This window comes from Lissotriton helveticus, chromosome 3_1, assembly GCF_964261635.1.
Source record: "Lissotriton helveticus chromosome 3_1, aLisHel1.1, whole genome shotgun sequence".
Taxonomy (NCBI): Eukaryota; Metazoa; Chordata; class Amphibia; order Caudata; family Salamandridae; genus Lissotriton; species Lissotriton helveticus.
Window position 1 is genome coordinate 835,481,468 of NC_136061.1, and position 144,179 is coordinate 835,625,646.

The 144,179-nt window shown below is 43.6% G+C and overlaps 1 protein-coding gene across 1 annotated transcript; it reads left to right on the plus strand.

Moving 5' to 3' along the window:
- Positions 1-20,073: 20,073 nt before the first annotated feature.
- On the plus strand, positions 20,074-107,132 carry LOC144823003 (gap junction beta-5 protein-like). Its single transcript, XM_078681108.1, has 2 exons — positions 20,074-20,211; positions 106,162-107,132. The coding sequence occupies exon 2, from the start codon at positions 106,195-106,197 to the stop codon at positions 106,987-106,989; it is 795 nt and encodes a 264-aa protein (XP_078537234.1). The 5' UTR covers positions 20,074-20,211; positions 106,162-106,194; the 3' UTR covers positions 106,990-107,132.
- Positions 107,133-144,179: the final 37,047 nt, after the last annotated feature.

Below are 144,179 nucleotides of genomic sequence, written 5' to 3' on the forward strand. Positions count from 1 at the left end.
ATTGATGACACTTTTTCCTCTAACTGCCTTGGTATATTCCAATATATGCCAAAGACAGAAATGGAATTGGTCCAATCAACATTGTGCACAAATTGAGAAAGCAAGGAGACATGTTAATAAATCTGTTTCTGCTTTCCTCAGAGATTATAGCATGGGTTCTATTTACCACAACAACTTGCGTTACCACATGCAAGACATCTATAGGACAGATGGTGTTCATTTCACGGATGAGGGAAACAGAATCTTCCTCTGCAACATCAGACTCTGCATCGGTACTTACTTATAAATGCAGAAAAAACTCAATTAACACAAGGGCTCTTTTCAGAGCCACCTTATATCAAAGCACTCAAACTTCTGATTTATCTCCATTTTCACACTCTTGTAAATAGGTGTGCGCGCCCGAGTGCGCGCACCCCGCAATTTTTTATTTTTTTTTAAAATATATATTTTCGCGTTTAAGGGTCTTACTGCACACCCTGAGAGAACCTACGCAGCAAAACAATCTCTACCTTCTCCCCTTTCCATGTTCCAACGCTTTGAAATGACAATATATTTACTCACAGTGACAAAATGGCGGTCAACACTTCCTGATTTCCTTCGAATCGAACGTTAACAGACGTCACGCAGCAACAAAAAAAATTCTGCTCATGCGCAGCCGCTTGAGTGCGTGCACCCGTGCGCGCTTATAGATATATAATTGACTTTAAGTTTAATTTTCTCAGCAACTACTGAACAGATTTAGACCATTCCAAAAAAAGCGTAATCTGCGAGCCGGACTCTACAGTTTTGCCAAATTTCTTATAAATCCATTCAGCCGTTCGACCTGTAGCCGTGTCTAAACGTCCTATGGAAAATAACATGGAGAAAACACGTTTTGGGACCCCCCTTTTATCTCAGCCCCCACTTCACCAATCCCCCCCAAACTTTCAGGGAAGGAGCGCAGCGGACCGAGCCATCTTCTTTGAGAAATTCGCAAAGATTCATCCACCAGGGCCAAAGTTAATCCAAATAGAATGTTGAGGATTTCCTATGGAAACTAGGTCCTAACTATAACTACCTACTGGCGACCGCCAGTAGGTAATATATATATATATATATATATATATATATATAGTTCCTCCAACGCTGCACATTGCTGTTCCCTGCCTTTGGCGTCGGTGCCAGATAACGGCAACGGCAACTGCTTGAAAATACCAATGGAATCCTGTGAGTTTCGCCAAAACCAGTAAACAAAGCAAGAAAACGGCACTCCAGAGGACTGCACAATAACTTTATTGTGCACTAGTTGACAAAATAACACGTTTCGGCGTAAGCCTTTCTCAGAAACGCGTCGTCTTGTCAACTAGTGCACAATAAAGTTATTGTGCAGTCCTCTGGAGTGCCGTTTTCTTGGCTTGTTTGCTGATTGTGGCGAAACTCACAGGATTCCATTGGTACATATATATATAGGTATATGTATGTATATATATATACAAAGAAAAACCAAAGGTGATGATGGACGGAGCTTTGACAATAAAAACACTCACCCCCAGTCAACTGATCTGGGTTTAATCCATCACCGTTCTTTAGCTCACTCCGCCACCCCAGTTCAGACCTGGCCATATGCAAATCAGTCTGACCCTGTGCCTCATGGGAACAGTCTAGCCCGAACTGCCAAGCCATGTCTTCCCTGGACCGGAATCAAGCTTCCCAGGACCGGTTTCTGGTATTACAGCCATCTTCAGCTAGGCTTGCTTGACTCCAGTGGCAAAGTGAGCAAGGGACTCTCGTCTGAGCATACCCTGCCAACTTAGGGCGAACAAAGAAAAACCAAAGGTGATGATGGACGAAGTGTTGACAATACAAACACTCACCCCCAGTCAAGCAAGCCAGGCTGAAGATGGCTGAAATGCCACAAACCGGTCCTCGGTAGCTTGTTTGCGGTCCAGGGAAGGCATGGCTTGGCAGTTCGGGCTGGACTGTTCCCATGAGGCACAGGGTCAGACTGATTTGCATATGGCCATGTCTGAACTGGGGTGGCAGAGTGGGCTAAAGAACGGTGATGGATTAAACCCAGATCAGTTGACTAGGGGTGAGTGCTTGTATTGTCAACCCTCCGTCCATCATTTCCTTTGGTTTTTCTTTGTATATACATACATACATACACCTATACCATAAAATCTAATAAAAATAAATATGTTATAAATTAAAAAATGAAAATATTTAATAGTCTTTCAACTTAAATTTTGCACTCCATTGAGTGCAACAGTAGGAAAAGTGTTGGAAAGCTGAGAGGTAAAAATAACTATTCCCACTCCAGTGAGTACAACAGTAGGGAAAATGTTGTATAGCGAAGGGGTAAAAAATACTATTTGCACTCCACTGAGTGCAACAGTAGGGAAAGTGTTGGATAGTGGAGGGGTAAAAATTACTATTTCCATTCCAGTGAGTGTAACAGTAGGGAAAGTGTTGAATAGCGGAGGGGTGAAATGTACTATTCCCACTCTATTGAGTGAATCAGTAGGGAAAGTGTTGGATAGCAGAGGGGTAAAAACTTAATATTACCATTGGAGTCAGTTCAAAAGTAAAAACAAACAAAATATTAACTACAACACAAAAGATTTTAAAAAACAAAAAAAGAAACATATATAAAAATATCAAAAATTTGCAACAGATAAAAACATATTATAAAATTAAAAAGATCTAACAAATACCTAGAAAGATTTTTTTTAAACGTAGAAATAATTTACAAACAAATAACTATTTTTAATAGAAATTATTTATATTCAAAAATATTAATTATTAAATGAATGTAATTTTGTTTATTTCCTACCCTATAACACCACATTGTTCACAACAAGCATCTAAATTTTAAAAAATTACCCCCGTAGCTAACATAATTATCAATTAAGGAAATATAGTTAATTAAAAAACAAATCAAAACATATAAAAATTAATTTACTCCACATACATTACCCCTATAAAACCAAAACCCACACACAAAATACAAATACACAATTACCATAAATATTTAAGAATTGATTAATTAATATTAATAATTAACTAATTATTAATTAATTAAACATATATAACTTTCCACCCTCTACCCCAATAACACCACACCCACACCTAAAAATCATTACACAATTTCCATAACTAACTTAACATTAATAAATTAATATCAATTAACAACACTTATTAATTAATTTAAAAGACATTACATACCGCCCTTTACCACTATAACCCCCACAACTCACATCTAAAATTAATTACACAATTGCCATATTTAAATTGGAATTAATTCATTAGAATTATAAACAAATGATTATCAATTAATTATAAATAAATTACTTCCCACCTTATTCCCCTATAAACCCCACCACCCGCTCCTAAAAAGATAACACAATTAACATAACTAATTACCAATAAATGAATTAATAATAATTAACAAGCAATAAATAAATATTTAATAATAGATCAATTCCCACAGTTAACACTGTAAAATGCAAATTTAATAAACAGTAATAAATAGAAAATATTAATAAATGTATTATAATTCAATTACTTCCCACCCTATTCCCTTAGAAACCCACAACCTGCTCCTACAAAAATGACACAATTAAAAAAATTGCCAATTAATTATTTAATAAACAATTAACAAGAAATTAATACATAATTAATAATAAATGTATTCCCACAATTAACAGTATAAATTTTAAAATAAATATCAATAAATAAAAAATAGAATTTCTTCTCACCCTATTCCACTATAAACCCACAACCCGCTTCTAAAAAAATTACCCAATTAACATAATTACCAATTAATTAATTAAAATTACCAACCAATTAATAATTAATTAATAATACATTAATTCCCACAACTGACACTATAAAATCTAAACTTAATAAAGACTAATAAATAATAATTAATTTATTATAAGAACATTTTTCCCACCCTATTCCCCTATAAACCAACAACCCGCTACAGAAACAAAAAATGCAAAATGTTATTAAAATAAAATTAATAACTGCAAACAATTTAATACATTTATCAAGAAACAAAAGAAATACTTATACAAAAAAATAGTTCACATACTTTAAAAATACATACTAAAATACATAACACTAAGTAAAACATTGATATTTTAAACAACTATATTTTTGCAAAGGATATTAATTATTTCAATATTTTCATAAACAATATGTTTTTACCTCCAATTCGATATTCTTCAGCACGATATTCTTGCAGTCGATATTTCTGACTCACGATATTTCCAACTCGATATTTGTGTATGTCGACTTTTAAAACTCGAAATTCTGTCTGTGCTCCTGTATTTTTCTGCCCAACATGTCAAAGTATTAGAAAGATGAGAATTGTAACTGCTTGCCGCATATTGGCTTTCAGGGATTACGGGACTCTGTATACAATTTCAAGAAGTAATACTAGTCAATGTATTGTATTTGCTGTCTCTCAGTTCCTGATATACATGTGGAGGGTTAGGCAGAAAAGGTTGCTTGGCTGACAGATTGGTTTTATTGTTCTTACTATTTGAAATTCTAATCAGTGATTTTATCTTGTTGTTTTAATTGTACAGTCTGGGTTTTTACGTGATGCATTAGTCCAGAATTGTTGGTTTATATGAATTGAAATTCCCCTTGAAGTTGTTTAAAACGATCTTATTGTTCTATTTTTATTTCAATGTATTGTGTTCTTATATGATAAGTTTTTGATGATGATAATATATATATATATACACACATATATCCTTCAGAAATAGTGCCTGTGGGCTCCTGCCTTTGGTGCCAGAATGCAGTGCTATGCCAAGCTCTGTAATTATGCCTAGAACAGCTCTCTCCTGGTACAAGAAAGTCTTGAGACTTTCTCGTACCAGGAGAGATCTGTTCTAAGCCAGGTATATAAATGATGGGCCCTATTTACGAGAAACTAACGCAGCGCTGTGCTGCGTGAGATTTGAAGCATAGGGATGCAACATATTTACATCAATGGGGCTGATTCCGATCTGGGTCAGAAAGCACTCTGACCGAGCTGTATCCGGGGTGTTTTCTGACCGATCTGGACTCCTGCAATCCGACCGAGCGAGCACGATGCTGCCGTATGCTGTCGGACTCCCATAGAAGTAAATGGGAGCCGGTCATATGACACGTACATGGGCTCCCACTGACAGAATGGGTACGTCTCGTGCAAGGGCGACCCGTACAGTGGGTACGAGTCAGTGCCATCCGCACCATACATGCCTGTGTTGGGGAGACCCATGGGTCTCCCCCTGTGTCCGAGTCATAAGGCTGCGGGTGACGGGGGGTCCGACGCAGACCCCTGAAGTCCAACTCCGGGAGCTGTTGCGAGCCAGCAACTCTGACTCAATCTGGCTATCCGAATCGAGCATCGTACTAGCTCGGTCGTGAAACGTCTCCATTGCGTGCCACGGTTTGCTTGTGATCGAGTCGTATGGAGATCTTGCGCTTGTTCGCATCGTACTTCGACGTCCGGACCCATGGACGACTCAGACGGAAATTCTGCCTCCGTATCGGATCCGATAATGCCAAACACGATTCGATGCCCTTCCGACCAAGATCGGATTTGACCCCAATATGTTGAATCTCTGTGCTTTTCCCTGCGCTGGCGCACAAACTGCTGCCAAACGCCAGCGCAGGCACCCTTGAACCATGGTGCAAGGATGCCTGTGTCATGGGGAGATAGTTTTTGTGAAGGAAGGGGCACCTTCCTGCACAACAACAAACAATTGAGGTGATTTCCTCTTCCGATGCATGCTGTAGAATGCAGCATGCATTGAAAGAGGAAAAAACAAGGAGAAATTAAAACATTTCTCCTCATTGTGCCTCATTACGCCACTCCTAGGGTGGCATAGCATGCTCACGCATTTCCAGGTTTAAGATTGCTCGTAAATCTGAAAATGCATCAGTGGAAATGGGTTTTGTATGGCAACACCCACAGCAGCACCCATGTCCCGCCCCTAACATGCAAAGTGTTGCATGATAAGGGGCAATATTTACAAGCACACATAAAGCCACGCAGGGTGGCTTTACCTGTGCTTGTAAATATCACGCAGCAGGTTGCGTTCCAGAGCGTCTCCCAACGTGACGCACAGGCGGTGCAAGGGGCTTGTTAATAAGCCCCTATATATTTACCTGTGAAGTTGCAATGTAAATGTACTCTTGTACTTCTGGCGTACTGACTCCAGATGTAATTTTAATGATGAAATTACTTCCCAAAAATGTGCTCATGATGATTTTGCACCTAATTTACATATTGGAGCAACAATTGCGCATAACCTACAACAATGGTAATTTGTGCATGTTTTCACTATTTTTTGCTGCTAGCACCATAGAGGTTTATCACCAGGTAACTCCTGGTTGTAACTATGAATGTAAACAGAGGAGGTGTAATTTGTATTCTACTCCTATTGCATTTGTGCCCATTCACCGCTACTTACGATTACGAGTGTGAGGTATATTTGAAATGTAATGTGAGATTTTAAAAGAGAAAGTGAAAGAATTTCTAGCAGCTCTGAGCTCTTTTGGCGTTTTAGGGTTGGGCAGTTGGGTAGTTTCACTAACTGTCAATTATAATACATGACAATGCAGTTCAAGTAAAGTCACCTGTTTTCTCTGTTCATTTTAAAATCCCGTAGCGATAACAAGAAAATGTGCCATTTCTGTGCCTGGAAAATTACGGAATTTATTAGTTTTCAAACTGGGATTTGAACCAAATGCTTTGGTTTTCACCAACGATGTGAAATTAGCTTTTGAATTCGGCATGTTTTATACTTATCTAAATCGTATGTTACACTTGCAACCCCTTTGCTGAAATTAGATGGCAACAATCTTTTTTTTTTTCAAGAATCCTGCTGGACCCTACACCATATCTGTGACAAGGCAAGATGTTTTATTACTTTCAGAATTCTCGAGAAATGTATGAAGTTCTCGCTTCCGAGATTTCTGCATTACAAGAATTTCAAGAAATTCCACACGATTTGTGAAACATTGTATGCTCTTCAGTCATAGATAAAAGATTGAAATATGCCCCACAACAGTAGTAAAGCCTTGACCAGAGATAAATATTCTCCTCGAACCAGTCTCCTGCAGACATGTCATGTGAACTTTGAACAAAAGCTCTTTATATTTGTTTTTAACTGCCTACTTTTTTTATCAATCTAGTCCTAGTCTATTTTCCCTGTTGCCCGACTTCACCGTATATCTAAATTGGAACTATTGCTACAGGCAGTTGCTCCTGGTAGACTGGTATTGTTGGGATAGAGTTTGTTAAATTTCGTGGGTAAGGCGTGGTTGTGGGCAGGGTTAGTCACATCTGCACTTGCATTCATATGTACTTAGGTGGTGTTCTTCAAGCTGCACACTAGTCACTCTACCATTCCCAACTTCACTCTATGCCACTGTGGCGTAGACTAGAGTGGTGTGTAGTGAAATGGGTTACAGTAAAGGCGCTAGGCGCTAGGCAAGTACATACCATGAGTAGCAATGAAAGGATGAAAACCAGAAGGATACTGTAGGCAAACATCGGTGGGCTTTTGTGATGAAAATAGGCCATTTTCACCTCACATACACAGGCAGATTGGGTAGGTTCAGTGGTAAGTAGATAAGAACTAGCCAACCCAGGATACAGGAGAGTAAATAGAGCTAGAACAGTGCCACCTTTTTTGAAAATCACCTTTTTGGGACTTTGTGGTGAACCATTGGGGTCTCTGCATGCCGTATGAGGCCCAAATATTTAAGGATCTGTGGGTTTTGGTTGGATGGGAGACTTGTTCGCAAACTGGATGTCTGAAGGAATGATGCTGTCGGTGGGAGGTGGAATCCGATGGTTTCGCAGAGACTGCCACTGTACTCTGCCACTCACAGTCTTTCAGGGCCTGCAGAACCCAAGAAAGGCATCTGATGGCGAGATAAGGGTGTCTAGTAGTGGATCAATTGCTGGATGAGGTACATAGTAATCACTAGGGGAAGTCTTAGGTCAACTGTGCTCTAAGATCTCTGAGGTTATGCATAGGATCTCTGATGGATGATCTTGGATGTCAATAAAGTTTAGGAGTGGGCAGCGCCAGGGTCTTTGGGGCTTGGTCAAGGCTCTCTGAGGGCCAAAGGGAGGCATTTAAGGGCATTCCAGTGGTATCTGAGAGACATTAGGGTTTTGAATGATGAGTCGAGATGTCTGATAGCTAAAGAGGGTGAGATGATCATCATTGAAGGCAAGATGGAAGTGGTTCAAGCGAGGTGATTCTCTGAAGAAAGGCTCGGTGGTATTTACAAATCATGTCTATTGTATAAGGGGCAGCTGAGTGTCATTGAGAGCTATCTGACTGTATCTGAAGGCAAGACACAATCCTTTATAAGTTGGCATTCACATTTACTATGTTTTATTGAATCAACTGTGTTTATACGTCTATCATTTGTCATTACATTTGTCACCAGCTCCTCCTGATCATTCCCAAAAGGCATCAGGACCAGCCCCATGATTAAAGGTGCCTTGGCATTTTAAATAATCCCCTCATACCAGTAATATTGGTTACATCTCCATGAAACAATTGGGAATGCCTCCTGTGTGCCACTGTAGAAACAGCTCTCCTGTGCCCGGATAGTGCAGAAGATCTTGTCAGGAAATAGAGCTGGTGCTGCTGCATAGAAATCCCTAGTACCAGTTAAAAATTTGGAAATGGGTTTTTTGTTTAGGGCCTGAACTGAAGTTGCTGGGAGCCCTCCTGCAACTTGAATGTGTGGGTTAATGTATGAGGAGCCAGTGTGGAGGCTCTGCAGTCTTCGAGCCTCATGAAATTGACGAAAATAAACTCCTAAAACAGGATCCCTTGGGGTAGTAGATGTCAATTATACTTAAAACAGATGGGACCTTAGTGGCTTAATAGCAGTGGTTTTTCCCTCTGTGAGCTTTTTAGCATGAATGTCAAAGCTGCAACAAGAAGGCATGATTGACAGATCTGACTTCCTAGGACCATTAAGTCTTACCCTTCCCGTGAGTGGTGTACATCTTGCTACCATTTAGATTTGTTCAGTTTATTTATTATATAGTCATTTATTTGGATGTTTTGCATGGCACAATCTAAATCCAATAGGTCTCCACTTATGTTGGCATGCCAGCGTTCCTAAAGAAGGTCTCTTAATGGCCAATGTTACCTGAAAATAAGAGCTTAGAGCCATGCTTGTGGGTGTTTCTCAAGAACTTATTGACACCTTGTGTAATTTCTGTGCGAGATTTCTCAACTCCTGTGCATCTGCCCTGCATTGGATGGCATTTCTCAAGCCCACCAAGTGCACAGGTACCAATGATCCCAGATAGTTAGTGCAGACAAAGGGTAACAAAAAGATGTCAAATAAAAGAAATGGCGCAAACGTGGTTGATCAGTGCCTTGGTGAGCATACCAAGTAAATGTTTGTTTCTGTGCGTGTACAGGGCCGAAAAACTGCATTCCAGGCGCCACTGCTTACTGATGACATGAGAAGCGTGACACTTTCAAAGAAGGCTGGCATCTCCGCAGGCAGGAAGGGCGGATCTTCTCTTTTGAGCTGTGATTTGCATGCCTGACAAATCCTGACTCATAATGGAATGTAAAAATAATATTTAACCATTACGTGACATTTATATTTCGAGGTAAGAAAGGAGGTTATGTATTTTGGATCTGTTTGACTTGAAAGGCCAGTTTAACTTTGCCTCATGCAGGCTTTCTCATCTTTCTGATGCAGTAATAGTCAGTGAAGACCAAGTTTCAGAAATGATAACCATAATTAACAAAATCGTGGCATCGGAATGCATAATATTTGTTTTTATTTCCAGGAACAGAATATGTTGTTCTTTAGCACATCTCACAGACTTTGAAACGTTCCCTAGATTGCAGGAGATACACAGGGCCAGATTCGATATCAAAACCAGCCCGTGTAAAATTTCTCATCCCAGATTCTTATTTGTGTGGAGAGAGGATTTGGAGTGGGGTTATTTCTTCTCAAGAAACCTTTGAAAAAATTGTGAAAATAGTAAATTCTACAACATATTTTTCATCATATACAATGTTTTCCCATCTCTCCGTTTTTCTCACCACTCTTCATTTCTTCTTCCTTGCTTTTTTCCCAATCCCTCCCCTTCCTTCTCTAACCTGCATGACTGTCAGTGTTTACAGGAATGCAGGATTCTGCATAAAGCGTAATCACGCATCCTTTAGGTCAAGAGAAGTCAGGAGTGAAGCTTATGTATGGTAATTAAACGTTAGTGCACAAGAAAAAGATAAAAAAGAGAATCACTTCATAAGTCTTGAGGGGAACTTCTGGGGCAATGTTGGAAGTGGCAATATAAAATCTCCTGCACTAGTTTAGATGCCTGGCAATATTCCTTGTTGTTCTGGCTACGTTGGTTGCCTCGTAGTTGATCACAGACTGTGTCCCTGTGTGTTTGGTGTGTTTCCCCTTGTTGGTTCCCTCTCCCTTTCCTCTGACCCCACCTTGAATCTCTGTCATATGGGCTTATGCTAAACCTTTTAATTTCCCTAATTGTGACCACTTTGAACTCGGTTACCCTCTCTCGGTGTTCCATGGATTCTGCACAGGTTCCTGGTCAGATGGAGCTCAATAGCGCTCATCCGCACGAAGAAGGTGGTAAGCTCACTATTGAACATCACAAGATATTCGTATGGCATTTACTGGCTTACTTCGGCTGCGTTTCCATGAAGAGTTTCTTTCAATGGTTTTGTGAAGGGCTTGAGCTGACATCCGGTGCCTGTCCTTAACCAAGGTCTCTGATAGCCCCCCTTCCTACTTTGTTCCCTAGTTCATAATTTGGAGATGTTTTTCTCATACCATACTCCAGTTGTAACAGATGGATGAGTGAGATTTTTGGGCTACATTTTGGCAAGGTTGATATTTTCCTCATATCATGACAAGGACTTCCCCCTCAGCCCCTTTTCTCTGTTCCCCCTTCCTTCTCTTACTCTCACGCTCTCCTTCTCCCCTCATTTGAGTTGTCTTCTTCCTTCCTCCTATTTTGTCTGTTCTCATCTCCTCTCTCATCCTGCTCCTCCTTTTTCTTCAACTTTTTTTCTTTGCATAGTCCTTCTTTCTTTCATATTTCCCTTTCCTCCTGGCAATGACCCCTTATTAAATTGTCACCGCATCGTCTCGCTTTCCCTTTCTGTCCACGTCTCTTTTCTCACCATTTAGCTTTGTCTCCCCCATCTATACGTTGAAAGGCACAGGCAGATACAAGTCATGGAACAACAAGCAGACAAATGGGATGACTCTAAAGCCAACAAAGAATAAGCAATGGGCGGGCTGCAAGCCCCTCTATGTTCTTGCTAAGCTCGCAGTATGTCTTCTTAACCAGACATCTGTGCAGTCTGGTATGTTAGGCCTAAAAATGTCCAAATGACCGACACTCGATTTTAGAAAAATACTAGATTGTTTAGGGTATTTGCTTTATTTTTCTAAAGAAAGACCACCGATTTGGAGGACTCTCTTCTGCAAGGTAGCTGCTGACATGAAGATGGGAGCTACTTCTGCAAAATAAAAACCTGATGACATGGAGAGTAGCCCTAGATGCTGTGGATTAGCCAAGGCTGCATTGACAGATGTTTCGTGCATGTGGGCGCAGTGTGGCCATATACTAATTGAGGTCTTTAGTTGTTTATAACAGTTGCACTGTCAACCTAACGCAGAGACCCTGGGCTAATGCTAATTAGATAACAGGAGGAGTAATGCTTTTGTATGAGTCCTCATTAGCAACCTCGATTCCACTATGTATCATCCATGAGTATTAAAATGATGAAGGCGTTCAACTGGCTCTGCTGACACAAATTCCGAAAAGAGCAATCATGACTGAGTGGCACGTTTCTACTGCACAATGCATACTCATTCCTTAAGCGGGTGTGACGTAGAATTACTCACAAGGCAAACCCCAAGTTGTACAAATCTGATTCCACATTTTTGCTGCGTCCACATGACACAGGAGACCTGGAGAAGATCAAACATAAAACACCCTTTGTCTTTTTTTATATACTTCCCTACCTCATTATTTGTCCTTTCCATGTTGAAAAACAATATACAAAAGGTAGTGCTTAGAAAGTCCAATATTTTTACTAAAAGTTGACTTAATCACACTCCTGTGTTCTATTGGATCTATAATCAGAATTCATATGTTTGAATAATCTGGATTAATGACAGAATCAACGTGAGAAGGTAATACCAAAACATAGCAGTATTGGCTCTAAATGGCCTCACAGTCGTTCTGTACTGTTAATATATATGCAAAAGCACTAAACCTTCTAATGGTCCTACTGCACCAAAACCATAATCCAAAGTAAAAAACACAATAAACAAAAGATGTATGTAGTCCATTGTTTTACTGAAAGTTCACGTAATCATATATTTCTTGTCCTTGTTTTGACCAAAACTGATTCTTCCCTTAGGTGCAAATTTCCATCATTAATTGCTCTGGTCACATTGGTTGCTCACTTACGTGTCCTGGATGCCTTCACTAATTGTCCTGGTCACAATGTTTGTTCGCTTATGTGTCCTCGATTCCTCCATTTCATTAACTGTCCTTCTCACATGTTTCATCGCTTTCTTGACCTTGTTTTTTTCATTATTCATTCTAGTCACACTGATCTCGTCATCATTTCTCCCTCCTACTTTGTTATCTTTATTACTCTTTATTTAAACGAAGGAAAAGGAGAACAAAAAGCGAAAGAAAAATATATATATATGACAGGATGGAAACAGGAAAGTAAAACGTGTTACTCTTTTAGATTCTTTAATGGTCCTTTTGAGTGGTTCGATTGATTCTTCTTGAAACAATGTTGCATGTGTTACTTGTCCTTGTCACCTTGTTTACGTTGCTTGTTTTACGTTATGAACTGACTGTCTTCATTAAATGTTCTCAACTCTTCATCTCATCTTCTTGCAACGTTGTTACAATTGTTGTGGGCTATTTTCGCTTTGTTTCCTCATTTCCTTTTTCACCTCACATTTTTGCTTTCAGTGCATTGCTTCACAGGTGATAAAAGATTGTTGACATGTAGTGCCCTTGTCACATTGTTCCCACTCTTACTTCTCATCTTATTGTTGAGTTCAATATTTTTCTGCATCAAACAGTTGTTGTTTTTCCCTATCCTTATCTCACTCTTATCCTTTGTAGTTTTCTGTCTTTTGGGAAGACATAACACACATCTATGGATTTAAGTGGGGGTGGGAGGGTCGCCAAAAGTGCTATCACCTACGTGGTTATAGGTGTGGCTTAACCATGGAAACTAAATTTGTCATTTTCATAGTGTGCCAACTCAATGGTATTTCGGTGTCTTTTGGAGCTTTCTGTTATTCCATCCAGATATAATAACACAGCAACTGACATACACCTAAAACCACCCAGGACTATATGCTTTGTCAATGGTTGTCTATGTGCGCTCTGGGGAAAAGGCAAGGATTGGATGACCTGTATTCTGAACACCTTTTTAACCCACTGACATGCACTGTGAAAACTTGCACTGCCTTCAGCCTCAACTCAAGTCCTCTTAATGGTGGCCGTTGTAAACACCTGGAGATGGCTCATTTCAAAGCATGCACCTACAAGAGTAATACGCTCAGCGAGCAAAACAAAAAAAAAATACAAAAACACAATGTCTTGGCAATAGCTAACACTGTAATAGATTGCAAGATTCAGTCAAACTTGTGAAGTATAAACACGAACTAAATCACTGACATAGTTTACCTGAACATTTATTCCATTAGTTGTCCAGAAATCGTCAGTGTTTTCCCAGTAAAGTTAAGGACATGAATACAAAGCCCAATAGGGACCCGTTTCAATATCTGTTATAAAATACTACCGGGTCTAAGACCCGGAGGGCCCAGGTTCACTTAAAGCCCTGTGCACATCACAAAGTACCAAGGACTTGATTAATATAATACAGTGAAACAAGGATAAATCAGCCCAAAGAAAGGTTGAATGCAGTGATAGTCCAGTCTAGAATTCCAAACCACATATTTTGATAACTTTTACGGACTAATTGAAGACAAAACTCAGAGTTGGTAGAAACCATTAACTGCATTAGTCCCCGAGATCCCTTTTCGGGTTGCATTTGGATCAGTGAATTAAAATTAGGGCTGAGTGAAGTTGCCAAAGCCTAACGTCTCGCAATTCCAAGCAGTTTTCTTTAAAATAATTTGCCAAATTTGCGGTTTTCAATGTTGAAGACTATTTCTTTTTTAAGACAAAAAATGGGATTGGAACTTTCCCACTACCGAAATGGACTGACAGCCGCTACCGATTACCTTGTATTTGATATCACCCTTTTCATGTTCCATTCCCTTCTCTAAGAAGTCCCAGGGCCTGTGGTAGCGAGGACACAGCATGCAGCTGCTCTGCCGGGTCACCTCTTTTCCTGGATCAATATAGTCCCAATCTCCGAATTCTGGGATCAGGGTATGGAATATACGCTTGACACTGCTAAATTAAACCACTGCAGCCTGGTTTCCAAATCATGATGGCAAGACATCCAGCGATACAGAAAAGGGGGTGGTGATGAACAGAGTGTCTGAATTAAGCAGACCACTCTTACCCAGTCCAAAGATCAGGGCTTGATCCATCACCGTTATTTATCTCACTGCCCCATCCCAGCTCAGAACCTGGCTATATGCAAATTAGTCTGTCCCTGGCCCAGTGCATCATGGGAACAGGGCAGACCAAACTACCAAGCCAATTCTTCACCAGAAAGGAGACAAGCTACCGGGGACCGGTTTCTGGCATTTCAGCCTCTTCGGCCCGGCTTGCTTGAATCCTGATGGAGCAGTGAGAAAGGGACTCATGTCTGAGTATACCCTGCCACACCTATAGTGGCCAAAAACGATACAGAAAAGGGGGTGGTGATGAACAGAGTGTCTGAATTAAGCAGACCACTCTTACCCAGTCCAAAGATCAGGGCTTGATCCATCACCGTTATTTATCTCACTGCCCCATCCCAGCTCAGAACCTGGCTATATGCAAATTAGTCTGTCCCTGGCCCAGTGCATCATGGGAACAGGGCAGACCAAACTACCAAGCCAATTCTTCACCAGAAAGGAGACAAGCTACCGGGGACCGGTTTCTGGCATTTCAGCCTCTTCGGCCCGGCTTGCTTGAATCCTGATGGAGCAGTGAGAAAGGGACTCATGTCTGAGTATACCCTGCCACACCTATAGTGGCCAAAAACGATACAGAAAAGGGGGTGGTGATGAACAGAGTGTCTGAATTAAGCAGACCACTCTTACCCAGTCCAAAGATCAGGGCTTGATCCATCACCGTTATTTATCTCACTGCCCCATCCCAGCTCAGAACCTGGCTATATGCAAATTAGTCTGTCCCTAGCCCAGTGCATCATGGGAACAGGGCAGACCAAACTACCAAGCCAATTCTTCACCAGAAAGGAGACAAGCTACCGGGGACCGGTTTCTGGCATTTCAGCCTCTTCGGCCCGGCTTGCTTGAATCCTGATGGAGCAGTGAGAAAGGGACTCATGTCTGAGTATACCCTGCCACACCTATAGTGGCCAAAAACGATACAGAAAAGGGGGTGGTGATGAACAGAGTGTCCGAATTAAGCAGACCACTCTTACCCAGTCCAAAGATCAGGGCTTGATCCATCACCGTTATTTATCTCACTGCCCCATCCCAGCTCAGAACCTGGCTATATGCAAATTAGTCTGTCCCTGGCCCAGTGCATCATGGGAACAGGGCAGACCAAACTACCAAGCCAATTCTTCACCAGAAAGGAGACAAGCTACCGGGGACCGGTTTCTGGCATTTCAGCCTCTTCGGCCCGGCTTGCTTGAATCCTGATGGAGCAGTGAGAAAGGGACTCATGTCTGAGTATACCCTGCCACACCTATAGTGGCCAAAAACGATACAGAAAAGGGGGTGGTGATGAACAGAGTGTCTGAATTAAGCAGACCACTCTTACCCAGTCCAAAGATCAGGGCTTGATCCATCACCGTTATTTATCTCACTGCCCCATCCCAGCTCAGAACCTGGCTATATGCAAATTAGTCTGTCCCTGGCCCAGTGCATCATGGGAACAGGGCAGACCAAACTACCAAGCCAATTCTTCACCAGAAAGGAGACAAGCTACCGGGGACCGGTTTCTGGCATTTCAGCCTCTTCGGCCCGGCTTGCTTGAATCCTGATGGAGCAGTGAGAAAGGGACTCATGTCTGAGTATACCCTGCCACACCTATAGTGGCCAAAAACGATACAGAAAAGGGGGTGGTGATGAACAGAGTGTCTGAATTAAGCAGACCACTCTTACCCAGTCCAAAGATCAGGGCTTGATCCATCACCGTTATTTATCTCACTGCCCCATCCCAGCTCAGAACCTGGCTATATGCAGTTTGGTTTGCCCTGTTCCCATCATGCACTGGGACAGGAACAGACTAATTTGCATATAGCCAAGTTCTGAGCTGGGATGGTGCAGTGAGCTAAAAAACGGTGATGGATCAAGCCCTGATCTTTGGACTGGGTAAGAGTGGTCTGCTTAATTCAGGCACTCTGTTCATCACCACCCCCTTTTCTGAATCATTTTGTCCACCATAAGCGTGGAAGGGTATACTCAGATGTGAGTCCCTTGCTCATTGCACCATCAGGATTCAAGCAAGCCGGGCCGAAGACGCCTGAAATGGCAGAAACCGGTCCCCGGAAGCTTGTTTCCTTCCCAGTATAAGAATTGGCTTGGTAGTTTGGTTTGCCCTGTTCCCATCATGCACTGGGACAGGAACAGACTAATTTGCATATAGCCAAGTTCTGAGCTGGGATGGTGCAGTGAGCTAAAAAACGGTGATGGATCAAGCCCTGATCTTTGGACTGGGTAAGAGTGGTCTGCTTAATTCAGGCACTCTGTTCATCACCACCCCCTTTTCTGAATCATTTTGTCCACCATAAGCGTGGAAGGGTATACTCAGATGTGAGTCCCTTGCTCATTGCACCATCAGGATTCAAGCAAGCCGGGCCGAAGACGCCTGAAATGGCAGAAACCGGTCCCCGGAAGCTTGTTTCCTTCCCAGTATAAGAATTGGCTTGGTAGTTTGGTTTGCCCTGTTCCCATCATGCACTGGGACAGGAACAGACTAATTTGCATATAGCCAAGTTCTGAGCTGGGATGGTGCAGTGAGCTAAAAAACGGTGATGGATCAAGCCCTGATCTTTGGACTGGGTAAGAGTGGTCTGCTTAATTCAGGCACTCTGTTCATCACCACCCCCTTTTCTGAATCATTTTGTCCACCATAAGCGTGGAAGGGTATACTCAGATGTGAGTCCCTTGCTCATTGCACCATCAGGATTCAAGCAAGCCGGGCCGAAGACGCCTGAAATGGCAGAAACCGGTCCCCGGAAGCTTGTTTCCTTCCCAGTATAAGAATTGGCTTGGTAGTTTGGTTTGCCCTGTTCCCATCATGCACTGGGACAGGAACAGACTAATTTGCATATAGCCAAGTTCTGAGCTGGGATGGTGCAGTGAGCTAAAAAACGGTGATGGATCAAGCCCTGATCTTTGGACTGGGTAAGAGTGGTCTGCTTAATTCAGGCACTCTGTTCATCACCACCCCCTTTTCTGAATCGGCAAGACATCCAGCTGCAGGCACAGTGTATATTTTAATTGCACTGCCCCTTGCATATACTGAAGTATGAAATTTCATGAATCCCTAGACTACGTGGGCATAATTATAAATCTACCCGAGCTATTATCTTAAGTCTCAGGCATTCTGCAAGCTAATAAATTGCACCCTCAGTACATTTTATTTTGAATCAGTCCAATACAGTGACATAACAAAATTTGAGGGGGCCCTCCTGTCCCCCTGGACCCAGTCAGGAGCTCTCGAGCCATGGGCCTGACACCCATGCCCAGGTTCAGTCCCCTGGAGCTGGAGGGACCCCGCACCACAGAGCCGCGGGGGCTAATGGTACGCCACTGGTCCAACACAAATTATAAGAACCTAGAGTGTGGAGGGATAGGTGAGTAAGATACCAGTTCAATGAGTTCAAATTCAAAAACATGGTCCCAGGCTTGGACGTCACCAGGAAAGTGGCATGGGTGAATCTGTATATGTGACTTGGCATGACATCTTTGTCAAGGCAGCTTGAGCTGGTCTGCACTGTTGCCTTCCGGGTTGAAGACTTGGAATTAAAGCTAAATACATTATTAATTGGAAAGGCAAGTAATATATTCCTCATTTGAAATCGTCTGCTACTGACAGCCCAACTAGCAGCACTAAACAATGTACAATGAGAGGATGGGGAAGCCATAAATTAACTGGCCAAACATCTATTGGGGACGATCGAGTATGGTTTATTCCTTGATTTAGTAGAACACAGGGAGTTTCTTTTCCGTTACCTCAAAACTCTTTGAGACTAAGGGGCATATTATTAAGCAGGGCGCTAAAATTATTGCTGTTTTAGCGGCAGAAAACTGCCGCTAAAGCGGCGTTAATGGGCTTGATAATAATGCCTTGTGAATTCCAATAGAAACCCATGTTCTGGTGTGAACATGGGCTTCTATTGGAATTCCCAAAAGCATATTATCAAGCATATTATCGCCGCTTTAGCAGCATTTTTTTGCCTCTAAAACAGCGATAATTTTAACGCCCTGCTTGATAATATGCCCCCAAATTCAGTGTGAGGTGAAAGAATGAGGGGGTGTGAGTGCAGGGAGGATCCTGGTATGATATTTGTTAGTTGCTAACCCCACATCCCTGTGTGTGTCATATTTTCATATTTAGTTAGAAGAAAGCCTGGAACAATTTGGTTTTATGGCCCACTTAGAATTTGTGGGGAAAATGTACAAACATCATAATTTGCCATTTCTTGACCTATAGGATATTTCTTTAATGGTGGTGTCGTTTTAGTTTACTAAGAAGTGATTAAAATGTAGTTGTGCTCAGCCCAATCACGTGACCTGTGTAGCCATCGTTGATCATTAGACCTGTAATGGCATAAACCAGAATCCTTTGCCTCACTGCAAAATGGAAGTTGTACTTGGCACCATAGCCATGATTTCCAATAATTGCTTTGTATCTAAAATAGTGGAAGCACCGACCTTACTGCTTCCCATGATCTCCTTCCTGAACCTGCCCTTAGAGTAACAACAAATTAAGGGGCATATTATCAAGAAACAGCGTTAACATTATCACCGCTTTAGCGGCAGAAAACTGCCGCTAAAGTGGCCATAATGAGCTTGATAATATGCCGTTGTGAATTCCCATAGAAGCCCATGTACTCGTGTGAACATGGGCTTCTATGGGAATTCACAACGGCATATCATAAAGTCCATTATCGCCGCTTTAGCTGCAGTTTTCTGACGCTAAAGCGTGATAATTTTATCGATGTTCTTGTTAATATACCCTCAGATTCTGTAAACTTTTGAGAAATGTGTGTGCTACTTTCCCTTGGGAGCTCCTCTCACTAGAAACCGTCTGGGAAGACCCATATACATTTTTGTGAACTCATATTTTATTAAATACATTTTACAAACTCAGTCAAGAAATTTCGAGGTTTCTACTACACAAGTTACAAAAAAAGCTACACTCAGCTTCAGGGAGCTTTTCTAAACAAATTTTTAATTTATCTTAACCCCGATACTACTTAAATGAGTCCATAAACTATTGGTTTTGTTTATATTAAACTTCTAAAAAGGTAACTGTCGTGCATTTTGAAAAGTTGAAATTCATATATTTTCACTGTTTGTAACTTTTTCCTCTTCTGGAAAAAATTATTGCACATTCCATTCTGGTGGAAGACGAGGATGCAAAGTTCAGTGTAAATACCATAAAAAAGCGGCAAGGCAGTGGAGAACAAAAACTTGAGGCGAGCTTTTGCAGAGTTTGCAAGAATGCAGAATTTGCAGAAATATAAGTACCTTATGTGTATAGTCCTCACAGAAATGCCCGTTTCTGGTCAGTAAAGGGAGCAGACCAGATTCGGGACCGTCGACGAGCAGTTGGTGCTGTACAGCTTCCACCTTAAGTTTCAGCACACGCCCAGGAATGTGTTTTGCTGCCAGAGTTAGTCAGTGACGGAGCTGGAGCGGCAAAGAGCAGCAATGCGCGAGCTCGCCCAGTCCAGCTCAGATCGCGCGCACATGGACTCATGTGGCCGGAGCCGCGGCGGCATGTCCAGGTGACCTGTCCACACAAGGACGCGACAGGAGACGCAGACAACTGGACAGGTAAGACGCTTTTACGAGAGTAAATGGGCGACACCGCTCTTCTTCAGCCTCGACCTCTGCAGGTCGCATTTCAAGCAGAGCGCTGCACCCCATTGACCCACTTTTGTTCTATGCCTGGCGCCCATGAGAGCCGTGTCAGTAGCTTATAGATCACATACTATGCTGCGTTCCACTATGGAACCTTCTTTTTCATTGTTAAAACTCAGGCGGACCAGCAAAGTGCTTTGCTTTTGTTTGAGAGCTTCTGGGCACTTTATAAAACGAATACACTTTTTAAAGGAGGCGGATCTCATTGACTGGTATTAATAGACATCAGAGTACAAAGTGGGTCTGAAACCAGAAGAAGGGGGTCTGCTTGCCGTCCATCAGGCTGAGTACAGCACGTTACTTTACCGGACAGAGTTTACTTGTCAAGTGTGGGAATTACTTTCAGTTTGATGTGCTACTGTCTGAGATAGCTGAGCGGGTTAATCCACCTGCTCCTGAAGTCATTGAGTAACTCGTCAGAAGTTTAATTCTCAATCGAGTGGATTGGGTCTTTAATCATTGGATAATCAGATTAGACAATAATGGTATTGGCAGATACCCGGACAAGCCTCGCCGTACATGTGATTGACAATTCCCCAGCCCTACCAGCATTTCAGAGTTAGTGACCTGTCCAGTTGTACAACAGAAACTTTAGAATCTTCTGCAAAGTCAATAAAAAGAGAACAAGTCACTTGGCCAAAACCAGCACGTGTCATCATAACCAAGAGACTTCAGTTTGTAACTTATGTTCTGTGCATAGCAAAGATGGTTCTACGAGATACGCCGGGTGTAAAAGGAATGTCAACTAATTCTTGCTTTGGAGTGTGTCAATGCCTGCCAATGACATCTGTTGCTGTCTTGCATTTCTAGTTAAGCTGAGGAAACCGAAGTCCAGCACTGCTGATAACCTCCCACGAGGATTATTAGAGTAGTTATGCTCAGCTCCTGCCAGTGGCAGAAAGAATAGCCCCAGGTCCAACTGGAGTGTGAGGGTTTATCATTAGCACGGGTGTGGCTGGCTTTTGCCTCAATGGAGAGAAGAATTCTGTGGTCACTGCAGAGCACTGGACGTCCAGCAGTGTGGCACTGGGCAGCCAGAGAGGCAGCACTTGGCAGACAGCAGTGCGGTACAGAACTGCCAACCCCAGTGCCACAGCCATTCAGCAATGAGTAACTGGGCCGCCAGCAGCGTTGGCACACAGTAGCCAGCAGTGTAGCACCTGGAAGCCAGCATTATAGCACTGGAAATTCCGAGAGGATGCAATGGACAGATTGCAGTGCAACATTTAGCAGCCCAGAGTGTGGCACTGGGCAGCCAGCAGTATCTATGTGTAGTTTGTAGAGCATGAACCTCAGTAAAAGACAGCAGAGCACTGTGCAGGATCAAAGGCAAGAATACTGTCAGCAAGTAATAGGAGAGGTGACTGGTTTCTGGAAACAGAAGTGTACTGTTTTTGCATTGTGATGTAGTGTTCCTCCTCAACACTCCCCTAAACCGGAGCAGCACTGTGGCTGTCCTGGTGGCCACAGTGGTGGCACTGCAGATCCCCGCCTCATTGATTGATAAGGCCTACTTGTGTGGCACTAGCCAGCCAGCACCACCACCCTGGCCAGCCAGCAGCATGGCACCTTGTGGCCAAGAGACGTGCTATGAGCAGCCCTCTATGCTCTGGGGAGGCAGCGGTGAGCCACAAGGCGAGGACACCCTGCACGTTCGCAATGTCAGATATTTCTAACCTACTAATATTAATCAGTTATGTGGTACACATCATGCACTATATCTCCTTGTGGTGTTTATTGTATATAACAGGTGTTACGATACACAAACTGAATGGTAAAATGTGTATCACCTGCAAGTAGTATATTCAAAGGGTGGCTAATCATGGAGTGTTGGCAGCACATGGCAATTGTGCAACAGAGGAGGAGTTTGAGATTTCATGGTTTGTATCCAGAACCTTACAGGCATCACAACTTCACCAAGAAGATGAATCATAAACAACATTTCCTTGTTCACTGCCAATATTACAATATAGACAGAACATCACAATAGCGTCATGGTGGCACTTACAACATAAGTGCGGATGATAACACAACCCACAATGGATTTTAAAGTCAACAAAATGGGTTTAACAACATTGCAGCAGGGACTTACATACATTCAAAATTAACAACATTGTAGTGATTAGTTGCAGCCTCGCAGTGCACCTTCAGATCAACACAGAGGGCTCTAATAACCTTATAAGGGCTCCAAAGTGCAGTAATATTTCTTCCAGCACTTAGAACACCACCACAATGGGGACTGACAACATCAGAAAGGACAGGGACAATGTCATAAACAACCCTAACAAGATTACAATATGCACTATTGGACACTAGCACTTTGGATACCTCCAACATCACCAAAGCAGTAACAAAGCAAGAAGGCATTTACAAAGTCTCACACTGTGACTACACAATAATAAGCAAAAAAAGCATCACAGTTGGCACATACATCATTACAATGAACACCAACAGCATTATGAGGGACATTTGAAACTCCTCCACTTGCACTGGGCATTACCATTACTACAACAGACAATGACAAAACTACAGAGAGCACATACCTAAATCAATATAGTAGGCACCCACCAGCAGCATCACAGTGGGCCCTATCAACAATACATCCAGCACTATTAGCGCCATGTTGTCCAGGCTGAGGTGAATATACCATAACAATGGATGATTCCTGCATTAAAATAGGCAATAAAGACACCACAACAAGCAATGCTTTCCAAGCCGACACCAAACTTCACAGTACCTACAAAATAACATGTACTACTTACAACTTGACAATATGCACAGCCAACGCAACAGATTTTTCACAATTCATGGAAAGAGGTAAACCTGCATTTTCAAGGATTCCCGACTGGGCACAGCAAAGAGTACCCTACAATAATCCACAGACTGATATTAGAGCGATGCAGGTAATCTGTACAACAGCTATTCAGCTGTGCCACCAGCGGCCAATCCAAATGATGCTAGAACAGCGCCCTGCTACATATAAAACTGAAAAATAAGTAAACGTTGAGACAGAAGTCTCTCAGATGGTGACAGACTTGCACCCCACCTTAAGTGCCCCAGCTGAGTCGAAATCTGGATCCCTGGTACTGATTTTTTGTGATAGGCGAACACGGATCATGCGTGTGCACCATGATCTAGGACTAGCTCTGTAAAGTTCAGTTGCTATGTACTTAACTCACCCTTGGCCTGCATGGAATGCATTTAGAACCGAAGAGTGTTTGATACTTATGTGTGATTGCTGGGTTGCACATGTGTGACTGTGGATGATATTTAGTACGAAGGCCTGTGATTTCCATTTCGGAAGGACTTCGATAGTCGGAGAGGTGAATTGCTGACATTCCTGAGAGCTGTGGTTGGATACACTGAAGGGAGCAGAGCACCCTCTGTGCACATCAAAGGGCTCTTTGATTCCAGGAAGAGTTAATGGTCAATGGGGCCCGGGCTGATTGTCAATGAGATGGTGGGACTGATTAAGTTGGCACTACCAGGGAATCTGCTAGAAAGGAAGGCTTAGGCGATTGAATCTTTATATGAGATATTTCAACAGAGGCTGACAGCCAGGTGTGATCCCCGATTACTCCCTTGGCTCGTGTTGTGGATCAATCAGAATTGGAGTCACTCCTGCTGTGGCAGTTTGCCCCTTTGACAAAGGGCAGCACAGAGGTGAATGCACTTCAGAAGAGCTGACACTCTGAACACAAATTTCAAAGGCCAGACATTAAATCACATATGTGTCTGGATTTCGATTATAAAGTTTGGAGTCTATTACACATACTTTGTTGAACAGAGCTGTCTCATCAGGAGAGGGAAGATCACCAAGACTTCTTTGCTGCTGGAACCAGGACTGGGGACCGTGGTCTGCCAGTGTCTCATCTGGGTGAGGGGCCATCACCCAGGCGTGCTCTTCCAAAAGTCAGTAATCCCCGTTGGGGCTGCCATGAAGTTGTGGGCAGTCGCCAGTTTACACTGGTCTCTTTGGAGCCATCACCCATATTTGTGTCCTCAATTTGCCAGGAGGAGGCCACCAAAGGCTGCCACGGTCATCACCCATTGCAGCTGAGACTGTGTGGATCATCAACTGGTACAAAGAAACTGTCGGACATCACCTGTCTTTAAATGCCCTGCCACCTGTGCCAGAGAAGGCGGCAGCCAAATACTGGAGGTGCCGTCGCCTGAAGGATGCATCCACATACGATACTGCCACTGCCTGTGACCTAGGATGGGAGGAGGTGCCACTAGGACCATTGGGGCAATTGCTGTGTCGGAGGAGTCCCCGTAACCTGTGGAGGAACTCAGAAACAAGACCAGAAGCTGCTCTGGTAAAGACCTTGAAGAAGGAGCTGCTGTGCCCACAGGCTGCCGGCATCTGCGACTGCCAGGGCTGTCTCTAGGCCGGTGCGATCGGTGCCACCGCACCAGGGGCTGACTTGGGGTGGGGGTGCCATGTTCATCATTTTAAAAGCACTGATACCACATTCCTTGTCCAAGCTATTTTTAGGCATCAATAAAAATGACAACTCCAGTGCTTAATGTTCTTCCTGGAGAGAGACTGGAGGTGAAAGTTTTGACTCATCATAGGGCAGAGGGTTAATGTGCCTGCTGCAATGAACGTGTCCAATTCACAACACAAAGTGCATAGAATATAAATAGGTCAATATGGGTTACCGCTTTTGTCAGAGATCCTTTTGTTACTTGCAGTTTATAAGCTAAAATCCTAATATAGAGCAGTGAGCTATTAACTGCCACCAAAGAGCTGCATGCAAACTGGTTGAATGATTGAATAGAGATTTGTCAAGCGCAACTTTGCCCGAAGGCGTCAAGGCGCAAATGATGGAATAAAGCCAGGTACAGAAATAGAGATACAGGGTATAGAGGCCTAAGAGTAAGAGCAGAGTTTTGCAAGGAAAATATTAGTGCAATATAATTTTTGCCCTTTCTTTAGTTGTCCTAATATTGCAAAAAGGTTCATTTGGGTAGAAATCATTTCTTATTATTAAAGAAAACCCGTAACAGTGGTGTTACATTTTAAATTCAAAATGTGTGCTTTTCCAGTCCAAGGACTCTTAAACTATCCTGCCTGCCAGCATGAATGGCATGTGAATCCTACACCTTGTAAGCCTCTGTTTTATGTAACATTTCCTATACACTGATTTATACACTGATGATTGATTGTCTTTGTGCAATGTGTGTGTGATGTAAACTGTTCTGACATGTTAAACTGCTATGATTGGCGCTATAAACCTAAATGAATCTAAGAGTCAGTGGTTATGGAGACTTGAGTGCCATTGTCAAATGTTGGTAGGGAGGGAATCCATGGTGGAGGTGGTCATTGGGGGGGCGCCAACAAACATTGTCGTACAGGGAGCCACCAGTGCTAAAGCCAGCCCTGGCGACTGCCTCATAACCACTGGCCCCTCTGAATGGTGGAGAAATTGTTTCACACTGCGGAAGTGTGAATGGCGAAGAGCCCCAGTTCCCACAAACTTCAGAGGCTGCAGTCAGGTTAAACTGAAGCAGTGCTGCAGGCCCTTCATGAAGACTTACGTTAGGTTATCAGTGATTCGCCCGTGAGCTGACTTTTAAGACAAAAGCCAGAATTTGACACACAAGCTAGTGTGGGCCGCACCTAGGGTCACCTCTACATTTTACCCGGAGATGGAGAATCAGGGTGGAGAGAAAGAGAGGGGTGACAGTCCCACATGGAGGGAATACAGCTTGTTTCAGTGCTAGGGCACTGGCCTTAAATTGGGTGTATTTTTTGATGAGTCATGTTTTGCATATATAATAAATACTGCTTTTGTACTAAAATCAGTACTGGATTGGACAATCACCTTATTGGGGACACTCTAGGCATTTTGAATTGTGAGCCCTTGCAAACCTGCACGTACCTCCCACTGAAGAGTCTGGACTTACTGATTTGTGTTACCACTGAGAGTCACGTGCTGAAAGGATAGTACTTGGCTCAGTTACGCAGAGCATATAGTGGGTCAGACCTAGCTCTTTATAAGTATGAGGCTACAAACCTCACAGTTGGACCAGGAAGCTGCTGCTTGCCCAGTCACCCTGTGATAGGGATTCTGACAGTACATGAATACATATTTTTAGATTTGCTGAAAGGGTTGCCTATCAGCGACATACTGGTTCTGCAATTCTGCATGGCACCATTTTAACCATTAAGAATAGTGCCCTTTGTTGTTAGAACCAATCTGATACGTTGTTAGCATATCATCGCAATAGCTATGTGTAGCCTGTAGCTCAGTGGACTGCTCCCAATAATTGAGGGAGGTGTGAGCCCCTCACCCCCTGGGCCCCAATGCAACACCAACCTGCTTCCCTGATGATAGCTGCATCCCTGAGAAGCAGTCTGTCTTGTGTGCCCTTTTCATCCCTACCCCACCATACCTGGCCATCACTCCACTCTTGACACAGGCTCTCTATTCCTTTTCAGAAAAAATAGCTCCCACAAATTGTCCCTTCTGCAGCAAGAGTTCCCTCTGCTCTAATGCTAGAAATTAATATGAGCTCTAATGTTCCTTTTGTAAAGACACCCATGCACTATAGAACGCACGCTTGATGCAAAGTAATGCAAGGCAGCACATAGCAAAAACTTGTGTAACTTTGGGAAACTATCCAAAGTAAATCCTGACTTGCTTTGGATAGTAAATCCCAGCATAATACTTTGCATCGGGTTTGCATTACAAAAGTGACGCAAACTTATTTTAAAGCATAAGTAAATCTGGTCCCTACAGTGGTGCTGTGCAGCCTTGCATTACAAATCATGTTTGCACTGGATTGTTAATACCAACATACTTTGCACCAGTTTTGTGTTAAAAAAGTAACACAAACCTGATGCAAAGTCTTTGTAAATCTGGGCCTAAATCATTTTGCCTAAATCATTTTGCTGCAGCCTGTCTACATTTTAAAATAATGACACATTTACAGTGTTTTCAGCCAAAGACAGGGACCTTGTAGCTCTACAAAAACAAAAGCCACCATTCCCCACTGCACCAAGCAGGGTTCCGTTCTGTGACTCTCTGGTCATACACACAGACATCTGCAGCGATTGCATTAACCAACTCAGATTTCAACCTTCCTAAGTGCCTTTCCCACTGATCAATTTATGTGTGCATTATTTTGTATTTCATATGCTTCTTTGTGTGTCATTTACCCTGCCACCACACTGACTGACCTTTACCCAATGGCACTTAAAATCTCAGTTCCAGTGTTTTTTTAATGCCCTTTGGCTGCATATGATTGAAGATAGCCTGGAAACAGGACAAATAAGCAAGCTCGTACTTTCAGGCATCTTCATTTATAAGATTTACAAATCTCTACTAAGACACTTGCGCCCCCCTTAGAATGCAGCCACGGACCCCCATAGGTGCGTGCCCCACAGTTTGAAGACCTCTGCCCTAGACTAACCCACATCATACCCTTCCTCAAGGAACTCCACGGGCTCCCTGTACAGAAAATATGCCAGTTCAAGCTCCTGGTGCCCGGTGCAATGGTACCACACTGCCCATAAGCCAATCATCACAGTGCTCACACTGCAGCAAAACAAACTAACAGCATCACATTAAACACTTACACCATAAAAATGGGTATTTGCAAAAATTCACTGGAACACCGCAAGGGCACTGACAACATGGCAGTGAGAATAAGAACATCGCCCACTAATGCTTTATTATTGGTTTACCTGATGGCTCCAGTCTGCCTTGCAATAATACTTCAGCCACCAGGTATTTTTCAAGGTTATTAGTTTGTTGTTTCTCTTTTTATTAAAATATCTTTAGACTGGGGGTACTTATTCTCACCCCTAGAGGTGCTCCTCTCCAGTGCGGTCAGGGTGGTTGGGTGTAGGGAATGCAGTGTGGGCTGATGGCCTATTCTTGTCTCTCTGCTGATTTCTGTATGAGGCTTTGCAGTAACACTAGGCAAAAATGTCTGTTGGTAGATGAAACAATGTGTACCCCCCACACAATGAAGGGTGTTCTAAAGGGTCATCGTTGTAATTAGTGCAAGGGCACCGGGATCCTTGGGTATGGAAGCCCAAGCAGAGAATTCTTTTAATATCCCTGACACTCACGGATAAAACTCCTTACATGCCAGGGACTTTGTACATTGGTTTTTGGAAACAACCCCCCACTTTGGGGGTTTATTTCTGAATAGCACAAAAATTGCTGACCATGATGCAACGATATGGTGGCCGGCCAGATATTGCATTTTTAGGTCTTGGCTAGACTGCGCAAGCACCTTCTTGAAAAGGCGTATTATGTTCTGCCGGTGGGTTTACAGGCTGCCTTTCTCCTACCATTGACAAACTTTAGCTCTGTTCTCATTTGCTTTGATGCTGTTCATCGTGGCATGCAGACGTCATGCCCTCTTCTGGTGTTTGGTCTCCCATAGTGCATGGACCAAGTACATGTCTCCTTACACTGCTCCTGGTGTGTGGAGCTATTTTCTTCTTTGTTTTCAAGCACTCCATAGGATTACTTATGTCTTCAGGCAATCTCCCTTACACAAATACCACAAAGCATGTGCGTGTACATAAACAAATGCATTTCTTAAAAGGTTCTTAAGACACAAACCGCACTTGTTCCTTTTTTTTTGCACGATCCGGTGGTATTGGAATGCTCGCTCCATCGTCCATCTTAACATAGGGTGTACACAAGCCAATGGTATTTGAGCACTTTTGGTGCTCACCAGTTAAACTACACAATGACACATTCATTTTTGTTGACGATCGTGCTTCAATTAAGGTTTTTTTTCCTGTTGCTGCATGCCCATCTCCCCATTCCCTCCTCCTTCCCTGCTTGACCCATCCCCCCACTACCTCTTCATTGCTGCTTTTTTTTTGCACATCCAATGGTGTTGGAGTGATTGTTCCGTTCTTCATCTTCCCATAGTGCTAACACCAGCTGATGGTATTAGGGCGCTTTCGGTACTCAACATTTAACAATGACACATTTATTGTTACAGGCAGGGGGAAGCGTAAGTGATTCACCCAGAAACACAAATTGTTTAGCCGACCCCAAGATTCGATCCTGGTTACCCAGTTCCTCTGCCTGCAGCTCTGGCTGTTACACCACTTCCTCACTTCACTTCAAAGCTCCTCAACTGTTTCTCACTATCACATACACATTCAGCAAGACCCGGTCAGCATCAAAGAGACTCGAGGTCGGCTCAACATCCTTTGATTCTGGGCTTTCAGTAACTTTCAGCCATGCAGAGCAGCAGATTGGATGCTGGACAACATGGCTAAAAGACATTCACATTCACAAGGCCCAGAGCTCAGGTATTGCTGAGCCCTATTGGCTTTGCCAGTGCTTGTTCTTAGTGGTTTTATGATCCACATGACATCGGTACATTGCTGCTGCAGCATCTGTTACATGACTGGATGAATCACAGGGAGCAAAGGGAAACCCCTGGTAAACCGAGGAGTGAATGCTTTTAAGGGGTGGGAGGTTGGACGAGCCACTGGCTTTCAGGCCTGGCAAACAGCCTTCAGTGCATACGCACGATTTTTTTATGGAGATACCAGGGTCGTGGCGAGTCAGAAAATAAGCCCAGGCAGCAAAATAAAAGTGGCCCTATTAGCAAATCAGATAGCTAATGTAGCCAACATTCGCAAATCAGGTCAGTTTTGTACTTGCACTGACACACTATATAGTTGTTTTGCAATGTATGGGAGACTGCCAGTGCTTAATTTGAGCAGGTGCTTTCAGGTGCTCAGCACCGGCACTTCTTTCATAGGTTGCAAGAGGAGGGTTCACCCATTAGCGTCACTGGGACCTGGGTAAGTAATGTACTAAAGGAGAGGGGCCCCAGTAAACATACACACAATTTTTAGTAAACCACAATAGGTAATCAAAATATGTACAAGAGAGTCAATCTGCTAACATTGTTTTAATTACAATGAAGCTAAGCCAGAAATTTTTTGGTAACAATTCATATAGCAACAATAAAAAACTTTTAGATTTCCGTGCCCTGGGAGGGGGGAGGGGAAGTGCATTGAGTATAGGGAAGGGTAAGTGACATAAACAAAAAGGCCGAGAGGCCACACAATGATAGAAAGACAATTATTCCGACTCAGATATAAATGACCATAGGTTCAATTTTAACTTAGAAGACAACAGGCTTCATGGGTGTAATAAATAACACAAATGTTGGAATGAAGCTGGAAACACAAGAAACTAGTCGACGTTTCGACCCCTTTGGATAAGCAGGCTTGAATTGATCCCTTGCCGTGGGGTCTTCATCAGGGCAGACGACAGGGACACAGACCTATTTCATATATAAATAAACAGATTAGGGTCAACTCCCATTTATGTAATTAAATAGAACAACTGAGCACATATTGGAAAACAAGACATACCGGGGATGCTTATTTTCAGGAGGCGGAGAAAGAGCTAACCCTCTCGTAGGACATAGGGTCAGGACGACTGGACCAACCACTGGTCTCAGAACGATTACATTACGCACATAGGTCTATTGCATCGAGGAAGAGCGTCATTCTGGATATTGAAAGAAAGAAAAATTAATTAAAAAAGGGCCAATGCCTAACAGGTAATGTAATGAAGGGCAGATCAAGGAACTTACAATCTGCGTCATACTTTCATGACAGGTAGGGTCATGGACGGTAAGGGGACAATCACCTATTTTCGGAGAACTCACAGCACATCAAAGTGCGGATGGTTGCTCAATAAATCAGGTACCAGTCGGTCTCTGTAGGGGAACAATCAGACCATCACTATAGGGATACGCGTCGCCCACCCTTAGCTGATCAAACAATCCAGAGAGTAAAAATGAGAAGGGAGCGCCTACCGGATACCGAAGTGATCAGGAGCCGAGGTATTCTTTCCTGATGAAGACCCCACTGCAAGGGATCAATTCAAGCCTGCTTATCCAAAGGGGTCGAAACGTCGACTAGTTTCTTGTGTTTCCAGCTTCATTCCAACATTTGTGTTATTTATTACACCCATGAAGCCTGTTGTCTTCTAGGTTAAAATTGAACCTATGGTCATTTATATCTGAGTCGGAATAATTGTCTTTCTATCATTGTGTGGCCTCTCGGCCTTTTTGTTTATGTCACTTACCCTTCCCTATACTCACTGCACTTCCCCTCCCCCTCCCAGGGCACGGAAATCTAAAAGTTTTTTATTGTTGCTATATGAATTGTTAACAACATATTTCTGGCATAGCTTCATTGTAATTAAAACAATGTTAGCAGATTGACTCTCTTGTACATATTTTGATTACCTATTGTGGTTTACTAAAAATTGTGTGTATGTTTACTGGGGCCCCTCTCCTTTAGTACATTACTTACCCAGGTCCCAGTGACGCTAATGGGTGAACCCTCCTCTTGCAATCTACTTCGTGCAGGCGCTGGCCTGCGAGGTTCTCTTTCTTTTTTGTGATTTATTTTTATTTAGTACAGTTTAGCACATCATGGTGGAGAGTGAGCTTTTCTCCTACTCTGAGGAATATATCAATCAATTACTGGACAATCCTAGTAACAACTTTCTTTCATCTGATGTCCCTTCCATCGACTTCACTTTGAAAGATAAAATCTCTCGTCTAGAGCGTCTTGAAAAGAAATTGATCAGAACTCGGTGGCATGGCCACCTACTGACTAAATATCTCAAAGAAAACATTATTCCTATCGGTCTACAGATTAAGATCGAACCCGCAATCTTCATCGAAATCCCTAAATTTAGGGAAGGCTTCAGCCACATCTCTAATAAATGCTCACGCCATTGGATGGTGTTGGGTGTTGAGACGGCGGCCGAGAAGGTGCAAACAATTGCTTCTGAGATTGCACAACTCAAGGCAGAAATCTCTGCCCATGCCAGTTTTGCTTCTGCCAAAGAAACTCTTATCAATCTAGATACTTCTCTTAAGGACTTTGAATTAGTCACTCAGAATAAGAAACTTGAAAAGTTGGCGCGTGATTTGAGGCTGTACGATAAGAAAAAGACTTATCCGTATCTGCAGGACGATTATTATCGTCAGGATAATCAAGGCAGATTCACGAATAGAGGCCGCAGCTCCTTCCGCGGACGGCGGAATTATTCAACCTTTTCCGACTCGTCTTACAGTTCTGAGGGCGAGCAGGACCAAGCTGGTCCGAGCCATATGTACTCCGGTTCCAATAATACCTATCCATTCCAGGATTTCGGATATTATCCACATCAATTCAATCCTTTTTTAGTCCCAGGCCCTGGCACCTGGAGGCCACCCCGAGGCAGAGGCAACAACTGGCCCAGAGGCCAAACACGTGGTCAACCACAGAACGTACCAACATGGGATGTGGGCCGAGGTCAACCTACCAACCAGGTACAATTCCAAGCCAAACAGCACGGGGAACGGACGACACGTCGCAAGACCTACCGGTGGTGAAAGTTGTTCCCTCCTCCACTCCTGTGGTCAATATATCTTCGTACGTCCTGACTGATGATGAACAAAGAGTGCTCAATAAAGGGCTATCTTATGTTCCTCACTACATACCTGACAACTTCTCTGTCAAGACCGAACTGTGTAAATTTTTTCGTAAGATCCGACTGAAATATTTTTTTAGGAATACACCACCTATCCAAAAACAGTCCTACACTGGGCTTAAGTTACCATCCTCCTTTGTTCCACCAGCACATGCTATGTCCCATAAAATGTTGGCGTACGAGTCAGTAGTATGGAGAGATGTTTGTCAAACACTAGACAAGAGAACCTATGTAAAATTCAACATTAGTAGGTCAGAGAAAATAGCTTTACAATCACTTGCGTCTAACAACAAAGTGGTTATTAAGCCCGCCGACAAAGGCAGTGCTATTGTGGTTCAAGATGTGGTGAAGTATGAGAATGAGATTCTCCATCAGTTGGATGATGGAGTTAGTTATCATCGACTTCGGTCCGATCCATCTGCATCTCTGGCTCTCGAAATATTAGAGATAACCAATGAAGGGTTAGAACTTGGTTTCCTCTCTGAGCATGAATTTAAGTATCTTAATCAACGTAACCCGAGACTTCCCACCATATATACGCCCCCCAAAATTCACAAGAGCATGTCTGATCCCCCTGGTAGACCTATTGTATCGGGCTGTAGCTCCATGTTGGAACCTTTGGGTAGGTACGTTGACCACTTTCTTAAACCCATTGCTGAAAGCACGAATACTTACCTCAGGGATACAATGCACACCATCGGCATTGTAGAAGATCTTCCCTTTGATACAAACAACCAAATTTTGGCTACTTGTGATGTAGTCTCACTTTACACATGCATCCCACAGGATGAAGCACTAGCAGTGATGACTAGATCTTTGAACCAGCGCCCTGCCCCTATGGCAGTACCTACTGAATTTATTATAGCCTTACTCAGACTTGCAATGACAAAAAAAAAATTTGTCTTCAAAAATCAGTTTTTCCTCCAGACAAAGGGGGTCGCTATGGGGGCTCCCTTTGCACCGGATGTTGCCATTATTTATATGGCGACTTTTGAGGAGAATGTTGTCCTGAATCATCTCAATCCATTCAGAGACCATCTTGGTCTCTGGATGCGATATATCGACGACATTCTCTTCGTTTGGAATGGTACTTCTAGCCTTCTAACATCTTTTCATAATTGGTTGAATGAACAATCTCCTCATTTTCAATTCACTTTACATTCAGACCCCAATAAAATAGACTTTTTGGATATTACCATCTTTGAGGATTCGGGTTCTCTAAAAACTACTCTGTACCGTAAACCGGCTGAACGGAATTCACTGTTACAGTACACCAGTCATCATCCCCGGGCACTCTGTGATAATTTACCCTTTGGGCAATTTCTTCATATCCGAAGAAATTGCTCCTTCAAGGAACATTATATGGAACAATCTGAAGATTTATCCAATCGTCTGCTTGAACGTGGGTACCCGAAGAGACTTGTCCGTCGGACCAGGAAACGTGCTTGGTTTAATCCCAGGGAAGATTTGCTCATTCCTAAAACTAAGAGCGACAGTCTGAATGACCGCATTGTTTGTGTTACTACCTTTTCCACGAAGAGCAATGCTATCAAACGCACAATTAACCAACATTGGGCACTTGTTGCAGACGATATAGATCATAAAGAACTTCCTCTTCATGCATTTAGAAAGGCCAAAAGTGTACGTGACTCTGTGGTGCGTTCCTTTTTACCGAGTCCAGAAGACCCTTCACTTGCAACTATGTGGAATCTGCCACCTATTGTTGGCCATTATCGGTGTGGGACATGTAAGGCTTGTGACAGCACCTTACAGACTAAAGAATTCGAGTATCGCAATATCAAAACACCTATGAGGTCTCATACCATTTGTAATTCAATTAACATCATTTATGCCATCATATGTCCCTGTGGCTTGATATACATTGGACAGACCCAACAAAAAGCTAAGGTCCGAATTCTACAGCATATGAGCAAGATTCGCTGTGAAGCTCAGGGTGCCCCCCTGGTGCAACATTTTAAGGCTGCCTCGCATCCTCCTGAAAGCATCAAGTGGGTCATCTTAGAACAGGTATCATTGGGCCCTAGGGGAGGTAGTATTGCGGACATCCTGAATATAAGGGAGCTAAAATGGATGTTTCGCTTCAATTCCATCAATAATGGACTTAATGAGTATGACAGTTAATTTTCCCAGCTGGCTCTGCTCCAGTAGTGTGTCCCACCTCATTGGAAGTCTGTAGTGTACTATGTATCATCTCTCAACCATTCCCAATGATGATGTGATCTTTATGTATTGAGTGGGTGATATGTGGTCTGCTTATTTTCATGCGTTTACCCATTGTAAGTGATATCACATGGTTACAGTAAATGTGTTGGCTTTTACCGTCTTGTGACAGGTACGCCAATAATACAATGTCAATGTATGAAGGTTGATGTTATTATGGTGGAATCTTTATTCATAGACTACGAATTGGGTATTTTGGGTCAATTGGCCTATACCGTCTTGTGACTGGTACGCCATACACTATTTTTCAAATGTATTTTATTGTCATATTAACACTTTGACTACCCCTATGCGCTACCGTTTTTTGCAATAATTCGGCTATATCTCTATTCACTTTGCGCTTTAGAAATTATCTGTGAAGTTACACTGATGCCACCTGGTTCCCTTGAGGTTCAGTAACTCTGTGGTGATAGATGCTCGAGTGTTGACACAATTTTATCATTTCTAATATATTTTCAAGTACTTTCAACTTTGCCCTCACTTTACGATCCGGGTGTTCTTTAATTTAGATCTGACATATACCAACGTCAGAGACATAGGAGAACTCTTAGATTAATTTACCATTCTAAGATGTCTGCCACCATACATGGTATTTGGCTACCATTCACCCCTTTTCGATTTCCATGTTGATCAACACACGTGATCGCATTCAAATGTACGTGGCTCCGGCCGATTTTGCTACGATTTTTTCGGCTCCATTCTCCGACATCAAACTATGCATTAGGTAAGGTCCTCCATTGCGGTATGGGCAAATTTGTTTACAGAATAATCGGGCTTTCTAACAACTTGAGGTTTGAAGGGACCCTCACGATACTCCCCCCTTTTTATGTATTCTTTGTAGATGCTGTACCAAATAACAAGACTCGACTGTGTGTCCATTGAATACCTCGGCTCCTGATCACTTCGGAATCCGGTAGGCGCTCCCTTCTCATTTTTACTCTCTGGATTGTTTGATTAGCTATGGGTGGGCGACGCGTGTCCCTATAGTGATGGTCTGATTGTTCACTTACAGAGACCGACTGGTACCTGATTTATTGAGAAACCATCCGCACTTTGATGTGCTGTGAGTTCTCCGAAAATAGGCGATTGTCCCCTTACCGTCCATGACCCTACCTGTCATGAAAGTATGACGCAGATTGTAAGTCCCTTGATCTGCCCTTCATTACATTACCTGTTAGGCATTGGCCCTTTTTTAATTAATTTTTCTTTCTTTCAATATCCAGAATGACGCTCTTCCTCGATGCAATAGACCTATGTGCGTAATGTAATCGTTCTGAGACCAGTGGTTGGTCCAGTCGTCTTGACCCTATGTCCTACGAGAGGGTTAGCTCTTTCTCCGCCTCCTGAAAATAAGCATCCCCGGTATGTCTTGTTTTCCAATATGTGCTCAGTTGTTCTATTTAATTACATAAATGGGAGTTGACCCTAATCTGTTTATTTATATATGAAATAGGTCTGTGTCCCTGTCTTCTGTCCTGATGAAGACCCCACTGCAAGGGATCAATTCAAGCCTGCTTATCCAAAGGGGTCGAAACGTCGACTAGTTTCTTGTGTTTCCAGCTTCATTCCAACATTTGTGTTATTTATTACACCCATTAAGCCTGTTGTCTTCTAGGTTAAAATTGAACCTATGGTCATTTATATCTGAGTCGGAATAATTGTCTTTCTATCATTGTGTGGCCTCTCGGCCTTTTTGTTTATGTCACTTACCCTTCCCTATACTCACTGCACTTCCCCTCCCCCTCCCAGGGCACGGAAATCTAAACGTTTTTTATTGTTGCAATATGAATTGTTACCAAAAAATTTCTGGCTTAGCTTCATTGTAATTAAAACAATGTTAGCAGATTGACTCTCTTGTACATATTTTGATTACCTATTGTGGTTTACTAAAAATTGTGTGTATGTTTACTGGGGCCCATCTCCTTTAGTACATTACTTCTTTCATAGGGCCGGGGCTACAATTTCTGACCTTACAGGTGGAGGTCTCAATATTAATTGTTCAAATTCAAAATTAAAAGAATAACATACATTGCATGGTGACTGGCTGGTAAATGTTCATAGACAGGCCAGCAAACGCCTGTCCAGGCAAGCATGATTGTGTTTCACCACGTTAGTGATGATGTAATCACGCCGATCACAAATCCAAGAAGTCATCGACAAACTATGTCTTGCATTCTATTCCCCGAGTCTGCTGCACCCTGCCACTGCCTGAGCCTAAGTCTCCCATTGGATAATTGTAGCTGGGGGCTGGCTCCTGACAGAGTTGAGGCAAGGAAGCTCCGAGAGCGCATTTGGAACTTGGGAGTGAGGGCACTTGAGGAAGAATAAACGAAAGTAAGTGTGGGCTTTAAACTTGCTGTGTAGCCAGAGTAGCATATCCTGCAGCCCTGCATTGCTGCTATCCTCAACGTGCTCAATGCGACTGTGGCCCAACACAACTTTTGTGCACCATTGTGTCACCTGTATAATCTGTGTGCTGCACCGCAGCATGGTAATTGCTGAGCGTGCGTGAGTCCAGTAGGCACCAAAGCCATACTTACAGGTATTGGCAGCATTAAGGCTGGGGACAATGCCTGTGCTGTAGCATGCAGGGTCACAGCAAGCTGAGCAGTGGATGCTGCTGCCGTCGCCATCCCTGGACCTACTAATTACAGGCAGCACTAGTAGTGACATCACCTGCTGTGCTCGAGCAGCTACCTGTTCTGCAATAAACCAGTTATACTGCACTGATTAATATATGCAAAACAAGCATTTTCAATTGGTGTACATTTTGTATTTGCACTCGGTGTAGGGAATAAAGTAAAACACGTCATCTTCCTCTTCTTTAGGAAAGACAACAGGAAAACACAGAGTTCAAAATTGCAGGGGCATGTACAGGCTGACGACAGGGGTCACAGGCAGCAGCAGTGTTATAGATGAGAGCAGGAGTGAAGAGGAGAAACAAACAAGGAGAGGAGAGAGGAGAGAGATAAGATGGAGCTAAGTAGAAGAAATGGAGAGCAAATCAGATACAAAGAGAAAGCAGCCATGATGTGAAGAAGAGAGCATTAAGAAGAGAGAAGACAGAATGAAAGGATGCAGAGGACAGGACGGAGGAAAAAAAGCAGAAAAATGATAAAACGGAGACACAGCTAATCACTGCTAGAAGATTGATAGTAAAGAGCCAAGATCGAGGGGAGAGAGAGCAGAGCAGAGCATGAATAAAAGTGAAGAGGAAAAAGGGCAGGGGTAGAATGAATAGAGGGCAAATCAGAAATGCAGGGTTTAAGGTAACACACCAGGTGTGACAAAGATTATAGAGAGGATAGACTCTTAGAGCAAAGCCTTAGGGGACCGACAATAGATCAAGGTTGGAAGATAGAGACTGAGGTAGTGAGAGTGTTGAAAGTGGGTCTCATCGGAGGAAGAAGTGAGCTGTGGCCTCCTTGGCAAAATTCTCAGCACCTGCACTTCTTTTTTTTTTTTACAAATTAAGCACTGAATGCATAGTTTTGGCAATATCAGGAAAATCACCAGTAAAATCCCACCGAGCAGATCATTACACCTGCCCACAAATTGGCCCATGCACTGATCTGTCAGACTAACCTTTTTAGGACTGCTTGACTGACCAGTCCAACCCTGGGAGATACAGTTATGATTTGTTCGCTCAATTAGCCACCAAGGCATGGCTGCTCTCTTGCCTCTTTGAGGGCAATGATGTCCCAGGCTGCACACATGCTGATCAGTGTGTGTCAGTGGTAATTTATGGTATGGGAGGAGTAGCGTGGTCAAATTTAATATGTATGAAATTGTGAGAATAAATGATGCGCAGTGGTGTGCACAGATTTATTGTGGTTATTTTAGAAATGTCACTTTTAGAAGTTGGCATTTCTGTGTGCTATGTGTCTGCCTGCCTTATGTGAATTGCATGTCTGGCTTGTGAGTGACAGGAGCTGAGAGGTGTGTGTGTGGCTCCAGGAGAGGCAGGGTGAGTCAGCGCTGGACTGAATAGGTCATCTGGGCTGGAAATAGTGGTAGTGGTAATCCCCTGACTCTGAATAGGATGGTGCCTGCACTAGTGAATGCTGGCTCCGTCCCCTGTGGTGTGTCTGATCACCTAGCCCCCACCTGACAAAGGGGAAGAGGAGCTTGCAAAACAAAGTGCTCCAATTCCCCCCTAAACCAGTTGCATCTGGTTCCCCCCTGCCCTGCACTACTGACAAAGTATTTTGTGTGGTATAAGGCGAGGGGCTGTGACCCCATGCAGTTGTTCAGTTCAGTTCTTGTTCCTGAATCCTGCTGGGGAGTGCTGCTGCTGGAGTCCAGGAGGGGCTGCCATGAGGGCTTGCGTCCCTGGCCCTGAATTGCCCCATCATCTCTAAAGACTTTTTGGACCCTTCTGCTTTTCTTGCTAGAGTCCAGGACCTTGAAGACATTGTCTGCATCTGGAGCCCTGGGAGCGCTTTATTTTAACTACCCCAGAGAAAGGTAGAGTGGGCTGCGCAGCGCCAAGCTGCAACCCTTTGTTTTTTAAGGAATCCCTGTCGTAGGGAATTCCCCCGCATTGCTGTGAGTAGAGGGTGCCCACCCCATGTTTGTGCCTCCTACGAGTGGGAGGCTACCCCGCTTTATGGACTTTAATTAGCAGGAGCCTACCCCGCTTTATGGTGCTTTGGTTGGCGGGTGCCCACCCCGCTTATTTGTATGGTCTTTGCAGGTGTCCACCCTGCCTTTGCTTTTATTATTTAGAGGGAGCCCACCCCGCTTTAAAATTTTAATAACGAGGGAGCCTACCCCTCATTGCCTCTAAGAGAAGGAAAAGTTACCAAAAGAAACTGCCGGGCCGTTGCTGAATGCGACCCGGAATTCAGGCAACCATACCTGAGACGTGGGCGGGGCCAGCACGGGAAGCTGAGGCTGGAGAGAAAGTCCCAGACGGAGATCTGTCCGGAGCCTCGTAGGGTCCATGTAGAAGTCCCGGGTCCCAGGAGGGGGCCGGGTGAAGTGAGGAGAGGTGTGGCAGCTGATCGGTGGAGCTCCCATGAGTTTCGGAGAGCCCCACGGCCACCCGAAGAGGAGACGGGAGGAGTCCAGCAGACCCCGGTGAGTGGGGGTTAACTTTCCGATCCCGAGAGCTGGTGGGTGATGGCTCTTTGTTCTTGGTAAACTTAAACAATGTGAATGAACCCACTATGTGTGTGTAGTTAAATCACTGTATGTAGTATGAACTTGGACCCATAAGGTGTTCTTAATATACCCCTCACACGCCAACCTGGTTGGTGTCATGCTTCATCATTGGGGTCCCAACCAGGTGGCCAAGTGCTCCCCGGTTGTGCTACAATGCTTGCTTACAGCGGAGCTGGTGTTGGTGCATAAGTGCGATGTGAGGTGAATTTTTTCTGTTAAAAATATCTCTGAGAATCCTTGTCTCTAATTTTAATGTTGGCGGCTCAGGATATGTCTAAAAACAGACATGTGTAGTGCAACTATTCAGGGATTATTTCCATTAAGTTGACTATTGTGGTGATCTACTTATTTCAGCCCATTGGGAGAAGTTAATGGGGCTTTCTTCAGGACCAGTTGGCACAGTGTATATTCTGTGATTACTATTCTAATGTGTTTTATGATAATACAAAGGCTATTTTTGATATAACCTTGTGAGGAGTTCCTTTTGTTGTGTGCCTAGTATGTTGTTGCTGTGTATGTGTTGCACAAACGCTATACACATTGCCTCTGGGATAAGCCTGACTGCTCGTGCCAAGCTACCAAGGGGGTGAACAGGGGTTATCTTTGGTGTGTAACTCCCTTGCCATGACTAGAGTGGTGGTTTCTGCCTGGCTTTGGTGCAAGCCTTAGCTAACCAGAAATCCCATTTCCAACAGAGGGGAACATCAGGATCTGCATTGTCGCTTGAGCTCACCTGGAGATGTGGGCCTGTCTCCCCTAAAAGGGGGTGAAACCGTTACTCACGGTGTAGGAGGAAAGAGAACAGACTGGTCATTATCAATGCCTCACTACACCTGCTGCCATCTGTCTGCAGAGAGGAATTATGAATCGGCGGGCAGTATAGTATTGTAAGAGCAGCATGGTCGGCAGGATGCTGATGTCTGGGGTGCCCTGTTACACCAGGTCATACTTCTACCCCGAGAGGCACAGGAAAGCTGCCCCTGCCTGCCCCCGCCTTCCTCCCACTGCCATAGTATGAAAAGAACGGAGAAATGCCCTCTCACTGAAGGGGACTGCATGCACAGTGCTGCAACAGCGTAAGCATGTCGGAGCAACCACAATAACTTACCATCACCTGTTGCAGAGGATGCCTGCCGTCTTAGTCCCGGGGAACAAAAACAGAGGGAAGAGGAGTGTCGCAACCAGTACTGTGTGCCGTTAACACTAGAGATGCCTACACATTGCTACCTGTACCCCCGAGAAGCGGTCCTCCAATCACAAATGCAGCACTCTGCCAGCAGGGGAGAAGATTGAGGCAGCACCTTGGAGGTGCAAGGCCTCACACCTACAGCTGAGCAGAGACCTAGTGAGTGATGATCTGCCAGCTACTCTACATGCTGACTGATCGTGGCACCCTGCCAGCATGACAAGTCAAAGATCACACAGCGCCCCTCTCACCTAGCTGTTGCCCGAAGTATGGGGGTAGCCGCCCCCTCATATCCCGTGTTGAAACCTGGAAGCATGGAGGTCATGACTGGAGAAAGACAGAAAGGAAAAGCCTGACAAGCATCACTCGCCCCCTGGTGGCCACCTACCTGCTACCACCACGTGAAAGAGAAGAAATCTCCCACAGCAGCCTGGTTGGTCAAGAGCCATGACCCGCCTGTAGCTGTATGAGAAGCAGCTGTGATGCCACCTAGCAGGTACGTGGTGCAACACGACTCTCAATGATTTAGCCTCAACGCTGAAATAATAAAACCGTAATGCAAATGGTTAAGCTGTCCAGCCTTCATAAATAGCCTAAAGATCCCCGGTGAATTCACCCCACACCATAGAGAGAGGCACTGCCTGCCACGGCCTTAGCACAGCGATGGCTGCAGCACCACCTAGTAGTTGCTCGAGACCCCACAACTGGCAGAGCAAATGACTCAAAAATGTAGCAGCTCTGATAGGGATATCAGTTTTGCAGAAGACAAGGTGCTTTATATTGCATATGCATGCAATGCCTCACAACCCACACAGAGAGGTGAAAGTGCCAGCGTCCCTGCCACCCCTTCTGCACACATTTCAACAGTGTGGTCAGCAGCTGTAGGAAAACTGCCATGACCTCCCAATGTGGCAGGCCGCCCTGCTGCCTGACCTAAATGCAAAGCTAATACTCATCCAAGCACCTAAACCTCCAGTACAGTTGTGTCCGACAAAGAGTGGCTGCAGTGCCACCCAGCTGTGGCTCATTGCAGTGCACATCAGCCATGGCCCTGTGAACAAAGAGACTGGCCAACAGAGCACCAAAAAGAGCCCACAAGCTGCCCAGCCAAGAAAGCAGTCGAGAGTCCAGCTACACCCAAGGTTATGAAGCCACAAGGGACCAAGAAATGTCCAGCCGATGTAGTGAAGCCAAAGGCAACTTATCCAAAAACAGAAAATGCCGACACAGCAGTATGCCTGGCAGCAGCAGAATCGAGCACAGACCCGAATGAGCAGTCACTTTGCGCCCCATTAACTGTACTGCTCTCCGTGACCCTGAAGGGCAGAAGTGTGCATCCCGGGTGGTAAGGGGCCACCACTGCAAGTAAGAACAGCAAACACACAGGGAGCCAGCAGACAACACCATACAGAGATTTTTCCAGTCATTGAAAGAGCCTGGTTGCCTGTCTGGTGCCCATGAAGGTGACACTGCTGCTGACGCCATGAGGAGGAAGACTGACACTGCTCCCCACAAAAAGACATTTAAAGAGCTGCCTGCTATCCACCCCCCCGCCCCACACACACACACAGTGCCACCAGCACTCCCCAGAGACAAGAGGAGACGAAAGGCCGAGTGTGGCCTGAATGCAGGAAGGATAGCATCTATACCGTAACTGCAGTAGCACTGTTGTAAGTGGGCCAAATTCTGTTCAGGGAAAGTCCTCAGCCACACTACCTTAAGACTGAGTTGCTCACTGACCCATTACAGGCATGAGGAGAGTCGGGCGTCCCCTAGTGGCAAGCTGCCACCACCACAAAGCAAAGGAAACCCTCATCTCCAGTGGCGATCCCCAGCTGCACCCAGAATACCTTGTCCAGGAAAAGAGAGAAAAGGATGTGACTAGACCTATCACACTGAAGTACCAGACAAAATGCAGATGAGCAAGAGCAAAAGATCAAAGGGTGAAGAGTGAAGAGAACGAGGACTCGTACCAGTACCTGCAGACACAAGCCAGCCACCAAAGTGGAGCGACGTCCCTGATGACAGCTTAGCGGGAGAACCAAATGGAAGACACCAGCAAGCGCAAACCGCATCTCTGCCCCAAGCTTCCCAGTGCAACCGTCAGTTCCCAGATATCGGCGGCTTGATAGAGATGGCATCCCTGCTTGCAACCGCACATGCCAAGGGAGAAGAACAACATGAGCAATTACACCGAGGTACATGGCTGCGAAGTCCAGCCACGAGCAATTAAACCGAGGTACATGGCTGCGAAATCCAGCCACCCTCACCCCATGCAAATCATTTCCACCTGTCAACCAGGTTGACAAATGGTAATAATGTCACAATTACCACATTCATCACTGTAACCACTGAAGGAGCTTCTCTCCACCAGATGGAGCCTTACACCAGCGAAACCCCCAGAGGCCAATGAGGCACTACTGACATCATGAAGGACCATAGACTATCTGCTAGCCCACCCACACCTGGGTCCAGTTGGTAAGCACACCGACCATGTATCATCCACCATTGCGGTTTGCACAAATGACTCAGCTGAGATTCTGTCAGTAATCCTGTAGTGGCCCACAGATGGCCCACAGGCAGCCCTGCACAGTGTGTGTGGTCTTGTGGCAACCCAGCCAAAGGGCCTGGAGGACATTCTTGCATGAAGGTATCATGGTACAAGAGATGGTCTAGATGCTGCTCCACCAAGACGTGCCTTCAGAGTCAGGACACCAACGAGAGAAAGCTCCCCAGCGGAGTTCACATACGCCCCTGATGCACCAAGTTTGAACTTTTAACATCAACTGCATCACAGCAAGAGCACGACAGACTGACCAACATCATATAGGTGGACTGTCACCCAACTGATATGTTGTCAAAGTATCCAGACCATACCTACACAGTATTTGTGACTCAGTGGCAGCTGGTTTAACTATAGATCTGTGCTAAGATGTCAGGCTTCCCCCAACGTGCGCGCGCCGTCTGCAGTGACAGCGGTTCGTGAGAGTGGCCTCGCCCCACGTGTGCTGTTCGACTGGAACAAGCGTCTCTGTCAGCAAATCGTTTTGGATTGCTTCAGTAAGACTACTTTATCTAGCTTGGAAACTTACCAAGCCCTCAAACAAGTTATCCTTCCGGTGTCAGTGACCTGGAAGTTTTTTAACCTTTGCAATTCACCTGGTTAAACAAACTTATTGCTTGACCAGACCTAAGGGTCAATCATAACTCTTTATTCATCGTCCTGAAGATAGTCTAATGGACATTTTTGCCAATAAGACCGAAACGTCGACACGCTCATCTATTTCCTCAGTGAGTCATTTTCTAAGGAATTGTTTTCTGTTGTGTTCAGATTCATTTTCTGTCCTGCATGTATCTTGGAATGGATGTTTACATATATGACTCTGAGGTCTTAACTTCTGTACATCATCCACTAACCTCGGTCATCATGTTCTGTTATATTGCTTTGTACCCTTTCTGTTTGTTCGTATTAAGTAAGCTCACGTTTTGAAAAATGTACACCGGGGTTTAGAATTGTCACTGTAGATTGATTGTGATATAAATCAGCAAATGTAATTGTTGACTGTTCAATTGTTAGCTACCTGTGCGGTCTTAACAACAAAGTGATCTATCTAATCGGTTTTGACTTAGTTTTTTAAATCAAACCCTTGTAGGTATATTTACCTATCAATAGCTATATTTCCCATTGCGTTTCCCACTTTCTTTTTACCTTATGCTATAAAAGCAGTGCAGGGATTGGCCTGAGCTGGCTAAAAATATTCTCTTCTCTCAGGGCAGGGAGCCTGTGGGGGTTCTCCAGCCCGGTTGTTCAATGGAGCAGGTTTGAGAAATATTGATGTAAAAAATATAGTTAGTCAAAATATCGAATTTTTTAAAATGCTTTAAATTAATTAGAATTAATTAAATAATAAATATAATTAACTTAAACATACTTAAAATACTTAAATAACCTTAAAATTAATAAATAATTAATGCAAGTTAAAAAAACATACAAATTGATTTGTTAATACATATATATATATAAACGTAACATTAATAAAACATTTACATTATTTTTACCGTAGGATAGCGGAAAGGGTAACATTTACTATTACCACTCCAGTGAGTGCAACAGTAGGGAAAGCGTTGGATAGCATAGAGATAAAAATTACTATTCCCACTCCAGAGAGTGCAACAGTAGGGAAAGCGTTGGATAGCGTAGGGGTACAAATTACTATTCCCACTCCAGAGAGTGCAACAGTAGGGAAAGCGTTGGATAGCATAGGGGTAAAAATTACTATTCACACTCCAGAGAGTGCAACAGTAGGGAAAGCGTTGGATAGCGTAGGGGTAAAAATTACTATTCCCACTTCAAAGAGTGCTACAGTAGTGACAGCGTTGGATAGCGTAGCGGTAAAAATTACTATTCCCACTCCAGAGAGTGCAACAGTAGGGAAAGCGTTGGATAGCGTAGGGGTAAAAATTACTATTCCCACTCCAGAGAGTGCAACAGTAGGGAAAGCGTTGGATAGCGTAGGGGTAAAAATTACTATTCCCACTCCAGTGAGTGCAACGGTAGGGAAAGCTTTGGATAGAGTAGGGGTAAAATTATTATTCCCACTCCAGAGAGTGCAACAGTAGGGAAAGCTTTGGATAGCGCAGGGGTAAAAATTACTATTCCCACTCCAGAGAGTGCAACAGTAGGGAAAGCGTTGGATAGCGTAGGGGTAAAAATTACTATTCCAACTCCAGAGAGTGCAACAGTAGGGAAAACGTTGGATAGCGGCAGGGTAAAATTTACTATTCCCACTCCAAAGAGTGCAACAGTAGGGAAAGCGTTGGATAGCGTAGGGGTAAAAATTACTATTCCCACTCCAGAAAGTGCAACAGTAGGGACAGAGTTGGATAGCGTAAGGGTAAAAATTACTATTCCCACTCCAGAGAGTGCAACAGTAGGGAAAGCGTTAGATAGCGTAGGGGTAAAAATTACTATTCCAACTCCAGAGAGTGCAACAGTAGGGAAAACGTTGGATAGCGGCAGGGTAAAATTTACTATTCCCACTCCAAAGAGTGCAACAGTAGGGAAAGCATTAGATAGCGTAGGGGTAAAAAATATTATTCCCACTCCAGAGAGTGCAACAGTAGGGAAAGCATTGGATAGCGTAGCGGTAAAAATTACTATACCAACTCCAGAGAGTGCAACAGTAGGGAAGGCGTTGGATAGCGTAGGGGTAAAAATTACTATTCCAACTCCAGAGAGTGCAACAGTAGGGAAAACGTTGGATAGCGGCAGGGTAAAATTTACTATTCCCACTCCAAAGAGTGCAACAGTAGGGAAAGCGTTGGATAGCGTAGGGGTAAAAATGACTATTCCCACTCCAGAAAGTGCAACAGTAGGGACAGCGTTGGATAGCGTAAGGGTAAAAATTAGTATTCCCACTCCAGAGAGTGCAACAGAGGGGAAACCGTTAGATAGCGTAGCGGTAAAAATTACTATTCCAACTCCAGAGAGTGCAACAGTAGGGAAAGCGTTGGATAGCAGGAGGGTAAAAATTACTATTCCAACTCCAGAGAGTGCAACAGTAGGGAAAGCGTTGGATAGCGTAGGGGTAAAAAATACTATTCCAACTACAGAGAGTGCAACAGTAGGGAAAACCTTGGATAGCGGCAGGGTAAAATTTACTATTCCCACTCCAAAGAGTGCAACAGTAGGGAAAGCGTTGGATAGCGTAGGGGTAAAAATTACTATTCCCTCTCCAGAGAGTGCAACAGTAGGTAAAGCGTTGGATAGCTTAGCGGTAAAAATTAGTATTCTAACTCCAGAGAGTGCAACAGTAGGGAAAGCGTTGGATAGCGTAGGGGTAAAAATAACTATTCCAACTACAGAGAGTGCAATAGTAGGGAAAACGTTGGATAGTGGCAGGGTAAAATTTACTATTCCCACTCCAAAGAGTGCAACAGTAGGGAAAGCGTTGGATAGCAGGAGGGTAAAAATTACTATTCCAACTCCAGAGAGTGCAACAGTAGGGAAAGCGTTGGATAGCGTAGGGGTAAAAATTACTATTCCAACTACAGAGAGTGCAACAGTAGGGAAAACGTTGGATAGCGGCAGGGTAAAATTTACTATTCCCACTCCAAAGAGTGCAACAGTAGGGAAAGCGTTAGATAGCGCAGGGGTAAAAATTACTATTCCCTCTCCAGAGAGTGCAACAGTAGGGAAAGCGTTGGATAGCTTAGCGGTAAAAATTAGTATTCTAACTCCAGAGAGTGCAACAGTAGGGAAGGCGTTGGATAGCAGGAGGGTAAAAATTACTATTCCCACTTCAGAGAGTGCAACAGTGGGGAAAGCGTTGGATAGCGTAGGGGTAAAGATTACTATTCCAACTCCAGAGAGTGCAACAGTAGGGAAAGCGTTGGATAGCATAGGGGTAAAAATTACTATTCCCACTCCAGAGAGTGCAACAGTAGGGAAAGCGTTGGATAGCGTAGGGGTAAAAATTACTATTCCAACTCCAGAGAGTGCAACAGTAGGGAAAACGTTGGATAGTGGCAGGGTAAAATTTACTATTCCCACTCCAAAGAGTGCAACAGTAGGGAAAGCGTTGGATAGCGTAGGGGTAAAAATTACTATTCCCACTCCAGAAAGTGCAACAGTAGGGACAGAGTTGGATAGCGTAAGGGTAAAAATTACTATTCCCACTCCAGAGAGTGCAACAGTAGGGAAAGCGTTAGATAGCGTAGGGGTAAAAATTACTATTCCAACTCCAGAGAGTGCAACAGTAGGGAAAACGTTGGATAGCGGCAGGGTAAAATTTACTATTCCCACTCCAAAGAGTGCAACAGTAGGGAAAGCATTAGATAGCGTAGGGGTAAAAAATATTATTCCCACTCCAGAGAGTGCAACAGTAGGGAAAGCGTTGGATAGCGTAGCGGTAAAAATTACTATACCAACTCCAGAGAGTGCAACAGTAGGGAAGGCGTTGGATAGCGTAGGGGTAAAAATTACTATTCCAACTCCAGAGAGTGCAACAGTAGGGAAAACGTTGGATAGCGGCAGGGTAAAATTTACTATTCCCACTCCAAAGAGTGCAACAGTAGGGAAAGCGTTGGATAGCGTAGGGGTAAAAATTACTATTCCCACTCCAGAAAGTGCAACAGTAGGGACAGCGTTGGATAGCGTAAGGGTAAAAATTAGTATTCCCACTCCAGAGAGTGCAACAGAGGGGAAACCGTTAGATAGCGTAGCGGTAAAAATTACTATTCCAACTCCAGAGAGTGCAACAGTAGGGAAAGCGTTGGATAGCAGGAGGGTAAAAATTACTATTCCAACTCCAGAGAGTGCAACAGTAGGGAAAGCGTTGGATAGCGTAGGGGTAAAAATTACTATTCCAACTACAGAGAGTGCAACAGTAGGGAAAACCTTGGATAGCGGCAGGGTAAAATTTACTATTCCCACTCCAAAGAGTGCAACAGTAGGGAAAGCGTTGGATAGCGTAGGGGTAAAAATTACTATTCCCTCTCCAGAGAGTGCAACAGTAGGTAAAGCGTTGGATAGCTTAGCGGTAAAAATTAGTATTCTAACTCCAGAGAGTGCAACAGTAGGGAAAGCGTTGGATAGCGTAGGGGTAAAAATAACTATTCCAACTACAGAGAGTGCAATAGTAGGGAAAACGTTGGATAGTGGCAGGGTAAAATTTACTATTCCCACTCCAAAGAGTGCAACAGTAGGGAAAGCGTTGGATAGCAGGAGGGTAAAAATTACTATTCCAACTCCAGAGAGTGCAACAGTAGGGAAAGCGTTGGATAGCGTAGGGGTAAAAATTACTATTCCAACTACAGAGAGTGCAACAGTAGGGAAAACGTTGGATAGCGGCAGGGTAAAATTTACTATTCCCACTCCAAAGAGTGCAACAGTAGGGAAAGCGTTAGATAGCGCAGGGGTAAAAATTACTATTCCCTCTCCAGAGAGTGCAACAGTAGGGAAAGCGTTGGATAGCTTAGCGGTAAAAATTAGTATTCTAACTCCAGAGAGTGCAACAGTAGGGAAGGCGTTGGATAGCAGGAGGGTAAAAATTACTATTCCCACTTCAGAGAGTGCAACAGTGGGGAAAGCGTTGGATAGCGTAGGGGTAAAAATTACTATTCCAACTCCAGAGAGTGCAACAGTAGGGAAAGCGTTGGATAGCATAGGGGTAAAAATTACTATTCCAGCTCCAGAGAGTGCAACAGTAGGGAAAGCGTTGGATAGCATAGAGGTAAAAATTACTATTCCCACTCCAGAGAGTGCAACAGTAGGGAAAGTAAAAACTTCATATATAAATAAAAATAAATGAAATATTAATACCAATTACAAATTAATTAAAAGTAATTAACAATTTTATATAATATAATAATTAATCAATTAATAATACAAATAAAAATCAAATATTAAAAATGATTACCTATTAATACAAATTATTTACGCATTAACAATTAATTAATGAACAATTTTTTTTTTTTAAATTACAACAAAAAAACAATAAATAAATTAAAATATTTAATTAATCAAAATTAAATTACTTCCCACCCTATTCCCCTATAAACACACAACCCACAACAGAAAATAAATTAATAACATTAATACCAATTATATTTTAATTAATTACCAATTAAAAATGTAAATAACAATTAATTCAAAATAAATACCAATAAATAAAGTAAAAAATTTAATTATTTATAATTAAATTACTTCCCACCCTATTCCCCTATTAACCCACAACCCGCTACAGAAAATAAATTAATAAAATTAACATAATTATCAATTAATCAATTAATTAAAATTAATCACCAATTATTATTTTTATTAATTACTAATTAACAATTAATTAACAATTAATTCAAAATAAATACCAATAAATAAATTAAACAATTTAATTAATTATAATTAAATTACTTCCCACCCTATTCCCCCATAAACCCACAACCCGCTCCAGAAAATAAATTAATAAAATTAACATAATTTACAATTAATCAATCAATTAAAATTAATCACCAATTATATTTTAATTAATTACCAATTAACAATTAATTAACAATCAATTCAAATTAAATACGAATAAATAAATTTAAAAATGTAAATAATTATAATGTAATTACTTTCCACCCTATTCCCCTATAAACCCACAACCCGCTACAGAATTATACTATGCAAAAATTAAATACCATAAAATTAATTAATTAAAATAAATTATAAAATAAATATACACTTTTCACACATATACTAACATAAAAATCAGTTTAACAAATTGGATATTATAAAAAAAATTAAATTAACTTACCTCAAATTCGATATTTTTGTTGTCTATATTCTGTTCATTCTATATTTTTGTTGTCTATATTCGGTCCATTCTATATTTTTGTTTTCTATATTCTGTCCATTCGATATTTTTGTTGTCTATATTCTGTCCATTCAATATTTTATCCATTCTATATTTGAATTCGATAATAATGCTATTCTATTCGATATTTTTGTATTCTATATCGTGTCCATTCGATATTGTGTCCATTCTATATTTTGTATTCGATATTAATGCAAATCGATATTAAAAACTCGATATTTTAAGTGTATACCCATAGTCTTGTATGTATTTGCTTATTCCAACAGGTTGGACTCGTTTTTGTTTTCAATAAAGTTTGGGAGGAATGTAATGTCATGCTGGAGGCTTTCTAGCGTTCAGGCATGTACCAGATCACCAGCCAGTCCTTTGAGGGATGGCCTTTACACCCACCCAACTCAGGTATCACCGGTAAGGTGACCCTGCCAATAAAAGACCCCGAGTGCATGTGCTCGAGGCCAATTCTTTACAGTTACACACTGTGTCTGTGTCGTTACTTTATCCATCATGTGGGCCTAGGGCTCACAACATACCAGCACGTACCTACACACCCAAGAGTTTGGCCTAAAGTTGAGATGTATAAATCAAGATTTAATAAAAACTTGGCATTAATTGGGGCCACATCGACGTGTCCTTGCAACACATGCTGCGAAGGGGTACGCAAATGGACAGTGGCTCATCCTGGCACACCACAAAGAGCTCTTGTCCTCTCCCATGGCAATGTGCTTCTGGAAAATATGTTTTTTATTATCATCACTGCACACATATCATGTGCTTTTACAGATTCTGAAAATAGTGACCGGTGACTACAAAAGTATCGGAGCAAATGCCTGTTGTGCTCTCGTGCCCAATTGTTAATGCAGTACATTGTCCAACACCAGCACTAGTAAGTACTAAAAGCTGTAGAAAGTGCATGAAGAGGCCTCGATGGCTGAAGTCTGGTGCAGGTAAAGGGCATATTGCTGTGCAAACAGACCAGCAACATTCCAGCCCTCAGAGCAAACACAATCTTCTTGGCTTGGTTTGCTGCTCAAGCAAAACCTGTGCATCTTAGAATATGTCCACATTGATTGCACCGTCCAAAGGTTTTGAATCCGGGGTACAGCGCTTAAAATGTTGATTCCAGTTAACAACACTACAAAACTGTTATGTCATGTTATAGATTTTCTGCGATGGCATCGTGGTGCAAGTTTCCAACACGATTCCTTACTGAATTACCCGCACATCCCTTACTTCTTCTGGAAGCAGCCATGTTTCGACGTATCTCCTGTAAGTGATAGCTGTAAGTCGTAGCAGCATGTTACTATACACTGTATCAATATGGAGATGAAATGTCCTACAACCTAGTCAAACCTTCTGTGTTTGAGGGATAGTGAGACACCTTGCGGCAGTGCCTTTAAGAACACAAGGACATAGGAGCAGATTTACAAGTCCCTTGCGCCACTTTTGAGTCACTTTTAACATGGGAAAAGTACCGCAAAAGTGGAGCAAGGGGCTTGAAAATCTGCCCCATAGTGTTTTAAGTGTTTTAAGGAGAAGTGATATACAGTTTTAGCTTTGGTCTTTATTTCCTCTAGCCATCTGCTTGTCAACATAAAGGGGTGGGTAGAGTGTTCCACGAGCGGGTGGAATTCGGCACATCACGCTGCTCGTGCTGATGTTAGTACCCTATTACCATGTAGATGGTATACAAATTGGAAATGTATCTATGTTAATAACTTGTGTCATTATATAATTGCACACTCAAGAGTCTCTTAATATCAGCATTGCCTGTTATTGTGCTGTCATCAGGGTTAAGGTAATGTTAAATTACTTCCTGAGATGATTCTGTGTCAGAGCATATGATGCCACTTCCCGTGATGTCATTGAGACATAGGGAAGTTTTGTGATATCACTTCTGCTACCCCTGGTATTTTAGTGAACTGATGCCCGTGGAGAGCGCACAAGCACTTTACCACTGATTAGGAGGGAAAGAATGCACAGTCAAAAAGTCAACAAAAACTAGTTCAGTCAATGAAGGCAAAAATCTGGGGGTGACACTGCAGAGGGGGTCTGGTCCAATAAAAAGACTCGTAGCAGATGTTATGTCACTGTTTGATATAAGCAGAAGTACAAGGCTCCTTGGTTACAGGCTGTGCACTCAGCTGGTTCGCTGTAGATAATGGCAGTAAACATTTACTAATGGTTATTGATATTTAGGACTACACTACCAGAGTAACGGCAGAGCTTCTGTGCCCATGTACTGCTCACCAAAACTTGATCATTTCAGCATCATGAAGATGCCCTAAGTATCAGTCAGTCACCTGCCTCAGCCCACTAACTCTTGCCTGTAAAAGCAATGCAAAAGGTACAATTCGCCTAGCAGTCTTCTCCATGTGACCTTCCAGCATCACTGCAGCCACAGCTCTATTATTAAAACTGAAATCGAGTAACCATCTTCCTCCAGGTGGCTATGGACACATTTTCCCGTCCCTGACATTTGTGTGATGGACTAATGCGTTGTGGGTGTTACTGTCTTGCTTTATGCTCATTGAACTGATTACATAAATACCCCTGAAACCAATGACTTCTAGATGAAAGTTTCAGGACTAGAGACAGTGTCTGCAATCGTTGTAACTCAGGTGGTACCTCTATTCTGAAAGTTTTGCCCACTCCACTCAAAATCTTGTGGCATGAGTATAATGCCTCTAACACTGCTGGTCTCCCTGTTAATCCTACAAGCTTCCTTTGCAAAAATGTGGTTTTGTACTGCTCACCTGAAACTCATATGAACCTGGGCAAAGGAGTGAAATTGTGGCTGGGGGTGCAGAATGTGGGCAAGGACATGTATCCTGCGCCTGAGGGTGTGCAGGGCATCAACGAGATGCTCTTGCAGAATATCAGTGGCAAAGCAACAACTCTGTCACGCCTACAACAGTGAGATGGAGCAGCATAAATCACTGTGAGAACAAGTAACAAAAATAATTGCACCTGATTTTAGGTTCAGAACAGTGAGAATGGAGATGCATAGGAAAAGTCTTCCAAACTTGAGCTAATGGGGGTGTGAATTTGTGAAGTCATACAACTAGCAATTTAATATTCTTTTCATAGGAGCCTCTCCAGTGGCCCTTTGGCAGTGGGAAAGATTTTCGTTGTACGGAGGGGTAGCTCAGCGCAGGGACTGGACTGAGTGCATTTGGCTGGTGGCCCTTGTTCCACCGAGTAACAACGTCCTGAGTCACAGACCCTCGCCCTCCTCCCTCCCCTGTTAAGCCATTTGGGCATGGACCAAGAGTGGTCCTGACCTCATGAAGTTCTTCTCCCGGTGCTCTTGCTGCCATCTTGTACCATCCACTTCAGCACTTACTTGGTTACCAAAGAAATGCAGACCATGTGCATCTCCTACCTCAGGATATCCTACACTTGAGTCATCCTGGAGCAGGAAGCAATCAGCAGGGAAAACGAATGGGAGATTCCACCAGGCCTCGGAAGATCAGGCAGAGTTCCTAACTTTGTCCAACTTCCCAAAAGCAACAAAAACGTTACCCCCACTTCTGCTTTGGCCCAAATATAGTAAGTCAGCGGGGCCCGACTTATGCTACAGGCACACTTTTCATCTTTTTCTTTTGCAGACGAGATTCGTGGTCTATTTACACTGAAAAATATGCTGTCCTGAGGGCAGGAACGAACTCTGACTCTTTGGGCCTGCGCTGAGGAGAGCAGATTAGAGAGAGCAGCCGTTTCAAACCATGCCTCTGTCTTTCATTGCAGATGGACCTTTTTCTATTTGAAGAGGCAGAAGGCAGTACTCCTCTAAGAGCATTCAGTCAGTATGTCTCCTGACAGCTTCCTAGCCTCTGCACCCATGTGTGTAATAAGGCATGGGCACAACAGCAAAGTGTTCCTTGTCTGCATTGGTCCATGCCCCAGTGCACATGAGTGAGCTAGCATCCACTGTGGTAGCACGGGGGCAAGTGTGCATCAACATGATATTTATTGTGCAAGGGGCTGTTCAAGCAGATGCACACAATCAACAATCCCAAAGCCGTGGCGTAGCTAGGCCTTTTGCCACCAGTGGTGGTCGCAGCCTTTGCCACCCCCGGTAGCCGTGAAGGGGTGGTGGTGGGTGCTGGCGATCAATTCCTGCTTGTGCTGCCCGTGCAGCTGTAGGTACGAGTGGGGGGGATGGGGGGAAGGGGGGCCACTGCCCTGAAAACTCGTGCTGCCCTGGGCGGAACGCCCCCCTATGCCACTGTACCAAAGTGCCCTGGGCAAGCAAGAAGCAGGCTTAAACACCCTTTATGCCAACGGGGATCTTTCTGTAACAAGGTACATGTTGTCAAAACTTCACAGCCAACTGCATACCATAGTCAAAAAGGTCTATATTGAAAAAACGGGGACTTGTAATAGGTTGTCATTTTATAATTTTATGTTGAATGTAGGAATATATTTGGAGAGTCGAAAGCTTAAAAAGGACTGCACAAGCAGAGCTGTGTGAAAACCAAGGCTACGACCCAATTTAGCACAGTGGAACCCGGGCTCATATCTTGGTGTTACCAGTTCTAGAAAGATCTTTCACATAAGTCATAAAGCAGGATTCTTAACTGAAGGCATCTTCTCCCATTTACCAACCCGAGAGGTGCTCCATCACCCTCACCGCTCAGTTTGCTTGATCAGTTCACTTTACACAATTGTGTATCAGTTTTCTGGCTTGTATCTCAAGGTCCATCCAGAACAGAGTTGCTTCGTGTCCTGAATGCCCTACTTTTGTGCTTCTGTGGCTAGTGTATGCAGCATAAGTCCAAGTGGGATGCATCCAAATCACATTTTTTGTACATTCATGTAATTTACATATTTATACAGTTAGTCTAAAAGGAACTCATTTACGTAGTGTGTGGGTATCTTGAAAATCTGGTGCAAATCTGACACTCCTGAATCGAACATTGGACACCCCTGATCTAAGTGGCTATGGTGAGGTCACAGTGTGGTGGTGGACGAGGCACCTCATGAATTTTTAGGATCATAGAAATTCTTTGGAGGACCGATAGTACTTTTTATGGGTGTTCACAGGGACAGAGGACTCTGTTTGAAGTGTTTTGAACATCATCAGATAAATGCCAAAGGACATGTAGCATGCATGCATCCTCAAAGCAAGAAGTATCCTAAAAGGCATATTTGTATACAGCGCCCACCTTGAATTTCCTTTGCTCTCTATGATGAAAATCACAGAAACTATCCTCTTATTCAATGGCACTTCTTGAAGACCTTGGGTGCTTGACCTTCCAGGATTCAGTCCTATGGCTTGCTGTTCACGCTCAAATCTCTTTGCAAGTGAGTTAACCCAGTAAATGCTACCTGAACTGCTTACCATCACAACGAGCATGAGCATGTTGTAAGCCATGGCCTCCGCTTGGCCTCCATGAAGTTGGAGCCAGCGATCTCTTTATTGCTTGACTCCACTTCAGATCAGCTCCTCTTGTACCCCTTTGATCACCTTAGCTGCCCTCCCCTCTCCACATGCAAAACTGCCTTTGAAACTAGTCGTGCCAACTTAACTTTATACTTTTTTTTAAGTTCAAGTGAAGGTTTATTAAAGAATTAACATTGTTGTGAAAACAATACTTCATACAAACAGTTATTTATCAATGCATAAAGGCAAGAGAGAATACTGTTAATATACAAAAAACCAACAAGGCAATAAAAGTGTAAGATAGAAGATGAGATGAAAACATTCATAGGTTCATGAATATTGCAAATAGCAGTACATGTCCACAATACATCATTAAAGGAGTGCAATAGGGATTATTCAGAAATAATCAGAATTATATACAAGTGAACATTAGGAAGTCAGGGAGGCTTGGTAACTACTTGCATTGAGGGCTCGGGGGAGGAAGTGTGTTTTGCTGCTGTATTTAAAAAGTGTGTGAGGGGGGGACCAGAGGTGTAGTCTTTTCATAGCTAGAGAGATAGGGTGGACTAGAGCTGTATCTAAGCGGTGATTATGGCATACCGCATACCAACAACTTTATACTTTAACATGCCTCCCAAAGCCAAGTGTTAGAAAAAAAAATCATATTTTTCGTGACAGCAATTGAATGCACAGAAGTCTTTTGAATTATGTATATGTAGATGAAGTGGGCTGCATGTCTAGTTGTTAACTGGTAAACAGCTTAGTCATCACAGAAAATGACGGGGGCCCTCATTTGCCACCCCCGGATCCCTCTGGTCGTTATGTGACTGTAACATGAACTCCTAGCCCACCTCTCTCTGCCTTCAAGAGCTTGCATCTCAAGGAAGCCTCCCCTAGAAGGGGACTTCCAAGCTCCTCTGAACTGCAATGACTGCTCTTAATTAAGCCTCCTGGACTTTTTCTAATTTTACCACAGCTGGGGAGTCTTACACGTTTTCGTTTGATTTTATGACGCTAATTCTGTGAGGTGGATTTGATGTCTGGACGCCTTTTTCTGTTTCTATTCTTGGGGGAGAAGACGGAAAGTTCACTCGCTGGGTGAATCCAGAACTTGAGCAGGGATCTTTTATGTCGAGCTTAGGAGTTTTGGCAAATAAAACCGTTGTAAGTTCAACTTTTGTGTTTTTTTTCCGATTAAGTAAGCAAATTGTACGCTCAGCTATGTTGAAGGTTGAGATTGTAGAGCACACCTCAGCATTCGGCTACTTGGGGTAGCAAATGGTATGTTATTATGGGTGTTGTGGCTTGCGGAGTAATGCATCCACTGCAGGGGTCTGTGTTTGATCTCATGCTGACAGTTTTGAAACCTTGTGGGTTCACTCTGCCTTTCATCCTTCCGATGTCGGTTAAATAACAATGAGTTTATTTATTTGTTTAGAAAATGTATTAAGCGCACAACTACCCGTGGGTGTCTCGGCGCTATGGTAGTCTTCTAAATGTGCATAATTACTGGTTAAAAAGCCACGTTTTTATATGCTTGCGAAAAGAGAGTAAAGAAGTGCAAGTCTTAATTTGGGAGGGGAGGCTGTTCCACAGTCTGATGGTAGTTACTGTGAAAGACCTGTCACCCCATGAGACTTTCTTTGTTCTTGGGACCTGTAGTAGGCATTCAGAGGATGAGCGGAGAGATCTTGGGGGAATGTAAGGACAGAAGGAATCTTTTAAGAAAGCAGGTCCTGAAGCATGAATTGCCTTGTAAGCAATACAAAGTGCCTTAAATTTCGTTCTATTTCTTACTGATAGCCAGTGAAGCTGTTTGATGGTACTGGAAATAGGTTTGAATTTAGGGGTCCCCGTGATCAGTCTAGCCGCAGCATTCTGCACCAACTGTAATTTATTCATGACTCTTTCTTGGGCGTTAACAAAAAGCCCATTACAATAATTGATGCGAGACATCACCAGTGTACTAACTAGCGTCTTGGCCGCATCCATGGGAAGATAAGGGAGAAGTTTCTTAATCATTCTCATAGTGTGGAATGAAGACGAGACCACAGCATTTGCATGATGCATGAGAGACAGTTTACTGTCCAGCACGACCCCCAGGTTTCTTACCTTGGCCACTGGGGAAGGTGGAGATCCCAGAGCCACAGGCCACCATGTGGGTGACAAGACTGGAGAAAGATTGCCAAAAATCATCACCTCCGTTTTATCGGAGTTCAACTTAAGGCAATTTTTGACATCCAGTCACTTATTGCAAGCATTCCTAGTTGAAAGTTGCAAGCCACTTTATCTCCGTTGTTATTAATGGCCAAAACAATCTGAGTGTCGTCTGCATAAGATGTCACCACCAGGTGATAGAGTCTAATGACACCTCGCCAAGTCCGACACATAGATGTTAAATAGTGTCGCACTTAGCGAGGATTCCTGGGGGACACCACAAGGCAGAGTGAAAGGTGGCGAGTTGAATTTGCCAAAAGAAACAGATTGTACGCGATCAGAGAGAAAGGAGGAGAGGAGGTCCTTAACGCCGTGTGTAATCCCTACCGCCGAGACACGGACGATCAGGGTGACATGATCGACCGTGTCAAACGCGGCGGACAGGTCCAACAATATAGGCACTGCCGACCCCCCCATCAAGTATCATCCTAACCTCGTCAGTTGCTTCAATAAGTGCGGTTTCAGTCCCGTGCCCTTTCCAAAATCCAAATTGCGAATCATCCAGACAGTTGTTATAATCAATGTACTCTGATATCTGGATATTCATGATCTTTTCTACAATTTTAGCGGGGAAAGGAAGACAGGCTATAGGTCTGTAGCTGGCAACTTTAGAAGGGTCCAGAGAACTCTTTTTAATGAGGGGTTTGATAGTAGCTTTCTTCCAAATGGAAGGAAAAATGCTTGAAGAGAACATGGTGTTGAAAATCTCAGTGAGTTTAGGACCTATAATCTCGGGGAACACCTTGAGGGTGGAAGGGGGACAGGGATCTTCCGGAGAGCCAGAGTTCGTTGTGGTAAGTAGTTGCAATACCAATTCAGGAGGGACCTGGGTGAAATTCTGAAAATAAGGAGCTGATGTAGGATCGAGCAGGGAAGTGTCCAAGCTGCCCACATTTTTATGATGATTAGATGAGGCAGATGAAGGTACATTGCTAATTAAGTGTGTCTTAAATTGGGTGTGAATGTCAGTGACTTTCCTTTGGAAGTGCCCCGCCAAAGAGTCGCAGAGATCTTGGGTGGCGACTATAGGGGCTGATGTAGCTTGACCAGACAAGCACGTGACAACCTGGAAGAGCTGTTTCACTGAGTCATGCGCGAGGTTGATTTGGGCACTATAAAATTTACTTTTTTCCGTGATAATAAGTTGTTTGTATCTGGACATCATTAGTTTATAGCATAATTTATGATACAGGTCATAATCTCGTCTCCATTTACGTTCCTGACGTCTACATATTTGTTTTTCATGTCTGAGGGTTTCATTATACCAAGGGGCAGACTTGGAGGCCCTATTAGTAGATGTTTTCTTTAATGGGACCGTCACATTAACTGTGACCTGAATCCAGTTAGTATAATCAATGGCTGCCATCTCGGGATCGATTACAGTTGGCGGCAGCGGGTGAGTAATGTTGATTTAGATGCAGCAATATCAATACTTTTCCAGGCTTTAAAATGGCTGGGAGATGAAAAATTATTGGACGAGACGAGGATGGCTCTCGGAGCAATATCAATAAGAACCGCAGAGTGGTCAGTCCAAGTCAGGAGGAGAACATCTCCTACCATGAGCGACCTATGATTGGAAAAAAGACCATCCAGAGTGTGGCCAGCAGTATGAGTGGGAGCAGAGCCTAATTGTGTAAGACCTACTTCTTCTAGCTCTGACAGGAGGGCTGCAGTGTCGGGATTGTCTAGAGCCTCCAGGTGAAAATTGAAATCACCCAATATGGTGTAACAATTTTCACCTGCTAGAGGCTCAAGAAGACATCCCATGTTCGTGAGGAATGAGCTTCGGGGGCCTGGGGGCAGTAAAGAAGAGTACCTTTGAAGGGGGCGGAGTGGGAAATGGAAATAGAGAAGCTAAGTGCTTCACAAGTCGTAGTGGGGACATGTTCTGTTCGCACTGTAAGACTATTACGATATATCATAGCGAGGCCTCCTCCCTTTTTCGGGGGTGCTCTGTCTAGTCTGATGTTAGTAAACCCCTCGGGAGTAGCAGTGGTAAAATCAGGGCCGCAGGAAGGATCACCTCAGGTTTCTGTCAAAAAAAGAAGATCAAGATTGCGATCCTCAATAAAACTCAATACTTCATATTTGTGTTTGGGCAGAGAACGTACATTTATTAGTGCCGCCCGGAGGGGGTTAGGCAATGCTCCCTTACTGTAGGATTTACCAACCAGTAGACGTTGATAATTATTTATCACAAAGGAGCAAGTAGGACAAACAAAAGGGAGAGAATATGGCTGATCAGCAAAATTGACACGCGCGCAAGCGTGATGTGGTTTATTTAGTAAGAGAATTTGCTCTGAACTGTAAGTGAGGCCCTTACAAGGACCGTATTGAAAGGGACAGGCATGGGGGGTGGCCCTAGGCTCGGTCCAGGCGTGGATGGGCGCAGACGGGCTTGCCTTTGGCGCGCCTTCGGTGCGCCATCGGCACGCCCGCTGCATGCGTCTGCTGCGCGTTGTGGGAGGCATGATGGTTAACCCCTTCGACGCTCATGACGAGCTGGGCTCGTCATGAGGTAGCCTCCTGCTACGCTCATGACGAGCCCAGCTCGTCATGAAACATGCGTTTTTAAAAATCTCAGCACTCGAGCAGAATTCCGCTAGCGCGCATGCGGTTAAATAGCGAAGGGCGGCCGACTAGCCTGCTAACCTTCATGCTGCTGCTGATTCAGACCGGAAGTGGGAAACTTGCCGGTGAGTGTCTGATTGAGCTTCCCTCCACTCAATCTGAATAACAGTGCTGGACCGGGGAAGTCGAGAAAGTAAGTACACAGTTAAAATAAACAATACGGCACAATTCTATTTACAATTTAGCAGTTTTAAAAATACAGCTTTTTAATCAAGTAACAAGAGCCCTTTACCAGGTGCTCCTGCTGTGTCAAGTATGTCCAGATTATGCACAGCGATAGCGTTCTCCAGAACGCGAGGCAGGAAATTAGCTGGTTAAATAGCGAAGGGGCGACCAACTAGCCTTGCGTAACAATAAACATCTGTTATTTGAGTACCAGATATCATTCTGGATGAATGTATTTTTTCACAATTACACTTTCGCGGGGCCGGAACATCCGTTTTTTTACGTTCCGGTGGTGCAATGTGCCACTGGAGTATTTATAAGGCCACATTAAGCCAAGTTACGTGTCTTTTCATGGCCTTATAAATATGTGCCTCTTTCATGCAGAAAACTGCATGCAAGGGGCACCCATAGGTGTAGCTGGCGGCATTAACAGCAACATCCATGGCTTTTTAACACTGCCTCAGAAGTCTAAGGCAGCGCCAAAACTGTATGCCTCCCCAGGGGAGACGTAAGGGAGACACAATGAGGAGAAATATCTTTATTTCTCCTAGTTTTTCCTCTTTCTATGTGTGCTGCATTCTTCAGCACACACAGACAGAGGAAAAAGCCTCTTGTGATTGTTTTTGTGCAGGAAGGATTCCCTTCCTGCACAAAAATAATCATCCCCGCAACGCAGGCACCCTTGCACAATGGTGCAAAGGTGGCTGCATTGGTGCACAGCAGCCCATTGTGTGCCGGCACAGGGGAAAAAGGACAGGAATGCGCCTTACCTAATAGATACGGGGCATTCCTGCACTTTTCTTTTGCCGTAAGGCAGCACCGCTGCAAGGCCTGCTGCACTGCCCTACAGCAAATAACACATACATGAGGCCCTTTGTGATTAGGCCGTTGGGATAGACACAGTCTGGGGATAAGGGCAGCTCGTTCTACACTAGACACTTTGGCTTTGATTGTGGGTGCCCCAACTTTGGAATGTAATATTTATTCCACCCATTAAAAATTCGATCACCCTGGGGCTCGGAATCTGAGGGTGCAAAAATATAAATTCTACATGTTTAGCTCAAAAGATGGACAATAACAGGCACATTTTGATGCTTCTCACACAAAAATCCGCCTATCTTAGTATTTACCAATTTGCCCCGGGAAATATCAGCAGATTTGACCTGCTGAAATATTGTATGTAGACTTTATCACACATGGTAATTACCAGGTGCTATAGCTCCATACCTTTTGTCATTGTGATCCTTGCACATAGGGATACATGCCACACTGAGTCCCCTCCAAGCATGCAAGTGGTGGGGTCAAAGGCTGAGGGTAGAAGAGGATGATGGAAGGGGGGGACATCAGTAGCGGCTGGTGTCAAGTCAAAGTAGAGGGGTGGGCGGTGGACGACACTCAGAAAAAAAAACTTACCTGCTGCCTGCCACATTGCCATTCTTCTGCTCCTCTCAGACTCCACCGCAGCGTAGGCTCCCAGGCTCCCCTAAGGCCAATCTAGATGCTGCTTTCATGCTGATGGCGGTACAAAAGGGGGTGGTAAAAAAGGGGGTGGTGATGGACGGAGCATCTGAATCAATCAAACACTCACACCCAGTCAAGAGATCTTGGTTTAATCCATCGCCGTTCTTTAGCCCACTCAGCCACCCCAGTTCAGACATGGCCATATGCAAATCAGTCTGACCCTGTGCCTCATGGGAATAGTCCAGCCAGAACTGCCAAGCCATGCCTTCCCTGGACCGGAAACAAGCTTCCTAGGACCGGTTTCTGGCATTTCAGCCGTCTTCAGCCAGGCTTGCTTGAATCCAGTGGCAAAGTGAGCAAGGGACTCACTTATCAAGAACTATTTATTGCAATTACAATAGGACATTCCATTTTTTGGACTCCCCCTAAAATGTCCTCTCTTTTTACCACTAATACTAACTGCTACTGGGACAAGTAGTGGCTGGAGCGCCCAGGCCTCACTCCCAGCAACAGCTGATCAGGGTCCTGCAGATGATGCTACCACTGCAGAGCTCAATCAGAGTCAAATTCACAATTACAGGGAAGAGGGATGTTCATAGCATTTCACCCCTGGGGTGCCTTCCCTCCCAGGGGAAGACAGCCAGCGATCAACTCCCTCTCAGATCCCAAGATTTTCGTTTCCACAACTAGATCTGTCACCATCATGTGGGTCATGGTACCTCCGAATTTTACGACGGATTTAAATGAAACGGCATTTACAGTCATTCAAATATCGCGTTCAAAACCAAAAAGTTTAGTTTGTGATTGTGAACGTCAAGAATGGTGTGCTCTAAATATTTCTGAACGTTTTGACTCAAATGTTTGTCAAATGTCTCAGCAGCATCTAACAGATACATTAAACAAACATGCAACAGAGCCCTGTGTTTTGGGGTGCATGTTAAATGCGGTGTTGTAATTGTGTCCAGTGTTTTGCAGTAAATTCGATAAAGATTTACCCCGTCCCCGTCCATAAATGTTCACCTCCTTGAAGAAGCTGTATAGAACGTCCTGGGATCATCAAAAAGTACATTTCTGTTTTTGGAATGCTTCAGGCTGATTTATCAAACTATGCTTCAGACACCAGGAAGAACCTCCACAGAGCAGACAGCTGACAAAAAGAGAACTGCGTCACGATAAACACAAGTGCCCCTTGTAATGTTCATCACCAGAGGAAGAGTGAAAGAAGGCAGTGACGCTAAGGGAAAGTCTGATGGCCAAGAAAAGAACACTGTGATATGTTTCACAACAGAATGACACCAGTCAAGAATGTACTGTTGGAATGCAGTAGCACAGCCCTGCAAGCATGTTCTGCTTGAACAAAGAAAACAAAGTACGAAACGGAATACCTCAAGTACTGCTACACAGAACAACTTAAGTACCTTTGCACAAAGGAAGAGTAACCAGATGAGTACAATAACTGTATCCCTGAGATCGAAATGTTCATACTACCTGCTGAAAGATGGGGAATTTGGCCTACTAATAAATCAAGCACATGAGACAGGTGCATCTTGTGTGTTGAGCAAACGGGGGCTGACACACACAAACTCCTTCCTGAAGAAGGACAGTGCAAGGATCTAGCATTCAAAATTGAAAGCCACTAGTATCGTACCTAGGATCATAGTCCCGATGAAGACTCACCTGAGTCCCTACATAGAGAGCGAAACGGGTCCTATTGGCGTTGAGATTCCTGAATGGTAGGATCGAGTATAACTAAAATAAGTTGAGTATTGTTTTGATTTAACCATTGTGGCTTTGATTTGGCCCTACATGCGTATTCTGTAAATAAAGTGCTCATATTTTTAATGTAACATAAGGATAGTTGGGTTGGGTTTTTGTTTGAACCGAATTAGGATTTTTTAATGAAATGTAACCAACACAAGAATAAAGTCAATGCTCTGGCACAAACTTGTTAAAAGATTGATCAGTGGCCGAATGAGGGGTTTTTACCTTTAGAAAATGACTGAATAGGGTATCAATAGTACACACACCATATTTCTCAGCCAACAATTCGGAGAAAATCCCTGAAAGCCTTCATTGAAGAAAAGAGGTCCAAGATAGGATTTCTGTTATTCCGTGGATACTTCAAAAACACCTCTGCGTTTGCCAGATGAACTGAGACAGAGGGAAAATCCTACTGAACCCACCTTCCACAACATCTTTCACACCTCATTATTTATTTATTTTTTTGTGCGTTTTTATATAGCGCGGACTTTACCCGAAGGTGTCAGAGCGCTTCACAATAGGAACAGAACTGATACATGAGAACATTACAAGTGAACAAAAGCAAACGTTACATTAAATGAAGCAATAATGACAATCGTGCGCCAACAAAATACAAGAGGTAGCAAACGGTGCATTACAAAAGTGACAATCGTGAACCAACAAAATACAAGAGGTAGCAAACGGGGCATTACAGGAGGAAAAATTGACGTGTGCAGGTTGCAAAAGCGTAAAAAGTAAACATAGAGGTATAATACTGCAATATATGGAGGGCCCTCAAGCACAAGAACAAACGTTACGTAGGCCATGGTGGCACTTGTGCATGTATCGAAAATAAACAAATGTAAGAGGTAGAAAACAGTGTGTTACAAGAGAAAGTGACGGGTGCATGTTACACATGAGTACCAAACACAGGTAGAAAGATAATACCGCAATAAATGGCAGACTCTCAAACCACAAGAACACACTGGGAAGACACTTCCATAGTCATGTACAGTAGATTTTTCTATAATGGAAGGGCTTCCTTCAGATAATAGAGAGGGCATGGATTACATTTGGAAGTGTCTTTGAAGGAGGAGAACTTTGAGGTTAGTTTTGAAGGCCTGGAAGGAAGTGGTGGTCCGGAGCTGCGGCGGAAGGGAGTTCCAGAATCTCACCGCTTTGCCTGAAAAGGTTTGTGCCATCGTTCTTTCCTTCTTGAAAGTGGGAGGTTCAAGCAGAAGATTTTCCGCATTACATGATGGTCTAGAGCCTCCAGAGAGTTCAGTTTATTCACCAGGTAGCGAGGAGAGGAGGAGTGCAAGGCTTTGTGGGTGATACAAGCAGTCTTGTAGATAGCTCTAGCCTCGATTGGAAGCCAGCGGAGGGTGGATAACATCGGTGTGATGTCGTCGCTTCTTTTTGCCCCATAAATGAAACGAGCGGCTGAATGGAAAACAGATTTAAGGGGGGACAGGTGGGATTTGGGGAGGCCAGTAAGAAGAGAATTGCAGTAGTCAATTCTGGAGAGGACCAGCGATTGCACCATGTTTATAAGGTCCTGCTCCGGGAAGAAGCGACGGATTCCCCAAAGAAGGCGCAGATGGTATCGAGCAGACTTTGCAATGGAATTGATGTGGGGGGTTAGATTGAGTTTTTTGTCGAGAATGACACCCAGGGATTTTGCGCTGTCGGCAATGATGGGTTTAGTGTTCAGTAGATTCAACTGATCCATCCATGATTGCACCGGGGGAGGAGATATTGAGGAGGAGAAGAGGAGGAATTCGGTTTTGGAGGGATTCAGATTCCGTTGATGAGTAAACATCCAGTTATGAATGGAGTCGAGAGTAGAGCTTAGGATAGAGAGATCGTGAGTGGAGGCAACCTTGAGGTAGATTTGAGTGTCGTCAGCATAGAGATGATAGTGGATCCTAGTGGTTCTAAATAGAGGTTGAACAATGTGGGTGCAAGTATAGAGCCTTGAGGAACACCTTGACCTACCGCCACAGGAGGTGAAAGACTGTTTGCTATTTTGATCATTTGTGATCTATCAGAGAGGAAGGAGGCAACCCATTTAAGCACAGTGCCCTCAATGCCCATTCTCTGTTTAAGAATGTTGAGGAGGGTGTTGTGATTGACAGTGTCAAAGGCTGCAGAAAGGTCAAGGAGAATTAGAAGACAGGTCCCCCCGAGTCGAGGATCCTCAGCGCGTCATCAACCACTTGCAGTAGGGCTGTTTCAGTGCTGCAGTTTTGAATGAAGCCAGACTGGAAATTGTCAAGAAGATCATTGTCCTTGATATGACAAGGGAGTTGTTTCGCTACACATCTTTCTGTAATCTTCGCAAGAAAGGGTAAGTTAGTGATGGGGCGGAAGTTGTTGAGGTCAGACGCATCAGCAGTTGGTTTTTTAAGAAGCGGGGTGACCTGCCCAGTTTTGAAGGAGACAGGAAGGGAGCCTTGATAGAGGGAGAGGTTGACCAGAGTGGTCCAGTAGGAGAGGTAAAGGGTATAAAAGTCAATGGCAATGGCACTGGGGATGAGGTCCAGATGATGGTTGGAGGGCTTTGTTTCGTGGATGCACTTGAGAAGGGCATCTTCAGATATGGGGTCAAAGTTTTGCCAAATGGCTAAGGATTTGCACTCCTCTGGAGGGGTAGGATGAGCGACCTGATCCACAAGTGATTTCACTTTTTCGTCGAAGAATATAGCAAAATCCGCTGCTCTCTTTGCAGAATCCTCCAGCTTGGTGGAAGGGGGAGAGCAGTCAGGACTCTTGATGAGATCAAATAGTTTTTTGGGTCTCTTTTTGGCTGAGTCAAGGAGGGTTTTGTGAACAATGGCCATGGAGAACAAATGCTTCTCTAGAGTCCCATCAAGAAAACTACTGAGACAACCTCTATGGAACAAGTTCACGTTTGGTGCTCTGAAGTCTGAAATGTGCCCTTGTCATCATGATGTATGACAGCCACTCGGACTGGACTGACAATCCCACCAAACATGTGGTCCTCTGATCAGTCTGTAACTTACCTTCTATGATTTGAAGGACTGAAAAGGAGAGCAATTTCTGATGGCTGAAACAGAACCCGGGTTGTGCCAAGCCTCCGTGTACGAAGCAAGTGTGCAGGTAAGGGAGATCATACTCGAAACGCATCTCCAGGGATATCATCATCAAATGCACCCATCAAAAAAGGCAGGACCTTGAGTCCGAAAGGATAGAGAAGAACGGTAAAAGGCAAGAGCCTTCGGTGTTCCGCCAAAATGGATATATTGAAGTGGGCTAAGGAGACCGAATATTCTCCTACTCCAACATCACAGCAATGTGTCAATCCTGGAATGAGTATTCAAAACATAGGGTTTCCCGATACCCCTGGAAAATCTGGATACATCAATAGCAACCTCTTACAGAGAATCAGAAGTGTAATCAGTTGAAATATGCTTCAACCGACCTCAGGACTAAGTCGTAGTAAGGGTTAGATTAATTTAGAAGCGGCTCAGCTGTGATAAACACTTGTGAATGTATGATCTAAAAACTAATAAAACAATCAATAGTGTTAAAAGATACATACAACATGATGCATTATAGAAGAGAGTATGGTACATTTTTTATTACATATTCACGTGTCATCTTATTAGATATTTTTAAACAAGTTGGAGAAAACAATTATGCACATTTAAAAGCCACAAGAAGTGCCATTTAGATTTATGTTGCATAAAATGGAGGAGATCGCCAGCAGTTGATTATTCACAGAAAACACACAGATTTCTTGGAGTTAAAATGAATGTGCTGATCACTCAAGGGAACCAGATGGTGGCCAAACAGTGGGTTTTTTGGTCTGTGAGGAAAGAGGAGTTTTTTCCAAACAGGCGATATGAAGATAGACTTGCTAATGGAGGATCTGAGTCATCTTACAAAGGCGAAGGTCGAGAACAGTGAGCCACAATAATTCATAAAACAAGAACTCAGACTGCAGTAAGCACTTCTTGCACTGAACAAAGCATTGCTGTAGCCACATCGGTTAGAAAAACACATAAAAAAATATTTAGCAAGCAGACAAACTATGGGGCTTATTTACAAACCCCTTGCGCCGCCGGTGCGTCACTTTTTGTGATGCACCAGTAGTGCAATGTGCTTGCCCATATGTACACAGTCACGTAGAGTCCTCTCTGTGTGTCTTTCAATGGCCTTGTAAACATGGATCCCTTTCTAGCATTACTCGGCATGAAAGTGGATTTCCCTGGGCGTTGCTGTGGGTGTTCCCATGCAACATCAATGGAACTTTACGCATTCCCAGATTTACAACAAAAAAATTAAACTGGAAATGCTGCAGTTCCTTTTCCTCCCCAGGGTAGGAATAGTAATGGTGCAACAAGGACAAATACTTTTATTTCCACTCTGCAGCACGCATTGAAAGAGGAAATGCCGTTAATGATTTTTTTGTGCAGGAAGGTGTCAACTCCTTCACAAAATCAATGATCTCGCAGGACCTGCACCCTTGCAAAATGGCACAAGGGAGCTTGCAATGGTGCATGGTAGCCAATTGTGCGCCAGCACAGGAGAAGTACAGGGCTGTGTCGCATTGTTGTTAATACAACACATCCCTCTGCTTTGAAAATGATGCAGCACAACACAGCTAAATGGCTTCTGGCCCTGCGCTGTGCCAGTTTCTTGTAGAGGAGGCACTTTGTTTTTTCTAAAAGAAAAGTACTGATCATAACTCCTGGCAGGTGAGAGGCAATTGGGGCTTGGAGTTTTTGAAAGGATTCCTCATCCTTATTAGTAGATGCTTGAGGTGAGTGAAAGGAAGACAGACAGCTTTACATAGCGGGATCAATAGATTCCTAGGAATAGGTGCTCAGTTAATGGATGACTCGAGGTGAACTGGCTAGTCTTACTCACCCCACCAAACTAGAGCATTAAGCTTGTTTTCCAGAACTACTGCATGCCATCCGAAGGAGCGTGCCTTATTTGTCCGAACAAACAACCAAAAACATCAGGTGGATATCTGGAAGGGTTGATGCAAAGTCTGTTTCATAACACCTTTGACCAGCATCTAACTGTCTGCCAAAGACCTCTCTCGTTGCGGCGCTAAGCACTTAGGTCTTCTTCCTCCCCGGCAGACCAGCAGGAGCCTTAACTTAGCCAGGAGCACTGCACAGTTTTCACCAGTAGACCGTCAGAAGAGGACCAGCTGCTAGTGAGACTACCACAGACGTGGGCCACGTCATACTTTTAGGGAAACAAAGTGCCACCTGACATGGACGTCTGAATTGTCCGAAGTGAAGGTGCCTTGCTGAAGTGATTCTCAGCTCAGGATTGACTCAGAGGCAGTCAGGGAGTTCTGAATTAAAATAGAAGATGGAGGGCACCAGCCTTTAAGTGGAACCTCTTGCTAGCAAAGAAATCCCTGCAGCCATGCCATGAGACCACCAAAACATACAGGTATGTATTTAAGCTGTAACTTATGTCAGCCATTAATTCTGAGTGCAGCAACCCATCCAGAGAGGAACTTGAAAACCTTTATAAGGGATTGTGATGCAAATGTATCCTAACTGTAAGAATGCAAGGCCCAGCGCAGCACATTTTTAACACAAGGCTTTGCTCACCCTCATATCCATGAAGTCACGTGTAGAGACATACTCCAGACCACCACACCGTGACCTACAATGTTCAAAAACATTGGGACAACCAAAATAGTTTGTGGCTCCTGCTGGTCCTCAACGAGGTAGATCATGATCAGGAGCAGAGTGAGGAATACCTTTCACTGCCCTTCCATTCCCTATGAGATACTGCATGACAGAACTGAAAGAACAGATTCACTCTAGCAATGAGAGCTTCTTCCTTCACTGGGAAGCCTAGGCTGTCCCTTAGATGATCCTTTGCCACTGTCATCCCTTCTTGGACCAGGCAGAGACTCGATCGGCCCTGAAGGGTTCTTCCTTTGTGTTGTAGGTAGGTAGGCCAATGTAGAAGGAGAAGAGCTAAGGGGCTGAAAATCATGTAATGTTTCCTCATGAAATTCCACCAAATTCCAAGTAAAAGTGAGAAGAGTGAAATGGAGTCTGAAAACTTTATTTCAGACACAGATGTGACAATAAAAGCATACATTATAAAGATTACCGGTTCAGCGTTTACAGTCGTATAAACATTTTTTAAAGCAGCATTGATGAAACAACATGCAAAACTCAAGAATTACAATTACAGACAGAAAAATCAAAAAATCGATCATTAAATAATAAACACACAATCACATTATGTCATAGTTTAAAACAAATAACGTGTAAAACATTGTATCGAAAATGCAGATTAGAGTCAACAGAATGCTTGTGGAGTCCATCCTACAATTTAATTTGTCAGTTAAAACATTAGCTATTTTCTTCTACTAATTGCACATTTTAGAAAAGAGCATGTGCTTACACATTTAGATGGGGAGTCAAGTTGTTGCAGGTACACCAGCGCTTTCCTTAAGGGTCTGATCACTTGCTTAAGTAGAATGGGGATTAAGCACTTTTTAGTGAGGTAAGTAAAGAAAGAGCTTACAAAAACGTGTAAAATGCATCAAGCTTTTTGGAGAAGATTCATCACATGGGCAAATCAGAACTTTGGAGGGATCGAATTGACCAAGGGGAACATCTCGGTGCCCCCTGACAAAGCCTAACCTAAACTTAGTGAGCAGTAACCTATCCAAGGAGCTATCGATCCACTCAAAATATGGCTCCAGGGATGGTACAATTACAGCAGCGTGCTAGGTCTGTGGAAGGCCCACTTTATAAATTGTATTAAGGGCGTTAGTGAGGAGGGGAGCCCAAAGGCCCAGATCTGATTTATAAAGGTCCATGGGGACTCGGTCTGGACCCGGGGCCTCATTAGATGGACTTTTATTGAATGTGTCCAAGATTTCTCCACAGCTAACGGGAATACCACCACATCCTCTTCATAACAATAAGCGGTGCTCAAGCCTCGCCCTCCTCAAAGTGAGCTATTCATGCTTCTGGGCTAATATTGGTAATAACAGAGTTGGGCTTAGCACTCACAGATTCAATCTCACTTGTCTCCATCCAAAAAGCTCCAGTATCCTCCAACCTGCAGGCCTTTATCAAGGTACGCAAGGCTTCATTTTGAAATTCCATATTCCTACTCCGCAAAGCTACCTTATACTGCACCCTGACACTGCATATTTTGTGTGAATCGCCCAGTGTCTCCTTCCGGGCCTCATGTAGAAAAGAAGAAGCCTTCCTACAGAACTCATCAAACCACTTGGTCTCTTGTGATCCAGGTCTACAAGGCTTCAATAACATTCTGTTGGTCTGATTCAACACGATAAACATGCTTGGCCTCTCCCTAAATGCGTCCGAGGCGGTGAGGCATTTATACACCAGAGGCAAATGATTGTGGCACAACCTACCCAGAAGTGTATGCATATCCATGTTTTTCCTGGCCAAAAACAATCCCTGAGTATTAACTGCAAGTGTGGAGTCCTTGACATCACAATAAAGGGCAGTTATTTTCCCACGGATAGTGTCCTCTTCTAAAGGCCTCTTAGTCAGCTTTGGAGTAGGATTAAATACCCACAGTCTCTGCTTTAGAGAAAACTAATGAATTTTCCCTTTGCCAGCCTGACCCCTGGTGACTATGTTGCTTCTATTGGTTATAGGCTTGTCACCTGCTGGCAGAACAGGTGGAGGGACATCAGCAGCTACGGATGCATCCACATCAGGACAATATTCCACATCGAAGGTAGTACATTCTCCCTTGACTGTACAGTTATCAGAAACCATCTGTGCTATCACAGGACTTTAATTGCTACTGGGCAGATAAGAAAGCAGCAATCGGCACTCTGCAAGTTCAATGCAGAACGGGCATCGCAGGATGAATGGAGGCTCTTTGTAGTGCTGCATAACTGGAACTGGTGGTGTCCTGACCCCTCCTCTGGGGCGTCAAAGGCATCTATGACCTATAGACCCAAACAGTGGCCCTACAGCACTGTTGCGCCCCGTGCTGTCGGATGACTGGAAGCGCTTTGTAGTGCTTTGTGGCAGGAAACTGTGGGGTCCTGTCCCCTTCTATAGGTGGCACAGGCATCTGGGACCTGTAGTCCCCAAACAGTGGCCCAACAGCAATGATGCATTGAGTTGTGTTGTTTACCTGAGCATACTCTACGTATAAAAAAAGACTCACAAGATATATGGAGACTGATTAGAGCACACAATGTCTCTAGTTGAGATTTTTTCTGTGTGAAACAGTCGTCTACTGGTATCTCGTAAGACCTTTGAATGCAATGTGCACATGCAGGCAAAAAAAAAGTTACGTGAAAAGTTGCAATGCAAAATAGGGAATAACTTCGTGAATTGAATGTAATATGGAATTTCTTGAATTTCGGTGGCATAATTAAAATTTTGTTTCTTGTTGATTAGGGTATTTACACAAAATATTGAGTTTTAAATGTCGACTTACCCTAATATTGAGTTTTAAATACCGAGACACAGAACTATCACCAACAAGAATATCGTGGTCAAGAATAATACATTTAAGGTAAGAAATATCGATTTAAAAAATATAGAAGTCATTAATATCGTTTGCAAAAATATAGTTTAAAATATCGATTTATTAATTAGTGTTATGTATTTGAGTATTTATTTTAAATGTATGTGATGTATTTTTTGTATAAGTATTGTTTATGTTTTGTAATATATGTGACAAATGTTTTGTATTTATTAATTTTATTTTAATTAAATTTTGCGTTTTCTAGACCCATAGTGGGTTGTGGGTTTATAGGGGCATAGGGTGGGAAGTAATTTAATTATAATATATGAATGCATATATTTATTTATTAATATTCTTTTAATTGAGATTTTATAATGTTAATTACATTTCTTTGGGGGGATACATTTTTGGTGTGGGTTGTGGAGTTTATAGGTGTAAAGGTAGGGAAGTAATTTATGTTTAATTAACAATTAGTTGTTAATTAATTTTAATTAATTGACAATTAATTATGGTAACTGCAATTAATTGTAGGTGCGGGTTGTTAGGTTTATAGGGGTAAAGGGTGGGAAGTAATTTATCTTTAATTATTAATACTTAGTTGTCAATTCATATTTAATTAATTGACAATTAATTATGGTAATTGTGTAATTAATTTTAGGTGCACGTTGTGGGGTTTTAGTGGTTAAAGATGGGAAGTAATTTATATTGAATTAATTAATGATTAGTTGATAATGAATATTAAGTAATTAATTAATTATTAATTAGTGTAATTGTTTCATTATTTTTTTGAGGGGGTTTTGGGTTTATAGGGGTGAAGGGTGGGGAGTAAATACATTTGACATACTTTAAAATTAGTTGTTAAATATAGTTATTTAATTGAGAACGTTTTTTAATTGTGTAATTCATTTTTTACAGTTTAATTTTAGGTGTGGCCTGTGGGGATTATAGGTGTAATGTGTGGGAAGTTAGTTATATTCTATGTGTTTTAATAATATTTGTTTAATTTATAATTAATTATGTTAATTATGAAAAAATAGATATTTTTTTTATGTAGGTTATGAGTTGTGTGATGCTATAGGATAGGAAGTAAATAGACTACATTTTGTAATAGTTAATGTTTTTGTTAAAAAATATTTTCTAAATCAAAATATTTATTTGTTTAAACATTCTTTTTTATTTTATTTGATATAATATTTATAGGTATTTGTAATATGTATTTAACATTATATTATGTATTTACTATATTTTTGTATTTTTAATATTAATAATGCATATGTCATTATTTAAATTTTAAACATATGTGCATTTTCTTTTTTTTTGAATTTTTTTTGTTGATAATATTTTGATTGTTTTGAATTTTGAAGTAACTGGAGTGAGAATAGTGCATTTGACCCTTCTGCAATCCAACACTTTCCGTATTGATGCACTGACTGGAAAGGGAATAGTACATTTTGTCCCGCCCCTATCCAATACTTTCCCTCTTGATGTACTGAGTGGAGTGGGAATAGTAAATTGTATCCCTGCACTATTCAACATTTTCCCTGCTCTTGCACTCACTGCAGTAGGAATAGTACATTTTATCCATCTGGTATTCAACACTTGCTGGTATTCTCTGAACTTTGCCTCTGAAAGTGCGAGAACGCACTGAAACGCGTGAGGGACATTAAATGGACAAAATAAACGGAGCTGTAACCCTGTTCCTTTGGAAAAATAAAGGTGTTACATACCAACTGGAGGAGTGTGTCTTGAATGCAGGGACATTTTTGTCTGAGATTATACGCGGCAAGTCCAGCCGTGCAAGTTCGCACCACCAAGGAAGCAATGGAAGGGATCGTCGGACCTGACCAATCAGGTTGCAAAAGGACGGTGCAGCTGGTTCCATGCATTACAGGAACAAGATTACAGCCCTGTAGCCCACTAGAGGGATGTCAATGGTCCATGGAAATCGTTTCAGAGACACACAACCACTGGAGGTTTTAATTTGGCAGAAATATGACTACAGTTCCCCGCGTGCCTCGAAACCGATATAAAAAAAGGCACACTGAGGCCCATAATAATGAGAGAAGCACGAAGGGGAGCGGTGGGAGCCAGAAGCTGGTGTTCTCTGAACTTTGCCTTTGATGAAAGTGCGAGAATGCACTGAAATGCGTAAGGCACATTCAATGGACAAAATAAACTGAGCTATAACCCTGCTCCTTTGGAAAAATAAAGGTGTTACCTACTAACTGGAGGAGTGCATCTTGAATGCAGGGTCATTTTTGGGTGAGATATATATATATATATATATATATATATATATATATATATATATATATATATATATATATATATATATATATACCTATATACATATATATATATATATATATATATATTATATATATATATATATCCACAAAGAACTCCTGTTGTCATCGAAAACGCAGGAGACAGACCACAGGACCAGATGTTAAATTTCTCTGTTTATTTGCTCAAGTTTGTGAAAGAGTGCATTACGCGTTTCTGGCTACCTGAGCCCTTGTTCACATGCAACATTTGTTTGTACTTTTTTTGTTTTTATAGTGCCCATTTCTCCCAAGCATAGCCACCCCTTCATACATCATGTGATCATAGAAATAAAAGACAAATTCAAAATTGAAGTGCCTTAATGCCCGTATAAATACATAGGTACAGAAATGAAATCACATAAGCATACAAGTTTGAGTTTGAAGTCTCCGGATAAATCCATCAAATACTTGTATCTAGAGGGGGGCAAAAGGAAAAGGATGACGGAATTAAAAGCCGTTCTTCTTTGAATAGTTAGAATATACATCCTCATTTGATCAGTAGGACCAAAAAATTGAAAAATGGGTAACATCTGAAGAAGTTATTTTTTAAAGTGCAAACAGTGCATGTCCATAAAGTGCAAAAGACCAATTGTGACCAATGTTTTGTCATAGAGGAAGAAAAAGTGCCAATGTGCATAAATAGACCTGCTTGTAAATATTATACCTCATCATCATATTTTCAACAATTGGGTTAAACACCACATTTTGTTTAATTTAAAATTCATGATAAAAGTATTTCAAAATCCAAAACAAGTATGTTTATAAACTCTTGAAGATTATAAAAACACCCTGTGTATAAACAATTGTATAAAAATACCAAATAGATATAGGTAATAAATTACATATATTACAGATAGGGAATGAACCAAGATAATTTCATATTTTCCGACTAACAGGGACCCTGACTAGACGGAATGAAGATGTGATGATTTACGAAAAAACTGTTTATGTATATAGAAAAAGCTAAAGCAACCTCCAGGCAACAGGGATCCTGACTGTCTGGAAGCATAAAACAGTGACTGATGATTAGGCCCAAGCGAGACAGAGTCATTAAAGAGGTACATGGGGATTTAAAGGAAAGTGTGCAAATCCTCTGTATTATTAAGGCCATTCGGACTTTTGCTGTCGAATTCCAATATCATATTAGATTCCAACTGCCTTAATTTTAAATCCCTGTTGCCACCTCTTCGTAATTTTGGTATTGCTCCTACAACATAGTATGATAAGCAATTTACATCTCTGTTGTGTGTAGACTCAAAGTGGCGTGCCACTGGGTAACTCGAGTCACAATGTAAAATTGCCCGTAAATGCTGCAGGATCCTGACGTGCACTTGTTTGCGGGTACTCCCGATATAATTTAGGCCACAAGTGCACGTCAAGACATATACCGCAAATTCAGTTTTACACGTGTATTGACCTACAATCGGGATTGCGGTCTCACTGAATGGGGTAAGATAATGGGTCTTGTTAATACCAAATTTACAGGCCCTGCAACTGGAGCATTTGCGAAATCCACCAACTGTCTGCATCCAATTAGCTTTTTGCTTGAGTTCTGGACTTGACTGGTCCAGAACAGCTCCCATGTTGCGTGCCCTTCGGAAAGTTATTGTAGGTTTAGGGGGCAACAATGCACCTAACACCGAATCTGTCATTATAATGGGCCAGTTTTTGGTAATGATTTTCCTGATTGAATTCTCCTGGTCACTGAATGCTGTAATGAACCTAGGACATGATTCATTCTTAGCATCATCTTTAGATGAAGAATCTTCTGTGACAGAGTCAACCAGAAATAGGCTGTCTCGAGGTCTCAAATTGGCTTTTTTCAAAGCCTGATCAAAGATCTTTTTGGAGTAGCCTTGTTCCCTTAGTCGAGTTTCTAGATCCCTCACACAATTAATGTAATCTTCATTTGTGCTACAGATCCTTTTCAATCGGAGGATCTCTCCATAGGGGATACTATGGATGGTGTGCTTAGGATGGAGACTAGACGCGTGAAGGGTGGTGTTACCTGCGGTTGGTTTCCTAAATAGTGTCGTTTGAATTCTATTATCATTATCAATGTACACTTTAACATCTAGGAACTCAACCTCCTTCTTACTGATGTGAGATGTAAATTTGAGGTTCAAATGGTTGACATTGATATCATTGACAAAGGCGATAGCCTCCTCCATTTCACCCTGCCACACAATGAACACATCGTCAATGTATCTGAGGAATTTGATTATTTTTTCATTGACCCATGTTTTATGCGTCCTATTGAGGACCTGCTCCTCCCACCAGCCCACGTGTAAACACGCGTAGCTGGGTGAGAAGCAGGCCCCCATTGCTACACCTCTCACCTGACGCCAAACATCCTTTTCAAAGGCAAAAAAGTTGTTGCACAAACACCACTCAATGAGGCTTAAAATGGCCTTATTATGTTCATAAAAATGTGCAGGCCTACGACTCAGAAAGTGTTTAACAGCATTCAAACTGTCAGTATGGGCTATGCTGGTGTATAACGATTCGACATCAAGCGTCATTAACACCATATCTTCCTGCCATTCTACTGTTTCAAGTTTTTTCAAAAAGTCAGTAGTGTCTCTTACATAACTCGGAAGTTGTCTCACAGATTCTTGCAAGAAAAAGTCTATATATTGGCCCACTTTCTCACCCATGCTGTTAATTGCTGAGATGATCGGTCTCCCAGATAATGGTGAGGTACCTTTGTGTATTTTGGGGATAAGGTAGAAGACAGGCTGAGTGGGGAATTCATTATACAAAAATTTAAACTCCTCCCCTGAAATTAAACCTTCTCTTCTCCATTTATTGAGCAACTTGTGAAGATTGTCCTTGGCCTGACCATACTCTTTATTGCTAGACTTGATATAACATTCGCCGTCATGCAGCTGTCTATGAGCTTCAGTAATATAGTCAGATTTTGGCCAAAGGACCAAGTTGCCACCCTTATCCGCTGTTTTTATCACTATATTCGGATTGGTACCTAGCCTCTTCATCAATGCAAAATAATTTGCCCGTTGCTGACTGAACTCTTGTCTCTTGTTTCTGTTAACTTTCTTATAAAGTGTTTTTACCTCTGAAATAACACAGTCATGAAAGGTGTCTATCGCATCCCTAGTCATTAATGGTAGAAAATCAGACTTGCCTTTGTATGGAGTTAATCCTGCACCTTTCTGTACCATATTGATTTTACTCAATCGTCTTTGAGTTGAAATTTCTTCATCTTGTGATGCCAATTGTGAATTCGATGTCGCATTTAAGTCATGCAAATCCAAAAATAAGGGGACGTCAGCTGCCACTATTTCAGGAGCCCCTGAGACTGTGGCTGCAGTACAAGTGTTTGAGACGGTTTTCAATCTCTGTAGTGTGAAGAACTTTTTAAGTTTGAGTTTTCGTATATAGCAGAATACGTCAACACGAGTAGGTGCATATTTGAAAGATTGTGCTGGGCAGTAATTGAGGCCTAAAGACAGAAGTTGTTCCTCTGCCTTTGTCAGAACAATATCTGAAAGGTTGAGAACTGAATTATTCACTGATGTTTCTTTTTCCGCCAACCTTGTGGCTTCTTTTGCTGCACTTTTTTGCTTTTGTTTCCGTCGTCTCTCGCGTCTTCTTGTATTGCGACGTTTCCGGCTGAGTTCTTTTGCTGCGGTCGGAGTGTTGACAGTCTTTCCGATACTAAAAAATCAAGCTCCTGCTCTATATTGAATATTGTCTCCGGTTGTTGTTGAGTGAGTGACTCCACACTTGAGACACTGGATGCACTTGAAAGGGTATTGGATTACACTGACGTTGTACTCAGTGTATCATCGTTGTTTCTGCCACTTGCACCTGTGCTTGCATTTGTTCCCACAGCTGTTGTGGTCTGCTGTTTACTGCCCTTTCCCATATATTGTTGTTGTTTTGTGTTATTATATTTACGTGCAAACGTGAATATTTGGCCATTAGCATAATCTGCTTGGTCTCGGGCGAACTTGCTTATTTTCCTCATTTTAATTTTGTCCCCATGTTTTTTTAGTCTTTCCAGCATTGTGTCTTTTAGCTTTTTAGAAGTTTCAGTTTCCGTGATTTTATCAATGTCCTCTTGGATTTTCTCGATGGTTAACAAAATCTCTGCTCGGTCTATGGCCGCATATTTTATTAAAATTCGAACCGAGTTCATAGATGCAGCCAGATTGTTTTCTCCCCATTCTTTAAGCATCAATGGGTTGGGGTTTTCGAAACTAGGTGCAAGTAGTATTCGTAGCCCCCTTGGGACCCGTCCGGCAGCTACATACTTAGATAGCGAGTAATGCTCCTACCACTTTGTGATTTCCAGGCGCCTCTGCTTTTCCAGCTCTTTGTACAGCGCTCCGATGTTTGTTTCTTCCCTAATAGATGCGTTGGTCGGGGATTGCTTGTCGCCACTATATCCCGGCGCAGAGATTTGTTCAAATAGCCCCTCGGCTTCCTCCTCCCTTTCACGGAACTCCTCAGCGGACATGCCTCTCCCACAATTAACTTGAGCAGCTTGGTTGTTGTATTACGCGCTCATGAAACGCCTACTGCTTTGGGCTTTTCTCAGTCTCAATATATATATTCACTGAAAAAAACATAGGTTTCAGGCCTTATATAGTTAGGAATTAGCATTTAAAAAAACCTTTGAAATTCACTGAAAAAACCCTAGGTTTCAGGAGTTATATAGTTAGGAATTAGTTTTTAAAAAACCTTTGAAATTCACTCAAAAAACTATAAGTTTTAGTGGTGTTATAGTTAGCTGGACATTTTACTCATACAAAACCAATGAAATTGCTCCTATATAGTTAGTTGTACTAACTATATTTCGCGCACCCGCAATCCACTGCTGATGATGTCACATATTAGATCATTCATGACATGGTCAGTGACATGACTGATGACGTCTCAAATGACATCACTGATGACATCACTGATGACATCATCCAGTGAATGTGGTTTGCTTCGTTATTTAAATATGCATTATATATATAGCAATTTACATTGAAGAATGAGTGGATATATATAAATAAATATTTGGATGGAGGATTTAGTAGCAGTGTAATTGACTCTTTACTTGACCAATTTATAATGTCTCACTAAATATAGTGGATAGTGACTAAACTGTGTGAATATCTGTATCACTTTGTCAGTTGTTGTGTAAACTGATTCTACAGTTGGTTACTAGCTATGTGAAAGTCTATATTAGTTATTGATTAGTTAACTGAGTATTTGTATGGGAGTGTGAAAGTGTGTGTGGTTCGGTGGGGGGGGTGTGACTGTCCAAAGATGTGTGAATAGTTGATTCAGTAGATATATGAAGTTAAAACTACATGTTCTAACAGTTTGGGTGAGGGAATCTCTTTATGGGTGTGGTGATGAGCAAATATATTTCTCAAAGGTACAGGTCCAACAAACTAGAAAAATAAATAGCAGTGTATGTGTCAGCTGTTGTATATAAATAAGTATATATAAGACACAATGATTGTGGGAGTGACTGTATGGATAACTGTATACTTGTAATAATGATTTTATAATTCACTAAGTGTGACTTACTATCTAAATGAATAGAAGAAGTGGTGTTTGTATAAGTGTTTTGCTAAGTATATATGTAAGTATGATCCATTGTTTGCATAAGTGAGTAGGATGACTTCATATGTGAATAGGATGCGTGCTGTTGTTTAATGTCGATATAGATGTATAAGTATTTTTGATAGTGTTCTATTGTTCATTGACAGCATGTATGAGTGAATCCATAGGTAAGTGATTTGATGTGTGTATACATCTATGAATCACTGAGTGGATTTTTAGATACTTGTATTGCTGTGACAATGGATTTAAATATGATACTCTGTATTTTACAAACAGTGATGAAAAATTGTAATAGTGTATGAAAAGGTGTATGTGATTGTCACCTGGATGATGTCATCAGTGATGTCATCAGTGATGTCATTTGAGATGTCATCAGTGATGTCACTGACCATGTCATGAATGATCTAATATGTGACATCATCAGCAGTGGATTGCGGGTGCGCGAAATATAGTTAGTACAACTAACTATATAGGAGCAATTTCATTGGTTTTGTATGAGTAAAATGTCCAGCTAACTATAACACCACTAAAACTTATAGATTTTTGAGTGAATTTCAAAGTTTTTTTTTAAAAACGAATTCCTAACTATATAACTCCTGAAACCTATGGTTTTTTCAGTGAATTTCAAAAGTTTTTTTAAATGCTAATTCCTAACTATATAAGGCCTGAAACCTATGGTTTTTTCAGTGAATTTCAAAGGTTTTTTAAATGCTGATTCCTAACTATATAAGGCCTGAAACCTATGGTTTTTTCAGTGAATTTCAAAGGTTTTTTAAATGCTAATTCCTAACTATATATGGCCTGAAACCTATGGTTTTTTCAGTGAATTTCAAAGGTTTTTTAAATGCTAATTCCTAACTATATAAGGCTTGAAACCTATGGTTTTTTCAGTGTTTTTTAAATAAAAATTGATTGGTTAACTGGCTTATTAAGTGTATCTTAGTGAATACATATATTAGCGAGTAATGTTTAAATATTTAAATATATGCATGAGTGATGTAATATGTGACGTCATCAGCAGTGCATTGCAGACGTGCAAGTTATAGTGAGTCCAACTAACTATAACGTGGGAATTTCAATGGTTTTATGGGAGTAAAATTTCCAGCTAACTATAACTGGTGTGAAACCTATGGTTTTTTCAGTGAATTTCAAAGGTTTTTTAAATGCTAATTCCTAACTATAACTGGCGTGTAACCTATGGTTTTTTCAGTGAATATATATATATATAAAATTTCTATGGCAAAATGAAACCCCTTATTTTGTTCCTTTTCAAATTAAATGTATTAAGTGTTACCACGTTATTCCAATCAAGATGACTTCAAGTGTGCCATACTTTTGTCATAAGTAAGACTGTTAGCGTTCTAGTTGTTCTTTAGAACACTCTGGGACATTCTGTCATTGGGCTATAGTTGGGCTACATCTGGCTGATATTTGGGCTACATTTGGGCTCTTTTGTCTCTGGTGGCCATCTTGGGAGACTGCATATCAGAATTTTTTTAATGAAATATAAGAGGATTTAAGAAGTCACTCAAAATGTGCCCTAATTTTTCTTTCTTCAGCACTAATCATAATTTCTATGGCACAATGAACCCCCTCATTTTGTTCCTTTGCAAATTAAATGTTTTAAGTGTTAACACTTTATTCCAATCAAGATGACTTCAGGTGTGCCATACTTTTGTCATAAGTAAGACTGTTAGCGCTCTAGTTGTTCTTTAGAACACTCTGGAACATTTTGTCATTGGGCTATAGTTGGGCTACATCTGGCTGATATTTGGGCTACATTTGTTTTTTTTTGTCTCTGGTGGCCATCTTTGGGCTACATTGGGCTACATTTGGGCTCTAACATATATATAGCCCAATGTAGCCCAATATATATTTTCTCAAAGTTAATTTTCGTAAAAACCACTGGAGCACATATCTTGAGACATAGCAAAGGCACATCGGGCTACCAGTCCCTACAATTTTGCCAAGTTTGGTGGAAAACCATTCAGCCGCTCGGGCAAAAAGTGAGTCCAACCGCCCTATGGAAATTAACATGGGGAAAACACGTTTTGGGACCCCCCTTTTATCTCGGCCCCCGCTTGACGAATCCCCCCCCCCAAACTTTCAGGGAAGGAGCGGAGCGCAGCGAGGCAAAGTTAAGGAAAATTTCAGGAAGATTCCTCAACCGGCGCCAAAGTTATTCCCAATAGAATGTTGCGATTTCCCTATGGAAAACAATCCTAACTATATATACCTACTGGCTATCGCCAGTAGGTAATATATATATATATATATATATATATATATATTTACACAATATCTCTCCCTCGTGGGGCGAGAAAACGGAGTCGCTTTGAAAAACAATTCCAGCACTTCACTGCGTTTAAAGTTCCATCTTGGTTTATTTATCCATGGGGTCAAAAAAACAACAAACACCAACGCGTTTCGACAACGTCCGTTGTCTTGCTCACGGTCAGTTTGTGTGTGTGGCTCACAATGTTATGAAACCTTTTCCAACATTACAGGTACCGCCCACAAGGAGTATATTTACAAGCATTATGGGACTTGTGGTTCGAAGTGTGATTGTGGTTTACATGAGGCATCAATTCTTTTGCAATGCATTCTCTATTACTCTTAATCACACTGTTTAGATTGGAAACAATTATTGAACTTAATTTTAAATTTTCAAAGGCTTAACTTAAAGACCAGTGCTGCCCTCTGGTGGGCACATTATTCTGACACAATTCTCAGCATTGTGGGATTTATGGTTAAAATAGTGTTCATATAAACATATAATGTCTCCAGTCGCTAAGTACCTGTGAGATATCAATATGTGTGCGGGAAATTACAATGGACTGCTGTCTTAATTTAAAGACCAAAGTACTGCCCTCCAGTGGGCTAATTTCCCGAAACTTATTTTGTGAGCCCGTGTGCCAAAGGGTAAGGGAGAAGGGAGAAGGGGGATGTGCAGGGGTGACGTTTTCAAAAAAACAAAAATAAGTGAAAAATTGAAAAATTGAAATTAACAATTGTTATGAATGAACATAGTCTTATGGAGCAAGAACTTATACATGGAAGAAGCTATGGGACAATTGAATAACACCAATTTCTATGAAAATCTTCACTCAAATCCGCAAGACCAAATAAAAAGAGATTTGGACAAAAAACTAATTCAATGGGAGAATGAGGGGCTACTGGATGCCGATGAAAGAAAATACCTAACAGTAGACTTTCCGAAAACTTCAACCCTATACTTCCTACCAAAGGTACATAAGGATGCTGCCAAACCACCAGGGAGACCCATTGTGTCAGCCAATGGGTCGTTATTGGAACCATGGTCTAACTTCATTGATTATTTTTTGAGTCCACATGTCCAAATGCTGCGATCATACATTCAGGACACTACTGACTTTCTTAAGGTTTTGGAACAAATAACTTGGCAACCTCACTATATGATGATCACCATGGATGTGGTTGCCCTGTATACTAATATTGACAACCATCTAGGGCTACAGGCATGCGACCACTTTTTACGAGAACGGAACATTCATTTTCACAAACACAATGAAATGCTCCTCACTATGATAAATTGTGTGTTAACCAACAACATCTTCATGTTTGGGGACAAACTATATAGACAAAGGAACGGAGCCGCGATGGGCTTCTCTTTTAGCCCCAACTATGCCTGCACTGCCATGGGGTGGTGGGAGGAAAAAACAGCTTGGCAGGATAAATACGGAACTTATACCCAGCATATCATCACCTGGAAACGTTTCATTGATGACTTGTTCATCATATGGGACGGTGGAAATGAAAAATTCATGGAATATTTCACAATCCTTAACAACAGCACTCCATGTATAAAATTTACCCACACGGTAAATCAGAACAGGGCGGTTTTCTTGGACACCGAGGTGTACATAAACAACAATCGGATACACACTACACTCCACCGAAAAAAGACAGCAACAAATGCGACACTGGAAGCAACCAGCTTCCACCAGCAGTCCTTAATCTCCAGCATCCCTTACGGTGAATTCCTCAGATTAAGAAGAATCTGTAGTGAGAACACAGAATGGCAGGAACAAAGTGCCAAATGCATAAACCGTTTCCAAAGGAGAAAATACAATAAGAAAATTGTCCAAAGATGCTGGGAGAGAGCTGACACAATTTCCAGATTGGAGTGCTTACAAAAGAAACCCAAACAAACGGATGTGGAGGAAGAACCAATCAGATTAATTCTTGATTACAGCATGGAGGCAAAACAAGTAAACCGTATTCTGAGAAAGAACTGGAAAATCCTTCAACTGGACCAAACCATTGGTCACAAAATGGGCAACCACCCTGTCATCACATATAGGAGAGCCCAAAACTTGCAGGACCAACTGGTCCACAGCCACTTCCAAACAACTAAGAAAAAGACGAACTGGCTTAAAACCCGGGGCTTCATCAAGTGCTACAATTGCAAGGTGTGCGAGATTGCGAAACCCACCACTGAACTCATAATGCCAAACAAGAAAGTTTGGAAAATCCAAGAATGCATAACCTGCAATAGCAAGTATACCATCTATATGATTGAGTGCCCCTGCAACAAAAGGTATATCGGCAGCACCATCTGTGAATTAAAGAAAAGAATCCTGGAACATGTGCGGGCAACAATCCACAGAGACAGGAGTAATGCTGTTGCCAAGCACATGGAGGCGGAACATAACGGGGATTGGAAGCAACTGCGCTTCTGTGGTTTGGAAACAATGACTCTCTCAGAAAGGGGAGGCCACATGGAAAAAGTTTTGAGGCGCAAAGAATCCAGACACATCTTATCATTCAGAACTATGACTCCCCTCGGCCTCAACCAGTCAGAAGAACTTTACATTCACTTATAAGTGGACTCTTGATCAATTGTAACATCTATGCTATAACTGTTTTGCCTCCGCCCGTTCATTCATAACAATTGTTAATTTCAATTTTTCACTTATTTTTGTTTTTTTGAAAACGTCACCCCTGCACATCCCCCTTCTCCCTTACCCTTTGGCACACGGGCTCACAAAATAAGTTTCGGGAAATTAGCCCACTGGAGGGCAGTACTTTGGTCTTTAAATTAAGACAGCAGTCCATTGTAATTTCCCGCACACATATTGATATCTCACAGGTACTTAGCGACTGGAGACATTATATGTTTATATGAACACTATTTTAACCATAAATCCCACAATGCTGAGAATTGTGTCAGAATAATGTGCCCACCAGAGGGCAGCACTGGTCTTTAAGTTAAGCCTTTGAAAATTTAAAATTAAGTTCAATAATTGTTTCCAATCTAAACAGTGTGATTAAGAGTAATAGAGAATGCATTGCAAAAGAATTGATGCCTCATGTAAACCACAATCACACTTCGAACCACAAGTCCCATAATGCTTGTAAATATACTCCTTGTGGGCGGTACCTGTAATGTTGGAAAAGGTTTCATAACATTGTGAGCCACACACACAAACTGACCGTGAGCAAGACAACGGACGTTGTCGAAACGCGTTGGTGTTTGTTGTTTTTTTGACCCCATGGATAAATAAACCAAGATGGAACTTTAAACGCAGTGAAGTGCTGGAATTGTTTTTCAAAGCGACTCCGTTTTCTCGCCCCACGAGGGAGAGATATTGTGTAAATAAATAGCAGTTGGGCTCAACTGCGGGAGCGACGCGACCACGACTGCAGCGCCTTAACAGGGGAAGGAGAGAGCCATAAGGAGGTGATATATATATATATATATATATATATTGTAGCTCTTGCTTGATCCGAAGTACTAGGAATCACTCGAACTACATCAAAGGCTCCAAGCAACAGCCTTTATTCAAAAGGTATGGAAAACATGCTTCGGCAGGATCCTTTTAGCAGTCACACGCCAGCCTGACGCGTTTCGATAATTCTCCTCAGAGGCTTGTGGCGGATGAAGTGCACTGCCTTACTTCCCGTTTTTCTCCTCTCATGGCGCACACCTGTTTTGGTACTGCGCTGCGGTTTATGGGAATTGTGGTGCCATTTAAGTGTGCAATGTTCTGCTGGCTTCGTTTCAAGGCCCTGGATGGGCCCCCGCCTCCGATGTTTTCCTAAATCCTGTGTGATGTAGCTCCGAAAATGGGCTGGCAGGATGACAGTCCACACGGCTCCCAAGTTACCAGGATGGTGCATTCCCGACGGCTCGGCTGCCGTTTTAACATTGTAGCTCTTGCTTGATCCGAAGTACTAGGAATCACTCGAACTACATCAAAGGCTCCAAGCAACAGCCTTTATTCAAAAGGTATGGAAAACATGCTTCGGCAGGATCCTTTTAGCAGTCACACGCCAGCCTGACGCGTTTCGATAATTCTCCTCAGAGGCTTGTGGCGGATGAAGTGCACTGCCTTACTTCCCGTTTTTCTCCTCTCATGGCGTACACCTGTTTTGGTACTGCGCTGCGGTTTATGGGAATTGTAGTGCCATTTAAGTGTGCAATGTTCTGCTGGCTTCGTTTCAAGGCCCTGGATGGGCCCCCGCCTCCGATGTTTTCCTAAATCCTGTGTGATGTAGCTCCGAAAATGGGCTGGCAGGATGACAGTCCACACGGCTCCCAAGTTACCAGGATGGTGCATTCCCGACGGCTCGGCTGCCGTTTTAACATTGTAGCTCTTGCTTGATCCGAAGTACTAGGAATCACTCGAACTACATCAAAGGCTCCAAGCAACAGCCTTTATTCAAAAGGTATGGAAAACATGCTTCGGCAGGATCCTTTTAGCAGTCACACGCCAGCCTGACGCGTTTCGATAATTCTCCTCAGAGGCTTGTGGCGGATGAAGTGCACTGCCTTACTTCCCGTTTTTCTCCTCTCATGGCGCACACCTGTTTTGGTACTGCGCTGCGGTTTATGGGAATTGTAGTGCCATTTAAGTGTGCAATGTTCTGCTGGCTTCGTTTCAAGGCCCTGGATGGGCCCCCGCCTCCGATGTTTTCCTAAATCCTGTGTGATTGGGAGCCGTGTGGACTGTCATCCTGCCAGCCCATTTTCGGAGCTACATCACACAGGATTTAGGAAAACATCGGAGGCGGGGGCCCATCCAGGGCCTTGAAACGAAGCCAGCAGAACATTGCACACTTAAATGGCACTACAATTCCCATAAACCGCAGCGCAGTACCAAAACAGGTGTGCGCCATGAGAGGAGAAAAACGGGAAGTAAGGCAGTGCACTTCATCCGCCACAAGCCTCTGAGGAGAATTATCGAAACGCGTCAGGCTGGCGTGTGACTGCTAAAAGGATCCTGCCGAAGCATGTTTTCCATACCTTTTGAATAAAGGCTGTTGCTTGGAGCCTTTGATGTAGTTCGAGTGATTCCTAGTACTTCGGATCAAGCAAGAGCTACAATGTTAAAACGGCAGCCGAGCCGTCGGGAATGCACCATCCTGGTAACTTGGGAGCCGTGTGGACTGTCATCCTGCCAGCCCATTTTCGGAGCTACATCACACAGGATTTAGGAAAACATCGGAGGCGGGGGCCCATCCAGGGCCTTGAAACGAAGCCAGCAGAACATTGCACACTTAAATGGCACTACAATTCCCATAAACCGCAGCGCAGTACCAAAACAGGTGTGCGCCATGAGAGGAGAAAAACGGGAAGTAAGGCAGTGCACTTCATCCGCCACAAGCCTCTGAGGAGAATTATCGAAACGCGTCAGGCTGGCGTGTGACTGCTAAAAGGATCCTGCCGAAGCATGTTTTCCATACCTTTTGAATAAAGGCTGTTGCTTGGAGCCTTTGATGTAGTTCGAGTGATTCCTAGTACTTCGGATCAAGCAAGAGCTACAATGTTAAAACGGCAGCCGAGCCGTCGGGAATGCACCATCCTGGTAACTTGGGAGCCGTGTGGACTGTCATCCTGCCAGCCCATTTTCGGAGCTACATCACACAGGATTTAGGAAAACATCGGAGGCGGGGGCCCATCCAGGGCCTTGAAACGAAGCCAGCAGAACATTGCACACTTAAATGGCACTACAATTCCCATAAACCGCAGCGCAGTACCAAAACAGGTGTGCGCCATGAGAGGAGAAAAACGGGAAGTAAGGCAGTGCACTTCATCCGCCACAAGCCTCTGAGGAGAATTATCGAAACGCGTCAGGCTGGCGTGTGACTGCTAAAAGGATCCTGCCGAAGCATGTTTTCCATACCTTTTGAATAAAGGCTGTTGCTTGGAGCCTTTGATGTAGTTCGAGTGATTCCTAGTACTTCGGATCAAGCAAGAGCTACAATGTTAAAACGGCAGCCGAGCCGTCGGGAATGCACCATCCTGGTAACTTGGGAGCCGTGTGGACTGTCATCCTGCCAGCCCATTTTCGGAGCTACATCACACAGGATTTAGGAAAACATCGGAGGCGGGGGCCCATCCAGGGCCTTGAAACGAAGCCAGCAGAACATTGCACACTTAAATGGCACTACAATTCCCATAAACCGCAGCGCAGTACCAAAACAGGTATGCGCCATGAGAGGAGAAAAACGGGAAGTAAGGCAGTGCACTTCATCCGCCACAAGCCTCTGAGGAGAATTATCGAAACGCGTCAGGCTGGCGTGTGACTGCTAAAAGGATCCTGCCGAAGCATGTTTTCCATACCTTTTGAATAAAGGCTGTTGCTTGGAGCCTTTGATGTAGTTCGAGTGATTCCTAGTACTTCGGATCAAGCAAGAGCTACAATGTTAAAACGGCAGCCGAGCCGTCGGGAATGCACCATCCTGGTAACTTGGGAGCCGTGTGGACTGTCATCCTGCCAGCCCATTTTCGGAGCTACATCACACAGGATTTAGGAAAACATCGGAGGCGGGGGCCCATCCAGGGCCTTGAAACGAAGCCAGCAGAACATTGCACACTTAAATGGCACTACAATTCCCATAAACCGCAGCGCAGTACCAAAACAGGTGTGCGCCATGAGAGGAGAAAAACGGGAAGTAAGGCAGTGCACTTCATCCGCCACAAGCCTCTGAGGAGAATTATCGAAACGCGTCAGGCTGGCGTGTGACTGCTAAAAGGATCCTGCCGAAGCATGTTTTCCATACCTTTTGAATAAAGGCTGTTGCTTGGAGCCTTTGATGTAGTTCGAGTGATTCCTAGTACTTCGGATCAAGCAAGAGCTACAATGTTAAAACGGCAGCCGAGCCGTCGGGAATGCACCATCCTGGTAACTTGGGAGCCGTGTGGACTGTCATCCTGCCAGCCCATTTTCGGAGCTACATCACACAGGATTTAGGAAAACATCGGAGGCGGGGGCCCATCCAGGGCCTTGAAACGAAGCCAGCAGAACATTGCACACTTAAATGGCACTACAATTCCCATAAACCGCAGCGCAGTACCAAAACAGGTGTGCGCCATGAGAGGAGAAAAACGGGAAGTAAGGCAGTGCACTTCATCCGCCACAAGCCTCTGAGGAGAATTATCGAAACGCGTCAGGCTGGCGTGTGACTGCTATAAGGATCCTGCCGAAGCATGTTTTCCATACCTTTTGAATAAAGGCTGTTGCTTGGAGCCTTTGATGTAGTTCGAGTGATTCCTAGTACTTCGGATCAAGCAAGAGCTACAATGTTAAAACGGCAGCCGAGCCGTCGGGAATGCACCATCCTGGTAACTTGGGAGCCGTGTGGACTGTCATCCTGCCAGCCCATTTTCGGAGCTACATCACACAGGATTTAGGAAAACATCGGAGGCGGGGGCCCATCCAGGGCCTTGAAACGAAGCCAGCAGAACATTGCACACTTAAATGGCACTACAATTCCCATAAACCGAAGCGCAGTACCAAAACAGGTGTGCGCCATGAGAGGAGAAAAACGGGAAGTAAGGCAGTGCACTTCATCCGCCACAAGCCTCTGAGGAGAATTATCGAAACGCGTCAGGCTGGCGTGTGACTGCTAAAAGGATCCTGCCGAAGCATGTTTTCCATACCTTTTGAATAAAGGCTGTTGCTTGGAGCCTTTGATGTAGTTCGAGTGATTCCTAGTACTTCGGATCAAGCAAGAGCTACAATATATATATATATATATATATATATATATATATATATATATATATATATATATATATATATATATATATATATATATATATATATATATATATTCATTTGTTAAATGATTTGTTTATAACTAAAAAAATAAAAAAGACAATAAGATGATTAGTTTAATAATTATTTAAAGGAAATAGATATATATTTATTCTTATATCTGTGTGTTTAACTTTTTTTAATCTAATGTATTTGTTATATTTGTTAAAATATATATTAAATCTAATATAGTATATTTAATATTTATTAATTTATTTTATATAAACAAAAAATACGATATTTTGTACAACTATATTTATCACATCAATATTTTTTTCAGATTTTTTTGTAGTAACGATTATAAATATAGGATATAAATATTTTTGACTTCGATATTTTGATCACAATATGTTTGTATGGGGATATTTTGGGTGTTGATATTTTGTCAGTGTACCGTTGATTAGACCCTATGACACTTGGCCTGACCACTGTCCTTCTTTGATTGCTGGGGACTCATTCCAAAATTTGATGGTTTAAGTCTCTTAAACTGGCTTTTGAAAATTTCTGCAACAATAGAGCGTTTGCTGTTCTGCACCTCACCTGTGCCCATCCTCTTGAAGAACCTCCTTCATCTCTTCCAAGCACGAAAGAGTTTGTGTGTTTTTTTAATACTTACAAGTCTCCCTCCCTCCCTTACCCCAAACAAGCTGATAAGTTGAGAACGAGCTCTACGTCATGCCATCCATCGCCTGCTGACTCCTGTGCTGACAGCTTGACCCTCTGTGAGAGCCTGGCGCAGCCATCACATATTATACTAAATTGTATTGTAATTGTATTTGTATAGCGCTTACTACCCCAGATGAGGCATCAAAGCATCTTTTGGCGAGTAGTATGATTCTCGGAACCCAAACGGATTAGAGGTGAATTACTTTAGTGAAATATGAGTTAATTTGAGCAGAGGACCTTTGTGTCTGTTAGTTGGATTGAATAGGATAATGGAGGGATAGAAGAGGGAAGAGTCTAGAAAGTGTTATTTAGGAGATCATAGTAGTAAGATGAGGTTGGGATGAGTAAAAAAAGAGAGATGGAGGAGGGTAGAGTCTCTAGAAAGGGATTAGGGAGATCACAGTTGTAAAAGATGTTTAGGTAGAGTCAAAGGAGGGGTACGTGAGGGAAAAATCATGTACATCATCCCATTTGGGGTGAGCCAGGAGGGATAGAGGGAGGAAGAGTCTAGATAGGGTTATTTTGGAGATGATAGTAGTATAATGAAGTTTGGGATGAGTCAGAGTGGAGGTAGAGGATATTCTGAGAGAGGAATAGGGTGGGACAGAGTAGTGCAATGGAGTGAGTGAAAGTTTTTTATTTTACATGTGTATAAGCACAGGGTGTGGGGCACAAGCGCTGGTACACCAGTGTCAATTAGAGATGGGCATAGATCAAACACACACACACGCAACCACACTGCTGGACTTCAACATGCAGAAAATAAAACAACTGCAGCACCAGCATGGCACACATCTATTAGCAATGACTGCAAGGAAGATGCTGCAGGCTGCAACAACTGCACCACAGTCACAGATAAACAACTCAACATACAATAACTGGCAAACATAATAACATGGAGTAAGACGCACAAAAAACAAATATACAGCGCCACATGTTGAGTTATGCCTCCTTTGACTAACACAATAATATGCTTTTTAACTGAAACGTTGTAGTAAATGGTATATTTATAAGTACAGTAAAGGTACAACTCTGTGAATAACAATTGCTAATCCAAGCGATGTGTAAGAAAGGCTGTTGTAAATGAATCATATTTACACTACGTCAATATTGGTTGAATAATTGTTACAATTTAAAATTCATTGCTCCTACCCTCGTTTTTTTTATTTACTAACAGAGAGAAACTTTCAAAGCACATTTAATCAAAGACAACTTTCAAATAGTCGGGGTTTGGGCCTGATATTCAAAACCGATTTAAACTTTACACACACCCACACATCTATGCCAGACTCGCACACTGGAAGCAATGCCTCAGAGCCTGACCTGCAACAGTCCTGCAAATTTGCCCAAACACTGGCATGCAGCAATCTCCACATTTGTTCAACACATGATGAAATCATGCAAGCTGCTGTTTAGTTTTCATGGCACATCATAAGGCACGCATTTTCTTGGTTTCTATAGCGTTGCAATACTGCACATTTTCTTTACATTTTTTTAACCACTTCTTTCTTTTTAAGTTTGATTTATTGAAGAAAGTAAAAGGGAGGAGGGAGGGGAAGGAGGGGAATAAGAGTTACAATAAGTAGATGGATGAAATAAGTAATACAATAACAATTTCATAAAAAGTAAGCATAACAAGCTTGAGGAATTATGAACATATCATGTGATTACAAGTGAAAAGTAAAATACATTATATTAGAACTTAGTAATTATAGCAATCAGGTAATAAGAAAAACAGGTAACAAGAAAATCAAGGTGGTTTGTGTACTTCAACTGTTGCAGAATCTGGAGAAGAATGTGCAGGAGCAGAGGATGAAAGATATGTTACCAAAGGAAGCCAAACCAGGTCACGTTTGATGGCTAGGGAAATGGGGGAGACATAATTGGTATCTAGACGGTGATGAAAACAGACCGCATTCCACCAAGATTGGTAGGAAACATTTGCAGCTTGCTTCCAATTGGAAGTGATGATATGAAAAGCTACAGCTATGAAGAGGTCGAGTAAAAGGTAGTGGCTGGGAGAGAGAGGGAGGTCCGGTGAAAGGGAGCCTAAAAAAACTTATGAGGAGGAAAAGGGGATCTGGAACCGGAATATTTTTTGCATTTGCTTCCAAACTGACTGCCAAAACTGGGAAATGGGAGGACAGTCAAACAGCATGTGTTTGAGATCAGCAGAGGGGTAAGGACAGGACCAGCAGGTAGAAAGAATTCCTGGTGAAAAACGGGATAGAGCAAGTGGAGTGAATAGAGTTCTATGATAAATAAAATATAGAGTTTGGGTGGTATTAGCAGCTCTAGAGGTCTTATGAAGTTTAGTCCAAAGTTTTTCCCATAAGAGTACAGGCCAACACAGAGAAAAATCCGATTCCCAGGCAGCTTCAATGCGAGATTTCAATCTATCGGTGGTAAAACGGAAAGAATTGTACAGAGCAGATGCAGAAGGGGAAGCATCCAATAATAGAGAAGTGTGTTTACGGTTTAGAGGAACATCATTGGAAGGTGGTAAAGAACAAAGATAGAATACCAAGACTGGATAAAGAGCAATGGATTGTGAGTTAGCAGAGGTGGGTAACGAGAAAAGGGATTGAAGTTCTTGGAAGGAAAGAGGTGTATCCTGAAAGAGAAGTTGAGAAATCCAACATATTCCTCGAGAGTACCAAGTGTTCCAAAAAATGGTACGGTTACGAATTTTGAAAAGTGAATTGTGCCAGATCGGTTGTTCGTGGATGGAAAGGAGGGAGGGATAAGATGAAGACATATTGGGAAGAAGAAGATTGCGAGAGTATGAAATAACAGGTGTGCGGAGATGAGCTAAGGAGGATGTAACGGACAAGAATTTGCGGAAGGTAAATGGAGAAATAAAATAGGATTCCATATTCAGCCAGACAGGAGGATAATGCGGAAGATTAGATGAAAACCAACGAATTGATTGCTTCAAAGAAAAGGCTCGGTGGTATTCTTTAAAATCAGGAAAAAGTACACCAGAATGAGCTTTATCTTTTCGCAGGGAGGCAAGAGCTATGCGAGGGCGTTTACCGTTCCATAGAAATTTCAACAGTAAAGAATCCATTTTTTTGAAGAAAGAAAGTGGAATGTGCAGAGGGAGCATGGAAATGGTATAGAGAAGCAGGGGGGATAACATCATCTTTATAGAGTTGAGCCGACCCCACCAGGACAAAAAGAGCGGATGCCAACGAGTAATGGCCGAGTCCATTTTCTTGTAAATATAATCGAAATTTAGTTTAAGAGTATCAGATAAATGAGGAGCAAACAAACCCCCAGGTATTTGATTTTAGAAGGTTGCCATCCAAAGCCTGTTTGAAAAAAAAGATGTTTCTGGCAAAGAGAATTCAAGGGCAAAATTTCACACTTGTCGGCGTTCAAGCGGTAACCAGAAACTGCAGAAAAGGAGGAGACTTGCTGAAGAAAAGAGAGAATAGAGGTAACAGGATCGGAGCAGTAAAAAAGAATATCGTCAGCATAAACCGAGAGTTTGACCTGATGAGAACCAAAATGAAAACTAGAGATACTGTTGTCTAGTCGGATTTTAGTAAGGAAGGGTTCCAAGGCTAAAACAAAAAGTAAGGGGGATAGGGGGCAACCCTGCCGAACCCCCCTATGTAAAGAGAAATAGTCCGAGGTCATCCCATTAACAAAAATAGAGGCTTGAGGATTAGAATAAAGTAAAGAGACAATAGAAATGAATTTGGAAGGAATGCCGATCCAACGAAAAGCCTGAAACTAAAGAGATAGCTGCGAAAGGAAGGGGCAGAGAAGAAGCCTCAATAAGTATGTTAAGCAAAACTCTAGAATTATCGGAGGAAAGACGGCCTTTGATAAAACCAGATTGTTCAGCACCAATTAGATCCGGTAAGAGGGGATCCATGCGTAACGATAATATATTTGCTAGAATCTTATAATCAGTGTTGACCAAAGATATTGGCCTATAATTTTTGCATAAGGAATGATCCTTATCCTCTTTGGGGATTAAGCAAATTAAAGCCTGCTGAAAAGAACCGCTAGAGGAGTTCGCCTCCAGGAAATATTGAAATAGGAGTAAAAGTTCAGGAAGAAGGAGAGAAGCAAAATGGCTATAAAATTCTATAGTAAATCCGTCAGGACCTGGAGATTTACCATGGCGAAGTTTAGAAACGGCATGGGAGATTTCAGAGAGTGTAATGTCCTGTTCCAGGGAGTGAAGATCAACATGGGAAACCGAAGGAGATGGAAGAGAATGAAAATAAGAGAGGAGATCATCAGTATTCGCAACCTGCTCTGGAGTATAAAGAGTGTCGTAAAATTTGACAAATTCAGAGAGGATGCCTTTGTCTTTAAAAGTGGACTCTCCAGAAGAAGTCTTGATACATTGAATCTTAGTACGCTCCTTCCGAATCTTTAAGTAGTTGGCCAAAAGCTTCCCCATTTTGTTCTTACCACCATAATATCTGGAGTTACATTTGAGCAAGACATTAGAAGCAGCGTCAGTTGTAAATTTATTAAATGAGATTTTCGCTTCAATAAGAGTTTTAAGGGAGGATTCAGATTTAGAGGCATAATAGGCAAGTTCCAAGGCTTTAATATCAGCGAGAATTTTCTCCGATTTGGCCTCTCGAAGCTTCTTACGCTGAGCTACAAAATTAATAATGAAACCCATAGAGGCTGCTTTAAAAGAATCCCAAACCATAACAAAAGGGGAGTCATGAGTGTGATTAAATAGAAAAAATTATTTGGCAAAGGTGGTAAAATTGGTACAGAAAGCGGGTTCTAAAAGCAGAGCATTGTTGAAACTCCACCTGCCAGAGTGGGGAGAGAATGAGAGTAGGTCAAGATCTACAAAAACAGGAGCATGGTCAGAGAGTAGAATAGAGCCAATAGCGTGTTGTGACACGGATTTACTAAGAAAAACATAACCAATGCGGGATTGGGATTGGTGAGGAGGGGAGAAAAAACTGTATTCTCTAATATCTGGATTAAACAATCTCCAAATATCTACTAACGCGTTGTTTTGAAAAGAATTTACAAATTGAGTGTGCATTCTAGGGGGAACAAAATTGACTTTTGAGTGACGTCAAGGAAAGGGTCAACAACCTGATTACAGTCTCCACCAAGAAGTATATAATCCCCAGAAAGGGAGGATAACTTGGAGGAGACAGATAGCCAGAAGGATCTGTCAATCCCAGTAGGGGCATACACATTAAAAAGGGTGAGAGGAATATTATCTATCAGTAATGTAACAATGACCCAACGGCCATCAACATCGCATTCATGAGTAATTGAAGAAACGTTTAACTTTTTATGCAACAAAATTACAACACCATTCTTTCTGGTGGACGTAGGAGAGCAAATAACATGACCCACCCAACAGCGCTTAAGCTTCAGGGCCTCCACCTCAGCGAGGTGAGTCTCCTGAAGGAGGGCAACGTCAGTCTTAAGTCTTGCTAAGTGTGAAAGGACCCTTTGTCGTTTAATGGGATTATTCAATCCCATAACGTTCCACATCGTTACACGGAACGGAACAATTTAGAAAAACAACTAACAGCAACATGCTTATTAATGCATAAGAAATATATTGAACAAATTTAGAAAAATGGAAATATGATGATAAAAAGGAAAAGATGAGAGAGATGGAAAAGGAGAAAGATGGAAAGAGAGAAATCATTGCTACAGGGAGAAAAATGAGGTCGAAAAAAAGAAAGAGGAAGTAAAGGGAGGAGAGAAGGGTAAGAAAAGAAAAGAAAGGAGAGAGAAAAAACTGTCAGGAAAACAGGTGCAGAAGAATAGGATAAAAGGACAGAAATAAGAGCGAACAAGAAGACAGTACATGTCCAAAAAGAACGACTGAAGTACATACTTACGAAAAACGAAAAAACGCAAAAACAAGGATGGGAAGGTGGCATCGGGAGACAACAGCGACAACATCCAGAGCGGACATCAAACCTCCATAACCATGAATCCAAATGCAGCATATAGGACAATATGATACAGCAGATGAAAAGGGAAAGGGAAAGGGGGTGTCTGCAAAAAACAAGAGCAAACAGACTAGTAAATAGAGAAATGGATCAAAGAAAGCAGGAAAAGTGACTAAATCTGAAGACTAGAGATACAAAAGAATAAAATAACGATTGCAATGAGAAACAATGGGAAAACACAACAACAGCATCAATAACAGAGCATCAGGACCATAGCCAAACTGAGACAAAGAGGCAGTGAATCCCGTCAACCAGGATTAAAGACACCCATAACGTCTGGACCATGGCGTCGAAGAAACTCTTGCAGGACTGCAGGATCATCGTAGGTGGTTGTTCTATCCTTGTATGTGACCTTGAAGAGACAAGGATGAAGGAGACCATATCTAGCATTGAGTGCTCTGAGCTGAGGTCTCAAATCCAAAAACTTCTTCCTCCGATCCGCGCTAGTCTTGGAGACATCTTGCGATAGAAACAAGCGGTGGCCTTCCCACACGATCTGCTTCTTGAGCTTGGCAGCTGAGAGGACCTGTAAAAGGTCAGTGTATTGCAGGAATAACATGATGACTCCTCTAGGTTTGCTAACGTCCTTAGGACCAAGGCGATGAGCTTGTTGAATATTGACGGAGGCTAAGGCCGAAGCATCCAATATCTTGGCGAGAAAGGATTGGAAGAAAGTGGTAGGATTAGGCCCCTCTGTAAGTTCTGGAAGTCCATATAAGCGTAGATTGTTCCTACGATTCCTGTTTTCCAAATCCTCTGTCTGGCGCTTAAGGAGGAGGATTTCCGCCTCCAGAGATGGAATGTGAGAACAAGAAGATTGCAGAGAGTCTGTCGTGAGTTCCAGATTCTGAACACGTGAATCCAAAGAAGACCATTTTTCCTGCATAGCCTGCATGTTTTTGGTGGTGGCTTCCATAAAAGGTTTAAATGCACGAAGCTCTTCCAAAATAAGATCCATAGAGGAGGACGATGAGTTGCTTCCTGGAGAAGGAGGATCTTTCTTGAGACGTCTAGAAGAATTTAAGGAAGACGGCGTCTTGCCTTTGCTCCGTTCTTTCGGGATAGCTCCACGTGTCGAAGCAGCTTTTGATGACGCGTCGTCTTCCATGTCTTGGTAAGGAGAATCTGAATCTGAGCCAGCCGGCAAAACAGAGGATGAAGCCAGTTTTAAAGTACTAATTTTCCCCATGAAAAACTGGAAAGGCAGGTGTATGTCAGCAAGCCGCCATTGATGAGGAGAGCAGAACTAGTAACACAGAGTAGTGCAAGAACAAATGAGACTGAATGGAAGTCACTTGAATACCAAACAGAATGAAATGATGCAGGTCATACAGAGTTACGCAGAAGAAAAACGGTTAGAGGATATGTGTAGAAGCTACGTTGAAAGCCTGTGAAGGCAAAACCCTGAAGCAACAAGATCCATCGACGATAAGTGTCACTGCAGCGTAAAGAACCTATTGATCTGAGTGAACAGAGGGATCGTGCAGAGTAATGTTCTTAGACCGTTCATAAAAATCCTCTGTAGGAGATAATACCAGGGGAGAAACTAACAGCATCTGTGACAGGTCACCAATAGTCTCCAATATAGAGTAGTAGAGCTAAAAAATTTGCAGACATCCTATAATTCACAGTCTCTCAGATGTACATAGGCAACTCATGAAAAGTATGTAGAAGGGGTAAAAACAGGACCCTTTCGTGAAGCATAGAAGAAGCGCATCGTAGGTGAAGAACACTGATGAAGAACAAGTTAATATAAGCAGAGGAGTCAATCGAAGAGCTGAGGGAAGTCACAAAATGGCGGCGGAGCCGTGAATGCCAGGTCGTATTAGGGGAGAGAAACAACCAGAAGCAGCATCAGGCTGGGAGTAGGGTCACCTTTTATGCAGAGCCATAATCATCAGGCTTAATTATCGTTGCGGCAGACCAGGGACCGCTCAGGAACTTCTCTGCCGGCCGCCGTGTGGAGAGCACGGCCGGCGCACAAAATGATGGCCGCAATCGCCGAAAACGGCACCTCCGCGAAAGTGGTGAAGAAATTTGCGGAGCCGGGAAACAAAGAGAGCAGTCAGCACAGCTCACATTCCGGTTCACATTTGCACCGCAGGACAGCGTGAAATCCCTTCCGCGCTGCAGATAAAAAGTGATGCGCTGAGGCTTGTGTCGGAGCTCCGGAGTTACGCCGCCATCTTGGCCGGTGCTCAAGCCACGCCCCTAACCTCTTCTTTCTAACCCAAGGACATTTCTAATACGTAGCGCACACTGCAAGTGCCCTACCCGGTAGGGTGGCCTGTCACTAGGACCAAAACCTCTAACATGCACATTTCTAGATAAGTTTACTGATAGATGACAACAGACTAACATCTGGAAGCTCCTGCGCCTCACTTGCTTATGCATATCTCGATCTCCCGCTTACCACAGTACACCGAGAAGGGAAACTCTAAATCGATACCTCAAAACATCTCAGTCCGTAAGAGAGTTGGAAATAGTGAACCTGGTGATGGCACCGGCAAGTCAAAGAGTGTGTAGTGTCATTTTCATCAACGTTGGAGTGCAGATAAATCTACGTTCATTATAAGTAAGGCTCCCTGTTTTCCAATTTTACGGATTTTTACAGTTAAATAAAGGCAGAAAACAATGTGTTTTCTGTCTGCATTTATTTTTAAAAGTGGATAATACAGAAAATTGTGCTTCTTTTAAGTGACTCTCCCTGCTGTATTTCATGAATTGTATCCCAACAGGTGAGCGGATGGACAGCACGGGAAATAAGAAACAGGATGAAATTTCTTTAAATAATGGCATATGTCAACATGGATTTGTGGCATAATGCTAATATTTAGTGGATAAATTGTTACGTAATATTTGGCAGCTTAAATAGCTAAATCACGACACAGACATCAAAGTATGAGTGGATGTCTATCAGTTAAATAAATATGGAACTGTACAGTTTTACAACTTCATTTATACAGAAAACACAAAAGAAATATGGATAAATACAGATAAAATGGCCTAAAAATAAATATGGATAAATACAGACGTAAATGTGGAAAAAAATAAATACCATAAAACTGGGTGCCCTAATTATAAGTTAGCCAGACGCCTGCCAAAAAGGCAGGAAGAAGTGATTTGAAATGGGTTACCTGTCTTTGCAGGATTATATATCTCATTATAAGAGACCTGGATGAGGTCAAAGATGGGTAGGCAATTGTTACCGACTTTTATTCTACAGCCTGTACCATTCTCTCGAAAAGTCAATTGTTTCAATGGAGAGAAGAAGTGCAGTTTCATTTTCATAAGGATAAATGTTTCCTGTTGCATATGGCAAAGGAAGCAGCAGGCTTGCTCCGCCTCCGTAGGCGAGAGAGAGGGAGAGGCCGCCTCTGTGTTCAGCTGAGCGAGGAGACCGCTTTGTCAATAACAGGCTTGAAGTGCTTGATTCACATTGAACCCATGGCTTCAAAAGCGACTTCTTCATTTCCTTTTGAACAAAAATATTGATTTAAAAGTTAATCGAGTGAATTATGTCACAATTGGTCTCATAAGCCAAACAGAGATCAAACACATGGGCAACTTAGAATTCTTACTGTTTGCGTTTATTAGTGATAGGGGCAGGGTACAACAGGCCGCTTTTTTCACAAGTTGGCACTTGTAAGAGGAAAAGAGGCTTAAACAGGGGACCAACAAGACCAAAACAAATTGACAATGCAAGTAGGCCTGACTTGTCTTTTGACCAGTGGTCAAAACATTTTAAAAAGCTGCAGTGAATAAAGAAAGCAAAATACTGTTTTCTACTTCCCACGTATCAGAATATGAGTATTAAATAACTGTACAGTGACCCCAGACTTAAAACCAAGAGCAACACCGGAGACATTGCATTGTTTGTGTGCCAAAAGAAAACTTAAAATGAGCAGATAGGATGCTACAATAGTAAAATTATTAGTATGTCGTTAACCGTTTTTGTTAGATTTCTAACATTCTAAGTTTGCGGTGCGAACAAAGAGACTCAGATGTATTCTAATAATGATAAAATCTTGATTTGTCATAGGTAAAGCCTTATAAAGAGTTAGCAGTTAGAGTGTATGCACAGCCGATCCTCTATCCATAACGCAGATTTGTCATAGGAAAAGCCTTAAAAAGAGTTAGCAGTGCACCACGGATGCATCCTCAAGAGAGCTGTAAAAACGTTTAGAAAGTCACTGTGAGTATTTGAATATCATCACCATAGGTCTCTGAAAAATGATGTGATGCTTCAATAGAGTGTATGGGCTTCTGGCCATGTATGAAATTGATGGTTGAGGGAGTTTCATCACCAACAGAAACCCAAAAAAGCATTTGGGGTTTTCGTTCATAGGGTGGGCATTTGCAGATCTGAGAGCATGTCTGGGGTTGCCCTCTCACTGCCCCAACTAATCTGACAACATTTAAGCAACAGTCCATCCTTTTCATCATAAATTCTATTGACTTGTCTCTTTTCAAGTTCTAAAAGGAAATATTTTCCAATTAAAAGGATTTATTTACCAGATTTGGAGTAGGATTTAGTACAATGAAGTGCAAGTGCAGAATAGTAGAGAATTTGTATTTAGTGTCTTTTTCCCAGTCAACAGCCACTATTTGATCACCTCTAGCACGAATCAACCATACATAGGAGAAGTTTTAGTACGAGTAAGTAATATACAGAAGACATGTATTTACCTACAGTAGGTGGGTGGCTGACTAGGTGCGATTTTGAGAGAATGTGTGCCCAGTATTGGCGAGCTTGTGCCATCAAAGTCCTAGAGGACATTTTGATGTCAGTTTTATCGTCGGAGGGAAGTCTGTCTTCCTTGTCTGTTTTACCTGATACCCTCTGCTGGTGGTGCCTTGGAGCTGCATACCCTTGATTTGCCGTACAACCAACCACCCATGGGTATTGTAATGCACAGGTAAGGTACAGTCAGTGCCACTGGAATTATGCAGCAGGAGAGGGCCAAATTATGTGGCAGGATAAGTAAATTATGCTGCAAGAAAAGCAAAATGATTTAGCATAATGTGGCACATTTTGTAATAGTATTCTTATATTAGTTCATCATTTTTAAATTTGGTAAGACTTCCTGGGCCTTGGTTGCTTTACATTAGTACAAATAATTGAACCCTCAAATATATCAATAAGCAACAGAAAAGTGACCAGTCCAACTTTGCAAAGGTTCTTCCACTGCGCAGCAACACGTATTTCTGCATTTTCAGATTTTCAGTAACTTGAAACGTTTGAGCTACAAAACATTGTCTTTTGTTAAAATCTGCAGATTATGCGGCAGATGATGGTTTAGGTGGCAAATTCGGAAAATCGACAATCATGCAAAAAACGCAGTGGCCGCAAAATCACATATTTTCTGGTCCTGGGTACAGTGAACCCTTCCACTATCAATGCAGGTAAACAAAATAAAAAAGACCTTGCATTTCAACATAGCAAAAATAAAGAAAAAGAAGAAGCTCTCCACTAGAGTCTCAAGAGGATGTAGCTAGTCACACACTGAAGCAAGATGTAGGCCATTCTTGTACTCTGAGGTTGGTCTTAGGCACGTGTACTCAAGGCCAGAGCGTGCTCTTAGCTACAATGTAATGGAAAAAGTGACCAGATGAACTCCTCACACCGAAGTCATCCTATGCCATGTATCAGCCTACTTAGTTCTCTGTGACTTAGAAAGGTGCGGCCCATGCAGGCAAGTGCAGTGGGGTGGTAAGGCCGTGTGGGGGGGTTTCGATGGACGATGAAAAGGGAACATTAATTATTTATTTGATTTTCCCTCGTCATCGTCCGTCGAAATACCCCCCCACCAACCGGCCCCCACCACTCCACCAATCTTACCTGCACGGGACGTGGCTGGACTTAGACACAGTTATGTCTATGCAACAAGCATGTGTGCCGAAGAGTGTATGCACAGCTGATCCTCTCTCCATAACTATCATTCTAGGTTTTAAAGAGAGTGCCAGGTGAGCACTAGCACTAGTGTAGACATGCCGCTCGTTCACCAGCCCCTCTTCCCCTAGAGTCCACCTGAGAAGAAGCTCATAGACTGCGAGAAATGAAAGAATGGTGCGTGTGAACATACCCAAAACAGATAAGTCTGTTTTTATAACACAGGTTTGGAGAGAAGGTTGTGCAAGTTGGAGCCTATTCCATTTGCAAAAGCTTGTCAGTCAAGGGTTTGCTCGAAAGAGGAAAAAGTGAACCCTGTAAATGAGGTGGCATTCAGAAGAGGAGGCGATGTGTGATTCACTTGTTGGTTTTGTCTCGAGAAAATAAAATGACGGTCATGTTTTGTAGGGTAATTGCTCTAGAAAGGAGGTTCAGGCATATAGGAGAAATATCTGTTGTAAACTAATAGGGAACAATCATTAACCAAGCCAATAGGTGTTGCCTATGCAAAAGCTACTGGCTTTGCCAATAAGTTTCAGCCATGTTGTACACTAGCGTGGCGGCCGTTCAGCATGGCTAAAAGTTAGGGGGGTAAAGAAGAGTGGTGTGGAGTGGGGTGTTGTAAAGTGGACTAGAGTTGAGAGCTATGGAGTGGTGTGGAGAGTTGTGGAGTAGCGTGAAGTGGAGTGTCATGGAGTGGTGTAGAATTGATTGGTGTAGAGTGTTGTGGAGTGAGTAACATTGTAGAGTGGAAGGGCATAGAGTGCAGTAGAGTGGAGGAGAGTGTAGTAGAGTGGAGGGCAATAGAGTGGAGTGTTGTAGAACAGAGTGGAGTGGCATAGAGGGTGTTGCGAGGAGTGCAGTAGACTACTGTAGAGTAGAGTGGCATAGAGTGGAGTAGATTGATCTACAAGGGAGAGGCATAGAGTGGAGTAGTGTTTGAGAGTCGAATGTCATAGAGCATAGTAGAGTGTTGCATGATTGCCACATAAATCCTCCCACTTTGAAGTCAGAGAAAGAAAAGTAAACACCAAGCTCCCTGGAAGCCAGAGCCTGACATGTATCTCTCTCTTTGACTGCACAGCAAATATGACAAGATAAGAACAAGAATTAAAACCTATTTACAGAAATCCAGTACTGTTGGAAGTATACGGTAAATACAATTTAGGCCAAAGAGGGGAAGAATTCAAGCTGGGCAGCCTAAAAACAAACAAAGCCACCAATTAGAAAGCAAGCAAATGTGAATTACAAACCACAAAGCCAATGGTAAGCAACAGTGGAATGCATTCCCTGGTAAGCTTTCTAAATGTCCCCAAGATGTTGTTAGCAAGCCAGATAGCTGTGCTGTCTGATAGGCTTCTAACTAAAAATGATTACATATATATGTGAAAGGTAATTACAAGACACAGGCCACCTGCTTCCCCAGGTATAATTAGTATAAATGCTCTTTTTCTGCATCTGGAAGCTTTCACCTATTAGGCCATGAGAGGAGAAGTCAACTTTAACAAATCTGCCTCGCTGTCTTACTCCAAAATATCATGACCTTTAAAGAGAGTCTCAAAGATGGCTGAGCCCACAGAGTCGATCTTATTAACATTAAGTCTGTCGTTGCTGAGCATGAATACCCTGACACACATTTCGGTTCGTAAAAGGACAATACAAGGTTTGCACATTTGAATATTTTATACTATATAAGGTAAAGTACACCCTACAGTACATTGACAGGATACTATAAATCACCAAGAAGTTCCATGACCATTTGGATGAATGAGGCCGGGTTTGTTTATATGTAATTCTGAGCTAACTTACAATATCCTTTTAATGTACAGAAGAAGGTATTATATACTTTATAGCACATGGTCGTACCATCACCTTTCTCACAAACTTAAATCCTTGGGCACAGATTTTCTAAGCCTTTGGGTTGTTCTTGCGTGGTGGAGGTGCAGTTGACAGAGGGGCAATGCAAAGGCTTGAGTAAGGTTTACAAAGCCACACAAGGGGTGATTTGCACCGCCGTGCGTGACTTTGTAAAGAAACACAGCAGCTTATGCTACATTACGTTACGTTTTCATAGTGGTAGGCGTTCCATGTGTGTAGCATGGACATTGCACCAACATCCTTCACCTATCACATAGAGGCATAACTAGGAGAAACATCTATATTTCTCCTCGTTACTTCCTCTTACTCTGTGTAATGCATTCTGCTTCACATCCCAAAAGAGGAAAATGCCTCTTTGAAAAGTTTATGTGGAGGAAGATATCCCTTCCGGAACAAAAAGAATCTTGCATGTAACTCAGGCACCCTTGCACCTTGGTGAACAGGTGCCTGCGTTGGCGCTAGGCAGGGCACAGTGCACTAGGAGGTGAGCAGAAGCATGCCATATCCTATTAGATATGGCTGATTTCTGCTCTCTCTGTTTCTCACAATGCAGTTCCCATGCTCTACCCATGGAAAACCTACCACTTTAAAATGTAACGCAATGCATTATAAGCCACTGCGCTGCATTACGTTTCTTTACAAAGTCACACAAGACCATGCAAGTCACCTCTTGATGGCTTTGTAAATCCCTACTGTCGCCTTTGCATTGTCCTTGCGTCATGCAAGGACTGGGCCCGCATATCAACTGTAATAACTTATTACAGTTGAACAGCTACATCCTTTGATTAATACATGTGACTAGAGATGTCACAACTCGAATGTAATATGGAATTTAAAGACAGGCTTTTACACATGCATTGCAAGCTTTCATGTATTATAAAACACTGTAAAATGTAGTTTATTTTCAATGTATTCTCATCGTTTTCTTTCAGATTCAATTTTAGAAGTCAAAGTCTGAAGCTACCATGAACTGGGTAGTGTACGAGGCCCTCTTGAGCGGAGCCAACAAGTACTCAACATCTTTTGGGCGCATCTGGCTTTCTGTGGTCTTCATCTTTCGCGTACTGGTCTACCTTCTAACAGTGACCCGCGTTTGGGGCGAAGACCAGCGCGACTTCGACTGCGACACCCGCCAGCCCGGCTGCAGAAATGTCTGCTATGACCACTATTTTCCTGTGTCCCATGTCCGCCTCTGGGCCCTGCAGCTCATTTTCGTCACTTGCCCCTCTCTGCTGGTGATCATGCATGTGGCGTACAGGGAGGACAAGGAGCGGAAGGCCAGAGAGAAGCTGGGAAAGGACTACAGAAAGTTATACGCCGACACCAGTAAGAAGCGAGGGGGCCTCTGGTGGACCTACCTCCTGAGCCTCCTTTTTAAAGCCTCTGTGGACAGTGTCTTTCTCTATGTCTTTCACATGCTCTATGAAAACTACACCCTTCCAAGACTGGTGAAATGCACTCTCCAGCCATGCCCCAATACGGTGGACTGCTACATACCCCGCTCCACCGAGAAAAATCTCTTCACCTTCTTCATGATTGCCACCTCCGTCCTATGCATCATTCTCAACTTATGCGAAGTGACCTACCTAGTGGTCAAGAGGTGTCGGGAATGTGTGAGCAAAAAGTACAATAAGGAAGTCATCAGCTCTGGTGAGCACTCAAAACTGAAAGTCAAACAAGAAGACACTATGTCAGGACAGCCAATTTTCAATGGGATGGACTGCAGGCCGCCCACCATTGAAATTGAGAACTCAAAATAGGATTCCACACATCTGTATAATGTAGGAAAAAAGACAGCATGGTTGGGTTACACTGCACATTGAACTGAACTAATGACTTTGTGACCACGAGAACCTTCATGCTGTGTTGGGATCCTGTTGGTTATCCACTGACGGTTTTGGTGAATGATATTATGCACAGATGCAAGCCATCTTGCCAGACATTTGGTATCATCCAAAACCTTTGAAAAGATGCAATATCCATCATGTAGCTTGGTAAATGTGATGTCAAAAAAGTACCATGATCCAAAGACCAACTACTAGAAGTAAATCAAGTAGCTCAAAAAAAGTACTGTGCCTAGCGCGACAGATACGAAATAGAGGCATTGTCATAATGTTTTTGCAGGGAAGTGATTATGTCACAGAGGGTTCAAGAACATTTCACCACTCTGCTTCCGGCTCACTTATGTTTGGCCATAAAGTCAACGTATTTTGACAGCAATCTAGTGACCTCTTTGAAAAAGTTGATGGTGCTGGTCCCGTTGTCAGAAAATGTGTCCATTGCACAACAATGATTGTAGACTGCCAGAAACTGATGTCTTATTTGTCTCTCTCTCTCTCAGCAGAGGTACAAGAGACTTTAAGGGTCATTGAAGCTGAGCTACTCTGCACTGCTGGGTGGATACACCTTGATGAATCAAATGCATCTCGTTCAGTGGATACGCCTGTGCTGTTAGTAACCTCTGAATATATGGGAAATTCAGTTGTGAATATTTCAGACTGTGACCGCTTGTAAGAACAAATGCTGTATTTTAAAAAAAAATCAATTTTTGGCGACACAGAGAAACCCAAAGTCTATATTGTGCTCAGAGGACTTTCCATGGGGACACACAAAGGCTGTTAATATTGAGATATCAATACAGAAGATGGTGCAATATCTATGTCCCGCATTGGGCCTTAGAAAACATATTTCATAGCAAGGCAGATCCTCCCACACACGGGCTACTGGGCTAATTTCAACTTTGATTAGAGTTTCTCAGTTTTTCCCTTATAACTGTTACTTTCCGTCCAATTGAGCCTTACTCGCCCAAATCGCAGGAGTGGTTCCTTTGTACCCGAGCCTCCGTTCTGTCTGTCACACACAACCCGCCCCCGGGGACAATGCAGTTCCTTCAGGGAGAACCTGTGTTCAGACGCTACTGGTTCCAAAAGGCTAACAGGCGGCCGCCTTTCTTCTTCTCCAAACTATCTGACTCTGACCTGCTGTCCACCCTCTACCTGCATGAGCCTGCCACTTCTTTCTGCTGTGCCCACAGAGACTCTGCTGGAGCAGACTCGGCAGCCCACTCAAGCTCTGTGCGGTCAAATGCATTTCCTTCGAAAGAGAAGGGGGGTGAGATTGTGATCCTGATCAGGGATCAATACTCAATAATTTCACAGAACAATGGCCCATACAAATTCACCCAAATCCCTGATGCACTGGGGTCAATTTATATACATTCAATTCTCTTCTCATGGGAAGAGAACAAATTAAAGAGAGAGGGAGATACTGAGCGGAAATATCAACTTTTTTTTTCTGTTCTGAGTGACTCTCGTAATAATATCACAGAGAGTTATTGGTTTACACATTGGCCTGTTAGAGCTTTGAATCAATTTTTTCAGTAAGGGTTACATCAAACTAAACTATCATCTACTGCAGTTCTCCCCTTTCGTAGTGTCTTCTGTCCTCCAATTTTTTAACGTGGCTTTTAAAGAATATTCACCAACCACAGTCATTTGTAGCCAAATTTTTGAGAGGTACAACTTAGAAACCTGCACTCCACATCTTACCTTTCTTGGTTCATTTCCCTCTTTGTCTGTCCGCTTGCCTCACCTAGGGCTTCTGCCTGACCAACCCTCCAAAACCCCCTGGGTGATTCTACTCATATAACTCAGCAGTGAAATCCTCTCTGACCTCAAATCTTGCTGCCGCTCTCTGCTGCGAGTATGATGACTGCCACTGTGCCCTAGTTTACTGTTCCCTGCATTTTCCTCTCCCATGGCTTTATGCACTGCCTCTGTACTCCCTCTGTGGAGTGCTGGAAGTTCAGTCCTTACCTGCCCTCATTACACTTGTTAGCTTTAAACATCGTCAATGTGACTACACCGGGCAACTGAGAGGCTCTATGTCTATGCCGAGGTCTTTGCTCCCATCTAATCAACTGTAGTGAGGGATCCTATGCCGAGCCATCAAAACGCCCACATTAGTCCGCCTGGCTGTAAAAGAATGCTAAATGGCAAGGGCATTTTCCAAGGCAGCCCTGTGCCAAACCCAGTCCAAATGCTTACCCAGAGCTCCCGTATTATTGATGAACTAAATGAGAATGATGAGCTGGTAGGTTGAACCGCTAGGCATGAACAACTAGCTCACAATCTACACCTCATTCGGGTATCCACAATGCATATTTATAGGCAGGTGGAGGAAGGGAAGCAGTGCCCACTAGTTTTGTTCTGCATATAACTTATTGAGAGGTAGAGGAATTCACAAGCCAACTCCCTTCCCGGTTTTAAATGGCCTCCTCGCAGCAGCCTCCCTCTGAACCAAGCATTATAAGCTGTGATGGTCCCACAACAAGCATGGGTGGCCCACACAGGCCACCTCTTTTTAATGGTCCCTCCACCCAGCTATACCATTATGTAAGGGAATGACAGCACACAGCATAGAGTCCAAAACTTCCAGAGAATATTGAAAGCACGTTTTAAAAATGATCAACTAGGCCTACCAGGATGGAATTGAGGAATAGTCTTGTATTTTTTTAGTTTTTTTTTTAACACATAGGACAAATGTGTGACGGAGGTTGTCTTTCCATGTCACACAAATACTCGTATGTCCATTCTTTGAATTCAGTCAGTTGTATAGATCCATGGACTATCAACTAGTTCCCAAGCACATAGCTCGTTCGTTTACAGTCATTCTGCAGTATTTCTTATAGCAGTATTTCTTTTAAGTTTTGTGATGAGTAGCTTCGCTGCATTCAATCTATGTGTAACAGTGTCATTATTATTGTGAGTTTATTTTTTACAACTTATTCAGAGGTATTTCTACATGTAGGTTTACATTGTCACACTTTTCTATGCTCATTCATAGAGCACCAATTTTAGGGAGCGCATACTGCTTGTGACAAAATGAACAGACTATCAAGTGTTTAATTGTATTGTATTGTATGATGAAGAACAATTGTAAAACCAAAGGAAGTATATCCACGTAAGCACAATGTGTAACACAATTCAACAGTAAATGCCATCCTGCCTTACATATAAGAAATCATTCTTGGAGTTTCATTTTATATTTGCATCAATTAAATTGACTTGATTAACCTCAAGTTTGCAGCTGTTTGCAAAGTGAAACAGTGGGTTGAATTAGGTGTCCGAATTGACATGGAGACACCAAGGAACCTTGTTCTTCAGTAAGTCGTGTGGGCTGCGGTATGTGAACCTAATAAAACAGGGCCGCAAGGCCAGAACCCCTAGGCCATACCAAGAATTATTCAGACTCTCCTGAACGGAGCCTTATTCTTTTCAGCAGTCCGTGTATTGTTTTCTTCTTTTTACTTTCACATATTCATCAATTGAGGTGATAATTCTCAATAAAGAAAGTATTTAGTGATATGGTTAACAGTCTTCTTTCTTTTCTTGAAGTTACATCAGCCACGCAATGGGACAAGCTTCTTTTAAAGTCGAGTCTACCTGACAGGGTAAGCTGTCTGGTTGAGAAAGACATTGTGCTGGCGTATAAAGAACATGCAGACTCTTGAAGCCTGTCCACTGATTACCATTGGTTGGCTTTACTTTCCCTCTTACTTGCTTGCTTTCTAATGGAAATTGGAAATGTTCATCTTGTGTTTGTCCCTCCCAGGAACCCTAGGCTCTTTACCAACTCTTTAATTAGCAGGCTTCTATGCTTCCTATGCTTATTTTTCGGCAACTACTTTTTTCTTTATTTTTTAAGCACTCTGTGAGAGTGCATGTGTTTTCCAGCTATCTCTTTTGTGTGCAATTCCCCCCTTATTGCTCTCTCTTGCCCATGTGCTTCTCTGCCCCACCTGCATTCATGCTGCTCTCTCTCGCTCGTGTGCCTCCATATTGCTCTGTTTTGTCGCTTTTTCTCACTTTAACCAAAGTTCCCTTACTGGTGTTGCTTTCACCCCCACCCCCTCCCGCCCCCCCACCCCCGGTTACTTCACCTCCACAACTTCCCCTATCCGCTCCCAAGGTGATGGGCCATTTTTTAAAATTATTATTGAAAATAAAAAAAAATGCTGTAAGTTTGATGTATTGCTTTATCGTGTTGGCGGAGTCGTTATTCAAGGTTACAATACATTTCCAGGTACCGCCATGACAGCAGTTCCTGGAAATGCAAGAGATGTCCGCAGGGACAGCATACATTCCAAAGCACGGTGGGTGGAATACCTTCACCATGGCAGGGGTAAAGTACTCCGTCATGGAGATAGACATTACTCAACCTCCCTAAATTTTAATCAGCCCCAAAGTCATTGGATGACAAGGAGAAATTCATGGCAGCTGGTTTATGTAACACACCCCTGGAGTTTACTAAAGAATGGCAAGAATTTTTCTGCAAGTTACCACACACTCCATCCACAACTTTGTTTTTAAGTGACTGAAATCATGTTTGCAACAAACCAATCTGCATATCAGGATGTATATTTTCACAGTACAGATTCCACATATAAATCTGCAGCCATAATATGGCTCTCACAAGATACATCATAAGGCAAATGTTTTAATAGGGGATGAGCAGAAAGTGAACTTGGACACATGTATTATCAGAAATAAAACAGACCCTGCTGCACGCTGTAGGAGTTCTATGACATTACAAAGGAACTCAGCCGAGTTCACTTATATGGGCACAAAACTCCATGGTTAATTGCAATGCTCTTATAATGTATTACAGAGGGTACTTTAGCCTTTATGTATAATATACTACTTTCCATTAAAGTTTATGTGACTATTATATGTTAGTGTTTTGAGGACTGCAACAGGAACCTGGTTGGTGGAGCACCAGACAACTCGCATGTGTAAAGATCAGGGAAGGAGCAAACAATGTGTCTACTCCAGGAAGGAAGGCTGGCCCAAGAACGAGTGAGATGATGTGTTCCTGTGTGCCTGGGGCGGGTGTTGTGGTTTGAATGGTTGGTGGTTAAATGAGATAGACTGGAGCATTTGAGGAGAAAGAGTCAGGACGAGAGCAGGTCTCTGGGACAGTAAAGAGAAGCTCAAGGGTGCTGTCCATTGGGCAGTCATGGGGGCCTCTTTTCTCTAATGCCAGGCATGGGTGTCAGAGGTGAACCCGGGCTACTCCTGGGCTTCCTGTCTGACACTGAGAACCAGACAGTCACAAGTCTTGGTTTAGGCACCTGCATGCAGGTTCCTTGAGGTCGTCTGTGTCTTACAACTTATCACTACCTGGCATGGAACCGCGCACTATGTAAAGAAGTTGTCAGACCCACTGTTCCTTGATGAGAAAAAGTGACTGATGTATACCAGGTCACCTAACCACTAAGGCATTACAACCATATTAGTGAACTATTAAGTACCAATATAGAGCACACCTCCAAGTAGGGGGGCACAGTTTTAGTCCCGCAGCCACAGCTTCACACATTTGCTTTTAAAAGTTAGTGTTCATAGATATTAGCCTTGGTTAACTCGTAGGTTGACTGGGGAGAGACCCTAGGCCCAACTATTTCCATATCTACTTGCACAACAGGTCGTTTTCCACTGCTTATTGTTCACTCGTTAGAATAAGTGTAGGACACTTCTGGGAGAGACCGCCATTGAGAGAAGTTTGATGAGTCTTTCCCTGACAGTGGAGTGGAAGGAGGGTTGGTATCTCAAGAGTACAAGTGCATCTCTTGGACACAAGAGAATTAGCATACTATGGTTGATAATATGTGCCCTGTGACAATGTACTATTTAAGCCAGCTGTCAAAGGGGGTCTTGTAAATAAATGTCTAAGTATAGCACAGAGTGATTTATAAATGTACAGATACAGGCTGGGTTTCCTGGGGCAATACATCACAAATCTGAGATTTGGATTTATACAAAATAGGTAACATCCCCATAGAATGCAAACGGCCCAGGCCATATAATGCACTTCGGCTTCACAGCTAGCACTAAAGTAAAGTATGATTAGAACCACACAGTGAAGGGTGCATAGGGCACTTAAAGCCTCAAGTGAAGTGGCACCTGGTAGAAAAGCTGTATCTTTTATGTAAATACTACATTACACAATTTCCAAACATGCATTCATCAAACTGGGAATTTCAGGTAGGTCCTCCATGTTCTTTCCATTCCATGCCTTATTTTATTTTTTGGCCTTTTATATAGTAGGAACTCAATCGGAAGGTATTGCTGAGCTTTACATTAGAACCAGTTATGTAACACAATGACATATTCATTTTTGGTAGGCACTGGCGATTAGGTGATTTGCCCAGGTTCACAGGATGTTGAGCCAAACGCCAAGACTATCGAACTTGGAGCATATTACCAAGGGCCATTATCGCCGCTTTAGTGGGACTTTTTCCCGCTCAAGCAGCGATAATTTTATCGGCCTATTACCAAGCTGTCGCTAACACCAGTTAGCGACAGCTTGTAGGCAATAGCGGGCATTTTGGGGCCCGCTTTGCATGTCAGCGATAATTATCGCTAATGACATGCAAAGTGGGTGTGCCAAAATGTCAGCGACTGAAAACAGTCGCTGCAATCGCTATCGCCTATGATCATCACAGGCATAGTTTTGGAAATATTTGCGCTAAGCGCAAATATTTCCAAAAGCTAACGCCTGCCCTGACCAGTTCTTAGCCATGTTATCCAATGAGTGGTGGATAACATAGCTAAGAGCATTGTCACGGTAATGCCTGAATATCGCTGTATTGACAGCAATATTCACGCATTTCGCCAGTTTTTTATCGCTCCTGAGATAAACCTTGCTAATAGCAAGGTATCTCAGTGATAAAAACAGGTGAAGGGCGGCGATAGTAATATTCCCGCTAAGCCAACTTAGCGATAATTATCGCTAGTTGTTGGTAATATGCCCCCTGTTTCTCCAGCTCCAAAGTCGGCAGATCTGGCAATTAAGCCTCACAATCATACACATAATGGCTGTTTATGGGTTGGTATTACGCTCCTAAATTTGTAATACTACCTCTCTATAACCACTCGGTAGCAGGGCCTTATTCCGAATGAGGGTATCCTATGATTGTATCTGGGCTTCAATTGTGGCAAACTGAGCCTTTTACCTCCAGAGTTCTGAGAGCACATTACCATTGTACACAAAACTGAGCATCATATACTACGATCCTGTGGCCAAGAGAGATTATAAATAATCACTTAAAGGCCCCTATAATAAACTTATGAGACCCCAAAAAACTATTTTACCAGCAATATAGAATCGTCCAAAACTACAAGTAAAGAGCTTTTCAGAATTGTAAAAACCTTTACAAACCCGGCCGTGGAGATGAAGGTTGCTTCAGCCACTGCGGATTGCCCTATAGTATTAGCTACTTTTTTTCATGAAAAGATCAGAATGATCCAGGAAAATGTGAGAGTTGATTCACCCGAGGCCGGCGAAACATGGTTAAGTCCCTCTATGGAGCCTGTGTTAGGAGTTGTTCACTCACTACAGAAGTTCCTACCGCTGTCTCCGGAAACCTCCCTCTCTAGCATCAAAGGCCGGAAGTCGGGCTCCTCCTCCGATCCATACCCAGCTTAAGTGCTAGTGTCTATAGCTAAGACAATTAATCCAGTGGTAAATAAAATCTGCAACGCTTCTTTAGAATCTGGACACATGCCTTCTAGAAGGAAGCAGGAAATGGATGTGGGAGTCCCTCAGGGCTCAATTTTGAGCCCCACATAATTCAATCTCCATATGTCACCTCTAGCGGTCTTGGCGAAGACACATGGAGCAAAAATTATTTCATACGCTGATGGTACTCTGCTCCTCTTCTCCTGTAACAAAGGAAAGAGTTTGGAGGGATCTATGATAAAATCTTACTGTTCAAAATTTTTTGAATGGCTAATATCTAACGAGCTCAAATATAATCCAGAAAAGTCAGAAATCATCTTCTTTGGTACTCAGACCGCCAGGTGACTGGAGATGCTGGTGGCCAGAAGATATGGCACCTCCTCCTGATGCACAACAAAAAGTAAAGAATTTGGGTATTCTGATAGATGATCGTTTATCTATGAAAGCCCAAGTTCAATCTGTGGTAGGAACATGCTTTGGTCTCCTCAGAATGCAGAGGAAATTCCTTCCACTCCTGTCTCTAGATCGCAGGAGATGTGTGGTCCAGGCACTTATTACTTCAAGACTGGACTACGCAAATGTTCTTTACCTCGGCATACCAGAATATCTCCTCAAGCGTCTGCATGTGGCGCAGAATGCTACCGCTAGAGCCGTTCTCAGGCTTAAAGCTAGAACGCATACGATCCCACAAATCAGAGCCCTCCACTGGCTCCCGGTAAAGTAGAGAATCCGATTTAAATCGCTGGTGCTTTTTTTCAAAGCTTTACACAGAAAGGGGGCCAAGTATCTCTGCAGAAGAATTGCCCACTATGTTCCTTCTAGAACTCTGAGATCATCTTCGATGAACTTGGCCAGGGTCCCTAGAATTTTTCACGTTCGGGCAGGGGGCACCTCGTTTAGTCTCCTTGGGGCTCAGGCCTGGAATGCGCTCCTCGCTTCACTCAGAGCAGTGACAGACTTAGTCACTTTTGAGAAATGCCTCAAAACCTTGCTTTTTAATTATTAATGGTGAGTAAAGTGCCCACTCTCTTTGGTCTCCCTTTCTGTCCCTCCATTTTGCATGTGCAGTTAATTAGGGGGTTCTATCCCAGGGGCCTATGGATGCGCAGGGACACACTTTTTGAGTAGCTGTGCGCTATATAACTGCCTTTATATTCATATTCATATTCAAGTACACCCCTTTAGCACCAAACTCTCAAGATTGCAGGGTGGAGCAGTCAAAGGCATGGTCAGGGAGGTGGTGTGAGCTAGAAGTACAGAATTTAGCAGAGACAATTATAAAACTGAACAAAGCAACCAATCCAGCCAGTGCTTTTATTTTAAAAAGATAAATGCATTAGTTCTGCAGTACCCAATACTACATGGACATAAAATATTAAGCAATTCAGAGTAGGGTTTTCGCAATAATCAGACCCTGCTTACTAGGTCTGCCACAAGACAGGTTTACCACAATAATCACCCTCCAACTGAAGATTTTGACATGGTGTTGGTATAATTAACTGTCCTCTACGTCTCTTATGGGAATTATCACTATTCTATTCCCCAGCTCCCTACTCACGGGGCTTTGCATCAAAATGAGGCGAGAGGAAATATTCTGGGGACCCCGCATCAGTACGTTTACAACCTTCTCAGTGTCACACCAATGTTCCTTCACATCTGAGATTATTCACAGTGCACATGTGCACACACAGACAAGCAGGACCTTGAGTGGGCGGGATGACGCAGCAGGTGGCCATAGTTGCGTCATATACACGACTGCTTCACGCTAGGGAATACCTGCTGGAGAAACACTGAGGAAGGAAGGATGAACACAAGCAGAGCCTGAGCTCCATCCAGATAGCTGATTGCAACCACCATAGCAATCCCGAGGGCGGTCAGTAGGATCGAAGGAGTTGATGCATGCAGGTACAAAGGGACTGCTGGCATGCACGCAGCTTGCCTTTGAGGGGGAGGAGTGGAACATCATCAGAAGGAAGGAAGGCAGTAAGTCGTCCACTGATAAGGAAGGAAGTTGGATAAATAGAAAGGGAGTCAGAGGAGGCAGACGATGGAGGATCAAAAGAGGAGAATAAGGTGGGAAAGGGAGCTGACATCAGCATCTGAAAGAAATGCGAGACACGCGAGGATAGGTGAGGGAAAGGGAAAAGAATAGGAAGGTGGAGGTGGTCACATGAGGAAAAAGAAGCAAGTGAGGGTACCGCCCTGGAAGAAGCATCATATCTAGGGGAGGCGCAATAGGGAGGCTGTCATGAGGTGGAAAAATGCTATGGATGACCCTGTAGATGAGAAGTAGAGTGCCCAGAGAGTGTATATGAGAATGAATGGTGAGGAGAGGGAAGGAACCATCATGGGAGCATCGGGAACACAGGAGTGCGTAAGGAAGTATGAGGGTGTGTGGGCAGGCCAAAAGGGTATGTCCAATTTCAAAAGATATTGTTTGCATTATGAGAACGTTACATAAGGAAAAAGAATGTTGTGTACTGTGAAGAGAGGATTGAATGAGAGAATGAGAACCCAGGGAAGGAGATGGAGAATAGTGGGGGGAAAATGGGGCGAGTTGGACAAGGATGATCAAGGTGAAGGAAATTGTGGTGCACGGAAGTGGACAAAGGGACAGGACCGGGCAGGACACAGCAGATGTGGGTAAGGTAGACAAACGGATAGCTGCTGGAGACGTTGAGAAAAAATGGCAGACATGGGACTGGGCAATCACTTGCTGACCACCATGAAAGCAAAAATATTGAAAAAAAAATACATACACATCCTTAAGTTGCTTTAGAGAAGCGAGATGCAAAAATGTATCAACCATGAAAGAAAGGGAACTGGCAAAATACTGAGGGCACTGGCAAACATAGATGTGGAAAGCGGATTTCACCATCAAAGCGAGTATTATGTGTGAAAAGACACAAGATGCCAGTGTGGGATTTCTGTAATGTATGGAGATGGTAAAGTATTCAAGTATACATTTTTGGGGGGGCAGCCTGGTTCAATTCAGGTCTTCCATGAGCCCGAACCCGGCCGAGGCATAGAGAGAACTGGATAATGAGTTGTGGTTGCAATTCATAATTTTGACCAGGCCTTTAATGACTCTATACAAAGCAAGTGCACTGATACTCCCTATGCACTAGTTTAGAGGGCATCCCACTCCAGAGGGGGTTGCCAGAGTAGGGGTGGAGCGCAAGAAGGAAGAACAGGCACCATTGGCACCTTTTGGAACTACAAGAAGGGATCTTGATAGGTGTAACCTTGCAATTTCCTACATGAGTGCCAGAATGCAAAAGCAGATATGAGTTCATATATTTCCGATCTTCTTCATGTGGGCCAAGTTCTTTGTGCAGGCTGAGATCCACGTGTTGAAGGTGGATAGATCGTTCTGTAGGTCACCTGTACGGATAGGCTGATTCAATCTGAGGTTTTGAGTCCAGTCTGCAGCTGCAATGTTGTTCCAGTTGCAGCTTAGGTTGATGACAGGTTTTGGTTTGTTGGTGTCGGATGCATTGATGTAGAAGTGTACAATAGAGTGGCCTTTCCATTTGTGCAATGTGAGGGTGGCTGAAGATAATCTTATTGCCGGCTGTGAAGAATAGGTAAAGAGGTTGGGCTTTGTACTAGCCATGTGAGGTTCTCTAGGAAGACGGTGGAAATGGGGTATGTTGAGTCATCTAGTTGAAACTTGAGGTCACTGAGCAGCAGGAAGTTTTGGGATTTAATGGCAATGGGAGTGATGAAGTCGGTGAGGATGTAGCTGAGGGAGGTGCAGTGTCCTGATGGGCGATAAGCAAGGCTGCCTGAGATGGTCTTGAGGTGGCTGAGATACAGTTGGAAGTGCATGTGGTAAGTTCGCCCAATGATGTGGGGCAGGTGATGATGTCTTTGTGGATGATTGAGAGGCTTCCTCCAGGTTTGTGGAGCATTTCGCAGTGGATGATCTTGTAGCTGTGGGAATGGCCACAATGATGGTGGGGGTGGATGATGGTCAAAGCCGGGTTTCAGTGAGCAAGAGAATGTCCTGGCAGTGAGTGTCAATGAAGTGCTAGACTTCAGAGGTGTATTTGCAGAAAGATCTGCTATTGAGGAGCATGCAGGGAATGTGAGGTGAGGTGTGTACAGAAGATGGCGTGGAGGAGATGCTGCAAGAGAAACAACAGTGAGCGCATGAGAAAGGTCCTTCAGTTTGCTGCAGTGTAGAGCAGGAGCAACATTCGTGAAGAATCCAGTGGTAAGTGCAAGCAGGTCCATGGAGGTGTAGCGGTGGTGGATGGACAGACTAGGGTTAGTGGTGCTTGGTGCTATCCAGGTGCAGACGGGCATGGACGGGCATAGACGGTTTTGGCTTTGGCACGTCCTCAGGGCACCAGTGGTGCAGTCACTCAGCGACCACCATTAAACAGGTACTAGGAAGGGAGGAGCGCATTAGCAGGGTAGGGAGGGATGGGAAATTGCAAGAAAGAAGTCTAGTGGGAGAGCGGGTAAGAAGAGTGGGGAGAAGCGAGGTGGGAAAAGCGCAGGAAGGGATAGGCGAGGTCATCCCTGCAGTGAGGGGAGATGCAGGGGAGATAAGAGGAGCACAGGCAGAAGGCACAGAAAGGTAACAGAAGCAGCAACAGAAACAGGCACAAATACGGGAACAAACATGCTGGAAAGAGCCAAATGACCAGAAGACTAAGCAATGAAACGGGCACAAAAGTCATTCGGGCACAATAGGCAGGCAAGTACAAGAGACAAATAGGCGCAAAACAGCCACTAAAGCAAAAATGTACCATAGAGCACAAGAGCCAAATACACAGAAAGACAGACATACAAGACAGGTGAGCACAAGAGACAAATAGGAAGGCACAAGGATCGCAAAGCACACAAGAACCAGAGAAGGAAAAAGGGCACAAATGACAAAGTGGGCACAGGCACTAAGCACACAAGTGCACAGAAGGCAGAGTGCAAAAGTGTTAGAAGCGGCTGTCTCTAGTTGGCAGAGGTATACACTTCTGACAAATAGGGACACACCTTTTCTAGTCAGGGCAAGGGGATCACACACTTAGATAACCCCTGCTCACCCCCTTGGTAGCTTGGCAAAGCAGACAGGCTTATCTCAGAGGTAGTGCGTTAAGCATTTATGACCACATACAGTAATAAAGTGAATACACTACAAATGGACATGACACAGTAGTATTATAAAAATAAGGATTTTTATATAAGGCTTAGCACAAGACCAAATAACGACAAAAATATACCACAATCTTAATAAATACTTTTGGAAGGAAAAATAATAGTTCAAGCACGGTTTCTTCTTAGCACAAAGTCTTTAGTAACAAAAGCAACTCTTCTTCTTTAAAACACAGTTCTTGGCAACAATGTAACCCACACGGGAGTCACACGACGTCGAGGCAAAGTTAATCCAAAGGTTCGGCGTCGACCGCGAGGAGCGCTACGTCGAGCCCGGAGTCGCACAGACCCCCACAACACAGTACCTTGGAAAAGTGAAGCACTCGATGATCAGCGGCGTCGAGATGTCCGGCGTCGCGTCTTCGGCGTCGATCGGGCCTCGGAGTCGGGGCGATCTGCAGCGGCGTCGACCGAAGTCAGGCAGGAGCAGCGCTCACGAGATGAGGCAGGATACGGCGTCGTCGATGTCGATGTTGCAAGAGTGAGCAGCGCTCACGGCGTCGAGAGGGCTCGGGGTCGATGCGATCAGCGGCGACGTCGACACAGGGTCACTTGGAGCTGGAGCCGAACTCGCTACTCACTGGCGTCGCTACTGGCATCGATCGGGCCCGGCGGCCGGAGTCGAAGGTGCGGGACACTGGAGCCGTTACTCACGATGTCGAGCTGGATTCGGCGGCGTCCGTCGGCGTCTAGATTGCTGGATTCTTCAGAGGTGCTGGATTTCAGGTTCCAGCAAAAAGCACTTTCAGAAAATAGATGAAGTCCTTTGGCCCTGTGACTTCAACAGGAGGCTGGCACTCTTCCAACCCTTGGAGATTTTCTATAGCAAGTTTGAGAGTACACACTCAGTTCCTCTCTCCTGGTTCCTTGGCAAAAATAAAGAAGCAACTGCAGGATTCCCCCACCAAACAGCACTCTGGTAGAAGGGGTAGGCAGTCCTTGGATCAGCAGGCTTCTTGTCCTTGGTTCAGGTTTCCTTGTCAGAAGTGATCTAAATTCTTGGTTTAGGGGTCCTTCTCTTATACCCCTTTTTGGCTTTGATCCCTTTGTCCATGCAGGGGAATTTCCCCCCATCCTGGGTTTGTTGTGGGTGTTGCCAGGCCTAGGCACCTGGCCTATTCACTGTGCAGGGCAGAGTCCTCAGCTGCCCAGCAGGAGCGGAGCCAGCATTGTTACTGGCAGGGGCAGGGCCATCAGCTGCCCGGCAGGAGGTGGGGCTAGGAAAGTCCCTGGCAGGCACAGAGTCATCAGTCGCCTGGCAGGGGGGCGGAGCCAGCATTGTATCAGGCAGGGCAGGCTATCAGGAGCTACTCTTCCCCTACTCTCAATGAAAATGCCCCACTCACCCCACACTGACTCATTCAGCCCTCTGGAGCCACCCAGCTCCTGTCACACGCACACCAGAACCAGCAGAGACCGGTAGACAGTTAGACAAGAAAATAGCTACTTTCTAAAAGTGCTATTTTCAAACACAGAGTCCAAAAACCATCCACACAAACGGACGCGTTATTAAACCCTGAGTTCAGGGATACCAAACTCGACATTGCACCATGCTCCCCGAGCCCGCTAGGATTATAGCATTAATAATCCTGGCAGCCCATTCTAACTGATGGAGAGCAGGTTACCTTACAATAGTGAAAAACTAATATGGCTGTAATTCACTATTAGGACATGCCAACCTTGTCAGGCTTGTCCTAGCTTATGCTTACAATGCACACTGCCCTTGGGCCTACCATAGGGGTGACTAACATGAAGTTAAGGGAAGGTGTAGGGACTGGCAAGTAGGTGTACTTGCGCAGTCTGCGTGACAGTACCAGACTGCACGTAGGTCTAGCAATGGCAGATCTTCAGACATACTTTTGCTAGGCCGCTCTTGTGGGTGGCACAACACGTGCTGCAAACCCACGAGCAGCATTTGTATTTACAAGCCCTGGCACTCCTGGTGCACTCTACTAGGGACTAATAGTAAACCAAAAAAGCCAAACATGGAAGTCAATCAATACAGCAATTTCACATAGGGAGCACTTGCACTGTGGCACTGTTCAGCAGTGGCACAGTGCCCAAAGCAATATACCAGCAAAAAACATCGTAAACAGAGGAGGCAAACAGAAAAAATGGAGGAGAGACTCATGCCAATGATGCCAGGTCTAACATGTGTCCCCTCCAGCTGAAATGTGGGGAGAACTACCCTTACCCTAGGGAGTCCTCATCACTAAGGCGGAAAAATCTGGACAGACCATCAGCATTGGCGTGATCTGTGCCAGGGCGGTGTTCCACCGTGAAGTCCATCCCCTGTAGGGAAATGGACCACCTCAACAGCTTTGGATTCTCACCCCTCATTTGCATCAACCATCTGAGGGGCCTGTGGTCTGTCTGAACCCGGAAGTGAGTCCCAAACAGGTAGGGTCTTAGCTTCTTCAGCGCCCAGACCACAGCAAATGCTTCTCTCTCTATCGCACTCCACCTCTGTTCCCTGGGAAGTAACCTCCTGCTGATGAAGGCCACAGGTAAGTCTCGGCCCTCTTCATTCACCTGAGCTAGAACAGCCCCCACGCCATGCTCTGAAGCGTCCGTCTGGACAACAAATTCTTTAGAAAAGTCGGGTGCCTGGAGTATGGGTGCTGTGCACATTGCAGTTTTCAGGGTGTCAAAGGCCGTCTGACAGGCGTCAGTCCAGATCACAAGTCTTGGCTGCTTCCTGGAAGTCAGCGAAGTCAAGGGGTGCACAATGTTACCATAATCCTTGACGAACCTCCTGTAATAACCCGTGAGACCTAAGAAGGCTCTCACCTGAGTCTGGGTTTTGGGCGGTGCCCATGCCAGGATGGTATCAATCTTGGGTTGCAGGGGGGCCACCTTGCCGCCCCCTACTTGGTGCCCCAAGTACACCACTGAACCCTGCCCAATCTGGCACTTACTGGCTTTGATTGTGAGGCCTGCTCTGCGCAGGGCCAACAGCACTTCCTGGAGGTGGCACAAGTGTTCCTCCCAGCTGGCGCTGAACACTGCGATGTCGTCCAGGTAGGCGGCACTGAAATCCTCCAGTCCAGCCAAGACCTGGTTGACCAACCTCTGGAAGGTGGCAGGGGCATTCTTCATCCCAAAGGGCATAACCCGGAACTGGTAGTGCCCATCTGGTGTGGAGAATGCTGACCTCTCCTTTGCCCCATCAGTCAAGGCGATCTGCCAATACCCAGACGTTAGATCAAACGTACTGAGGTACCGGGCAGCCCCCAACCAATCTATGAGCTCATCAGCTCGGGGGATGGGGTGCGCGTCAGTCTTGGTGACTGAATTGAGTCCTCGGTAATCCACACAGAACCGAAGTTCTGGCGAAGCACCAGGCGCTGCAGCCTTTGGGACCAAGACCACTGGGCTGGCCCAAGGACTGATAGAGGACTCAACCACCCCTAAGGCAAACATTTTGGAGACCTTCTCCTTGATGTATGCTCTGACCTTGTCAGTCACTCTGTAAGCCTTGTGCTTCACAGGAGTGCTGTCCCCGGTGTCCACATCATGGACACACCACTGAGTGACACCAGGAATCAAGGAAAACAGATCAGGGAATTGTCCCAACAATTGGCGACAATCCTGCTGCTGTTCAGGGGTCAGTGTGTCAGAGAGGACAACACCATCCACTGACCCATCTTGCTCTTTTGCATACAGTAGGTCAGGAAGAGGCTCACTCTCCTCCTCCATTCCAGCATCTGTAGCTAGGAGCATGCCCACTTCGGACCTTTCTAAGTGGGGCTTCAAACGGTTGACATGCAGGACCCGCAAGGGGTTCCTGGGAGACTTTAAGTCCACCATGTAGGTGACATCGCTCTTTTTCTCCACAACCTCAAATGGTCCAGTCCACCTGTCCTTGAGCGCGCAAGGTTCCACAGGGGACATGACCCAAACTTTCTGTCCAGGCTGAAGCTCTACCAGAGTGGCCTTCTGGTCGTACCACCGCTTCATCTCTTCCTGGCTGGCCTCCAGATTTGCCTGAGCAAGATCTCTGAAGCGCCTAGTCTGGTTCCTAAAGGCCAGCATGTAACTGTATACATCCTGGGGAGGTTTCCTGGGAGATTGCTCCCAGCCTTCTTTGACCAGACTCAAAGGTCCTCTTACCGGGTGTCCATACAAAAGCTCAAAGGGGCTGAACCCTAGAGACTTCTGTGGCACCTCACGGTAAGCAAACAACAGGCATGGCAAGAGGACGTCCCATTTACGCCTCATTGGTTCTTCAAGACCCATAATCATGCCTTTAAGGGTACGGTTGAATCTCTCAACCAACCCATTACCTTGAGGGTGGTAAGGAGTGGTGAACTTGTAGGTTACCCCACACTCCTTCCACAGAGACTTCATATAGTTGGAAATGAAGTTGGTGCCCCGGTCTGACACCACCTCTCTGGGGAACCCCATTCGGGAGAAAACCCCCATGATTGCCCGTCCCACCACGGGGGCTGTCACTGTTCTGAGAGGGATGGCTTCCGGGTACCGTGTGGCATGGTCCACCAAGACCAGGATGAACCTGTTGCCCATGGCTGTCTTGGGGTTCAGGGGCCCAACAATGTCAATCCCCACCCGGTCAAAGGGGGTACTGACCACGGGAAAAGGCTGGAGGGGAGCCTTCTGCTTCCGCCCACTTTTCCCACTTGCCTGGCAAGTTTGACAGGTCTTGCAATGGATATCTGTATCCCTTCTCATCTGAGGCCAATAAAAATGGGTGACAAGCCTGTCATAGGTCTTGTCCTTCCCCAGATGTCCAGCTAACGGAACGTCATGAGCCAAACCCAGTAGGAAGGCTCTGAAGCGCTGGGGTACCACCAGCACACGGGCTGACCCAGGCTCAGCAGCCTTAGGCTCGCTATACAGGAGGTCGTTCTCCCAGTAAACAAAATGTGACCCTGACTGATCACCTGAGGTTTGGGCTGAGGCCTGCTGCCTCATACCCACAAAAGAAGGGCACACTTTCTGTTCTGCACAGAATTCCTCCCTGGAGGGACCACCATCCTGCTGCCAGTGGGTCAGCTCGGGCAGGTCTCCCAGTTCAGCCACTTGTTCACCTGTGGGTTCCAGGGCATACCCCTCAAGGTCTGCCTCCTCTTGGACCACGGGAACTACGGGGGACGGTTTCCCGCGCCCCCTGCCTCTTCTCTTCACAGCCGGGTCCTGGGCCATACTTTCAGGCTCCAGAACCCCATCAACACCCTTACTTGCTGTCATGGATCGAGTGGTTGCACACACCCACTCTGGCACACCCAACATTTTCAAATGTGTCTCCCTTTCTACCTTAGCCCAAGGGGAGTCTTCCAAATCATTGCCCAGGAGACAATCAACAGGCATGGCGGGCCTTACAGCAACTTGAAGAGTACCTGAAACTCCCCCCCCATTCAAAGGAAACTTGAGCTACCTCACACTCTCTCTGGGAGTTGTCAGCAGCTATCACAGGGTAGAATGCGTGGGGAACAACCTGATCTCTGGACACCAAGTGACACTTGACAGCTGTCACACTCGCTCCGGTGTCTCTGAGAGCTTCCACTCTATGGCCATTAATGGTCACCCACTGCCTATATTTCTTAGTGTTACTAGGCAGAGGGGGTGGAGGGACCAATTCCATGTCTCCTAGAGAGACCAGGGACATCTCTGCGGGACCCTTTCCACCATGGGCAACCATCTCCTCCCCTCCCAGGGCTACACTCGCCAACTGACGGGGTGGTGCACTGGGTGGTGCACTAGAGTTCTGCAAGGGACACTGAGGATCATAAAAACGGTGTCCCACCTGCTTACAAGCGAAGCAGGTCATTGGGCCCCTACGAACAGGTTTACCTGTCGGGCCTCTGATTTCTTATCTGGGGGAGGCTGGGAACCCTTCCCTTGGTTCCCTTGGGGATTACTTTGGGGCCCTTTCTGGAACTCCCTCTGTTTACCCTTGTCCCCCCCACTCTTCTGCTGGGGACCCTGCCCACCTTTGGCTGAGTCTCCCACTGGACCCTTGTGGACCCTGGTACTGACCCAGCGGTCCGCCTCCTCAGCAAGTTTTCTAGGGTTAGATATCTTGCTATCAATAAGGTGCTGGCGCAGCTCTGGAAAACAGTTATTAGACAAGTGCTCCCAAGCAAACAAATCATAAAGAGCATCATAACTTTCCACTTTGCTGCCCTTTACCCAACCATCCATGGCTCTGCAAAAATATGACACATATTCCACCCACGTAGTACCAGGCAACTTCTTACATTCTCTAAAGGCCTGTCTGTACTTTTCTGGGGTTAGGCCATACCTTAACATTAAAGCATCTTTCATATGAGTATAAGACATCCTATCCTCAACAGGCATGTCTAACAGGGTATCTCTTCCCTCATTCACAAAGCGACCCCACAACCCCGCTCCCCAATCCTTCTCAGGGACCCGGTGGGCCAACAATGCTAACTCATATGCTTTAAACCATTGACCAATATCTTCATTCTTCTGAAAATCTTTGATCACATCTTTGGGAAAATAAAACCTACTTTCTGCAGGCACAGATGGGATGCTGCCACCAGAGGGATTCAATTCTAACTCTTTAGCTTTGAGCTCCAACTCCCTCAACCTGGTATCACGCTCCAAAGCTAACTTCTCTCTTTCAAACTCTAACCTTTTGATCTCCAGATCAGCTTCTCTCCTGCCTCTTGCATTCTCTATCTCCAACTGCCCATTTATCTTAAGTTTTGCCATTTCCATGTTGTATGCTCGCTCCTTCGCCCTTTCTTCTCTTTCTTCAGGAGAAAGACCTTTGGAGGAAACACTGCTGCCAGGAGGAGATGTGGGCCCATTCACTGGCACTTCCTCCTCCCCTTCCCCTGTCGGTACCACCACCGGATCAGAGGAATCTCTGGCCTCTAACCAGGCCTGCAATGCTTTGAGATAATCTGGTCTCCTTGAAATGCCTGTGGTAGGAACTTTCAACTGCTTGCAAAAGGATTTCAGCTTCTTTAACGGATAGTCGTTCATCTTACTCCTATCAAATTCTTCCACAACAACAACAGGGGTAGTGACTCCGGCATCACTCATGGTCAAAACTGGCAGTTTCAAAAATCAAGCTTCAGGAAATTTGGAGAACAAAAATAGGATATCCAACCAAAACAGATTGTGGCTGCGTTATGGTCTGCTTTCACTATGTAGCGCACACTAATCACTGCACATGGGTCATAAATGCAAAGTTCAAATCCTCACCGCTGACCCACCAATGTTAGAAGCGGCTGTCTCTAGTTGGCAGAGGTATACACTTCTGACAAATAGGGACACACCTTTTCTAGTCAGGGCAAGGGGATCACACACTTAGATAACCCCTGCTCACCCCCTTGGTAGCTTGGCAAAGCAGACAGGCTTATCTCAGAGGCAGTGCGTTAAGCATTTATGACCACATACAGTAATAAAGTGAATACACTACAAATGGACACGACACAATAGTATTATAAAAATAAGGATTTTTATATAAGGCTTAGCACAAGACCAAATAACGACAAAAATATACCACAATCTTAATAAATACTTTTGGAAGGAAAAATAGTAGTTCAAGCACGGTTTCTTCTTAGCACAAAGTCTTTAGTAACAAAAGCAACTCTTCTTCTTTAAAACACAGTTCTTGGCAACAATGTAACCCACACGGGAGTCACATGACGTCGAGGCAAAGTTAATCCAAAGGTTCGGCGTCGACTGCGAGGAGCGCTACGTCGAGCCCGGAGTCGCACAGACCCCCACAACACAGTACCTTGGAAAAGTGAAGCACTCGATGATCAGCGGCGTCGAGATGTCCGGCGTCGCGTCTTCGGCGTCGATCGGGCCTCGGAGTCGGGGCGATCTGCAGCGGCGTCGACCGAAGTCAGGCAGGAGCAGCGCTCACGAGATGAAGCAGGATACGGCGTTGTCGATGTCGATGTTGCAAGAGTGAGCAGCGCTCACGGCGTCGAGAGGGCTCGGGGTCGATGCGATCAGCGGCGGCGTCGACACAGGGTCACTTGGAGCTGGAGCCGAACTCGCTACTCACTGGCGTCGCTACTGGCGTCGATCGGGCCCGGCGGCCGGCGTCGAAGGTGCGGGACACTGGAGCCGTTACTCACGATGTCGAGCTGGATTCGGCGGCGTCCGTCGGCGTCGAGATTGCTGGATTCTTCAGAGGTGCTGGATTTCAGGTTCCAGCAACAAGCACTTTGGCCCTGTGACTTCAACAGGAGGCTGGCACTCTTCCAACCCTTGGAGATTTTCTATAGCAAGTTTGAGAGTACACACTCAGTTCCTCTCTCCTGGTTCCTTGGCAAAAATAAAGAAGCAACTGCAGGATTCCCCCAACAAACAGCACTCTGGCAGCACTCTGGCAGAAGGGGTAGGCAGTCCTTGGATCAGCAGGCTTCTTGTCCTTGGTTCAGGTTTCCTTGTCAGAAGTGATCTAAATTCTTGGTTCAGGGGTCCTTCTCTTATACCCCTTTTTGGCTTTGATCCCTTTGTCCATGCAGGGGAATTTCCCCCCATCCTGGGTTTGTTGTGGGTGTTGCCAGGCCTAGGCACCTGGCCTATTCACTGTGCAGGGCAGAGTCCTCAGCCGCCCAGCAGGAGCGGAGCCAGCATTGTTACTGGCAGGGGCAGGGCCATCAGCTGGCCGGCAGGAGGTGGGGCCAGGAAAGTCCCTGGCAGGCACAGAGTCATCAGTCGCCTGGCAGGGGAGCGGAGCCAGCATTGTATCAGGCAGGGCAGGCTATCAGGAGCTACTCTTCCCCTACTCTCAATGCAAATGCCCCACTCACCCCACACTGACTCATTCAGCCCTCTGGAGCCACCCAGCTCCTGTCACACGCACACCAGAACCAGCAGAGACCGGTAGACAGTTAGACAAGAAAATAGCTACTTTCTAAAAGTGCTATTTTCAAACACAGAGTCCAAAAACCATCCACACAAACGGACGCGTTATTAAACCCTGAGTTCAGGGATACCAAACTCGACATTGCACCATGCTCCCCGAGCCCGCTAGGATTATAGCATTAATAATCCTGGCAGCCCATTCTAACTGATGGAGAGCAGGTTACCTTACAATAGTGAAAAACGAATATGGCTGTAATTCACTATTAGGACATGCCAACCTTGTCAGGCTTGTCCTGCCTTATGCTTACAATGCACCCTGCCCTTGGGCCTACCATAGGGGTGACTAACATGAAGTTAATGGAAGGTGTAGGGACTGGCAAGTAGGTGTACTTGCGCAGTCTGCGTGACAGTACCAGACTGCACGTAGGTCTAGCAATGGCAGACCTTCAGACATACTTTTACTAGGCCGCTCTTGTGGGTGGCACAACACGTGCTGCAAGCCCACGAGCAGCATTTGTATTTACAAGCCCTGGCACTCCTGGTGCACTCTACTAGGGACTAATAGTAAACCAAATAAGCCAAACTTGGAAGTCAATCAATACAGCAATTTCACATAGGGAGCACTTGCTCTGTGGCACTGTTCAGCAGTGGCACAGTGCCCAAAGCAATATACCAGCAAAAAACATCGTAAACAGAGGAGGCAAACAGAAAAAATGTAGGAGAGACTCATGCCAATGATGCCAGGTCTAACAAAAAGCAAAAGTGTGGAGGAGTGAGTGAAAGCAGAGAACAGAGTGAAAGCAGAAGGAGAGGGAGAGAGGCTGAGCTCAGCTACAGGTGCAGCCCGTGCAGGTAAGAGTGGTGAGTCGGGGTGGGAGAAGAGTCTACATTCGACGATGAGGGAAACTCAAAATAATAAAACTTAAAACCATGGTTTTCTATTTTTTAATCTCAAGTTTCCATCGTCTTCATATATCGACTCCCCCCTCCTCGCCCCTCTGTACTACCTGCACGGGCCACACCTGGTCAGCGAGGGTAGGACCTCACCATAGACGGCTTATGTTTTACATGTGATGCCTGTGAAAAACTCCTACATTCTTTTTTCACCATTGTAAGACCTATCTCTCCCATAGACTCACATTGGATTACCTTATTACAGTTAATAGGTATTTGATTGGGACCATGTAGAAATGTCATGTTTAAAATCAAATTAGTTGTAATTTTAATTCCCTTGAATGGTAGAGTTGGATTTTAAGTCACAATTCGGAAAATGCCTTTTTTAGAAAGTTGACATTTTTGGTTATATACATTTGTGCCTTCTTACATTGTCTTGGGTCACATGACTATGAATGGCCATGTTGTTTGGCTTTGTGTATTCCTCACAGACAGTGAGACAAAGGAGATTTAGGGACATATCATGTAAACGGGGCACATTCCCTGTTTGTTTGCACCAGGGGCACCTTAAAACAGGTGAGCCGGGCGCAAACAGGGAAAGTGCGCCTTCGTACATGGAATGTGCTGCCCCTAGGGCAGCCACAAACTTGTGTGGCCCTGGGGGCAGCGCATTCATTTGAAAAATGGAGCGGCTGCTTAGAAGCCTCTCTGTGTATTTACAGTGCAGATGGCAACCCACCTGCAGTTTTAAAGACAATTAGAGATGCCCTTGCAGGCAGGTGCAGTGAGTGACTGCACCCACTTGTTAGGGGATGTCTAGAGAGGTCAAAGGGATCCCCTTTCCCCCTCAAGAGGGCTACATCACTGTCAGCTTCTTTGCGTCTGCTCCTGCATTTTTGTATTATGGTGCGGGCGCAGAGGCGCAGGGATTCCCTCATATGCATGGGGCCATGCCATATGCAAATGAGAGAATGACCGCTTGAGAAAGCACTGGTGCTGTATGTGCGCCAGCGCTTTCTTTATTACAGAAGGGGCAGCACAAGCCTCTGTGCCCCCTTTTGTAATAATAAAGTTCCCCTGGGATGCGCAAAGCGGGCGCAAATACCTTTTGTGCTGGAGGCACTTCTATAATATGACCCCTGGTGTTGATAGGATGGGCCATCTTTCCAGGATGGCTAGGATTGGAGCTATTCACTGCCCCACTTATATTTAAAAGGGCTTGCCTCCAGCACACACAAAGGACCCTGACACCAGCCTTTTGTAACCCCAGACTTCTTGGAGCCTTGGCAGGGTAAGGGAAGAACATTCCAAAACCAGATGTGGGGGTAGAATAGGAAATACTCCACTTCAAAGGCATTAGTGCTCGTGAAGGTGATCGGCGCAGGGACACAATAGTGGAAATCCAGAGTAGACGACGCAAAAATTACAGTTGAATTGGAGGTAAAAAAACGGTGGAAATTATTTACAAAGCAGTTGGCAACTGCTTGAGAAGACCACAGTAACGCCGGAAATTGCATTGAAGGGTCGATGGCATTTGGACCTGTACAATTTCAGGTCATCATCAGGACCGGGTTACGTGAATCAAATGAGTGTTGGAGTGGTAGTAGAGGGTCCTGTTTTTCCACTTTTTTGTCACTGCGCCGTTCACCTTCACAAGCACTAATGTGTACGTCCACAATTTGTTTTCTTATGCATTCACTGTAATATGGTGCTGATATAACTACTTGCATCCCACAATAAGAATTTATCATTTTTTACATTTCCTTGTGGTCTCCATTTGTACTGTCTCTCTATGATTGATTGTTTCTTTTCCAACTCTCTTAAAGTGACATTTTCAGAATTGTGACTTAAAGTCTGACTTTATCATTAAAGAAGTTTCAAAACAATTCTTCAGACACCAAGCAGGGCATTCTGACCTGGCCCCGCATAAACATTATTACTTCTTTAATTTAATAAGTTAGTCCAATGTTACCCTATGAGAGAGGTAGTCCTTGCAGTAGGAGTTTTTCACTACCAGGACATATAAAAATAAACCGTAGATTTACAACTTTTTTTTAAAAATTGTACCCTGCCTCTTAGGCTAGTACGGGCCAAGCCTAGATGTGGCATATGCATTAAAAGTGAAGGGTTAGCATGGGCAAAAGGTTTATTTTGTCAGGATGAAATGGCAGTTTAAAACTGCCCACACAGGCTGCAATGGCAGGCCTTGGACCTGTTTAAAAAGACTACGTAAGTGGATGGCACAATGAGTGCTGCAGGCCCAACAGTGCGGTACAAAAGAGGGTGGTGATGGACGGAGCATCTGAACCAATCAAACACTCACACCCAGTCATCAGATCTGGGTTTAATCCATCACCGTTCTTTAGCCCACTCTGCCACCCCAGTTCAGACATGGCCATGTGCAAATCAGTCTGACCCTGTGCCTCATGGGAACAGTCTAGCCCGAACTGCAAAGCCATGCCTTCCCTGGACCGGAAACAAGCTTCCTAGGACCGTTTTTCTGCCTTCCAGCCATCTTCAACCAGGCTTGCTTGAATCCAGTGGAAAAGTGAGCAAGGGACTCACGTCTGAGCATACCCTGCCAACTTATTGCGAACAAAGTGGTACAATAGGGGGCCCAACAGTAGCATTTAATCCTGAGTACCCAAAGTACCATTTTACTAGGGACTTCCAAGTAAATTAAATGTGCCCATTGTGCGCAAGCCAGCTTTACCATGCATAAAGCAGAGAGCACAAGCACTTTAGCACTTGTTTGCAGTGTTGAACAGCACAAAGTCCTAGAAGACAACATAAATGGGTTCAGAAAACATGAGGTTTAAGGCAAAAAGCGTGGGGTTGACCCTGTACAGTGGGCCAAGTCCAACACCTGCAAATGGCATTTTGATCTTTTAGGTTCAATTTTCACTAAAATGTTAAAACTCTAGTTCTAATGGTTAGATTTAATTCATTGGGGTGTCATTTTATTTATTAACCTTTTCTCTATTTTCTAAATTGCTTTGAGATTTTTCTTGTGTTGTGTTTTCACTTTACTACAGTTCTGTGCTATATAAATGCGCTACACAGATCCTCAACCAATAGCCCAATTTCTTACAGTGTCTTATGTAAGCATAGATGAGTCAGTCAGGATTGTTCGGAAGTGTGGGTTGGGAGCCAAGAAGATTTAATTTCACAAATTATTGAACACACAGCTATTCCACTGAGTGTTCTGGTGCTGCATCCATAAAGGCAAGCTTACAAGCCCACCAGGAGTTAAACAAGAAAAGAGGAATTTCAAACTCTTTACTAAATAGCGTTTACTGGGAGATTAAACGAAGAGATACCGCTATTCCATGCTTTGCTGTCAGGTAACAAGAAGGACCACCCACCGGCCCTACCAAGGTGAAATCTAGATGTCTTTACCAGCAGCACTGTTGCAGAGTGGAGAGTTCTGGGAGGGTTATAATGCAAGATCCTAAAAATTAGAAGGCTCAGTGAATAAGTGTTAGTGCCTTGAACAGAATTTTGTTCTTAACAGAAATTGTGAGAAATTGGGTTGTTGGTTGACTGGGTGTGAGCCCTGGTCAAGCAATAGCCACAATCCCTTGAAGGGTGAACTATAAAAAGTCACTATATTAACCTGTGCTTACCCCTAGGTAGCTTGGCACAAAAAAGCAGTCAGGCTTAACTTAGAGGTGATGTGTAACATATTTATGCAGCACACAAACTGTGATAAAGTAAAACACAAGACAAGGAAAATACTATTTGACAACAAAATGACAAAAATCCAATTAGTAGAACTGGAGTTATGAATTTTTAAAAAAATTTGTGCAATCTAGCTCAACTCACCAACCATGGACATCTGGTCCCTTAAGACAGGGTGAAAGTCAAAAGTTGAGAATGATCACAATGAAGCATGGATCCGATACTAGAAGTGGATTGGGCCCGGTCTGCCCTAACCTTCGAATGTAAAGAAAATCTGGGAGAAAAATGTTTGTGAAGGTAGAAACTTAGCAGCACCAGGCTGTACGATTTTCCCAACATCGTTGTAGATCCATGGAGCAATGCAACAGTGACAAAATTTTCACTTCAGACTTAGTCGCCAAATTGAAGTTGAAAATCTCCAGCAGGACAAGGCATGGGATGTTGCAGAAAACAAGTCTACGAGATTGGATCCCCGTTTGGCAAAGGACCAATGAAACAGATTTGCTGCTGTGGAGAAGCACATAGTGAGAGAAGCTGCAAAGTCAATCTGACCGGTGGTGCACCACGGCCGGATAGGTGAGCAGGTTAGGCCCAGTCTTCGCCTGGTTCTCGGAGCACATTTTAGCCAAATGTTTTCCTCAGTTTTGGAACTGACCATCTGGGCACAGTTTGCACCACAATCAAGGCTCCAGAACTCACTCAGTCTGGGTTCAGGTACAATTTCAAGATGATGTGAGCCTTTACTGTTCTCATTGTTCCGGACAGGAGGCCAGAAAATTAGCCCTAGGAGTCACTTCTGACAATCCTCAGTGAGGTTAAAGATGTAGGGCTCAAGAGCAGGGCTTGGCTCTAAGGGTTCAAGGCAGTCTCCAAGCAGCAAAATAGTCCTTGCAGGTACAGCAGCAGTCGGGCAGAATACACAGCAGGTTACAGCAACAGGCAGTCTTCTCAGAGTTCTTGAGCAGGTCCATTAGTGAACTGAAGAGTGGGTCTGAAGGTCTTATTTTTATATGGCGTTTCGACCTGTACAGTTTCGGGTCATCATCAGGACCGGGTCACTTGAATCAGATGAGTGCTGGAGTGCTAGTAGAGGGTGCTAGTAGAGGGTCCTCTTGCGCACAGAATAGTGCCATTCACATTGATTTTTCAGCGCTGCTCATGCTACTGGTGCAAAATTGCAGTGCGAGCAGTGCAACGTGCTTATTTTCTGCCTGTTATTATTTTGAAAAAAGGGGACCCCTATATACGACTGTTGCACCTGCTATACATAGGGAACAAACTAAATTAAGGAACGTCTATAGCCAAGTGACATATTCAAAATATATTTAAATGGAGATCATAGTTGATATAGCTTTCATATGAAATTGAGAATGAAAAGTCCAACTATATATAGATAGTCTCAAACAATTTTTATAAAAATAGAGAACAAACAAACTGTCGACGTGGCGTTTCGGTGCCAAAGACAATCTTGCACCTTCTTCAGGACTTGTTCATTACAATGATATCCAGGTTTCTATTTTCTTCCTGGCACACCCTTTTCAGTTTTAGGAGCAAGTAGTCTCCAGTTGTATAGGCAGAAGATGTTCGTTGTTTTCTCTTCTCTATACTTTGATATTTGATTCACTAGGTTTCATTTAAAGTTGATTAATAGGGACCATTTTCCATCCGGTCCTTACTTATGATGTCATGGGAAGTTTGGGGGACGCCTCTGGGAGCTACCACTTGCTGCTCTTTTATCGTTCTTCTCTTCATTTAATAAGTAGTGGTCTACTCATGGGTTGATTTCCTCCTTTTCTTTTGTTAAATATAAAATCAGGGACCACTATATTGGAGTATTGTCAATCTACTGCCAATTGTTTGTGGTAGCTGATCTGCACGGCGTCCTCCCTCTTCATGCGTTTTCTGTGAATCACAAAAAGTCACTTCTTTGCGCAGAGCCTTCATCCACGCGCACAGGCAAGGAGGGGTGAGGGTCAAAAATGTATTTAAAAAAGTGCTGATATCAACAGACTATAGAGGTGAGGGGAAGGGGAAAACATCGATGATGGAGAGAAGGAAAGGAAAGGGGAATGCAGAAAGGAGAAAGGAAAAAGGAAAAGGAAAGGAAGACCCAGTGATGAGAAGGAAAAGAAAGGGGAAAGGAGAAAGAGGAAATAAAAAAAGGAGAAGGGAAAAAAGAGAAAGGAAAAAAGAAAAAGGAAAGATGAAAGAGGGAAGAGGAAGGGGAAAGGGAAAGGGAAAGAAAAGGAAAGGAAGACCCAGCGATGAGGAAGACTGGAAGAGAAGGGTTCGAAAGAAACTAAACTGAACATAGGAGAGGGTAGATGGCAAAGCAAGTAAAAGAGACCTGGAGTGAAAAGGCAAAATAAATGAAATGGAGAAGTAGCAGGGCTCGAGTCAGGGTACCACGTGGGTGGACGGCGTCCCCCCACTTATTTTTACCAGGGGGACACCGTCCCCCCTACCAAACAGCTGGACTTCACTCTTTGGCCTCTTTGGGACGAGGAGTCGTCACCGTTCGTAACGTCACTTCCTGTCGTAACGTCACTTCCGGTGACAGTGTCCCCCCACTTCTTTTATACGACTTGTGCCCTGAGAAGTAGGGAGAGCAAAGGGAGAAAGATTTAGTGGAGTAGAAAGAAGGAGAGTAGAGGGAAGCAATTGGTAATGAAAGAAGGAGACGGGAGGGGAAGAGTGTTTGGTGCTAGAGATTTGGCAAGATAGCCCCTGCGAGTGGGTGCTAGAGGGCCTCCCTGGGCCCGTCAAAGGTCCCTGGGGCGACCAACGCCTCCTTCTAACACACCCCCTCAGACGCAGGGGGACGCGCAGGGCCTTGGAAAAATGGAACCAGGGGCTGGCCTGGTGACCCCAGGGGAACGTCGAGGCCTCCCAGCAGCCGGGTTTCCCCGGCAGCCCGCCAGAGACGGGGCAGAAGAGGTTGCATGTCATGCCTCACATGGCTGGCACTGCCCCAGCCCCGGCTGCCTGTCGTGAAATCTCCTCTGTCCCCATAGGAACGCCGACTGAATTATGCGGCAAGAAAAGGAACATTTGGCCTAATAGTGGCCTAGAGCCACACACACTGTGCGGCCACGTAGGCGTCTCACCTCAAAATTACCAGTTTAGCACATCATGAACAGAGCAATTTGCAACTAAAAGGAGACCAGTGCGCCTTTGTATGCAGCCCCCACTTTGTAGCAGCATGTGTGTTGGTCTCCTGTAGTGAAGTTTTAAACATGTGAACTAGAAGCACATTTTTTGGTGAAATATGCATTTAATGCATCCGGCAGTGAATTATGTGACAAGTGCGGTAAACCCACATTTACACAGAAATGAGATAGTTCCAGTGGCCCTGCCGTTAGTCTCTGTAACTGTAAGTTCACTTCTCCCCAGGTTACTTAGGGTGTGTATGATCTGATGCAAAAATGAGAATTCCCCAACATCTGGGCTTTGTTTTGCATTCTTGTCCTTGCAGTCTTCTTCATTCAGTTATAAACGCGTGACTACAAGTACCAGAATGCACCTGGACTGAATGACCTGCACACACATTGAACTGGTAAACTTTAGCGTTCGGCTCTGATGAGGAAGGTGTGGGGGGCCATGTAAGGGTATCTGGGGGGCATCACAGATTCATGGGGTAAGTCGTGAGCGGGTGACACCATGAATTACCCGTACTGGGTGACACCAACCCTAGTGACGCCACTGATTTAAATATATTTTGAATATGTCACTTGGCTATAGACGTTCCTTAATTTATTTTCTGCCTGTTGCCAGAACTCCATAGAATTTCACCGAGTGTAACCCCACAAGTTCCATCCACTTTAACTTTTAAAGTCAAATATTTTCACAACCACTGAGCTGAATTTCTGTGTGGACTCACACAGCATAACCTCAAATGGCAGACCCCACTGACAACTTAAAAGCTAAGAAAAATGATCTTGGAAACCTACATAGTGAGGTGTTTTGCTTTAAATTAGAAAGGACCATGAATATAATTTGTCGATCATTCCCTGAGGGAATTAGGAGACTTGAAATTCCTTTAAAATGCAATGATTAACCAGACATGTTTTTCACTCAAAGAGCAAATGAACCATTTCTAAAGACTCGTAGGACATGTGGCAAGTAATCTTTAAAAATAATGTCACCTATTCAGATTAAGTGAAGGTTACAGTGACCTGTAAATGCTGAATGGTTTGTGAAAAATAACCTGTTCTATTGATCGTCCACTGCATTAAATGCCTGGATGAATGAAACTTCCATTTTAAGGGTTCGTGTGCTTTGTAATTTTAATAAGTGAAATATATTGCTTCCCTTTCCTCACTTCCTTTTACTTATGATTATATTTCTCATGTACAAATGAATCTTTTGATAAACATTTAAAAGTTCCAATACTTTGTCATTTGTATTCCTTTTTTCTTTGTCCTATTTTATCAACTCTATATATGCTAAAAAAGGTTCTCTGTCTCACTTCTATGTGTGTGTGTTTTTTTTACTGGAACACATCCCACTTGTGCTTTTTTGTTTGTTCATTTGAACTTGTGTATAACGTATGAGCAATTTTGTCAGCTGTTGTAGGTTTTTGTTAATTTATTCTTTGTGCATAATAAAACTATTTTGAGGGCTACAGTGTGAAAATTTTCATTACCTGAACTGTATACATCGACTACTTTCTTTGCTAAAACACAATTTTAAACGAATTTGTACTAGATGAAGCAGTTCTTTTGTATAGGTCATTCAGATAAGGCAGCTCGGCCCCGCAAACAGACATAGCAAACAAGTTGTTTGCAGCACCGAAGAGCTGTATCATCATTTAAATGTAATTCGGGCAAAGGTGGTGACATAGAAACACTAGACGGAGGGGCTCAGTTTAGCCCATTGTGCAAAATTGCCTCAGATTAACCAGAGTACCAAGGGTAGGGTGTCACATCATTCAAGGCTACTTTTGGAACATACTTGTGCTTGTTTGCTTTTCAGGGTACAGATAAAGGGTGCTACTTTCTTTGAGGACTAAGGGCAATATGCACAGTAGAAGTGTTGCTTGATTCCTACTGGGTTACAAACTTATTGAACTACAGAGGACACAAAGGGGGAGCCCTTGTCACTTCAATCGAAAGGGGACTCAACATAGGAAACAATTCTCTGAGATCAAATACAGATTATTACTGAAACATAAGACAAAGAAAAACATTTAGGCATTTTGATGAAGCTCATCCATAGATGGACAAAGTGGCCCCTTGGAGGCAGGTGTGCGACCAGGAGTGGTTTTGATACATTGTGGGGAAAAATGTAAATAGGATTTTCCCCATGGTGTGGGATCCATTTTTAATTGTTACTGCCTTCACTGGGTTTTCTCTGGCTTTGACAGACAACAAAAAAAAAAATCAAACTACCAACTCTAACCTCCAATGGACTGTGACGGATGGCTTACTACATCACAATGGTGAACGATATCCCGTTCACCGAAATATAAATCCCATAGGATATAGTGGGATTTATATTTCAGCAGATGGGATACCCGTCCCCTAAGATCTAAATCAGGCCCATAGTTTCTTCATAGGATTCAACTTAATCATTATTGGTTTTGCTGACAAATCACCACCTATATTGTTTGCATCTTCAGACCAGAAATGGAAGGTACTTAATAGAGTATATAAAAAATGGACGTAAGTACATCAGCTTTACATTTCATGTCATAAGCACAGACAATAGCTTCTCATAAGACAGACAAAATTAAATGTTCAATACTTTTTGGCACATTAAAATTGCCACAATGATTGTTGCAGCATATAATATTGTACAATTTGCTTAGGAAATATCTTCCCAGTGCATTTGCAGGAGAACTGGTGGTCAACGGAAAGGCCCGTTGACTGGTAATGGGACATAAGGTTATGGAGACGGGGTCAGTAATATGGTGTGGGACACGAGTTTGAAAAGACAGCTGCATGGATGGACCAACCCAAGAAAGGTAATGAGGGGAGTTTGAAGATTTCAAGGCTGCTGTTCGCATCAATAGAGCACCATGTCGGTTTTCCATCACATATGCATTTCCTCTATGGGTGATTTTGGTCTTGTGGGATTTAGGTATATGAAAACGTAATCTTGTATTGCTTTAATGCTTATGTTCCCCTGCACCTGTATATCATTACATGCACTGATATATTTCTAAATCTAATGTTGATGACTGTTTTTAATTAATTTGAAGCACCATCAGACTCAATATGCTTGCCAAGTTTTATTACTAGAGAAGGCCTTGAAGCCTTTTGATATTGGCAACCAGAGGCGTGATCTTAAGAAATTATTTAATTCAGCAGTGTGTTCATGTATTGTATCTTAGGAGCTCATTATGATGGCGGGCGGACTGGCTCCGTCCGCCATGGTGGTGGAAACTGGGACCGTCTGTCATGCATGTGGCGGTCCCGCATACCCCATTATGATGGGACACAAACAGAAGTAGTCCTGTTCCGCACCAATAACATTGCGACGGTGGCTGCTGAAAGCAGCACCGCGACGATGTAAAAATTTGCATGTTGTGCATTTCACTGCACTATGTGGCAGGCAATACACTGTCTGAAAAACCTTACTCCACGTAAGGGTAAATTCGACAGCACACCTGGTGGCGAAGACTCGCCAGATAAGTAATTAGATTTTTGAAAACCCAATCAATGAAGTTACTTAGATCTTGTGAAGGGTGTTTTCCTGGTCGAATCGGAGCTCCCGCAGCCGGGGTCAACCCGTGCCATGTTCCTCCCACAATCCAGACGTCCAAATTATTTAAATGTTTATCATTACAGCAGTACATTGAGACCTCTGTCCCCGATGCATTTCGACCCGGTGGCTCTTCTTCAGGGGAAATGTTCAAGGAAAAAACATGTAAAGAAATACTAAGGTCCTTGTCCTTGGGCTAGACATGCTAGTAAAACAAGTGATTTAAATTACAATGGAAAATGGAAAAAGTGGGAAAAATAGAAATAATAGCTCCAAATTCCAAATGAACCCGGAATAAGTTTGTGTGCTTGAGTCACCGAAGTGTCAAAAGGCAAATGATAACAAAGTGCCAAGTTAAAAAAAGAACCGTCTAAACTGAATACCCGAAGATGCAGTGATGATTAATCAACGGGTCAGAACGTATGATACGATGTTAATTAACTTCAAGTGCTGAGCACACACTGTGTAATCTGTTGGGTATAGCACATGGATGTTTTTAAGTGGTCTAGCTTGAACATGAAATATAAATAAATCCTATAAATAGGTAACATACATCGGTACCAGAAACGGCTACGATGAAGATGGATGTCGGAATAAGAGTGAGTTAATGCAAATAAAAACGGGTGAGCGCTCACCTCAATACTGCGTACAGGAATGTAAGCATTTCGGCGTGCATGCAGTTAATTCGGCGTCTTCTCGGGACAAGACCCGGAAGGCGCGCTGAGAGTGAAAAATTGTCTAGCAAACGCGACAAAGAATTTTCAATTCTATTAAGGACACGGAGGCGAGGATTATGCTTCTTTAATCTTTACTGACAAAAACAGCAGCCAATAAAACTTTAAACTGGCATGACCCCGGAAAGGCAACCCCCCTCCACTAGTCTGCACCAATCACTGTCTAGTCCAACATATAACAGTCTCTGTAAACAGGAAGACCTCCTCTTTCTTTGCGATTTCTTCATCAGTCCAAACCAAGACCGGAGCCCAACGTGGCAACTTTCGCATCCACTAACGAAGGGACTCAACTTCTCCTCATAAACTGCACACCAGCTCAGCTCGCAGGTTGTTCTTCTCAAGTCTGCTTATGCTGATCACCTGAAACGAAAATATATATCGTAATGGCCATTCCAACGTTCGGGAATACAACAAGCCATAAACATCATTCGGGTGGGTAAAATACATCACATTTCCAACAATAATGCAAGAAGACATCTCTGCTAGCCTGGGTGGGATAATCCTTAAGCATGAGCGCAAAATCCGCTCCGCTCGCGGATTTTGCGGATTTTCGGTAAATCCGCGATCCGCGAACTCTCGCGAATTTACCGAAAATTCGCAATTCGCGAGCGGCGGATTCCTCGGTCAAAAGTTCAAGCCTTGCTGGTCTGTAACTAATTTACGATGGCGCCGGCAAGCTGCCAGCGCCATCCTAAAGTTACTTAATTAGCTTCAACAGGAAGCTCTAATAGATAAGATAAAGCAGGGGCTCGAGCGCCTGCTTTATTTTACCAATTAGAGCTTCCTGTTGAAGCTAATTTAGTAACTATTTTAGGATGGCGCTGGCAGCTTGCTGGTGCCATCGTAAATTAGTTACAACAGGCACAAAACGGTGGTGTCTTCTTGAATAAATATGAAGGGCAGGGTTCATTCTGGCACGACGGTCCTGGCACAAAAATTAAACCTCATCCGCAAGCACTTACAGATATCAGTTAAGCATGTGCCCTAGTTGAAGCTTAAATTCAGTGACTCATTCATCGGCCCCAAAAACAATCCTGAGTGTTGTCAAGGCTGGGCAGATGTGCCTTCTTCCCAGATATACCATCGAAAATCAGCTGTGATGCTGGACATAGGCCTTTGCATCCTTGACGTTCACGAGCGCAATCCTCGTGCTGTTCCTGTGGCCAGGAGCTTCTGTATCTGTATCTGTATCTGCTGCTCTGATCGGTCTCTGACCTTTTATACACACAAGAGGCATGTGCACTCGCATGGAAGCCCCGTCCGTTTGGCCCCGCCCACACACTCTAGGTGTGCACCGTCTTCCCGCCATTTACCCACTCTGATAGCTCACTCAAGGGACCCCTGCGCCCTTCGGCGCGATTGCATAGTAACACACACCTGGTCGCTGTTGACAACTCTCTGGCACTTTAGGTATCTGTAGTGTAGTAAAGGCACTATACATTTACCCAACGAGGTAGCACTTACTGATTATCCAGTAGAAAGTACTCCAGTTGAGTAGAGGTATGGCACAAAACGGTGGCGTCTTCTTGAATAAAATATGACGGGCAGGGTTCAATCTGGCACGATGGTCCTGGCATGGAAGCCCCGCCCCCAAATCCGCCGATCCGCAAAATCCGCGGATTTTGCGGATCCACGATCCGTGAATACGCAAATCCGCGAATCGTGGATCCGCAAAATCCGCCCATGCTTAATAATCCTCGCCTCTGTGTCCTTAATAGAATTGAAAATTCTTTGTCGCGTTTGCTAGACAATTTTTCATTCTATGTCAGTCCACGGAGGCTCTGATTATGCTAGTTTAAAGTTTCTCCACCACCACCGAGGCCACATCCACAATAGGTTTATGATAAAACGTTTTAAAAGTGGAATCAGATGACCAATCTGTCGCAGTCATGATGTCTTGAAGCTAAGCATGGGCGTAAAATCCGTTCCGCTCGCGTATTTTTCGGATTTTCGGTAAATCCGCAATCCGCGAACTCTCGCGGATGTAGCGAAAATACGCAAATCCGCGCGCTGCGGATTTTTTGCTTGTGTTCGCACTGCTCGCGGTCCGCGGCGCAGGCAGCAACAATCTCGCACTCGCGAAATTACAAAAATTACAATTGGGGAGGGGTGAAGGAAGTGACCCAGTCTCCAACTTCCTGTTCCTGTCCAGCAAGCTCCTCCCATTGCTCAGTCCATTTCCTGGCCACTTTGAATTCGATCTTGACTGGGAAGGATTACTTTTTGTGGATGCTGCTGGAGATTTGGCTTTGAGGCCTTTTGGATTACTTTTGGATTCGAAATTTGATTTCACAAGTAAGTTGATAAGTTGATGTTGTTTGTTTGTGGTGATTTTTGTGTGTGTTTTTCGACTTTTTGGGATGGGGTTGGGGGCTGGCTATGTTGGTGGGAGGCCATTTTGAGGCATGGTCCTGCAGGTCCTGGTCATGTGGATGGGGTCAAGCTCTGATTTATTTCATTATGCCCAGGGGACCTAGAACTCCCGCGGATTACCCGAAAATCGGATTTTTTAAAAAAAAAATTGCCTGTGTTCGCACTGCTCGCGTCCCGCGCAGCAACAATCTCGCACTCGCGAAATTGTAAAAATTACAATTCTGCACATGAATTGAAAACTACCAGGCTTAGTTATGGGTGCATGCATGATACAACTGTTTTGTTGAATTTTAACATGATTCTGGCCAGGGCATGGATGGCATTGGATTGTGGTGATTTTTGTGTGTTTTACGAATTTTTGGGGTGGTGTTGGGGGCTTGCTATGTGGGTGGGGGCCATTTTATTGCCTGGTCCCGTGTGGGTGGGGGTCTAGGGGCCATTTTTAAGCCAGTTTGTGTGCTTTGTGCCATAGGCCTGCACCCAGTGTGCTGTGATTTTATCATGCCCAGGGGGCCCAGAATCGGTCTGTTCGCGGATTTTGCTGGTTTTTCGCCACTTTTGCGTCGTGAAGCAACAATCTCGCACTCGCGAAATTGCAAAAATTGCAATTCTGCACCAGAAAACCACCAGCAGGCAGCATAAACCTTCTGAAACTTGATGGATGGCATTGGATTGTGGTGATTTGATTGGTGTTGTGTTTTTTGACTTTTTGGAGTAGGGGTTGGGGGCTGGCTATGTTGGTGGGGGCCATTTTGAGGCATGGTCCTGGCCATGTGGATGGGGGTCAAGCGGCCATTTTGAAGGCAGGCAGTGAGCTTTGTGCCATAGGCCTGCACCCATTTTGCCTTGCTTTCACCCATTGTGCCCAGGGGGAGTCAGTGGTACATGAAACTATAACCCTCTCTGTGTGTGCTCTCTTGGATCAATGTTAAATTCCTGTTTCCCAAAAATTTAGCAATTCTTAATTTAGAAATTTCCATATTGTGTGGTGTGCACGTGTGTATTCATAAATGCCTACTTGCAAACTATTTATTGAAGCGCTACATATGCAACATATATTTACT

Coding starts and splice junctions, on each gene's coding strand:
- LOC144823003 (XM_078681108.1), top strand. CDS start 106,195: ATGAACTGGGTAGTGTACGAGGCCCTCTTGAGCGGAGCCAACAAGTAC.